At 38.0% G+C, this 144,179-nt stretch overlaps 1 protein-coding gene and 1 pseudogene across 2 annotated transcripts; one reads left to right on the top strand and one right to left on the bottom strand.

Moving 5' to 3' along the window:
* Positions 1 to 46,212: 46,212 nt before the first annotated feature.
* Positions 46,213 to 90,816, top strand: LOC105033381 (ABC transporter B family member 2). 2 transcript variants are annotated; one of them, XM_010908146.3, is made up of 12 exons: positions 46,213 to 46,499; positions 46,766 to 46,820; positions 70,889 to 71,064; positions 85,565 to 85,765; positions 85,855 to 86,114; positions 86,574 to 87,114; positions 87,200 to 87,576; positions 87,817 to 88,232; positions 88,317 to 88,558; positions 88,651 to 88,898; positions 89,582 to 89,994; positions 90,072 to 90,816. In XM_010908146.3, exons 1-12 carry the CDS (start codon positions 46,257 to 46,259, stop codon positions 90,605 to 90,607), a joined length of 3,708 nt encoding a protein of 1,235 aa, XP_010906448.1. In that variant the 5' UTR covers positions 46,213 to 46,256; the 3' UTR covers positions 90,608 to 90,816. The 2 variants fall into 2 exon arrangements, with proteins under 2 accessions (XP_010906448.1, XP_073102680.1); XM_073246579.1 differs by lacking the exons at positions 46,213 to 46,499; positions 46,766 to 46,820 and adding an exon at positions 47,054 to 47,189.
* Positions 80,422 to 85,035, bottom strand: LOC140852906 (uncharacterized; annotated as a pseudogene).
* Positions 90,817 to 144,179: the final 53,363 nt, after the last annotated feature.

The raw sequence follows: 144,179 nt of genomic DNA, 5'->3' as shown, positions 1-144,179 counted from the left end.
GGGGAGCAGAGAGAGGAGTGTAGGAGTCATACCTAGGGCGTGTCGGCCTTGGAGTCTGCCATCGGGGCGACTTCTGGTTTCGCCGTGGGGGTGAGACTCGACCTTCGGTCGGGGGCCTGCTAGGTTCGGCGGGGTCCCGACCTTTTCTTCGCTTCTCCTTCGGGCCCTTGAATTCGATCAAGCATCGGTCGGAGGCTCCTTCATTCATGCGCATGTACTTGTACGCGCGCTCCAATAATTCGGCATACGTTCGGGGGAGGATCTTGTCCAGGGAGTAAGTGAACCGGGATGCCCTCAGCCCCCGTTTCATGGCCGAGATAGCCATGTCTTCGTTGAGGTTCCGGACCTCAAGCGTAGCCGCGTTAAATCGCATCACGAAGTGTCGGAGCGTCTCATTTTCTCCCTGTTTGAGGGAGAAAAGGTTGTCCGACGTTCGCGGCGGCTTCCGGCTGGTGCTGAAGTGAGCCACGAAAGAGTGCTCGAGCTGTCCGAAGGAGTGGATACTTCCCGATCGAAGATCGGAGTACCAAGCCCTGGCAGCTTTACGGAGCGTGGCGGGGAAGCCGATGCAAAAGAGAGCGTCGGTTGCCCCTTGAATCGTCATGAGAGCTTTGTAGCTCTCTAGGTGGTCGATTGGGTCGGTGGAGCCATCGTAGGGCTCCACGTGCGGCATCTTGAACCGACTGGGGATCGATTCATCGAGGATGAGTCGGAAGAGAGGTTGGGCAGTCTGAAAGTCGACGTCGTTTGAAGACTTCTGCCCGTCCACCTACAGCTGCGTGAGCCGACGGTCGATTTTCTCGAACCTACGTTCATAGTCGTCTGTCCGTCGGTGCTAGGAGACCCCAGGAGTGGAGTCTCCAGAAGATTCCGAGAGGGAGGGGGATGGTGTTCGCGGTCGCTTCTCCTTCCTCGCTCGTTCCAGCTGGGAGGGAGAATGCTGTCGGGACCGATGGGTGTCGCACCGCGGCCGCCCCTCCTCCTCTCTGTGGGAGCGCTGTGGCAGGTGCTCCTGCGGAGGCGACGGAGATCGATGCGGGCGTCGGCGGCTGCTCCTGGAGGGCATCGGACGTGCCGTCGGTTGTCCGACCGGTGATGGTGGCAGCTGGACCGGCTGTTGCTAAAGGCTTTTGACCGCGTCCGTCAGCACGGTCATCTGCCGCACAATCGCTGCGATTTGCACCTCCGTTGTCATCGCGGGGCGTAGAAAGCTGGGTTCCGCCGTGGAGGGTGGAGGAGAGGCCTCCTCCCGGCGGGAAGAGCGCCTCGCCGATCCAGTGACCCTCGATTGCTGAGCTCTTGTCTTTGTCATCTAGGGTTCCGTGGGGGTTACGATCCCCGGTGCTGTCGATGAAGCACTAACTTGTCACTATGAGCGTTGCTTGCCCCCTACCTGACGCGCCAATCTGTTGCGGCCAATCCCCTCGTCGCCCGGTCGCCGGGAACGAGCGCCTGCAAAAGAAAGTCCACACTGACCGGAGGTGGCTCCGGCGGAGACCCTCCGACGGTCAAGTCAGAGAAGAGACTAGACAATAGTGAAAAGAAAATAAGGAGCTCAACGAGAGAGGGAAAGAGAGAGAGGGAGCAAGCCCAAGAGTTTCGAAGGGACCTCTAGCACTGTTGCCTTCCCCGATATATATAGTGGAGCATGGTATGGCGCCGTCATTAATGGCGCGGACAATTGAAGAATTGTCAAGTCACTGTAGACTGTCAGAGTCACCGTAAGGTGTCAAATTGCCGTGGGACTGTCAAATCACTAGGGTTGACAATGCCATAGGCGGGATAATGCCCCTAGGCGGCAGTGCCGCATGCTGTTGTCAGGACTGACAGTCTCTGGCAGTAGTACGGCGATTGGAGGAGTCGACCGACCTTAGGTCGGTGGCCAGCTGAGGGGCGTCGGGTGGAGATTCGGACCCCTCCGACGGTCAGTCGGGCACGTCGCGGGAGTCGGGCATCGGACCTCCTGGTGCAGTCGGTCAGGAGGACGGAAAAGGTCTGCCCGACCGACATATCCTTGGTCGGTAGACAGCCGTCGATCGGTCGGTAACGGCATCCGACGATCGATCGGTCGGTCGGTATGCCCGATTATAAGTCGGCATGAGCGGGGTTGGTCGGTATTCGCCAACACCGGCCTTTCACTCTGAAGATACCACACCATTAGCATCTGTAAGCACTCTGGAATGCAGCTCTAGAAGTTAAACCCCTATTCCAGGCTTTCGTAAAATTCTGATTGGGTAACGGCTTGAATGTTTTATTTTGGAAAGACTCATGGCTGTTTCATCAACCCATAAAAGATAGGTTCCCTTCCTTGTTCATCCTCTCACCCTCAAAGAATATCTCTGTTGCAGAAGCTTATGCTCTATATCGTGATAACAGTCTGCTGGCCTCTCATATCACCTACACACTGCGATATGGGACTTCAGCAATTGAGACAAGCGATGTCAATTATAGAGATCATGGATAAGCAAGATTCAATAGGTTGGAAATGGTTCCCAAATAAGAAATTCTCTATAAAACAATGCTGCCGTTTTCTTTTAGATGGAGGAATCAGGCCATTTTTTAGCAGCATCATAAGGAAAATTAATTAGAGTTTCGGAGAAAGTTAAATATTTTAACTACCTCTATTTCAATAATAGAATCCTAACAAAATCCAATCTTATCAAGAGTGGATGGAAAGGCACAGATAGCTGTTCTTTTTGTGACTCAAAATCAGAAACGGTTGATCACTTGCTGCTTCAATGCTCATTCTCCAAATTGGTCTACTCCATACTTCTGCAATGTTTCCATGTCAAAAATCTCCCGCAAACCCAGTTTGTCCTGTGGAGCTCTCGGTGATCCGACGAAAGCACGCGCCCTCTATTAGAAAGGATTAGGTATTCTAATTACAATGGCTCAATGGACACTATGGAAAGAGTGCAACAAAAGATGCTTTGACTTCCATGCTTATCTACCAAAATTTGTGACCAAGCAAATCGAAAATCTATATTTAGCCTGGGCAGAACACTGGACAGACGAAACCTGCACTTCGATCTAACTGGTCACAAACTGCATGAATGAGCTGCTGGAAAGGCTGTAACCATCACAATATTATACAACACAGCCAATCAACTGAATACTACTCCTAACACACTTTAAGAGTTTACAAAACAGGTAGCTAGGTACTCTAAGCACAATCAGCAGGCCAATAACTTCTGTATTAAATCCTGAATGTTCATCATTTTCAGAGTGCTGGAGTACATGTAAATTCAGCACCCACACGCTCTATCCCTAACACATACTACTAAACTACTGGATTTTTTATTTCTACTAATGACATGCCCTTTGAGTTAGGTCTTCCCTTGCTCATTCGCATCATAAAAAAAAAAAAATCAAACCGTGAGCATATTTCGGTAGTTCTCGTGTGCTCGTCTCATTGGACGGTCGGTCAGATCCCTTCTCCACCGATCTAGAAGGAAAAAGCTGCAAGCAACTCCTCCCACCGTCCGTAGGCAACCCCCCAACCCCATGGAAAAAAAAAAACAAGAACACGGGTCCCCCACTCCGCCCTCGGTCCCTCCCAATCCCCCCACCCCCCCGCGCTCGATCCAGCCCCCAGGCGCCTGCGGATCCTTCGTCCGCGGTTCCTCCTCCCCTCCCATGCTTGCGGCTTCTCCACGCCGGCCCCCACCCGCCCACGGCCCCTCCCCACCGCACACCCCGCCTGCTCGCGGGTCCTTCGGCGATGAAATCGTGGACAGAAGGCACGATTTCACTGAAATCAGGGTTTGACCCACGACCTCGGCTGCCACTTTTTCAACCGACGCGTCCGTGAAATAGTCACGATTTCACGCGTGGCATCAACCGGACGGTAAATCAGAAAATTAGTTTGATCCCACCATATTTTTAGAATAAAATAATAAAAAAAATAATATGTTAAAAAGAATCCGCTGTTATCCGTCTAGATCCGCAAGTTGGTCAAAAGCTAAACCAACCCGGTTTTAAACGGTCGTCAGATTTCCCTGACATCCATACTTCATTTTTTCAACTACATTCCTGACTAAAAAACCTACATTTCTGACTGCTATCAATGTCCCCTCCGTATTCGAATTAAAAAGCTGAAAGGGATTTAATAACATGGCTCCACATCCAAGTCACGGATTTGAGATGGGACGTGGGGTTGGATAACCATCCCCTTCTACAGCTACCCTATCTTAAATAGAGCATGGCTAATCCTTTCTTTCAACCTTCCCTGGAACCTCGTCCAATTCTAATGCAAGGAAAAAAAAAAAAAAAGCAACTAATAGCTCAGGAACAACGAAATTGTAAGGATAAATATGTCTACTTGGCTAAAAAATTAATTTTTTTTCTCATTCCTCCGCTAGCCATTGGTCATGCCAATTCGGTAAAATAAAATTATAAAATAGTTCATAACTTTACTTCTATATAGAAATTTTTACTTTATTGCAAGGATAACTTTGCCTTGCCCAAAAACATCCCTATCATGTTTCTCAACAATTGTAAACATGAGTGTGACCCTTCCGAGTTCCGCCAGTACTCTGTATAAATTTAATAGGAAGCACCGTTCAAATATTAATGCGAGGCATTCATATATTACCTCAAATTCAACAGCAAACTTTTCCAATAACATTTGCTCATCTAAGTCTGTCGTGAAAGGGATAGGTTTCTCCTTGGTAACAAAGTGGTTAAAAGTCTGTTTGAGAAATTCAGTGAAATTGGATTGGATTTCCGGTTGGATTCATGAAGTGTATATTCTATTTGAATAGACCTAGTCAGCCCAGTACCTAAATTCTTTTGGAGGAAAAAAAGCCTTCATGGATTTCTTTTTAAAAAATATTGTAGAGATGCTCCTTTGAGTTTAAATCTCAAAAATTTTAAAAATGTTAATTAATCATCAAAACTTTAAATTTGTTATAATATGACTCAACCATCTAGCTAGATCTTAATACTATTAATGAAATCAAAACATAAAAATAAAAATATCCTTACTTTAAAAAGCTATCCTTTATCATTCATTATCCGCACAAATCTTAGAGTATCCATTCTTTATTATTCATCTACATACGAAGATCTTCAAGTACCTCATCCTTTATCATTTATTTATTAATATGGATCTTGAAGTGCTCTCACCTCAATCATCTATCTACATGTATAGATCTTAAAGAGCTTTATTCTTTATCATCTATCTGCCTATACAAATTACAAAGCATTCTATCTGTAATCTATTTACCTACATAGATCTCAAAGTATTTTAACTATAATCTATTTGCCTACACAAAGCCCAAAACACTCGATCATCCATATAAATTTTAAAATATTTTATTCTCTATCATCCATTTGCTTGCATTGATCTTAAAATACTCTACCTCAGTTATTTATCTATCTACAAAGATCTTAAAGTACTCTATTCTCTATCATCTATTCACTTGTATAAATCTTGAAGCATTTCATGTAGGATTTTGGTGGCGCAACGAAAGGTTCAGGTGTTTGAAAATTTTCATTTAAACATTGAAGTGCATGCTGAAACCCTAATACCCAGGATCTCTTGATAATATCAATCAAAGCATAAATTAAATAAGCAAGATTAGAAGAATACCTGTAATGTTTATTTCAATTTTTACTAGATTTCTAAGTATTCGTCTTCCAATGGTGATTCACATAGGAATCGATTCAAGGACAGTGCTCCTACTTGAATTTTGCTTCAAAAGTTCTAGCTCCTAGAACTTGATAGCCTCGCTCCGATCAGATTTCTTCAAGAACCTGACTTTATCCTCTCAAGATACTTCTTTGAACTTCTAAATCTCTCTTTCAGAACCACCTTTACCCTCATTAGGACCTCACTTAGGCTTTTCTTAAATATAGGAAATCTTGTCCTAAAACTAGAAAGTGAGAGGAGAGAAGAGAGAGACTTGTAAGGAGAACTATGGAATCTGGAATGATCTGAATACCCAGCACCGTGGGCCTTTTATATGACTCTTCCCTACACCCCACGAGTGGTTGCGTATTTGAGAGAGAGAGCCTTCAAACAGAAGGACTCTTCTATAAAGCAACGAGACTCTTCTCCCTTCACCGTGCATGCGCATACACAAGGAGCATTTCTAGCATCCTTTCCAAATTAGATAAACTCTAATTTTTGCCATGTAAGCTCTCATCTAATTTTGAATTTAGATGAGAGGCTTATTTGCAAGAAATGCCTTCTTCTGCCCCATGGTAGGACTCTTTCTCAAAGGATGCAACTCCTTTCACCCCACACATGTGCCGAGATCAAGAGGTGTTTTAAGCATCCTTTTCATTTCAGATAATTCTAAAAATATGCCACGTTTATCCTTATTTGAATAAAGATTCAAATGGCAGGTATATCAGATATGGAATGCCACCTTCTGCCCCATGGCAGAAGGACTCTTTACATGATGAGTCACATGATTTCATTCCTTGTGCGTGCGTAGCCTTTTTTTTCAAGAGTTTCATGCCCAAAATAATTTCAGAAAAAACCATCTCATGCTTTGAGATGAGAGCCAGAGAAAAGAGGATTTGTGGGCTACCACATGGGTCTTAATCCCAAGGCAGAAGGACTTTATCCTTCTCCACACGCCATGGCGTGTAACCACACTTTCTTGCGCGCCAAGAGTCCATCCTAGTTAGGACTCTTGGTTATGGTGCCTTATAAGGCTATGTAGCACCATCCAATAGCTGCCACACTCAGATCCAAACTCAAATTAGCCCATGACTCAATTTAATTTGATCAAGAAGTAAAATTCGAATTAAATTTGAATCCGATTCAAGGAGCTAGGATTTTCACACGTGCTAGCATGCTTATCGGTAATCTGATTGGATTCAAAATTTCAATCAACTATATCAAATAGATCTTTGATCAATTTTTTTATATGTGTGATTCATTACGTTCCACATCTAGCCAGCAGTAGATTCGGATGCAAGTTGACATAATTTGATTAAAATCTTTCTAATCGATTAAGGTTCAAACCGTGCTGATCTGAATTTAGCAATTAGATCTCTTTCTAATTGGAGATCAAATTAAACACGTTAATTCAATCAAATTTATAAGTCAAGATTGACGTTCAGCAACGTATCATGACTATTCAAAAGATATAGAATTTAATGAAAGTACCAAATATATCTTTTAATGGTAAGTTATCATATAATTTAATCTTTCGATCATCCTACATCTTGAATATGTTCATGAGTATGGAATCATATCAAACTCAAATACATATTCATATCGATTTTCCATCAATCAGTGATGACTCAAATAATGAAGTATTAAAAATTTTTTCTAATCTTCATCCTGCTTTGATCAAAAATTTTTTGAGTCATCTAAAGATGAGAATGCATAAAACATCATTTTCTCTTACTAGGAGTGATCGATTCCTCATAGACCGATTTATAACTTTCATACATATTCTGTCATATCCAGAATATCCCATACATGACTTGAATCATAAGTAAGTATAAATCAAAATATGGATTTATGTGCACAAGATTTCATGGTGGCCTCAGATCTAAGGATTACTTGCACAACTCCCATTTAGAGAACCATCCTTTGACATGTAAGTAAGGTTCCATAAGATGTTCTCTGTCGGTGAGTTAATTCACTGAACTCATTTTCTAATGAGCATCCACATCCTTGTATTAGTATCCCATACAAATGACTTGTGAAATCAGTCATTTTTTTTATCGAGCATACATAGAATATGTCAGTCTAACCGAAATATTGATCTTTGACTCAATGTTCCTACAATCAGAAATATTTTAGATTAAGATTTTAAGTTTCACAGGTATAAACTCTTCATATTCCTAAAACCATTGTCCTAATCTATGGGGTTCATCATCATCTTAAACACAATAAGATGTAGCTATAATAATGAATCAATGCTTCATTTATTTTATAAATAAATAATATCATTATATGAGTTAAAAAATTATAAAAAAAAGTCCCATCGCATCACTTATGCGATTGGCTTGTGGGCACTATTCTTTCACTCCATTGTTTGTCATCTATTCACCTACACAAATCTCAAAGTATTTCATCATCTATCATCTAACTGCTTGCACAAATCTTAAAGTATTCCATCCTCTATCGTTCATCCATCTACATAGATTATGAAGTACTCTATCCTTTGCCATCTATCTACTTACACAATAATCAAAATGGTCTATTCGCCATCATCTAGCTATCTATATATATCTGAAAGTATTTCATCCTCTATTATCCATCTACTATAAAAATCTTAAGACACTCCATGCTTTGTCACTCTCTGCCTGCATGGGTCTCAAAGTACTTAATCTACTATTATTGATATGCTTGCACAAATCATAAAGGATCAATCTTTTGTCAATCATTTGCTTGCATAGATTTAAAAGTATTCTATCCTCTATCATTCATTCATTTGTACGGATCTTAAAGTGGTCCATTTTTTTCGTCTATCCATCTGATAGATCTTAAAGGATAAAGTCATTCATCAATTAGCACATATCTCTAAGTATTATTTTCCTCCATATGATGGTACTGGGGTGACGTACTCATCCATTGGGTTCAGCTATATGGTGGGGAGGAGGCCGCCTATTCACCCAAACATGATCCCAAATCGAACATTCTCCAGTAAAGATTGGAGCCCTATGGTCACACCCAGGAGAGGTAGATACGCCGGATCGCCCCCCTCCAACCTCATCTTTGTTTTAGCAAAAAAAATAAGTATTACTTTCCTCTCCTTCCTGTTGGTTCCCGTCAAAATAAGAGCTCCTCTCTGCATTAAAGGGAATGACAATTACGGATTTATAAAATTTAAGCTAGTAAGTGATCCTTAGGTAATAATATTTTCTAACAGAGACTGACGACTTGGCCATATTGCAATGATTATAAAATTTTGAGATCTAATTGACATTTTTAATCTTTTAGGGTCTAAATAGCCCTAGCTTAGAGAATGTCTCTATAATTTTTTTATTTTTCTTCTCACTGCAAACCAACATATTTACGGATGGAACTTAGGTTAAAGTTAAAATGGATCTTGAGAAGAAAACAAGTTAAGCAAGCAAACAAGCTTGATTTCCATAAAAAATCTAGCTCAACTTTATTGGATTACCGCCTAAAAGATTCTTATAACAAGGAATCTTCTCCGAAAATACAATTTTTGTAATAAGGTAGGTAAAGCCAGTGCATTTATCTAAGCAAGCCTAGATACAAATCCAATGGAAGTGGTTTCAAGCGTCATTGTCGGGTGGAGTTTGGATTGGCCACCCTCCTGTCTGTTCAATTAATAGTTCCGGTAAACGGTACTATTCAATATTTAATGATTGTCAAAGCGCATGTGTTATGAAGGGACCGCTTGCATAAATGCGGCTAATGGGTCGTGTCGTCCATCACATGCCTCGACGGGTCCACATAAAATGATTCTGACTCCAATCTATCCTGTAGCACGTCAGTGTTCTCGGCCATGCATGAAATATGAGGAGATAAACAATCGTCTAATTTCCGTAAAGATCATCACGAATCTTTTTCCTTTTTGACTTACAGATAAAATTTAGATTAAGATTAGGATGATCTTGAGAAGAAAACAGGTTGAGTTGGAAATCCTACTCGAGTCTATAGATTTTTCCACATAGACCGGCAAAAAATTCTCGTAACAAGGTATCTTCCCCACAAAATAATTTTTATAATAAAGAAGGTAAAGCCTGTCCGTTTATCTAAGATTAGATACGTTATCCAATGGAAATGGGTTATTGGACTAGAAATTTGAAGTGTCATTATCTATTAAAGTTTGGTTCGGCCACCTGTACTATTACTTTAACCAATGGCCTGGCTCCCCGATTGCTCGCCTCGACGTGCCCACATAAAATGATTCGACTTGATAATGGAGCTTTTTTGTTTTCTCTTTTTTGAATGAAAGGGAGAAATAGCCACCCGATTATTAAAAATTTTAAAAAAAAATTATAAGAGAGAGGAAAAATATTTTAAAAATTTATAATACAGTTGGTATATAGAACATCATTAAACAAAAGGTCAAGAAAAAAATATATTAACCTTCATAATAATCTCTAGAAATATTTTTAATCTTCACTCAAATTCTTCCAAAATTTAAAAGGGTGATGGACTGCAAACTAACCTGTGGTATGTTAATGTATTCGGGCTATACATGTGTGGCACACGAGGAGATAAATAATCATATATTTTTCAAAAAAAAATTAAAAAATTACTTAAAAGGGCTCCTTTGATTTGCGAAAAGATTTTTTTCTAAAATATTATTTTTAAAATTTGATTTCTTAAAATATGATATCTGAAAAAATAATTTTGATTTGTTTAATTGATCATAGAAAAATGGCTTATTCTAGAATGATTAGTAGAAAATCTATTTTTACAAAAAAAATTATATAAAATAATAATTATATCTTTAATAAATATAAGACCATATCTTTTTATTTTCAAACTTTGTATAAATATTAATATATATAAAGTAATATAATATTAATATATATTAATATAAATATTATATTCATATAATATTAATATATTATTAATATTTTAATATAATATTTATTAGTATAGATATTAATATTTGTATTAATATTATATAAAAGGATATCATTAAAATAATATTTTCAAAGAAAAAGGGCCTCCAATTCCCATCTCATGGGAATTCTAAAAACTCACCTCTCCTATAGGTTTTTCTTCCCCATGAAATAATGAGAATTATATTTTCATATGATCTCTTTTTTTAATCTCTTTTCTTTGAAAACTCTAACTAAATAAGAGTGATTTTTTGTACTTTCTAAAACTCATATTTTTCTCGAACCAAACAAGTCTAAAACTCTTGCCAGAAAAAAGGGTATTTTTATCAATCAATCAATTGGGGAACCAAATAGTTGAGTAACAAAAAGATTTTCTTATGCCTAAATGGTTAGTGGTGATACTGGTAAATATGTATGAGCTCCTTCTAATAAAAATTAAATTTTATGTATTGCATGTATAACAAATCCCTTATTAACATTAAAAGATTTTTATATTTGCAAACTGTTTTTTTTTTTTGAAATAGTGAGCATGAATTTTAGATCTAGAACTAATTGCTATCAACTATTTTCCTAATAAGCTATGACTCAAACCAGCTCAAATGAGACCAAAGTATCCATCATGTACTCAAAATACTGTTGGTTGGTTCAAAATTTTGGAGGTGGTTGGGTCAGGTTTGGATAGCTGGGTTTATAATTAGATTAGAAGGTAAAGTAAATAACTTGCTGGTTCGATTTGATTAAATCCATCCAAATTGCATATATGGATGATTTGGTGTGATGGCCCAGCCCATGTAAGAATCCCAGCCGACCAAAGCCGAAAATGAAAAAAAAATGGCCCTCGCCGACTCTCAATCGGAGTCGGAAACGAGCTCCCTCCAGCCCTATTTAAGGAGCAGATCCCTCCTCTCTCCTTTCCACCGAAGATTTTAAGCCCGGTCGGCGGCAATCGCCAGAAAAATCCTCGCAGAAGACCGACCTGTGCCCGTCCAATTGCTTGCCGGAAAAGCTTTGCCGGCGTCGAAGGTAAGCCTCCTCCCCTTCCTCTCTTCTCCCCTTTCTTTTCCGTGCCGATGTGCATGCTCGCCGGCGATCGGAGTCGCCGAATTTTGATGCGGAAGAAATCTTTCTTTTTGCTGTTTTTCTGATGTCGATGGTCACCGCCGACCACTGGTTTGGCCCTCCTCTCGTCATTGGATCGCCCCCCTCCTGCCGACGGCCGCCCCACGCCGGTTGCACCACCGGCCGGCCAGCCAAGGAGGGGACTTGCCGGTCCCCTGTTTCGGCCCAAAGGAACCCATGGGAAGAAGAGAAGAAGAAGAAGAAGGAAAAGAAAAAGAAAAAGAAAAGAAGAAGAAAGAAAAAGAAGAAGAAAAAGTAAAGAAAAAAAAAGAAAAAGAAGAAGAAAAAATAATACAATAATAATATAATAATAATAAATAGGATTTTCTCCTCTCTTTTTCGTGAAGAAAGAAAAAGAAAAAAAAAGAGAAAGAGAGAAAGAAAAAAAGAAAGAAAAATAAAATAAAATAATTAATAATAATATAAATAATAAAATATGAGAAAGAGAATTTTTCTCTCTTTCCTCTCTCCCTTCAGCTTGAACTAGTATTTTCTCTCTCTAGAATTGGACTTTCTCTCTCTAAAATTCTCTCTCTAGATTATTTCTCTCTCCTAAGATTTTTAAAATTTTGAGAAGAATAATGATGAATTTAAATGATCCTCGTGATGAATTTTTGATCTGTGATCGTCGGATGGTACACCGACATCCACTTTGATCAGATCAGGTATTTTTAGATTTTATTTCTCATGATCTTATTGAATTGACCATATGATAATTTCAGCATGATTTGATCCGATCGATCGGATTTGTTGAATCATATTGTCTGAAGAATTCAAGTAGAATTTTCTCTCTCTAAATCTATTTCTCTCTCTATCGATTTTTCTCTCTTGATTGATTTATCAATGAGAGTTTCTTTTAATAGTCCTGATCTAATTCTAATGAAGAACCCTGATCCATGATTGTCAGACAGCGTACTGGCACCCATCTTGATCAAATCATGAATCTTTAGATTTGATCATCCATGATTCCGATCTAGCCATGACTTGATTTGATCATGTTAATTTCACCAATCGAGATATTGGACCTATCGTAATATTGGATTATGTCACCTGATCAATTCGAATTGTACCTCATGAATTCTCTTTCTTCTGATTTTCTCTCTCCACTTGATTTTATGAAATCGATGAAGAAACCTCGATCCTATCACTTCGAATCCGATTTGATCTGATAGTCAAACTTTGGATCGTTTAGGTCATAATTAGATTTTGATTAGATGAAATTAGATGATTGGACCTAATCTAAACCGTTGAAATATGGTATTCGTATTCTTTCTAATTATTGAAATTAATTTTGTATAGGATTGTGGATATTTGATCATGGGATATCGCGATATAATCTACGAACAGAATTTTTGGAAGAAAATTTATAGAATTTTATGGATTTATTGAAATGCGTTCGAGGTAAGTAATGTTTCACTTTTTCTAGATTTATCGATAAATTATAATGTATTTTTCTGACATGATTTGTAAAATGATGCATGAATTGGATGAATAGTACTTTGTTATGAAAATATCTTATTTGAAATGTTATGATGAAGCATGATTGAACATATTAATTTCATGATGCATTATATTGATTGATTTCGATACTACATGATTATATGTTTTATTATCGAAATTAGAATATGAAACATGATTTATGAAGAATTCTGATATAAGAACAATATGAATTGACAACCTGACTATATAAAGGATCCTGCCAATGGGGGCATATACGTTGGCAATTGATTTATCTTGAGGGTTCATGTCACCAGAGAGACCAGCGACAAACCGCCAGAGAGACCAGCGGTTCCGAAGGACTTTGCTGCCAGATGATTCGCAGCTCACCGCAAGAAGATACGCGGTGTTATGACCCTGCCATAGGAAAAATATGGTCATAGCTCATGGTTGACGAAAAGAATTTAAGAACGAAAGAAATTGAAATTTGGAAAGAAACTTGAATTTTCGAAAAAGAAATGAATTTGGCATGATTTATGTTGCATAATTGAAATTGATTTCGAATTAATGAACTATATATTCTTATTTTCTATAAATGATTATTTACTTGAATACCTGATGAAATCTGTTGAAAAGTGATCATTGCTTACTGGACTGTCTAGCTCATTATCTCCTATTTTATTATTTTTACAGATGTTAAGGAATTAAGATGATACAAGATATGAATGGAAGAGTGATCAGAAGCAGAATCTTCATACTTTTATTTTCGGTTGAAAGTCTTATTGAATTTGATGTAAGGACTATGAACCATTGTTGAGTTTATTGAGATATTAAAGAAAAAATTTAGGTCGTTATGTTTTGGATTTAAATTATTGACTAATTATTCTGCTGTTATTTTAAGATAACATGATAAGATGCCTTGCATACTTATGGGAAGAGTTTTCTATGAGTATGCGGTGGTTGCCATGACCCTCGATTCACAATCTCGGATTGGGTGCGTGACAATTATAGTGGTATCAGAGCATAAGTGGATGAATTATGAAATATAGAATCAAATATAGAATGGGCATAAGTGGATAGACACTAGGGACATTATAGTGTAGATCTTTGATGATTGTAGTGGGTGAAATATTTAAAAATTTTGATTAAATATTGAGATTTTGTATAAAAGGATCGCAAGAGATTATGACATATGGAGTTTGAAATATGATGGATAATCTATAGGTCATGATATGATTAGTTAGATCTTGATCGAAAGTAATCACAAAAAGATTGACATAAAATTTTATTATGCATTATGGTTATTAATTTGATCATTGGTTATTCAAGTGAATCGTAAGTTCAAATTCGATGTGAGAATAATACTATGATATTACTTCTAGTTGAGAAGTTGACTATTATTGGCAAGATAAAGATTTGACGATAAAATATTATTACAGGATGGACTAAGAAAAATCTTTTATGATGCTTGATTGGAATATTTATCGAAATTGAATTTGGTATGTGGATTATATATAAAGTGGCATAATAGGATGAATGCATATTTGAGGATATTGCAAAGAAACCTATTTATTATTGATGAAATCGATTATGAGGTTGTAGAATATTCATCGTACTGGAATCTTGAATCATCATCCTTAGATCTAGATAATGGATCTTATTATATCTCTTGGAGAGTACATGATGTGTATGAAATTTCAATTTAAAGATTTCGTATCTAAGTTGATCAAGAGATTTTTTGATATTATTGTTGAGGTTATTAATAAAAAATTGATATCTTTAGATTAAGATAAAAGATCTAATTTATATTTATTTCAGATTAAGGGATCCATGTGAATTTATAATTTAGAAATTTTGGATTTAGAAATTGATATGGAGTTCCTTTGCTTTTGTTAACGAGGTCTCTAATTGAATCTACTATTAAATGAAGATTTGATTTTTTTGAAGCTTGTATGATTGTTATGAAAGGATATTCGATAGTTATTGAAGATCGTGATGATAGAAATTTTAGAAAAAAAAATAATAATTTGAAATTCTTATATATTCTGATTATGTCCAAATTTGGTGGAGCATCAAAGGATTTTTTTCATTGATTTGACTTATGAGGATTTTTGGTTTGAAAATTATCGAATTGAATTGATATGAGAATTAAGATTTGATTCATATTGATTATAGTAAATCTATATGATGGTTTAAATATGATATTGGACTCAAGGGTTAATCAAGATTATTGTGCACCAGTAAAAGTACGAATGAGAATCGAAAGTTAATCTTTGACTTCAATTGAAATTTAAAATTTTAGATCTTTTCTATTGATAAGATAAAGAAATAATTTGATCAAAATTTTTTTGATGAACCTAAGAAATTTTGATTGTTAGATCAGAATGCGCAGCGGAAGCATGGTAATCTGGATTACTTTGAGTAAGTCAGGAATGTTGATTCTTTGAGTCAAAGAATTATGATAGATGATATAGTTTGATACAAAAAATTTATTGATATTAGAAAGAATAATATTTTAAAAATTTTGAATTATTTTAGATATCCTAATTTGATTTTTAAAAGTAGTGCTTCCACCTACTATGCTAAAAATATATATATATATATATATTTAGCATTCTAATTCTAGGATGAGTAGACCCTTGATTTTTGATTTTAGATTTAGAATATTTAGAGATAAAGTTTCTTTATCCTAGAATTAAATTTTATAATTCTCTATTAGGAATAATTTGAGATCGTTTATCGAATGATGATTTTGATCTTAAATTATTATACTCAAATATTTAGCTCCAGGGTATAATAAAATTTGAAGTTTGGACTCTTTTAATCATTATTATTTTTCTGATTGAATAGAAAAGATTGAGGTTATCTATTGATATTGACGATTGTTCTACAAAAGATAAATTGAAGTTATTTATAATTTAATTTGATGATGAATCGATTAATTAAGAGTTGTTAATATTTAGATAAAGAAACTTGATATACTTACTTAGAATAGAGATATTGATTTTGATTATAAATATATATATATATATATATATATATATATATATATATAGTTATGATTTAGATCAATTTTTGAGTTATTGATTTTTATTATGGAATGACTTAATGATAAAATTTGCTTCAAGAATTAGAATATTTAAGAGTTTGAGGATTTGAGTAACAAAATTTTGATAACTAGAAATAGTGATATTGATTCAATCAATAATGATGATATTGATCTTTATGAAATGACTTAATGATGAAGTTGTATCGATAATTAAAATATCAAAAGTTCAGGAATGAGATTGAAATGATAAATCTTCAACCTTTGAAAGTATGAATAAGAGAAAATATTTTTAAATTTTGATTGATTAGGATGTCATCAAATGATTCATAGAAGTATGTTTTCCTATCTTATGATGGGTTGAAATTAAGAGTGGATAATATTTAAAAAAAAAATGAATGATGATGATGAATGAAGTTCTTATGCAAGAATAGAGACATTGACCTTCTTCTATTCACAAGAGATAGATTTAATTTTAATTTGAGTCATGAGATATTGAACATTAATTTTTACAGGAAATGAGATCATAATTTTGAAATCTTGAAACATTAAAAATTTTTGAGATGTTGATCTTGATAAATAAGAAAATGAATGGTTCCATTTCAGATAGATATTTGATGTACCGACTTTTTTCTTATGAAATGATTTAAGAATGAATTTACATCAAGAATTAGAATATTAAAATATTTATGGATGAGATTCAAGTAAGAAACTATGAAGTCTCAAGCAAGAAAAATTTTGAGGATGAAATTTCTTTTAGAGGAGAAGAATGTGATGGCCCAGCCCATGTAAGAATCCCAGCTCATCAAAGCCCAAAACGAAAAAAAAAAAGAAAGGAAAACAGGGGAGAAGACTCCCAAAGGGAGTCTTCTTCCTCCTCTCGCCGGCTCCCAATCGGAGTCGGAAATGAGCTCCCTCCGGCCCTATTTAAGGAGGAGATCCCTCCTCTCTCCTTTCCACCAAAGATTCTAAGTCCGATCAGCGGCAATCGCCAGAAAAATCCTCACGGAAGACCGACCTGTGCCCATCCAATTGCTCACCGAAAAAGCTTTGCCGGCATCGGAGGTAAGCCTCCTCCCCTTCCTCTCTTCTCTCCTTTCTTTTCTGTGCCGATGTGCATGCTCGCCAGCGACCGGAATCATCAGATTTTGTTACGGAAGAAATCTTTCTTTTTGCTGCTTTTCCGACGCCGGTGGTCACCGCCGACCACTGGTTTGGCCCTCCTCTCATCGTTGGATCGCCCCCCTCCTGCCGACGGTCGCCCCACGCCGGTTGCACCGCCGGTCGGCCAGCCAAGGAGGGAACTTGCCGATCCCCTGTTTCGGCCCAAAGGAACCCACGGGAAGAAGAAAAGAAGAAGAAGAAGAAGGAAAAGAAAAAGAAAAAGAAAAAGAAAAAGAAAAGAAGAAGAAAGAAAAAGAAAAGAAAAAGAAAAGAGAAAAACAAGAAAAAGAAGAAGAAAAAATAATACAATAATAATATAATAATAATAAATAGGATTTTCTCCTCTCTTTTTCGTGAAGAAAGAAAAAGAAAAAAAAAGAGAAAGAGAGAAAGAAAAGAAGAAAGAAAAATAAAATAAATTAATTAATAATGATATAAATAATAAAATATGAGAAAGAGAGTTTCTCTCTCTTCCCTCTCTCCCTTCAGCTTGAACTAGTATTTTCTCTCTCTAGAATTGGACTTTTTCTCTCTACTTTCTCTCTAAAATTCTCTCTCTAGATTATTTCTCTCTCCTAGGATTTTTAAAATTTTGAGAAGAATGATGATGAATTTAAATGATCTTCGTGATAGATTTTTGATCTGTGATCGTCGGACGGTACACCGACATCCACTTTGATCAGATCAGGTATTTTTAGATTTTATTTCTCATGATCTTATTGAATTGACCACATGATAATTTTAGCATGATTTGATCCGATCGATCGGATTTGTTGAATCATATTGTCTGAAGAATTCAAGATGAATTTTTTCTCTCTAGAATTTTCTCTCTCTAAAGCTATTTCTCTCTCTATCGATTTTTCTCTCTTGATTGATTTATCAATAAGAGTTTCTTTTAATAGTCCTGATCTAATTCTAATGAAGAACCCTGATCCATGATTGTCAGACAGCGTACTGGCACCCATCTTCATCAGACCATGAATCTTTAGATTTGATCATCCATGATTCCGATCTAGCCATGACTTGATTTGATCATGTTGATTTCACCAATCGAGATATTGGACCCATCGTAATGTTGGATTGTGTCACCTGATCAATTCGAATTGTACCTTATGAATTCTCTCTTCTCTGATTTTCTCTCTCCACTTGATTTTATGAAATCGATGAAGAAACCTCGATCCTATCACTTCGAATCTGATTTGATCTGATAGTCAAACTTTGGATCGTTTAGGTCTTAATTAGATTTTGATTAGATGAAATTAGATGATCGAACCTAATCTAAACCGTTGAAATATGGTATTCATATTCTTTTTAATTATTGAAATTGATTATGTATAGGATTGTGGATGTTTGATCATGGGATATCGCGATATAATCTACGAACAAAATTTTTGAAAGAAAATTTATAGAATTTTGTGGATTTATTGAAATGCGTTCGAGATAAGTAATGTTTCACTTTTTCTAGATGTATCGATAAATTATAATATATTTTTCTGACATGATTTGTGAAACGATGCATGAATTGGATGAATGGTATTTTGTTATGAAAATATCTTATTTGAAATGTTATGATGAAGCATGATTGAACATATTGATTTCATGATGTATTATGTTGGGTATAAAATACCCCCAGCCGAAGTCCTCAACAGAATCAACGACTCCGCCAACAAGCCCGACCTTAAAAGAAGACTCCGTCCGGACTCTTACGGAAGCCGGGCTTCATCCTCGACTCCAACGGCTGCAAGACAGACTGCGTCCGGACTCCTACGGGAGCCGGACTCCGCCGATGACTTCAACAACAAGTAGACTCCGCCCAGACTCCTACGGGAGCCGAGCTCCGCCCGGACTCCTACGAGAGCCGGGCTCCGTCCTCAACGTCAACTGCTCTGCCCGAACTCCTACGGGAGTCGGGCTCCGTCCTCAACGTCAACTGCTCTGCCCGGACTCCTACGGGAGCCGGGCTCCGTCCTCAACGTCAACTGCTGGTAAGCCCCGTCCGGACTCCTACGGGAGCCGGACTTCGCCTTTAATTTTGACTGTAGGGAGACTCCACCCGGACTCCTACAGGAGCCGGACTTCGTCCTTGACTCCAACGGCTGCAGACAGACTTCGTCAGGACTCCTACGGGAGCCGGACTCCGACGACAACTCCGACCTCAAGTTGACTCCGTCCGGACTCCTACGGGAGCCGGACTCCGTCCTCAACATCTACCGCTGGTAAATCTCGTCCGGACTCCTATGGGAGCCGGACCTCTCCTTTGACTTTGATTGCAGGGAGACTCCACCCGGACTCCTATGGGAGCCGGGTTTCATCCTCAACTCCAACAGCTACAAGCAGACTTCGTCCGGATTCCTACGGGAGCCGGACTCCGTCAACAACTTCAACCGCAAGTGGACTCCGCCCGGACTCCTATGGGAGCCGGGCTCCGTCCTCGACGTCAGCTGCCGGTAAGCCTTGTCCGGACTCCTACGGGAGCCGGACTTTGCATCTGATTTTGATTGCAGGGGATTCCACTCGGACTCCCACGGGAGCCGGGCTCCACCCACTACCCCAACCGCAAGGAGGACTCCGCCCGGACCCCTGCGTGGGGTCAGACTCCGACCACAGCCGAACTTCAGCCGACAGATCTGCACTCCCAGGCCATAGTCACGGCCATGATTCTGCTACCCTTCCTACGGCGGATTCCGCACAGCTCCACCACTCCCTGACAGGCCGCAGTAACGATCGCAGCACTGCTCCACTCCCTACGACGGATCCCACGCAGCTCCATTACTACCTGACAGGCCACGATAAACGGCCGCGATCTTGCTCCACCTCCTGCAACGGATACCGCGTGATTCTCCCATCCGCTGGCAAGTCACGACAACAAACGCCGCCCCACTTCACACGGCAGACTCCACGTGGCACGCCCCAGTGATAGCCACGGGTCCATTCCACTACTCTTCGCAGCAAACTCCGCCTGACCCTGGGCAGCCCAATGCCAGACGGTTACAGATACCGCCATCAATCCGTTATCTCCCCCGCCTATAAAAAGGGGGACCCAGATACGTTATTCTATAAGCTCATTTCTTATCTCAAAACTCTGCTAAATTCTCCGTTCGAGCGCTCCATTCTTGTTGAGGCAGAGAACTGACTTGAGCGTCGGAGGGTCTTGCCGGAGCAACCCCACCTCCGGTTTAGACTTCCCTTGCAGGTCCCGGCGGTGACCGCGACTTCCCCGACTCCAGCTTCTCCGACGCAAGCGAATTTTTGCACCAACAGAATTGGCGCTAGAGGAAGGGGGGCGTCTTCGCAATACCCTTGTTCTTAAAGGAGCGCTCAACGGATCCACTTCTGGCCATCTTCTCCGGCACCCACTCCTCCTTCCTTCATCTGATGCCTTCTTGCGAGGCCTTTGCACAATTATCTCCAGCTATGGTCGTCGATGAGGAGTGGCCGGATGACCGGCCTCTGCCGGATTCCGTCAATGCCATCTCGGGAGAATCCCGACGGGGGACAACCAACATACCGGCTGCATCCCCCAAGTGGCAAAAAGTTGAAGAACCCATAACCTTTACCGAAGAAGACACCCAGGGAGTCCAATTCTCTCATAACGATGCGGTCGTGGTTTCCTTGAATATAGCAAACTATGATGTCCATCGCATTCTCGTCGATAACGAAAGTTCGGCCGACATCTTGTTCTACGACGCCTTTTCAAGAATGTCCACTCTTGACGATCATCTGAGATCGATTTGCTTCCCCTTGATAGGGTTTACCGGTGACGCCATTCCGACGGAGGGAATGATAGCTTTGATTGTGACCGCGGGTCAGTATCCAAAGCAGTCTAGGGCTCTGGTAAATTTCTTGATGGTAAAGGCGCCATCTGCCTACAATGCAATCCTTGGCCGACCCGGCCTTAATGCTCTTCGAGCTGTCGTATCGACCTACCATTTGAAACTGAAGTTCCCCACCAGTCAGGGGATTGGAGAGGTCCGGGGAGACCAAGCCCTAGCTAGACACTGCTACAACATCGCCTTGCAAAGAAGCGATCAATCGGACCCCTGTCCTGTCGATGGATTGGATGCTCGCGATGACCTCACTGAAGATAGGGGCGGCCCAATCGAAGATCTAGTACCAATCCCTTTGAATGATGGGAACGCGGATCATGTGGTGCTAATTGGTTCCAACCTGGGGGAGGAGGTGCGGACGCGTCTTATTGATTTTCTACGAAGAAATGCGGATATTTTCGCTTGGGTTCCAGCTGACATGCCGGGGATTGACACGGAAGTCATGGAGCATCATCTGGCTGTCGACCCAAAGCATCGACCGACAAAAGAAAAAATTCGGAGCCATGCCCCGGAGAGGCAGAAGGCGATAGCCGAGGAAGTGGATAAGCTTCTTAAGGCCGGATTCATTAAGGAAGTCAATTATCCTGATTGGATTTCCAATGTTGTTTTGGTCAAGAAAGCAAACGGCAAGTGGAGGATGTGTATAGACTTCAAAAAGCTGAATAAGGCTTGTCCGAAGGACAGCTACCCCCTTCCCAGAATTGACCAACTGGTGGACGCTACTTCAGGCCTGAGCTCCTCACTTTTATGGACGCGTTCTCCGGCTATAATCAAATTAGAATGGCATCGAAAGATGAAGAAAAGACAGCTTTCATCACTAATCGCGGCCTTTACTGCTACAGGGTCATGCCATTCGGCCTCAAAAATGCGGACGCAACCTACCAACGGTTGGTGAACAAAATCTTCAAAGAGCAGATCGGCCGAAACATGGAGGTCTACGTGGACGATATGCTTGTAAAAAGCAGGTCTTCCAGAAATCATGTCGCCGACCTCGAGAAAACCTTTGACACTCTTCGAAAGTATAGAATGAAGCTGAACCCAACTAAATGCACTTTTGGGGTAACCTCAGAAAAGTTCCTGAGCTTCATGGTATCAGGGTGCGGGATTGAGGCCAATCCAGAGAAAATTTGTGCCATCCAAGAGATGACCGCCCCAAAGTCGATCAAGGAGGTTCAGTGCCTCACAGGGAGGGTAGCGGCTCTTAATCGCTTTGTCGTGAGGTCGGCCGAATGATGCTTGCCCTTCTTTCAAACCCTCAAGCAGCCGAAGAACTTCTGTTGGACCTCTGAATGCCAACAGGCGTTTGAAGAATTAAAAAACTACCTTAGCTCACCCCCGCTGCTGGCGAAGCCTGAACCTGGGGAGGAACTATTTTTGTACCTGGCGGTCTCTCCCACGGCCCTCGCGGCCATCCTTGTCAAAGAAGAAATAAAAGTCCAGCGACCAGTCTACTACATTAGCCGCGCGTTGAGGGACGCCGAGACCAGGTACGCCAAATTAGAAAAACTAACCTATGCCTTGTTGATTGTAGCTCGGAGGCTCCAACCCTACTTTCAAGGGCACACTGTGACGCTACTCACTGATCAACCAATCAAGGCGGTTTTGCACCAGGCTGACACCTCCGGAAGAATGGCAAAATGGGCGATTGAGCTCACAGAATTCGACATCAACTACAGACCTAGACCAGCAATAAAGGCCCAAATATTGACAGATTTCGTAGTAGAGTGCACCATCTCAGAAGAGGCCGAGCCTGAGCAAGGCGAAGTTGACGACCTGAAGTCTCACCCGAACTCCCCCAACGAAGAGGCCAATCCCTCCGATTGCTTTTGGACCCTCTATGTGGATGGATCTTCCAACATGGCAGACGCGGGTGCAGGCCTGATCTTGGTCAGCCCGGAGGGAGTCATTGCGGAGTACGCTCTGCGTTTCGAGTTTCCCGCAACAAACAATGGAGCGAAATATGAAGCTCTGATCGCAGGATTAAGGATCGCCAAAGAGCTGGGAATAGGTCAACTCTGGGTATACAGCGACTCCCAACTAGTGGTGGGACAAGTCATCGGGAGTTTCGAAGCGCAGGAGGACAGTATGACCAGATACCTTGAGAAGGTAAAGGAGCACACCCCCGTCTTCAGCAACTTCAGCATTAAACAGATTCCAAGGCTGGAGAATATCAGAGCCGATCTTCTCTCCAAACTGGCGACATCGACTCCGGCCGAATTGCCCAAAGACATCCTCTTTGAAGTTCTAAAATACCCGAGTACAGAAGAATCGCGGCCCGTAATGGAGATCGACCACGAGCCCAGTTGGGTTGACCCACTGATAATCTATCTCAGAGATGGAGTCCTCCCCCAGGTTGCGAAAGAAGCTCGAAAACTCCAAAATCAAGCCTCGAGATACCTCCTTTATGAGGGTAAACTGTACAAGAGATCATACTCCTTGCCCCTCTTAAAATGCCTCCGGCCCTTGGAAGCTGACTACGCCTTATGGGAAGTACACGAGGGAGTTTGCGAAAACTATTTGGGAGCCAGGTCTTTATCCCACAAGCTACTCCGCCAAGGATACTACTGGCCAACGATGCATCATGATTCGATTGAATATGTCAAAAAGTGTGATCGATACCAGAGATACGCCAACGTCCAGAGACAGTCCGCCACCGAGCTCACACCTTTGAGTGCCCCATGGCCTTTTGCACAATAGGGGATGGACATCCTTGGCCCCTTTCCCATGGCATCTGGACAAAGGAAGTTTCTCCTTGTAGCGATCGACTACTTCACCAAATGGGTTGAAGCCGAACCACTAGCGAAAATCACAGAAGCAAAAGTGCAAGATTTCGTCTGGAAATCAATCATTTGCAGGTTCGGTTTGCCTAGAACCCTAATCACTGACAATGGACGGCAATTCGCGGGAGCCAGATTCGCCAAATTCTGCGAAGATCTAAACATCTCCCACAACTTCACGTCAGTAGCCCATCCTCAGGCGAATGGCGAAGCTGAGGTGACTAACAGAACCCTTTTGCAGGGGATTAAGACAAGGCTTGAAAAAGCAAAAGGAACTTGGGCGGACGAGCTTTATCATGTGCTATGGGCGTATCGAACTATCCAGAGGTTACCTACGGGGGAAACCCCCTTTGCTTTAGCCTTCGGAACGGAAGCCGTCATCCCGATCGAGCTTAAACTCCCGTCGGCACGAGTCGTGGCATTCGACGAACACCAAAATTCGCAAAGTCTTAGAGCCAACCTCGACCTGCTGGAAGAAAGACGAGAGATCGCTCAGGTTCGAATGGTAGCCTACAGACAGAAAGTTGCTCGATATTACAACGCCCGGGTCAAGAACAAAGCCTTTAAAGCAGGAGATCTAGTGCTTCGACGAGCTGCTGTCTCGCAACCTCAGGACCGGGGGAAACTCGTCCCAAACTAGGAGGGACCTTATGAAGTCAAAGAAGTAGTCCGGTCCGAAACTTATTATCTTAAGGAGCTCGGAGGAGCCGACCTCCCGCGGCCGTGGAGCTCAGAAAACTTACGGATGTACTACCAGTGACTTCGTTTTAATCGAAAACCGCATGTCCACATGTCTTTGGACAATTCAAACAAACTGTATCAAAAATAAAAGGGCAACCTCATAAAGTCGAAGGCCCGGTTTCATTTAGACCGGATGGGGGGAGAGGCCTTACAACGCCCATCTGTGCCCCCACAGCCCTGTTAGGGACAGGAGGAGAACCTCGCCCTAACTTGAGCAAAGTCGAAGGCCCAGTTCCATTTAGACCGGATGGGGGGAGAGGCCTTACAACGCCCATATGTGCCCCCACAGCCCTGTTAGGGACAGGAGGAGAACCTCGTCCTAACTTGAGCAAAGTCGAAGGCCCGATTCTATTTAGACCGGATGGGGGGAGAGGCCCTACAACGCCCATATGTGCCCCCACAGCCCTGTTAGGGACAGGAGGAGAACCTCGCCCTAGCTTGAGCAAAGTCGAAGGTCCGGTCCTTTTAGACCGGATGGGGGGAAGGCCCTGCAACGCCCATATGCGCCCCCCAAGAGGAAAACCTTGCCCTAACTTAAGCAACTTCGACCGATGGTAAGCCCAGCCCGGACTCCTACGAGAGCCGGACTCCATCGCCGACATCAACTACAGGACAACCCCGCCCGGACTCCTATGGGAGCCGGTCTCCACTAACAACAGCAACTGCCGATAAACCTTGCTGGACTCCTACGGGAGCCGGACTTTGCCTATGACTTTGATTGCAGGAAGACTTCGCCCTAACTCCTACGGGAGCCGGGCTCTGTCCACGATGCCAAGGAAGGCTCCGCCCGGACTCCTACGAGAGCCGGGCTCCACCCACAACTCCAACTTCAAGAGGGATTCTCCGTTCGGACTCCCACGGAGCCGAACTTAGCCTCGACTTCAGCAGAGAAAAAACTCCAAGCAATAAAGGAAGGTAATGGATCGCAACAGTGATGATTGGAAAACAAACAGCGCCTGAGGGCAACTGAAGCTCGGATCCCCGAATTCAAGCCCTAGGAGGGACCCCGGGTCCGAATGGCCCCACGCGAACCTGCAGCCATTGACGAAAAAATGACAGCCGGGTATCTTTGAACGGTGTAAAAGTTGAAAAGGAGCTCGGCAGATAACAACCCTACACAGATAAAAGAAGTCGTCGATGACCTTAGGACGACGTAAAAAAAAAAAGAAAAAAAAAAGAAAAAAAAAAGAGAAAAAGAGAAGAAAAGGAGGAAGAAAGAGGAAAGGAAAATGAAGAAGCTCGACAAACAACTATTCGATGCAAAATGCAGACAAGGTAGCAAAATCTCCTTTTCATTTAACGAGATATACGTTACAAGACCCGGTGGGTCAAGAAAAAAAAAAAAGAAGATATACATCATTGCAAGCCTCACGAACACGGTTCGGGAAGGATATACCGGAGGCCGCTCCCAGCTGCAAACTCCTCTCCCCGTCTCTGTCCTTCTCAGCCGCGTTCTCCAGTGCGTGTAACGGACCTATCGGCCCTCGCCTCGCCTCGCTTCGCTCCATCTCCGAAGTCCCAACCCTAGGGGGAAAAGGGTGGGATAGATTTCCGAGGGCGATAAGGGCAACGACAGCAGTGACGAAGACCTGTTTCAAGAAGAGCCGGAGTCACCTTGGAGGCAGTGGTGACGCCAGAGATATGCTCCATCTCTGAATGCTCCACGACAGCCGCCACCCAAAATGCTCCGGCAAGGTCGGCATGCGCTACTTCCACCGTCCCCGCAACAGATTTTGCTGCCCCACCGTCGACGCCGACCGCTTCTGGTCCCTCGGCCCCGATGGCATCAAGGATCCCGCCACAGCTTGTGACGACAGCTCTGCCCTCTTGACCGGTATCACCCCGCCTTGCTACTCCGAAATTCTCGGGCAGAATAACTTTACCGGCGGCTCCCGTTATTAAACCCCTGTTGTTGAAGAAATTCTTCCTTGAGCCCCCTTCAAAACGACGGAGATCCTCACCGGCCGCCGTTCTCCTCCTCGCCTTCCTCCAAGCCCTAGACATCCCTTCAAGAATGGCCTCTGGGGTAGAGGACATGGTGTGGGAACTCTCAGAGAAGAATTGGGGGGCTGAAGAAGGCAAGGACTGGTGCGAGGGAAGTAGCTGAGTAGCTAGGCTCTCAGACGAAAGAAAGGTACCGTCCTATCGACAGGATGAAGCCACGAAGGGAGATTAGGAGGTTTAAATAGCCGACGGATCCTAGCGCAGTTATGGCGGCGGGTGTTCCTGGGCCAACTGGTGCGTGCCACGTGTCCCGCATGTCCCCTTCACCGCTATCGAGGGTTGACCGTTCACAAATTTTCGTAGCACGACGCTTGGGATCGCATTCCGACGGGGGTTCCGAAAAGACTCTTCAGTTCACCTTCATCGAAAAATGGGCTCTGACGTGCACACGTTAAAGGCCAAAATATCTGGGGGCGGCAGTGTGCGGGATTCGAAGGGACGGCTTCGGCTGTGCCCATCTCTCTGTACTTCCTTCGTTCGAAATTCAAACTCGAAAGTAGGGGGACTGGTGTTGGGTATAAAATACCCCCAGCCGAAGTCCTCAACAGAATCAACGACTCCGCCAACAAGGCCGACCTTAAAAGAAGACTCCGCCCGGACTCTTACGGAAGTCGGGCTTCATCCTCGACTCCAACGGCTGCAAGACAGACTGCGTCCGGACTCCTACGGGAGCCGGACTCCGCCGACGACTTCAACAGCAAGTAGACTCTGCCCGGACTCCTACAGGAGCCGGGCTCCATCCTCAACGTCAACTGCTCCGCCCGGACTCCTACAGGAGCCGGGCTCCGTCCTCAACGTCAACTGCTCCGCCCGGACTTCTATGGGAGCCGGGCTCCATCCTCAATGTCAACTGCTGGTAAGCCCCGTCCGGACTCCTATGGGAGCCGGACTTCGCCTTTAATTTTGATTGCAGGGAGACTCCACCCGGACTCCTACGGGAGCCGGGCTTCATCCTCGACTCCAACGGCTGCAGACAGACTTCGTCCGGACTCCTACGGGAGCCGGACTCCGACGATAACTCCGACCTCAAGTTGACTCCGTCCGGACTCCTACGGGAGCCGGACTCCGTCCTTAACATCGACCGCTGGTAAATCTCATCGGACTCCTACAGGAGCCGGACCTCTCCTTTGACTTTGATTGCAGGGAGACTCCACCCGGACTCCTACGAGAGCCGAATTTCGTCCTCAACTCCAATAGCTACAAGCAGACTTCGTCCGGATTCCTACGGGAGCCGGACTCCGTCAACAACTTCAACTGCAAGTGGACTCCGCCCGGACTCCTATGGGAGCCGGGCACCGTCCTCGACGTCAGCTGCCGGTAAGCCTTGTCCGGACTCCTACGGGAGCCAGACTTTGCATCTGATTTTGATTGCAGGGGATTCCACCCGGACTCCCACGAAAGCCGGGCTCCACCCACTACCCCAACCGCAAGGAGGACTCCGCCCGGACCCCTGCGTGGGGTCAGACTCCGACCACAGCCGAACTTCAGCCGACAGATCTGCACTCCCAGGCCACAGTCACGGCCACGATTCTGCTACCCTTCCTGCGGCAGATTTCGCACAGCTCCACCACTCCCTGACAGGCCGCAGTAACGATCGCAGCACTGCTCCACTCCCTACGATGGATCCCACGCGGCTCCATTACTACCTGACAGGCCACGATAAACGGCCGCGATCCTGCTCCACCTCCTACAATGGATACCGCACGATTCTCCCATCCGCTGGCAAGTCACGACAACAAACGCCGCCCCACTTCATGCGGCAGACTCCATGTGGCACGCCCCAGTGATAGCCACGGGTCCATTCCACTACTCTTCGCAGCAAACTCCACCTGACCCTAGGCAGCCCAATGCCAGACGGTTACAGATACCGCCATCAATCCGTTATCTCCCCCGCCTATAAAAAGGGGGACCCAGATACGTTATTCTATAAGCTCATTTCTTATCTCAAAACTCTGCTAAATTCTCCGTTCGAGCGCTCCATTCTTGTTGAGGCAGAGAACTGACTTGAGCGTCGGAGGGTCTTGCCGAAGCAACCCCACCTCCGGTTTAGACTTCTCTTGCAGGTCCCGACGGCGATCGCGACTTCCCCGACTCCAGCTTCTCCGGCACAAGCGGATTTTTGCACCAACACATTATATTGATTGATTTCGATACAATATGATTATATATTTTATTATCGAAATTAGAATATGAAACATGATTTATGAAGAATTATGATATAAGAACAATATGAATTGACAACCTGACTATGTAAAGGACCCTGCCAATGGGGGCATATACGTTGGCAATTGATTTATCCTGAGGGTTCATATCGCCAGAGAGACCAGCGACAAACTGCCAGAGAGACTAGTGGTTCCGAAGAACTTTGCTGCCAGATGATTTACAGCTCACCGCAAGAAGATACGCGGTGTTATGATCCTGCCACAGAGAAAATATGGTCATAGCTCATGGTTGACGAAAAGAATTTAAGAACGAAAGAAATTAAAATCTGGAAAGAAACTTGAATTTTCAAAAAAGAAATAAATTTGGCATGATTTATGTTGCATAATTGAAATTGATTTCGAATTGATGAACTATATATGCTTATTTTCTATAAATGATTATTTACTTAAATGCCTGATGAAATCTGTTGAAAAGTGATCATTGCTTACTAGGCTGTCTAGCTCATTACCTCCTATTTTACTGTTTTTATAGATGTTGAGGAATTAAGATGATACAAGTTATGAATGGAAGAGTGATCAGAAGCAGAATCTCTATACTTTTATTTTTGGTTGAAAGTCTTATTGAATTTGATGTAAGAACTATGAATCATTGTTGAATTTATTGAGACATTAAAGAAAAAATTTAGGTCGTTATGTTTTGGATTTAAATTATTGATTAATTATTCTGCTGTTGTTTTAAGATAACATTATAAGATGCCTTGCATGCTTATGAGAAGAGTTTTCTATAAGTATGCAGCGGTTGCCATGACCCTCGATTCACAATCTCGAGTCGGGGGCGTGACATTTGGCACGTTGTACATGCCTACTTCTAAAATGTTTCCTTGTTCCTTCACTTTAAAATGAAAAAAAAGACTTTCAGGAACAAGTCTCAGCAGCTAGCCAACAGTTTTAATTCAATATATTGATTAGTCTAAACTAAAATCAACCTATTTTGATAGAATACTCTCATATGGGACAATGTCCCAAAATAATTACATGTGGACCACTATATTTTAATATCCAAGGACCACCTTATATGTGGCAATTCCAAAGAAGAATCAGATAGGGCTCCTAGAGCTTGGATCCAAGATGCATAAATGTACCAAGATAGCCAATAAAAAGAATATATCAAGTTGAATGAATCAACTTCCAAGATCTTCCGATGTGTTGAAGGATATATTATATTGACCAAATAAAGAGAGGGCCAATGCATGTATGTCGGACAAGCCAACACCAATAAGGTGTAATCATCAGTCTGAATATGATGGCATCATCAAAATAGATGGTTATGATATTTTAATATAAATAGGTAAAATTTATATTTCATAAAGGATCCTATAACAATCTAATCAATGTTATCTTATCTTAGTTTGTAATATTTTTTTCTTAGAAATGGTACTGTTAGCTTAATTTAGATCTCAACTACCATATCTTAAGCTACACCCATATTCTTATAATCCGAATCCATCTTCTTTAAATGGTGACATGATGGTAAGGCTGACAATTTTTGATACAGTCTATTGATATGGATATGACACGATACATATTTTGATGGATTTAAATTTGGAATAACTAGATTCGAATCATAAACAAGTTAATCTGTTTATAACACGGTAAATTTATGTCTTAAGTGGGTTGACCCACGTAACTCATTTTGATTTGTTTAACTAAATGGATTAAAATAGGTTAATAGGTTATATGACACGTTTAAACATGTTTATTTTAAAATTACTTGAGGACAAATAAGAAAAATAAAAAAATTATAATCCTAACCTAAAACAAACAACGATAGAATTTAGAGATGTGAATTGGCATAGACGTAACTAAATTATTTTTATATTATTTTAATTTTTTGATTAAATTTTTATTATTTCAGTTAAATTTTATAAATAAGTCAAATAGTTAAACGGATCATTAGGCAGATCGTGTACTGATTTGATCCGCCAACACAATTATTGATCATGTCAAATAGATTGTGTTGTGTCAAGTCGTGTATATTCGTATCATGTTCATGTTCCACAGGTCAATCCGTTTAATTATGTTAGATGTAGGTCCTAAAAGCTAATATGACTGACATATTATAATAAATTTAGGACACAATTTTGTACTCAATATATTGATTTGATCAATAAAAGGATAAATTTATTCTTCATTCAAGTGTGATGTGTCCTTGAATCATCCATGAAATTAACTTTCGATACATATTCTCAAAATATGAGAATTAGAGACATATATTTAATTCTTAAATACTTTTGATCATAGTATCATCATGAGAATGGTGATTGATCCAGATAGACCGACGCACATATTGCTTTCTTCGGGATAGATAAGTCTCTGATCTACAGTGTAGAGACACTGGACGATGAGTGCAGGTAGTTGTTAGAGAATAATTAGTACTGAGCATGATCGTACGAGAGATCACTTGGATTTCTATTCGATCGTCAGTAATTGTCTCGATGCTGTAGTTATGTGAATAGTCTTTTGATCTGAGATGGTATGACTGCTCGCAGTGAGGCTGCTAGAGTTTGACTGACACATAAATATGGATCTCAATAAACCCTTGCAGTGGATGTTGATGACAGTTGGTCCACTGCAGGAGTAGGGTGCGCATCAAGATGAAATCTATCGACCTTAATAGAGAGAAGTAGTCCTATAAAATTTGAGAGGCTAAGTCCGAAAATCTGTGACCATAGTAGTATGATTGATGGAAAGGAGTTTCTATAAAAATCACAATTAGACTTGAGCTGATCGAATCTATCATATGACTGATATTGAGGTTTGATGATTTATCTATGATCTGCCATCTAGTCGGGACTCATGATAGAAGGACTGAATCACACGTTAACTACACCTTGAGGTTCATTTTTAATTCTATTGGATTGCCACTACATACTGCTAGGTGTCACTGGTGGATTGTGAGAGCTCACTAGGATTGTTCTGGATCGATAATTCTTGATGAGTTAGAGTGGAATTATTTCGATCCATTAAAAGGAGTTTCAATGATATTTTGATAGAGATCATTGTATATCTCACTATCAGATAGAATTGAACCTATGAGGTCACACAACAAAGAGATTAGGTCTGAAATAAGTATTGGACTTATGAAGTGTCAATTGGATTTAGAGAAATTCGTTTGGGTTCAAGAAAATCTTGCTAGCATATGGTTTACATTTGAATTTTTTATTTGATAAGATAATTCAAACTTAATTATTTACTAATAATCTAAATAAATTAGATTCATTGAACTCCAATTGTTGGGTGTCTAAAATTTTAGATCAATTAAATTAAGGGTGCAAGTCCTTAATTAATATTCCTTGATCATTTTTTTAGGGTGCCACCTTGATTGGATCAAGTTGAGCATGTCCCATCTTTAGAGGGCATGTAGACCCTTTATGGGGCGTCCCTTGGGTGCACTTTGAGGTGTATTTATGTGAGTGTAAGGGCTCCAAGAGTTGGTGCCTAAAAAAATTTTTAAAAGAAGTTGGATAACTTAAGTTATTAGGAAACTTAATGCAAGTAGGACTTGTATTATGAGATTGAATAGGATTCAATCTGTATGGCTATTTAAAGAGACTTCCCCTAAGGTCTAGGCATCCAAACCAGCAGCCCACATGCCCCTAAGAAGACCCCCCACACCCTCTCTTCTCCTTCTTTTCTTTTCTCCCTTGGGCATCCCACATGCCCCACCTTTGGGCATCCCAAATCCACATGCCCATAAGGGCTTTGGCATCTTCTTTGAGTGCTGGTTTCTGGTGTTTGGTAGCAGCATATATAAGGGAGAAAGGTAAGAGAAGAAGAGAAGAAAAAGATCAAGGAAAGAGATTAAAGAGTTGATCGTGATCCAGACTTCGTTCAAATTCGCAGGCTGAATTTTTTTAGAAAAAAATTTAATCTTAAGATAGCTGTTACAGGATGATCCCTAGTGGATGCCCGTAGAGGCTGACACTTGTGCGGCTAAGAGAGAGCCTCTTCTTTTTCAGATCTAGATTTGATGAAAGAAATTATGAAACAGGTATGTGATTCGATCACATATTAAATTTCAGCATATATATAATTTCAGCATATGAAGTAGATCCTTGTGATTTATATTTTTATGCATGCATGATATAGATTAAAAGTATTTTAATCTACTATTCTGCTATGATGTTTAGAAAATAAATTTTTGAAATATACATGCATGCCCCTACATACGAATTCCAACGATGGTATTAGAGCCACGAATTTCATATGCATGAAATTGACATATATATTTTTGAAAAGAGTTTCAAAATTTAATTTTTTCTTGATACATGAGATGTATAGATGAATTTTTGAATCTAAAATTTAATTTTAGATTTGATTTTAGAATATATAGTTAATATGTTAAAGCATGCATAAGATCTGAATTTTGATCTAGAATGATTTCTAGTTCATGTTCATATGATATATAGATGCATATATAAATCTAAAATTTTATATGATATGATTCATAATTCATATATGAGATATGTGATTACATATTTAGGTCATAAAATTACTTTCAATATGATTCATGATTAGTATGTAAGATATATGATATCATGTATTGCTCTGAATTTTATTTAGATCTGAATTTTACATGCATATATGAGATATATGTTTGTATGTTAAATCTAAAAATTATTTTTATGATTTAAAACTTACCTTTTATGCAAAGAATTTAGATCTAAAATTTAGTTTTAGAATCTGAAATTTGTGTTTGTGCATGAAAATTTTGGTTATGGGAAAATCAAAAATTACATCATGTAATAGAATTGCATCTAAGGTTTATGATTTGAATCATATGGATTTAATTCAATTAAGTAATTGATCAAACTGAGTCAAGTGTTGATTAGAGCTAGATTAATTAAGTAACATGATCATGCAATTGTTGTTGGTCAAATTGATTGAATCCCATTTGTAGAATCGATTAACCTAAGGACCTAATTTGACTCGATGGTTTGAGCCTGATTCACTTGAGTTAATCAATTTGGATCAATTGACCTATTGGTGTCTAAGACAAGTAATTAAGACATAGTTATTTAATTGGTTCTGTTAGCTGATCTGATCAATTTATTGGTATCTAAGGAAAGCAACGGGAGAACCCCCACCGATCTTCACTTATCTGATCAATTTAGAAGATTGAGTCTTTAATTGGGTTACTTAGCATTTTTGGTTTAGCCCATGCCAATTAGATCGATCGTATGATGACTGATTAGATGAGACCTAAATTTAAATCTCTCCATAAATATTAAGTCCATAGGTCTTCCGCCGTTGTAGATGTGCGGATGTACTACTGGTGTTGATTATTCTCGACTGGTTACAGTGGTTCAGTTGCATCGAAAATATGCAACCACTCTATTAGTAAAGAGTTGCTCTAGGATGAGGATGAGGTTGGGTCCAATAACTATTAGGTGAGAGACCCAATGACGGTCTTGCACCTACTTGTGAACGGTGGGTCAGACTTAACTAAGGAGTGTGGTCAATAACTGTTAGGTGAGCCCACATGACTTAGAGACCAAGTCGCTACAACATACTTAGAAAAGTATCTGGACAAAGAGTTGCCTATGCATCGATGTGTGTGTTACCAATAACTGTTAGGTAGGTGCATGGCATCAGTGGGACCGCAGCATCTACTAGGAATTCTTTATCGCGTTCGGATTTTTATTTTCCACCCAGAGAGTGGAGGGATCCGAAAAATTAATGAGAGTCATTGTTTGCATCTTAAAATCCCTAGAAGCAAATATAACATTAAAGTATAAAAATCTAACTTGAATCTTTACTCTCGCAGTTGAACCATATCAGCCTCAAACCATGTAGCCTGCATCCTTGAACTAATCATTTGATCGAAACTAATTATAAAGACTGGCTTAAAAATCTCAGAATTATTCTAACCTCAAAAAAATTAGATCATGTACTTGACCAGAAACCCATAGTGTTATCAAACCGTCCTACTGCTGAGCAAAGAGTTGCTTTTGAAAAGTAGATGGATGAAGACAGTCGGATCAAGTGCTATGTGCTGACATCTATGTCAAACGAGTTGCAAAGTCAGCATGAGTATATGCCCACTGTCAGGGCTATGATCACTCATCTGCAAGAGTTGTATGGTGAGCAGAGCCATACTGCGTGCTTCGAAGTGTCTAAGAGACTCTTCAATTTGAAGATGTACAAAGGGCAGTCTATCCATGAGCACTGTATAACAGTGATCTAGGATATTGAGGAGCTTGAGAAGTTCGGACTTGAAATACAAAAGGAATTGCAGATGGATTTGATCCTTCAATCACTTACGAGTTCATATAGTCAAGTTATTGTAAATTTTTATATGAACAAACTCAATTGCACTATACCCGAACTGGTCAACATGTTTGTCACTATGGAAGGAACCTTAAAGAGTTCAAGGGATACTGTTCTCGCTGTGGAGTGGACTTTTTTCAATAAAAAGTCTATTGAAAAGAAGAAGACTAAATCCATTAAAAAGTAGAAGAAAGAAAGTAAGTCAAAGAAGGACGTTCCTAAGAAGACCGAAGCAAAGGGAAAGTATTTTCATTGTGATGCTGAAGGTCATTGGAGGAGAAACTGTCCACTCTACCTGGAGAGCCTAAAGATCAAAAAAGGATGATAAACTTTCAGAAGATATACTCGTAATTGAATCTAACTTTACAGTTTTTTCTACTTCTAGTTGGATATTAGACTCTGGTTCGAGTGCTCATATATGTACTTCAATGTAGGATCTAATAGAAAGTAGAAGGTTGAGAGAAGGTGACATGATCCTTTAGATCGATAATGGAGCAAAAGTTGCTGCAGAGGTCTTTCGCACTTATCTTCTTTGATTACCATCTGGTTTTAGATTAGATTTAAAGGACTATTATTTTATTCATGTAGCTAGTCAGAATTTAATTTTCATATCTATGCTAGCACAAGAAGGTTTTGAAATTAGTTTCAATAAAGATTTTTGTTTCATTTATTTACGAAATAAATTGATTACACGTGATCTTTTAATTGACAATCTATATCACTTGTATGTTGATGCGAATATGAATTTAAACGAGTAAATAGTGAGTACCATAGGTCAAAAGAGACTCAAAAATAAAATTAACTAGAAATACTTGTGGTATCATAGACTAAGCCATATTGGAGAGGACAGGATAAACAAACTGAAAAAGAATGGGATCCTTGGCTCTCTTAACCCAGAGTCATATCCAGCTTGCGAATCTTATCTTTGAGAAAAAATAGTCAAGTTACTCTTTGTAGGACATGAAGAAAGGGCCACTGAGTTACTTGTCCTGGTACACACCGATGTGTGTGGGCCATTTGATGTGCAGATCAGAAGTGGTTATAGCTACTTCATTACCTTTATCGATGATCTATTTAGGCATAGATATGTGTATCTGATGAAACATAAGTTGGAAGCTTTTGAAAAGTTCAAAAAATTCAGAAGTGAAGTAAAAAAACAAACTGGTAAACTCATTAAAGTTCTTCGATATGATCGATGAGGTGAATACCTTAATCAAAAATTTTTGAGATATCTTAAAGACAATGGCATAGTCTCTTAATAGACTCCTCCTGAAATATCTCAGTTTAATGAGATATCCAAAGGAAGAATGGAACCCTATTAGATATGATTAGGTCCATGATGAGCTTCACTGATCTACCCTTATATTTTTGAGGACATGCCTTATTAACTACGATTCACTTGTTGAATAGGGTCATCAAAATCCGTTGCTACCACACTGTATGAGATATAGTACGGTAAGAAGCTGAGTCTGCGTTATCTTAAAACTTGAGGATGTCCGGCATATATCAAGAGACAGATGGCAGATAAACTAGAGGATAGATCTGTAATAGATCATTTTATAGGATATCCAAAAGAATCTATAGGATACTACTTTTACTTTCCATAAGACACAATATGATTGTGAGTCGGAACGTCATATTTCTAAAAAAATAGTTTATCCAGGATGGTGGCAGTGGAAGGTTAGTTGAGCTCGAAGAGAAGGACTCTGAAGAGCAAAGAGCTATAGATCCTCAAGAACCCATTATTCATGAGCCAGTAATTGATGTTCCTCTATCACCTCCTAGATCTAGTAGGATCTCCCGACCTCCTGAAAGGTACATAGGTATGCTTACGGAGGAAGTAAAGAAAATATTCTTTATGGGAGATAGGGGTCATAGTGATGATTCTAATACCTTTGATGAGGCGATGTCTGATATTGATTTCGAAAAATAATTAGATGCGATGAAGTCAAAAATTGACTCGATACACTCGAACTAAGTTTAAACCTTAGTGGATCCACCTGAGGGTATTGTACCCATTGGATGTAAATGGATCTATAAAAAAAAAATAGGTACCGATGGTAAGGTAGAGACTTATAAAGCTAGGCTTATGGCAAAAGATTACAGTCAGCGCGAGGGCATTGACTATTAAAAAATCTTCTTGCTCATAGTCGTACTAAAATCCATCCACACTCTGCTTGTTGTTACAGCTTACTATGATTATGAAATCTGACAGATGGATGTGAAAACTATTTTTCTGAATAGGTATCTTGAGGAAGATATCTATATGGAGCTGCCTTTGGGTTTCATATCTGGTGATGATGATCACAGAGTCTGCAAGCTACAAAGGTCCATATATGAATTAAAGCAAGCTTCTCAGAGTTGGAATCATCATTTTGATGATGCGATCAAATCATTTGATTTCATCAAAAATGAAGAGGAACCATATGTATATAAAAAGGTCAGTGAAAGTGTAATAATATTTCTCATATTGTACATGGATGATATTCTCCTCATTGGGAATGATATTCCCATGCTGACACGGTCAAAAGATGGTTGTCCAAAGAATTTTCTATGAAAGATCTAGGAGAAGCATTCTATATTCTCGGAATAAAGGTCTATAGGGATAGATCTAAAAGGATATTAGGTCTGTCACAAAAACTGTACATAGAGAAAGTGCTGAAGAGGTTCAGCATGAAAAATTTTAAAAGAAGGCTTTTATCTCTTAGGCATGGTATTAATCTTTCCAAGATGATATGTCCAATCACATCTGAGGAAGTTCAGTGCATGAGTAGGATTCCTTATGCCTCAGCCATAGGGAGCCTCATGTATACCATGCTGTGTACTCGACTTGATATAGTCCTTACTATGAGTGTCACGAGCAGGTATCAGTTGAATCCAGATGAAGAGCACTGGATAGCTGTGAAGAACATCCTTAAGTACTTGAGAAGGACTAAGAATTTGTTCTTGATCTTTGGAGAAGATTTAGAGTTATGAGTCGATGGATATACTGACTCTGACTTTATATCTGATCTTGATGATAGAAAGTCTACGTCAGAATATATGTTTGTTTGCAATGGTGGCGCAGTCAGTTGAAAGAGTTCCAAGCAATCCATCATAGCAGATTCGACCACAGAAGCTGAATATGTCGCTGCTTCGGATGCTACAAAGGAAGACTTCTGATTTAAGAAGTTCATCACGAAATTTAGGATTATGACATCGAATGCCATACCACTTTACTGCGACAATAATGGTGCCATAGCACTTATTAAGAAACCAAGGTCTTATTAAAAATTAAAGCACATCGAGTGACGGTATCATATTATATGTGGCTATCTCGAAAAGAAATATATCAAGATGCGAAGAGTAGACTCTGCAGATAACGTGGCAGACTCACTGATAAAGTAATTGAGCTAACCAAAAATGAAAGTCCACCTTGAGAAGATGGGATTTAGATTAGTAGCCAATTGACTTTAGTTCAAATGAGAGATTGTTAAATATATGTCCTAGAAGCCAATATGACTGACACATTATAATAAATCTAGGACATAATTTTATACTTAATATATTGATTTGATCAATAAAAGGATAAATTTATTCTTCATTCAAGTGTGATGTATCCTTAAATTGTTCAAGGAATTAATTTTCGATACATATTCTCAAAATATTGAGAATCAGAGATATGTATTTAATTTTTAAATACTTTCGATCATAATATCATCATGAGAATGGTGATTGATCCGGATAGATCGACACACAGATCGCTTCCTTCGGGATACATGAGTCTCTAGTCTACAGTATAGAGACATTGAACGATAAGTGCGGATAGTTGTTAGAGAATAACTAGTACTGAGCGTAACCATACGAGAGATCATTTGAATTTCTATTCTATCGTCAGTGATTATCTCAATGCTGTAGTTGTGTAAATAGTCTTTTGATCTGAGATCACATGACTGCTCATAGTGAGGCTGCTGGAGTTTGACTGATACATAAACATGGATCTCAATGAGCCCTTGTAGTGGATGTTGGCGATAGTTGATCCACTACAGGAGTAAAATATGCATCAAGATAGGATCTACTGATTTTGATAAAGAGGAGTAGTCCTATGAGATTTGAGAGGCTAAGTCCGAGAATCTGTGACCACAGTAGTGTGATTGATGGAAAAAAATTTTCAAAGAAATCATAATTGAAATTGAGCTGATCAAATCTATATCATATGACTGATGTTGAGGTTTGATAATTTATCCATGATCTGTCATCTAGTCGAGACTCACGATAGAAGGACTGAATCACACGTTAACTATACTTTGAGGTTCATTTTTGATTCTACTGGATTGCCACTACATACTGCTAGGTATCACTGGTAGATTATGAGAGCTCACTGAGATTGTTCTGGATCGATAATTCTTGATGAGTTAGAGTAGAATTGTTCCAACCTATTGAAAAGAGTTTCGATAATACTTTGATAGAGATCATTGTATATCTCACTACCAAATAAAATTAAACCTATGGGTTCACATAACAAAGAGATTAGATCTGGAATAAGTAATTGGACTTATGAAGTATCAATTGGATTTAGAGAAATCCGATTGGGTTCAAGATAATCTTGCTAGTATATGGTTGGATCTAATTTTTTCTTTACGTTTGAATTTCTTATTTTATAAGATAATTTAACTTAATTACCTGCTAATAACCTAAATGAATTAGATTCATTGAACTTCAATTATTGGGTGTCTAAGGTTTTGAATCAATTGAATTAAGGATGCAAGTCCTTAATTAATATTCCTTAATAGTTTAGTTGGGGCGCCACCTTGATTGGATCAAGTTGGGCATGTCCCATCTTTAGAGGACGTGTAGATTCTTTATGGGGCATCTCTTGGGTGCACTTTGGGATGTATTTATGTGGGTGCAAGAGCTCCAAAAGTTGGCACCTAAAAGGATTCCTAAAAGAAGTTGGATAACTTAAGTATTAAGAAACCTAATGCAAGTAGGACTTGTATTATAAGATTGAATAGGATTCAATCCTTATGGCTATTTAAAGGAACCTCTCCTAAAGTCCCTAGGCATCCAAACCAGTTGCCCACATGCCCCTAAGAAGACCCCCCATGCCCTCTTTTCTCCTCCCTTTCTCTTCTCCCTTGGGTGTCCCACATGCTCCACCTTTGGGTGTCCCAAATCCACATGCCCATAAGGGCTTTGGCATCCCCTTTGAGTGCTAGCTCCTAGTGTTTGGTAGCAGCATATACAAGGGAGAAAGGCAAGAGAAGAAGAGAAGAAGAAGATAAAAAAAAAAGATCAAAAAGTTGATCGCGATCCAGACTTCGTTCAGATTCGCAGGTTGAATTTTCTTAGAGAAAAAAATTTAATCTTAAGAGGGCTGTTCCAAACTGATCCCGAATGGATATCCGTAGAGGTCGGATACTTGCGCGGCTAAGAGAGAGCTTCTTCTCTTTCAGATTCAGATTTAAAGAAAAAAATTATGAAATAGATATGTGATTCGATTACATGTTAAATTTCAGCATATGTACAATTACAATATATGAAATAGATATTTATGGTTTATCTTTTTATGCATGCATGATATAGATTAAAAGTATTTTAATCTATTATTCTACCATGATTTTTAAAAAATAAACTTTTAAAACATACATGCATGCCCCTACATATGAATTCCAATAAATTAAATGGATCATGTTTGGGTTGAGCTAACCTATATTATGCTTCTAGATCGGCACGACCTGTTTACGACTCGTGAATATGAATTCCCAGCCCTACAAGATGGTAGCAATTGTCTTTGAAATTTCAGGCTGTTGGATCCATGCTACCCTCATATTTTTCCTTTGATCATTATTTTTCTGATTTTTTTAGTGCTAGTAGCATGCTCATGCACCTATCTATCCACTGCTATTTGACTTATCACTTGCCACCTAATGTACTTATTATTTATAGATGTTTATCATGTTTGCTAAGTATTTCCAATTAGCTTTAGTTTATTTGATTCACATATTCCTCTTTGAACCATGATAGGGGGCATCTTAGAAGTCTACAATTTTTCAGGGATTCACCATTTGAGATCGAAATCATGAACCCTAATTCTTTTGGGGTAAAAATTAAGAATCTATAAATGCCAAGCAGTGGATGTGAGTATGTGACTACTAAGGTAAGCCCTAGTTCACTAAAAGAAATAAGCTTGCTTAAGTGATTCTTATGCATAATAATGCTTCTTGTTATTTTGTTCAAATATCATCAACCACTTAATTATGATTATAATAAATTAGGATGCATGGTGGCAACTGGTCATCTACAAATTGTAATAGAATATTCTAATGACCTAAGTATTAGGGTAGATCTTGATGGGCCAAATAAAGAAAAATGGAATATCTTTTTATCAGTCAAATCCTGCTTTTTAGGGCCTGTTCTTTTGTGAGTAAATATCATGAAAAAGTTGATCAAGTTTTTTATTGACTAATTTATTCATATTCTTACGATTTTCAATATGGATAAGTTACTTTCCCATGAATAGTAGTTATCCATGAAATGAAAAAAAATTTTACCCACCTAGGAGGTGGCTAAATCATTTTCTCATCAACCAAAAAAGTAATCTATTTAATTCATTCTTAATGTACCCTTAGCTATAATGTAATACAATATAATATAATATAATATTTATATAATATATTATAATAATATAATAATATATAATAATATATTAATATTTATAATATATTATACTATATTATTATATATAAATAATATTATATTATATTATGTTAATATAGGATATTAATAATATAATATATTATATTATATTAATGTATAACAATAAAATAATATAATACATTAATATTTTATATTATTATATAATAATATAACAGTATAATATAATATATTTTAATAAAATGAAACCATATATAATAATAAAATATATTATATTATATATTAATATTTATAATATATGATACTATATTATTTTATAATATAATATAATATAATATAATATAATATAATATATATTATATACCAATAATATATAACAATAAAATAAAATAATATATTAATATTTTATACTATAATATTATAAATAATAATATAACAATATAATATCCTATTATAATATATTATAATGATATAATATATAATCATAAAATATAATAGTTATATAATATATTATAATAACCATATAATAATATAATATAACATAATACTTATATAATATATAACAACATCATAATATAATATATTATATATTAATATTTATAATATATTATACAATATTATTATATATAACAATATTATATAATATATATTATATTATATTAATTTAAGATATTAATATAATATAATATTATATTACATTATATTCATATATAATAATAAAATAATATAACACATTAATATTTTATATCAAGTAGTGGATGTGAGTATGTGATAATAATGCTTCTTGTTATTTTGTTCAAATATCATCAACCACTTAATTATGATTATAATAAATTAGGATGCATAGTGGCAGCTGGTCTTCTACAAATTGTAATAGAATATTCTGACGACCTAAGTATAGGGTAGATTTTGATCGGCCAAATAAAGAAAAATAGAATATCTTTTTATTAATCAAATCCTACTTTTTAGGATCTATTTTTTTATAGGTAAATATCATGAAAAAATTGATCAATTTTTTTATTGACCAACTTATCCATATTCTTACGATTTTCAAGATGAATAAATTACTTTCTTATGAATAGTATTTATCTATGAAATAGAGAAAAATCTTATCCATCTAGGAGGTGGCTAAATTATTTTCTCATCAACCAAAAAAATAATTCATTTAATTCATTTCTAATGTACCCTTAATCATAATATAATATAATATAATATAATATTTATATAATATATTATAATAATATAATAATATTATATATTAATATTTATAATATATTATACTATATTATTATATATATTACATTATATTATGTCAATGTAAGATATTAATATTATATTATATTATATTATATTAATATATAACAATAAAATAATATAATACATTCATATTTTATATTATAATATAATAATATAACATTATATAATATAATATGTTATAATAAAATGAAATCATATATAATAATAAAATATATTATATTATATACTTATATAATACTATAATAATATGGTATAATATATTATAATAATATATCAATATAATAATATATTATATTATATATTAATATTTATAATATATGATACTAAGTTATTTTATATAATAATATTATATCATATAATATATATTATATAACAATAATATATAGCAATAAAATAAAATAATAAAATAATATTTTATAATATAATATTATAAATAATAATATAACAATATAATATACTATTATAATTTATTATAATGATACAATATATAATCATAAAATATAATAGTTATATAATATGTTATAATAACCATATAATAATATAATATAATATAATATTTATATAATATATCATAATATCATGATATAATATATTATATATTAATATTAATAATATAATATATTATATTATTATATATAATAATATTATATAATATATAATATTATATTAATTTAAGATATTAATAAATATTATATTATATTACATTATATTCATGTATAACAATAAAATAATATAATACATTAATAATTTATATTATAATATAATAATATAACAATATAATATAATATGTTATAATAAAATAAAATAATATATAATAATATATATATATATATATTATATTTATATAATACTATGATAATATACTATAGTATAATATATTATAATAATATAATAATATATAGCAATATAATAATATATTATATTATATATTAATATTTATAATATACTATACTATATTATTTTATATAATAAATATTTTATACTATAATAATATAACAATATAATATACTATTAGAATATATGATAATATATTATAATGATATAATATAATATAATATAATATATAATAATATTTATATAGTAAATGATATTATGAAAAATATAGATAGACTATAGCAACTTATCCAGAAAAATAATAATATAAAAGAACATAAGTATTAGATTTTCAAATTATTTTTTAATATATAAAATAATATGAATAAATTATTTTTCTATCTATATATTGTCTGAGAAATATGTATCTAAAAAAATATAATTTTTTAAATAAATTTTTTACTTGCAAAAGAACGGGCCCTTAAGACTTATGTTTAATTAGTTGTACGATAAGTCCAAATCTGTCCTACTATTCAGGTTTATCCTTCCAAGTAGAAAACCGTACTGAAGAATAGTGCTATAGAGCTTTATCTCTTCCCGGTTGTAAAACTGTTGAAGAGAGAGTAATGGAATAGTTTTATCCTCAAAGTTGTAGCTAATCAAAGATAGGCCTTGCAATAACCCTTTTGCCATTCCTCTTTATTTATCTTACTCATTTCACATATTTGGATTATTCATGCAATATTACAGGCCAGTCATTCCAGAGAACAGTGGGCGCTGTAGCCAAACAACAAACTGAGTTATCCTAATATGAATAGAGGAATCTTAGAGGAATACCTACAAATAAGAGTAGCTATCCTCTCATTTTCTATCCTGCAACCAAGCAGAACAAGAGTGGATTAGACATAATATATAGACTGAAGTTATACATATATAATCCATAAAAATTTACTATGGAACCTAATCATAAGAATTTCCTACAATAACACTTGCCAAGGATTTGCAGCCAAATATGACTTTCTCTAACAGCTACGGGTGTAAACGGACTGGATTGGATTGGATTATACTTAAATCCAACTTCAATCCGAAATATTTTGGACTTAAAAATTTGGCTCCAAAATCGAACCAAATACTCTACTAGTTCAATCCAATATAGTCCGAAAAGTTTAAATTAGATTGGATTGGATTTTTGGACTTTTACATGCATTAGACTATAATTTGGATCATAATTCAAAAGTAAGTTATATGAATTCGAAACATATACTACTTATAAGTACTCTATAATATTATCCTATATCTAACAACTAATATTATAATAGTAATGGATAAGAAATAAAAAATATAAATTTTAATATCAAAGGTCTCAATAAGTCATGATATAATAGCATCAGGTCAAAAACATAAGTTCTAAATTTTCAAGAAATACTACATCACCAAAATATAATAAGTTTCATAATATTTAAAAAAAACTAAATTTGAAATACATATACACGCACGCACGTGCGCACACACACATCAGGGCTGGCCCTGGGGTAGGTCGAACTGGGCGACCACCCCAGGCCTTGCATTGATATTCTAATGGAGTGCAAGGATGGCTTTCTACAATATTATAATAAAAAAATAATTAATAGATTAATGATGAATTTTACACACTGCTTAACGAACATATCTATAGAAAATTATTGCATGTAAATTAATTTTTCAATGATAATTAATGTTTAAAGTATGCCAATTTTTAATAGAGAAGGATCTATTTTTTCATTTGGCCCCAGGTTTAAAAAATATCAGGACCGACTCTGACACACACACACACATATATATATATATATAATCCAAAAGTTCAAATATAATAAGTTCTATAATATTTAAAAAAAACTGAACTTGAAACAGAGCGCACGCGTGCGTGTATATATATATATATATATATATATATATATATATATATATATATATATATATATATATATATATATATATATATATATATGTAAAATCCAAAAGTTCAAACTAGAAGAATGGACTGGATTTGATTTGGACCCATAGTTTCGACTTTTAATTAGATTTAGATTTTATAATATTAAATCCAAATCCAAGTGTAAAATTTAAAAATTTTTAAAAATTAATTTTAAATACAAAATCAAAATTCAAATATCCGATTCAATCCTGTAGTTCGGTTCAGATCGATTTGGATTGATTTGGATTTCCTTCGATCCACTTACATCCCTACTAACAGCCACCTCATGCTGAATTTCCATATTAGTTTTCTTCAATATTAGTGAGTAACGCCCAACCACTCTGTGGGCAGTTGCCAGTGTTGCTGTCGCATTAATGGCCGGAGACATCTCCTCCTATTCTTAAGAGCTCGCGGATTTGTTCTTTGTCCTGCGAAGTGCGCTCCTCTCTACTTTTCTCGGGCGGTAGAACTATGGACCAAGAGGGGTCCAAGAATGGCCATGAAGGAGAAGAGAGGAGAACTCAAAAGATTTCCTTCTTTAAGCTCTTTGCCTTCTCCGATGCATGGGATTACGTCCTTATGGCCTTGGGCTCGGTGGGTGCGTGCGTGCATGGGGCCTCCCTGCCAGTCTTCTTCCTTTTCTTCGGGAAGCTCGTAAATGTTGCTGCAGTTGCCTCTCTCTACCCTGCGTCAGTTTCGCACAAAGTTGCAGAGGTACCAAGCATAAACCCTTGATTTAATAATGATTACATAAAGCCAAGCATGTAGGAGAGAGAGACAGAGGTGCAAACGAGAAATAGGAAGCCGGAAGAAAAATGAAATGGCAATTACTTCACAAAATTTTCATATTCAATTCGACCTATACGGCGGATTGAAATTATGAAACGGCTTTTGGTTTATGCAACTTTTAGGGATTTTGGGTTACATAACAGTTTGAGATTGTTTCGATAATTATTAAGTTTGTTCTTGCTTTTTTGCAGTACGCACTGGATTTTCTTTATTTGGGCTTTGCAACACTGGTTTCAGCGTGGATAGGTAAGTTGTTGATCTTTCTCACCGGAGAGACGTGAGAGATACTTCCTTGTGCGTGCCTCCGAACAGCCAACGTTAAACAAATAAATATCGAAAAAAATAAAAACAAAAAAAGAGACTGGAGAAACAAAAAATCTTTATTACTGATTTGATTGATGGCGTAATCTTTATTGTCGTCCTTGTTGTAAATGACAACGGGAACTCACCAGCTTTATTGAGTAAATGAAGGAGAGTACGCGGAGACAGCGATGCAGCCTTGTGATGAGATGTAGTAGTCTTCTTCAAAAATGGAGCCTAGCTAGGTTGTAGCGGCTGCATTGCCTCCTAAAACGCTGAAGATTTGTTTTTAGATTTGCTGAGAATAACTTTACGGTATCTTTCTTGCTAAGACTCCAATAAATAGCAATATTTAGTATTATCCACACCAATCACTAACAATTACAACGGCGTGTTTCTTACGAACCCTGTTGCTTTAATGAGAACAGGTTTAGATAGAATAACATGACTTGTATAGCTGTATGGAATATGTTCCTACTCTAAACCTGAATTAATCCAAACAAATCCGGGACTTATAAGCCGTGTATTTCAAACTCCTCTTTGAATATAGGATACCAATTTTTCTTTAGCAATAAAATTAATATAGCTAGTCCTTTACATTCTTGATTCCAACAACTTCTTGGTTGTCAATGTGTCAAATCTTGTGAAGGATATGTTGTTGGTAATGTCTATAGCTTATTTTATTTTGTTATAATATTTTATAATATAATTAGGTCGTCAATAGTAGATCTTTATTATAGTTTGTGTGTGCAGTATTTTTGACCTGATTTAATTAGAAAAATGATAAATTCATAGAATAACTAGTAAATCGTATCCGATTTGATTTGAATTGGAAAATGGATTAGACTTGGATTAGATTTTTTTACCTAATTCCAGTATAGATTGGATTTTGTGTGTGCCAGCTCCCAACCCAAACCTGAACCGCCTGCAGCATTATTACTTTACACTCCACGTAAATGGAAGGTGTAAAATTCCGCGATTGATGAGGGTCAATAATTTTTCCCCCAAATAAATGGCAGGGGAAAAGACCCGTCACTATTTATTGAGAAATGAAGACAAACAGAAGCCCATAATCAAGTAGGGGCCCAAGAGTTTTTGACAACAGGTGCTTATTGTCCAAGAAAACCACTTTATACATTTTGTTTTTTTGGAAGGCAAATTCTAAGAAAAAAAATTATTAGCAAAGAGGAGAAGTTATAACGTGTAAAATCATATTTAGTTTGGAAAAAAAATATTGCTATCAAAATCCGGTCCAATTAGGACAGTCTGAGAGATATTGATTGATCAGCTTAACCTGCGTTAATGGAAGATAGAGCATTGATCTTTCTTGGAGGGCTGTAGATCTGCACATACAAATAAAAAGAAAAAAAGCTCATTAGATTGACTCCAACTGAGCTCTCCAATATTTAAATTAGATCGGATTTTGAAAGAATAGTAGTAAATAAAGAATATAATACAGAGTTAGAGTAGTAAAAAATATTATCCTATTCTAGTTGGTATCTGTGCCGATCTGAGGGTGATTGAATCTGATCGGTATTTGACCCATTTTAAGATGGTTGGATTTGATTGGTGTCTGGCCGATTTAGAGATGGTTGGATCTGATCGTTATCTGACTAATCTGAAGATAATCGGATCTGATCGGCATTGGGCCGATCTAGAGATAGTCAGTCTGGGTCTGGTCAGTTTCTAGTCGATGTGGAGATGGTCAATCTAGATCGGGTCTGCACCTGACTAATTTGAAGATGGTCAGTCTTGATCTGATCTTTAGGAGCTTGGCTTTTCGAGGACCAACTTTTTGGATCTCGGCCTATGGAGACTTGGCCTTTGGGTGTTCGATCTTTGGGAGCTCGACTTTCATCTTGATATCGAGCTTGATGGTTCGGTCTTGAACATCATCTCGATTTTGATCTCAACTTGGTAGCTTTACCTCTAGCATTACCTCTGTCTCAACACCTCATGGACCTGCTAATCTATGAAAAAGGAGTAGAATGATCGATGAGGGCTTGAGAGCCTCTCACCATGAAATCTTAGGCTATAGAAGTTTCTTCCTTTCAGAGCCTATTTCTATAGATCTCTTTGATCATGTTTATGTAGGCAAGGAAGCACGGATCCATCATGATTTGGAGATGGAGATAAAGGGACTTCCATAATCTCCCTCCTTATCTGGATTCAAATCTATTGTGATTTTTTTCTCATTTGGATCCCGTCAAGAATTCAAATTTTAAATTGAAATTTTTTCTTACTCCATGTCCATTCATGATTAATGGGCTGATTTCATATCATATCATATATCCCCTACTTCCGAGCCTGAATCATTTTCTTCGGCTCAGACAAAAGTAGTCCAATTATCTATTGACCTATTTCATGATAATCTAGAAGTAATTGTATTGGTATTTATACCTTGTTTCTTTTATAATGCATGCATATGAGGTCGAGTTTGATGAATAGCCTCGTGATGACATTCTAAGTGAGTAGAGAAAGCCGTATTTTATCCAATTAAAGCCATCTATCAGTGTGCAAATGTATGATTTATGTATGATATAGACCCAACCCAATTAGGATCTGATGTGTGAAGCCCATCACAATTTCCATCACCCCATTGCCTTTATTGGGTTACCAACTGCACCACCAAGCTCGGTGACCATGGACTTAACTTCGATTATGTTTTTGATGATGGCAAGAATGTTATACATGGTGGCAGCCCTATCAGAGAGATACTCAAGATTTCAATCGAGGGCATTATCTTCAACCAGGGTGTCGATGAGGATGTGAGTGGGCTCATCATTGTTCTCAAGGACCTACTTATTGGTAGGTCCTTAAGGGGGCCGGCGACATCGATGGCGGTGTTCGTGTTGTCATGGCTGAGGAGATTGATGATAGAGGGGATGGTATCAAGAGCGATGAGATCCGGATAGAGCTCAAGATCGTCAGGAGGATCGGTCAATCTCTTTGTAAAGCTCAAATTCGAGGTTGGTAAACTTCTCCAGTTGGTCAAGATACTTTATGTGGGCTTTAAGTTTGTCGAGGAGATGGCACTCAGAGTGCAGAGGTCGAGGGCCCCCCATGTCGTTGTCCTAGGGCTTCTCTACCATCTCTAGGTGGAAGGGGTCAATCTCTTCATTGATGTTAGTGGCCTCCTCTAGTGTCAACATGGGCTAATAGCACTTCTACCTGAGAAATGAATGCTTGCCCCCTGTTAGTGGCAGCTGCAACCTCAGTAATGTGGTGTAAAGCCCAGCACTGTGTCATCATCCTCGGCTTCTCCTTTAGTGGATGGATTGCTGATCATATCTGGAGATGGTCATTCACTTTGAGATATGGTGATGTTGGTGTGGCATAGGATCACATGCTTGGCAAAGTTGAGCATTGACTCATTGGAAGTTTAGATATGGATGTGGTTGAGTGAGGTTGAGATGTTTTTAGGAGTAGCTCAAACTTGAAAGTAGTTATGGTCGGTGATAGCTCGTGATGTTATCGTTAGGACATCATAATTATTAAAATAATTTTAATTTTTAAAATAATATTAAAAATACATAGAAAGTAACATGTCAGATCGAATCCACAGAGAAGGCAGTGCTTTTGATTTGATAATTTTGATTTTTTTAAAAGAAAAAAATTTTGAGAAAGTAATTTAAATTAAAAAATAAAAATTAAAAAGTATAAAAAATAAACTTGATATTAAGATCTACTAATTAGATCTTAGCTTCTACTTGTAATAAAAATAAAGAATAAAATTTAAAAGTATATAAAAATAAATTTTGTATTAATTAAAAGTGAAGTTCAATTGTAAGAAATTTAAAAAAAAATAATAAAATAAAATAAAACTATAACAAAGATCTGAAGTTGATTGGTGTAGCCTCGTCAGAAAGATGATTGACGACCTTTCCTTCTTCCTTCATACTCCATGGAGTTAATTGGCTTCTCTCCTTCTTCTCTTTGGATCTCTATACCTCTTCTAATTTTTTTTTCTATTTGTTTCTCTTATTTTCTCTATTTTTTTTGCCTCCCCTCTACTGATCCAACCCGTATCACAGCTTCCTGACCATCGGATCTTGATTGGATGCTCCAGATCTCACCAAAAATCACCACATCAGGCCTTATCAAAGTCGGCATCACTGTTAGCTGTCCGATCTTGCCTCAGATTGATTTTGGACTATCGATTAGTGCAAATCAATTTAGTTCTCAGTCGGATCGATCACGGACCATTCGATCGAGCGATAGATTTGATTTCAACCATTGGATGGCACTCAAAAATTTCTTTTCTGTTTAGTTTTCCTATTGGCAACAAACCAGGACCATCCGATCTCACTCAAGATTGCTTGGAACCGTCGGATCATGCAAAAGATGTGGACCACCATTGCTTGATATGGGATAGCACATTCTGGACCGTTCGATTGCATGTTTCAGTGCTTCTCAGTCATTGGATCGCGCAAAACTAAGCCGCTCTCCCATGAACCGTGATAAAGATCGGTGATACTGTGCTGTGGATCGTGCCCCTGATTCCATGGATCGGCTGGTTGGTCCATCCTGCACCGAGCGGCTTAATTGGGTTACGTTCAAGCTGGTTTGAATTGATTTTGAACCCATTTTTCGCTTACCTTTGGATCTTGATTCTGAATCTGTTTTAAATCCAATTTGCTCTAAATTTTCTCCATTTTAACCTACAAATTGGGCTCTTTTTATTGATGATCATATTTTCTACAAAAAATAAATAAAAATATTAATTCTTAAAGAATAAATATAAATTATTATATAAATTAATACTTTTATTGATATATTTTCAGTACTCATCATACCCCTCAACTTGAACTTTGCTCGTCTTTGAGTAAAAAAAGGATTTAGAGTTAAATATCATTTAACTTAGAGTTTTGAATTTTATCAAGTAATTTTTAAAAGACCATTGATGTTTAATAGAATGTGAGTGAGGTATGTCATTGTGGTATTAATACTAATCAATTTGAGAGTTAAGCCAAGAACAATAATTTTTTTTTAAATTTTTTTCTAAATTGCTCCTACCATTATCTTTAAATCGTCTAACTTTTTTATGAACGAGTGTATTGTTATTTCCATCCTTCATTTATTATTTTTTTTATATTTTTTTAACGTTGTATTGCTATTAAGTGTTTTAACCCCTTAAGCTTTTTGTTTGATTCATGTAATGAGTTTTTAGCTAATGATTTCTGAACCAAATGACTTTAGGACACTAGGTATAAAATACTCTTTGGACTTACTTACTTGAATCAAACAGACTACGAGTTAAAACTAGCTTCACAATAGAGTTTCTTTGTCCTTCATATCTTTTGATACGAAACTCAATACTTACTTAAGTAAAGAGGCCCGATTACTCAGCATGAAATACTTAAATTTTTTTTTTATTATGAAAAAATATATAGTTACCCCACACAAGTCCATAAGAAGTAGACTCTTCTTTGATGTTGGTAGAAAAATATAAAAATACTTAAAAAAAATATTTATATTCTAAACTTAACTATTTATTAGATTTTCTTAATACTTGATCCCTCGATATCTCACAAACTTTCTGATCTGTGCATCAATTTTTTTTAAAAAAATACTTGGTTCAACTCAATTCTTAAGCATAATCAGGTACTTAAATGCTAAATACTAACTTAGTCGAGAACTTAAAAAAATATTTTATTATTTTCTTCCAACTTAATCGACATTGTTCTCAATGGAGTAGGAAAATTAAAAGGATACAGATAAAGAGGAAGAAAAAGAAAGATGTCACTTGACCCATATGTCTTTTCAAAATTACTTCTCCCTCCAACTTAGCTAACATTATCTTCAAATCTCTATAAAAGATACTAAGCAAGACTCGATTAACCTAAACAAAATGTAAAAGATATCAAAAAGCAGAAGCTGAGTTACCTCCCAAAAAGTACTAAGTTTACTATCTTTTGTCAGATCAATTAACTCTTACCTATCTAGTGTCGAATATTGGATTGACAAATTTCAATAATTTTGAATTGCCAATCTCAGAAAATGACCTATGATTTCTTTATTGATAAATTACAGTATTTAATTGTCAATCTCCAAAAAGTAGTTCATATCTCCATTCTTAGTCAGTTTCATCTTTTCAATATTAAGAAGATAATTTATAGACCCATTTATAGACTCTTATTTGTTGAGAATTTTTTCTATTTGTTCTTCTAAAATACTCATGAATTGAGTTTTTGGGTTAGGAGTTGAGTTTAATGTAATGGATATCGGAAGGATGTCACGTGATTCTAAACATACGTACTCAGGTATGACCAAGGGCGACTTCAGTTTTGGAGGAGGTGATGATTCTAGAGTGGAAGAACTGACTTTTAGGATTGAAAAAAATGAGACTCTAGGTTTATATATCTCGGATAACTTATCCGCTCTCTTCTTTCCTTTGTCTTTCTCACATAGATTATAACCAACATCAGTATCAGTTTCGGGCTCAGATTCTTCTATATGGTTAGTCTCAGTACTAACCTCTTCTTTTATATCTATATTTTGGTTAGCATCAGTACTAGCCTCACTCACCTGGTCTTGGTATGGATCTTTAAGAATCCTACCACTTCTAAGCTCGAAAATTATTTTCACATTCTCAAATTGAGGATTCTTAGGTAGGATATTAGATTGATGACTAGATCCAGGTGAATGGTGGGTGGGTGGTTACTTTTGAAATTCGATATAGATTGGCTCGATAATTGACCTAGTTCTCTCCTCATGGTAGACTCAGCTAACTGACCTATTTATGCTTCTAGCTTGGTGATGGATTGCTATTGGGTCATAATCATTTTTTAGAGTTGGCTAAATATATCATCGGCTAGAGGGGTCTATTGAGAAGGTGGGTATGAAGGCTGATTATAATAGGATGGCTGGGTAGGTTGACTAGGCTGACATCTATTATAGGTATAGTTTTGATACGGGGGCCTATTTTGAAAGTTATGTATAGATGGTATTTGAATCTGAGCCTAAGTCTATTGAGGTCTCCAAGAAAAATTAAAGTGATTCCTCCAATCTTGGTTATATGTATTTGAGAATGAATCATTAGCAAGCTTGGAGTAACCTTGGACAACTTGAATTTGTTCTTGGATGAAAAATGAAAATTATGCAGCCGTGAGACATTCACTCATATGATAGGTTAGGCTAGCACAGATAGAATAAATCTCTTGATAATTGGAAGGTGATGTGTATTGTGCGGGAGATTGTTGACCTAGGGCTAAGTACTTGATCTAAGTTCTAGACAAGAAGGTCGACTTTATCTAATTTATGAGCTATCAAGTTCAAGTTAGCCTTAGAACTAAAGTCTGAATATTGGATCTCATAGATTGCCCACTTTTGGTGAGGGATCGACCTTTCATAGGAAGATAATGAAGAATGGTTGATCGAAGTTTCACTCAAAATTTCAAACAAGTCATAGGCTTCATCCTCACTCTTGCTCATGAATGCACCTTCACAAGATGCATCAACCATCTGTCTCTATTGATCTTTTGAACCCTCATAGAAAGCTTGAACAATTTGCCACTTAGGTAGACCATAGTGTGGGCATTTTCTAAAAAGTTTCTTAAGTCTCCCTCATGATTCATGAATTTGTTCCCCTACAAGCTGAGCAAATCCAGTGATGACTCATCTCATGGTGTTGGTTCGACCTATGGGATAAATTTTTTTAAGAAATTCATGCTGCAATTTAGTCCAAGTTCGGATTGGTATCCCTATTGCATCAAGTCAGTACTTGGCTTTATCCTTAAGTAAGAATGGGAATAGGGTCAGTCTAAGTGCATCATCAAAAAAATCTTAGATCTTCATCGTGGAATAGATTTCTAAGAACTCATCTAGATGCTTATAAGGATCTTCATTATTCCCATGGAAAGATGGGAGCATCTGGATTGTGGTTGACTGAATCTCATAATAGCTTGCAGGAATATCAGGTAAGTGGATACAAGTTGATAGATTATAGGTGGAAAGAATAAGGTATTCCTTCATCTGCCTAGATGGCTCAGCCATTTGATTGTCAGGTTTAACATAGATCAGCTATTCAATTTCAGGATTAGGTTCAACTAGGTCAGAAAAAAAGATCTCCTACCATACATGTGCCAGTGCAAATCCTAATGTGTGTGGTTCAGATTTTTCTTCAAATGTAAACAAGTTACCAAATAATTAAACCTAGACACCTACGAATTTCTTAGACCTAACAGTTTGATGTAGAGTGGTTCAGCTTAGATGCAGTTAGATCTATTCTCATTTCTTTCAACTAGCCAGATAAGAGATGGGGTCATGGGGGTCCCCTCATTGCTTTCCTTAGACATCAATTGGATTGGCCAGGAAAGTTAATAGAACCAATTAAATAACCACGAGTCCACTTAGGCTTAGCCTTTTTAATCTCTTATCTGAGACACCAGTTTCAGGGGTAAGTCCCAACTTACTTTGCACTTGAATTCACCACAATATTCTGAACTCAATTGATCCTAGGGGTCCACGTCTACTGAATTTTGATTAAGATTGGGTTAATGATGGATGCTGGTTGGTTATTTTTGAGTTAAGAAAGAGTGATGAAATCTCTATCTTATCTTGTTAATAAATGTTGCCCTTAAGTTGATTTGAGATGAGTATGCACAACCAATTTCAAATAAGGAGTTCTATGCAACTAAATTATATGTATGAAACTAATCAAATTTGAAAGCTTATCTTGTCTCCAATGATCACCAAAAATAAATCTAAGATGATGAATGCTTCTAAACAATTAAGTTTCTACTCTTATCATACAATTTTTATTAGATTTATGTGAGTGAATTTTATGTTAATTTGAAAAAATAATAATTAATACTAAAAGAAAGAAAGCAGTTTAGGGTTATGATTGATCTCACCAACTTGAAGTATTTCACTCTTCTTTCTTTTTTTCTATAAAAAGATAAAAAATCAAAAAAATTAGTAAGCTATATTTATAAGAAAATCAAAAAAATCAAACATTAAAATTGAGGCCCTCCCCGGCAACCGTACCAAAAATTGATAGGTCATAATGTTGTCATTAGGACATTGTGATTATCAAATTAATTTTAATTTTTAAAATAATATTAAAAATATATAGAAAGTAACAAGTCAGATCAAATCCACAGAGAAGACAGTGCTTTTGATTTGAAAATATTAATTTTTTAAAAAAAATTTAAGAAAGTAATTTAAATTAAAAATTAAAAATTAAAAAGTATAAAAAATAAACTTGATACTAAGATCTTAGCTTCTACTTGCAATAAAAATAAAGAATAAAAATTTAAAAGTATATAAAAATAAATTTTGTATTAATTAAAAGTGAAAGTTCAATTATAAAAAAATTAAAAAAATAATAAAATAAAATAAAATTTTAACAAAGATCTGAAGTTGATCGGTGCAGCTTCGTCAGAAAGATGGTTGACGACCTCTCCTTCTTTCTTCATACTCCATGGAGTGAACTGACTTCTCTCCTTCTTCTCTTTGGATCTCTACACCTCTCTTAATTTTTTTTTATTTTTTTCTCTTATTTTCTCTACTTTTTTTCTACCTCCCCTTTACTATTCTCAAACTCTCCTTTTATAGATGAATTTTTTCTCTTTTTCTGGTAGAAAATGGAATCCCAAAACCTCTCAAAAATGTGTCCAACCCATGTCACAGCTTTCTGGCCATTGGATCTTGATTGGGCACTCTAGATCACGTCAAAAATCACCGCATCAGGCCTTATCAAAGTCGGCATCGCTGTCAGCCATCCGATCTTACCTCAGATTGATTCTATACCATCGATCAGTGCAAATCAGTTTAGTTCTCAATCGAATCCAACATGAATCATTGGATCAGGTGATGGATTTGATTTCAACCATTGGATAGTGCTCAAAAAATTCTTCTCTGTTTAGTTTTTCCATCGGCAACGAATCAGGATCATCCTATCTCACTTAAGATTGCTTGGAACCGTCAGATTGCACAAAGGATGTGGGCCATCACCGCTTGATATGGGATAGTATGTTCTGGACCATCCGATCGCGTGTTTTAGCACCTCTCAGCCGTTGGATTGCACAAAACTCAGTCGCTCTCCATGGACCGCAACAAAGATTGATGATACTGTGCTATGAACCGTGCCCCTGATTCCATGGACCAGTCGGTGGGTCCATCGTGCACCGAGCGATTTAATTGGGTTAGGTTCGAGCCGGTTTGAATTGATTTTAAGTCCAATTTGAGCTCATTTTCAGCTTGCCTTTGGGTCTTGATTCTGAATTCATTTTAAGTCTGATTTACTCCAAATTTTCTTCATTTTAACCTACAAATTGGGCTCTTTTTATTTATGATCATATTTTCTACAAAAGATAAATAAAAGTATTAATTCTTAAGAAATAAATATAAATTATTGTATAAATTAATGCTTTTATTGATATATTTTCAGTACTTATTAGTTGGAGTTCGGATTCTTTCCTTCTTGCTTTTGATATAATGAGTGGGCTTCAGCTTGATAGGCTTCGGCTCAACTAGCATCTAATATGAGGAGCAAATTTTGGCTCAACTTGTATCTAATACCAGGAGTGGCTTTGACTTGACTCATCTCTGGTATGAGGGTTAAGCTTCAACTTGACTCGTCTCTCATATGAGGAGCATCAAGGTCCCACTTTGGATTATCCTCTCTATTTGGCCAAGGTTGGCCTCCACTCAAATTGTATCGTATATGAGGAGTGCATTATTATCAGCTTAACTTGCATCTAGCACGATGAGCATATGGGTCTCCCTCCAATTTATCCTCTTCATCTAGCCAAGGTCAGCTTTCACTCAGATCATATCATATATGAGGAGTGCATCGTCGTCAACTCGACTCACATATAGCAAGAGGAGCATCAGGGTCCCTCTCTGGATTATCTCTCCATCTGGATAAAGTTGGCCTCCATTCAACGTATAGCGTGTATGAGGAGTGTGTCATTGTTGGCTTAACTTGCATCTAGCATAAGGAGCATTGATTCCCTCTCTGGGTTATACCCTCCAACTAGCCAAAGTCGGCTGTGCACAACTTGTACTCGGATGAGGAGCTATGCTAAACTCACACTTGGACAAAGAGCAATTCATCTTCAGCTCAACTTGCATCTCGTGCAAGGAGTCCTAGGGTCCTCCCCTTAGGTTGTTCCCTCCCACTACCCAAGGTCGGCCTATGCTCAACTCGTACTTAGATGAGGTTCGCTTCATCTTTGATTGGACTGGCATCTCGTGCAAGGAGTCCTAGGGGCCCTCTCAAGGATATCCCCTCTAACTGGCTAAGGTCGGTCTACGCTCAACTCGCACTTGGATAAGAAGCTGTGCTAAGCTCATATTCAGACAAGGAGTGCTTAGGTTTGGTTCGCACTTCACCGTAAGGACCCTTTGGATCTTTCTTAGGTTACCCCAAGTGGTCCAAGTCAGGCTTGGCCGACCTTATGCTCGGAGCAGGCTGGCCCATTTTTGGCTCAACTTGTGCTCAGATGAGGAACTTAAGGATCTCTCTCAAGGTCACCCTGAGTAGCCTAGGTCAAGCTTCACCATCCTCATGCACAAGCAAGGCCATCCCATTTTTGGCTTAACTCATGCTCGGGTGAGGAGGGTATCTCAAGTGGCCCAAGTCAAGCTTCTTCATCAATCATGCTTGGATGAGGCTGGTTTGTCTTTAGCTCAACTTGTGCTCATGAGAGGAGCTTAGGGATCACTCTTGGGGGTATCCCAAGTAGCCTAGGTTAGACTTTGATGTCCTCATGCTCAAATGAGGCTACCCTATCTTTGGCTCATGCTTGAGCAAGGAGTTTAGGGATTCCTCTCAGGGGGATCTCAAGTGGCCTAGGTCAGGCTTCACCATCTTCACACTTAGACGAAGTGGCCCATCTTCAGCTCAACTTGAGCTCAAGCAAGGAGATTAGGGATCCCTCTTGAGGGTATCCTAAGTGGCCCAAATCGGGCTCACCATCCTCATGCTTGGATGAGGCTATCCCATCTTTGCCTTGACTCATGCTCAAGGGAGGAGCTTAGGGATCTGTTTTGGGGTATCCCTAGTGGCCCAAATCAGGCTTCACCATCCTCATGCTCGAATGAGGCCGGCCTGTCTTCGACTTGACTTGTGCTCGGGCAAGGAGATTAGAGATCCCTTTCAGGAGTATCTAAAGTGGCCTAGGCTAGGCTTCATCATCCTTGCACTTGGATGAGGCCGGTCCGTCTTCGGCTCCACTCATGCTTGAGCAAGGAGCTTAGAGATCTCTCTTAGGGGTATCACAAGTAGCCCAGGTTGGACTTCACCATCCTCATGCTCGAACAAGGCTGGCCCATCTTCGGCTCGATCCATGCTTAGGCAAGGAGCTTAGAGATCCCTCTTGAAGGTATTTCAAGTGGCTTAGGTTGGGCTTCATCATCCTCATGCTTGGATGAGGTTGGCCCATCTTTGGCTCAACTCATGCTCGGGCAAGGAGCTTAGGTATTCCTCTCAAGGGTATACCATGTGGCCCAGGTTGGGCTTTGCCATTCTCATGCTCGGACATAGCTGAGCCATCTTCCGCTTAACTCGCACATGGTTGAGAAGCCTAGGAATCCCTTCAGGGGTATCCCGAGTAGCCTAGGTCGGCCATCCTTGTGCTTGGATGAGGCTGGCCCATCTTTGACTCGAGTGGTACTTAGACGAGGAGAGTTTCATCATGCTCTTTTCATACTTAGAGAAGGAAATGTTGGGATCTTCCCTTGCTGTATGATGATTGCGGAACCAGCAACAAGGGTGCGAGGAAATTGTTGATGATGGATCTATCAAACCCTAGAAAATCCTAGGACATGGAGAAGACAAGAAGAGCAAGAGAGAGAGAGAGAGGAAGAGAGAGAAGATTAGGAAGAAAATGGCTTGTATTCCAATTCGTTCTAATTTTCTTGAGATTTTGATCTGCCCTTTGACTTGTCTCGAGTCCTCTCTCTCTCTGGCTCTTTTTATCTTCTCCATGCCCTATGATTTTTTAAGATTTGATAGATCTGTCATCAATGATTTTCTCAGACCCTTGTTGCTGGCTCCGCAATCATCATACAGCAAGGGAAGATACCAACAATCTGGTATCAGAATTTTGGAGTTAGATTTGATGGAAGAAAGGTCAAGTTTCACCTGAATCGGGGTAAGATGCTGAACAGATTTTTTTTTAACACTGTTTTATTTTTTGATATTTATTTTTGGAGATCTGGTTGAGATGATATCGAGTAGCATCAAGATAGACTTTGGAAAGTTCTATGGCAAGGGTAATTTTAGCCTTTAGCAGTAAAAGATGAAGGATCTATTAGTTCAGAATAGGATCTACAAGGTCTTAGTTAGAAAAAGATCGAAAAAGATCTCTGTTGAAAACTAGGAGGAGTTAGAAGAGATAGCTTTTAGCACAATCAGAATGTACCTCGCTGATGAAGTTCTACCTGAGATAAGTATGGAAACCATACTGTAGGGGCTTTGAAAGAAGCAGGAGAACACATATATGGGTAAGAATATAACAAACAAACTATGGTTGAAGAAACAACTGTATAGTTTGCAGATATCCGAAGGAAGAGACTTAATTGCCCACATCCAAAAATTCAATCAAATTTGCTCGAATGTTATGAGCCTTGATGTAAAGATAGATGAGGAGGATAGAGCCCTCCTGTTGTTGTGTTCATTGCCAGTTTCATATGACGGTCTCATTACTATATTAGTGGATGAGAAAGAGACCTTGAACTTTGAAGAAGTGGTTGGGGTTCTCTGATCTAATGAGCAGCGAGAGAAGCTATGCAAAAGAAGCCCAAGTTTAGAGGTTCTTGCTGTTAATGAGAGGTTTGGGAGGCCCCAACAGGAGTTAGGGTGTTGACTCCTGGGGACTAGGACAGGTGTGGCCCTAGAGCTGGGACAGGAGTGATCCTAGGGTGGATACGTGTAGCTCTCCACAAGCTTGAGGTCCAGGTATTGAGGACTTCGAAGGGTTTGGTTGGTACTCTAGAGACTTGGAGACACAAGGTGAAGCAAAGAAACAGAGCCAAGGATAAAGATTGTAGGAAGAAGAAGCAGTTTCAACAGGTTAGTCGATTTAGACTGAGATTAGATCGACTAAGTTCTAAGGTGAGTTGACTTAGTCTCAGGTGAGTCGACTATATCTCAAAGAACAGAAAGCAAGATTTTGAAAAATTATGGATGGCATGCAGGTGAGTCGACTTAATGTCAGTCTGAGTCAACTCAGTCCTAGGTGAGTTGATTCAGTCCCAGTTTGAGTCGACTCAAGTACGGACTGACAGAGAGATGGATTTTCTGTTTGGATCCAGGGTCAGGTTTGATCCTAGGGGTCTTAAGGCCTGGTTTGAGAGGTCTTAAGGGGGCTAACTCAGAGTTGGACTAAGATTAAGTCCATGAATTGTATGGATTAGTCTAGGAAGTTTTTTGGACTTAAATTATTGAACCTATTATAATTGGTATATATACAGATCACTGTAATATCAAGAAAGAATGGAATAAATATAGAGTTTTTTCTCCTGAAACCCTAGCTGTCTCTCTCTCTCTCTTTCTCACGTTCCCTAGTCTTCACCTAGGGTTGCATGCTAAGGATCATCTGCAATCCAATCAAGGCTTCCGCATTCTCCTTTCTCTCTTCTTTAATTTTTTGGATTGACACTCAAGTTCCACGTAAGACATCATTTCACGGCTGGCACAGGAGCGGTGCTAGGTCCTAATAGGAAAGATCCATTGAGTGGCATTGCACTCTTTTCATGTTCAGACGAGGAGAGGTCTGTCATGCTCTCCTTGTTGCAGCACTCGATGACAGTCGTGGAAGAGGGGTCAACTACTAGTGTGCTTGAGGATGCATGGATAATGAAATCATTGCTGAAGATGCTCAAATCTAATAAAGGAAGAAGGTTAGATATATTTTTTTATTTCCACAAATGATGCCAATCTATTGCTGCCAAAATCTAATCTAACTAGGATAGCCTTGAGGGTGTTGATTGATTCACTCAACTTACGGTGGTGGATGATGGAGCACCGATCTTCCTTGGAGGGTTGTGGATTTTCATATACAATAAAGATGAGAAAAGCTCATCGAATTGTTTTTGATCAAGCCCTCCGATGCCTAAGTAAGATCGGATTTTGGAAGAATAATAGTAAATAGAGAATATAATAGAGAGTTAGAGTAGTATAAAATATTATCCTATTCTGGTTGATTTCTAAGCCGATATCTAGTCGATAGGAGCTTGTTCTTTGGGGGCTTAGCTTTTTGGATCTTGGCGTATGAAACCTTGGCCTTTGGGAGCTTGGCCTTCACCTCATTCTTGGGCCTGGTGCCTCGGCCATGGGCTTGGTAGCTTGGCTTGAGCATCATCTCGGCTCAACCTCATGCTTAGTAACTCGACCCTTGGCATTACCTCGAGCTTGACACCTCATGGACTTACTAACCTACAAAAAAGGAGCAAAATGATAGATAAAGACATGAGAGCCTCTCACTATGAGTTTTTTGGCTATGGGAATTTTTCCTTTTTAGAGCCTATCCTCCTTTATGGATCTATCATGATTTGGAGGCGGAGACCAAGAAATTTTTATAACCTTCTTCCTTATCTAGATTCGAATCTGTGGTAATCTTCTTCCTTATTTGGATTCCCATCAATAATTCAAATTTGAATTCAAATCTTTTTTGCCACATGTCCATCTACAATCAATGGGCTGATTTCATACCATATCAAAAAGGATCTCCCATATATCAAAAATAACATATCATTGTTATTTTTAAAATATTTTTAATACATTAATATCTTTATATCCTCCATGTTTTGCATATCATAATTGTCATGACTTTCATGGCTCTTGCTAATTTAGAGTAAATCTAAGCTTTAATAATACTTTAGAAGTGATCATTTATATTACTGGCTTTTGTGAGTGATATTTTTGAGATACAATAATTCTTTTTTTAAAAATTATTCCCCAGCCAGGAATCCAAACCATGAAAAAAAAGCAAACAAATAAATAAATCTAAGGCTTCTCTTTCATGCAGGATGGAGCCCCTGGTCTCTAGAATTTAGTGGGTTGATCATTTGGGATATTTTGCTTTTGCTTTTGTTCTAGGTTTATCATTGTGTGGGCTAAGGCTATCTTGTGGGTTGTTAGGGAGCTGGTGACATTAAGTTTTGGACCATCCCTAACTCCTCTTAGCTCCATTTTCCTCTTTCTTCCTATTTCTCCCATTTTCTTATTTAGTTTAGATCTCTCAATCTATATTTATTTTTCAGCTAAACTGTGAGTGACTAATAAATGATATATACTATCACCATTTCTCATAATATATACACATATGTATATACATATACATATATATGGTATCACTAAATTTCATTTCTTTAATACTGTTACTACCAAATCCCAGATTAGAGAGGTTGTAACTGATCTCAATGAGTGACAATGGTGTAGATCTCCTCGACTGAAGACTCCTCTTGTTGGGATGAGGAGGATGGGTCTTCAGCTGGGATGAGGTGCTGGAGTGGCTGACTTCGCTAGCTGGAGCAAGACTTACAAAAAGCTTTAAATCAAAATATTTTTCAGTGGGGACCCTCTGACTCTCAAGTTAGATGAGAAGTAGAGAATAAAGAGTGAGAGTGGAGTGCATTGAGACCTTTCAAGAGCTTACCTAGGACTCACACTCTCCCCCTATTTATAGAGGGGGAGTAAGAGTTATGTACATTGGGGAGACTTGCTACTCCTCGAATATCACACATGAATCATGCTGGCAGTGGTTGTTTCTGTGTTTGTGATGCAGAGCCAGCCATTAATTGCCATCCAAGGTGGGATTCGATCTTGACGATTTTCTTCCTTATCAATCTTTCTAAAATCATGAGGAGAATATATTTCTTTTGGATTCGGATTGCTGTCTTATTTGAATAATCTTCCCCATGTTGGCTATAGCTGAGGTATGAGTCTGGTCTTTTTAGGATCAAGGGCCGACTAGATCAAGTCGACTGATTAGGGTTCTCATGTTCAACTCTTCCTAGTCGGCTATAGCCGGCCCATAGCAACCTCATTTTCAATCGAGGATCAAGTCTATTGAGACCTCGATTATGGTAAGGACCTAATCGACCGAGGCCAAGGTGGTGATCCACAACAGATGCCCCTTACTCTTGAGCCTAAGCTTGAATCAAGGTCAGTCGAAAAGAGTACAAATTTGAAGTCGAGGTCAATCTGGCAGGATGCTTTATCAATCAGGCTCGGGTGCCCGTAGAGAATAGGACACATGTTGAAGATCGATACTAATGACCATTCTTATGTACTGATTTGAACTATTGAAGTCACGGATCCACATGAGCCCACCTCGTATTGCCACTTGGCAATCATCAATGGTGGCCAGAAAAATTACTACGAGATCGGAGCTGTCCAAGCTCCTATAAATAGGTGGTGACTTTCTTGGATTACTTCTATTGTTTCATAGTTTCACCTTTTTGGGAGTGGAGTGGATTCGACAGCCTCTAGCAATTGCTATCGATAGCCTAGTCAATCTCAACTATAGCTGAGCTCCAAACTCCAACTTCTGGAGTCCAATCCTTGGCTTGCTCGATTGTCCTTAGCTTATTTTTTCTTGCTTCTTCTTTTTTTCTTTGAATTTTGTTGAGGATCAGTGTGTCGAACTCATCCCTCGGCATCTGGTCCACTAGTCATGATCCAATCGAGAGGACTTTAGGTATGATATTGGATCTTCCTTGTAAGGTTTTGAGGTTGAGGAGGTGCCCAATTTCAGTCCTTTTTGAGTGGTCTCCATCCTCACCTGCGAGGATCTGAAGGTCCTATGCCTTCAATGCCAAATCTCTCCAGAATTTAAACTAGAGGTCATCAGTCTGGAGGATCAGATAGCCTTACCCTTTTGAGGTTAGGTCGGATTCTATGAAGAGTCTTTAAAAATCGACCTCAGATTGTCATCCATTTCTTTGTTGTATAGCTCTTTAAGATCTTTAAGATATCCCCTTATAATATGGCACCAAACTCATGGCACCTAATAATAGCTTTCATTGCTCATTGCCTTCTCTTCAGGACTGAACTGACCATCTGCCTCCTTTAGATATGCTTTTCATTTCAGAATATCCTAAGGAGGTCGGATGGTGCGTCTCTCCTCAGATGGGGGCAATGTTTCTTCCCAGGAGCTCTTTCCTCAGTCCATAATTGGAAGGAGCATTATTTCTTTATTTCGATCAAGCAGCCATGAGACTTTGGCACTTTATGGAGTCAACCTCAGAGGTTATTAAATAAAGCTCTGATGCTTTTAGACACTAAGGAGGATACCTTGAAGCTCATCTTCAACCATACTGCTCTTCCTCTTCATAAACTCCTCTCCAAGGAGACATTGTTTAAGGTCGGGTTGAGCCCAACCAATCCTTAGAGTAAGTCAACCTTTTGTTGTATTTTTTATTTCAATTTCTTTTGACTGACTCTCATTTTCCAGATATGAAGCTTAAGAAATTTGAATCCTTGCGCCACATCGTCAAGAGAAAGAAGTCCTCAGGTAGCACTCTTGCTCCTAAGCAAGGATGAGTTGAAGCCATCCTTGCCCAACCAGCTATCGGCTCATCTTAGATGCTAGTGTGAGGTTTGACCTCGAGGAAGGAGGTTGCTTTTGAAGTCTAGGTGATTTCTCCCCTCAAGTCGGTCGCTTTGGGGGAGCCAATTTCACCCTCCTCCACATCTTTGCCTCACCAAGGTTCGACCACTCCTTGGGTATCCATGCATCTCTCCATGACAGGCCAACCCCCCTACAGTTTTAGAAAAGCCCTCTACTCATCATAGGCAAGGGGCCCAAGATTATAGATCGGGCCTCACAAACAATTAGGTTGCTCGTGAAGTTCTTCAGGTTGCAATTGTCACGGCCAATGTTGAGGCCATCAATATGGAAGGCTCTGAATATTGCATCAAAGATTTCTATGACCCTCTATTTTAGGTAACTTTGAACAAGCTCCTCCTCTTTCTTCTTTTTCTCTCTCTTTTTGTTTTGACTTCATCTCTTCCTCAACTTGTCAACCATATGGATCACTTTGTGGGCATTTTGAAGGAAGTTTGGCAAGTCTCGAAGGAGTTCGAGGCCCAAGCTACTCAATGTGAGGCCTAGGCTGCTAAGACCGTGAAGAAGGCAGATGGGGCCTTGGCATCAAAAGTAGTGGCCGATAAGGAAGTCTAGTCATTGAAGGCTAATATAAAATCACTGGAGGCCAAGGTTGCTAGTGTTCGGATCCAGGCTGAGGCTCATTTGAGGGAAGGTCTCCACACAATAGCGACTCAATGGGAGAAGAAGCTAGAGGCTAAGAAGATTGTAGTGGTCGAAGCTTTCCACTTCTTGGAGGAGTTTTTGATGATCAAGCTAGAGTTCACCACTGATTCTTACTTGGAGGGCTTTATGGATTGTCAGATAAAAGTCCAAGGCCTCTTTCCCGACATCGACCTCAGCCCGCTAGATGCCAATGAGGATGGAGGAGCTGGAGCTGAGGTCATTCCGACTAAGGATGTAGGAGCTGAGGAAGGAGCTAGTTTGGGATATCCTGAGGTTGTGTGAGCTGAAGGCGTAGTTGTCCCCTGACCTGCACCTATGATTGTTCTATTAGAGCCCGAAGCTCCAGTCAAGAAGCCGGATGCCCCAATTGATGCCTAGAACTTGTTTGTTTTTTCATTTTTTTTCTTGAGCTTGGCCCTGACCAAGCAAATTTTGTGGTTGGACCCCTTTTGTATTCTTTAGCTTTGGCTGAATTGACTTTGTAATGGACCAACATCCTCATTATAAATCTCTCATCTTTAATACAAATCATATTTTTTCAACTTCGTCTTTACCGTGTGCATCGGTATTTTTTTATTTTTCTCTATTATTCTTCATGATCAAAGTCACATGGATCGGACCTCGATGGGAGAGTGGTCCCCATCTTCGAAGCTTCACACAGTTCATCCAAGGATGAAGAGTGCTCATCCAAGGATAAATAGCATCCATTGGCCTCATCACTAGCCTCCACTCGACTTATCCAAAGATGAGGAGCACTCAGTTAGCCTTATCACTGGCTTCTGCTCGACTCATCTGAGGATGAAGAGTACTTGTTGACCTCGTCACTGGCTTCTGCTCAATTCATCCAAGAACGAGCACCTTTTGGCCTTGTTGCTAGCCTTTACCCAACTCATCTGAGGATGAGAAGCACTTGTTGGCCTCATCACTGATCTTTGCTTGACTCGTTTAAGGATGAGGAGTGTCTGTTAGCTTCGTCACTAGCCTCTACTTGATTTATCTAAGGATGAGAATCGCTTATTGACCTCATCGTTGGCCTTTGCTTGACTCGTTTAAGAATAAAGAGCATCTGTTGGCCTTGTCACTAGCCTCTACTTGAGTCATCCGAGGATAAAGAGCACTGTTGGCCTTATCACTCTCCTCCGCTTGACTCGTTCGAGGATGAGGAGCATCTATTGGCCTCATCACTCACCTCTGCTCGACTCATCTGAAGATGAAGAGTGCCCGTTGACTTCGTCGCTTACCTCTGCTTGACTCATTCAAGAATGAAGAGCATCTGTTGGCCTCATCACTCACCTCACCTCCACTCAACTCATCCAATGAAGAAGAGCATCCGTTGGCCTTTCGTGATTGAAAATATGGGGAAGGCATTTTCAATCTATAAAAAAATAGATCTTTATTATTTTTTAATGAAAGTTACATTAGGGGTATCAAATTTATAAATTTTTGGCCTTCCAGATTTGAGAAATCAATGCTCCATTTAGTAGATGAAGTCGGTATGCTTTCGAGCGCACCACCATATCAATGTGGTACAAGCCTTCTCAATTTGGTGATAACCTTTCGTATTCGGTTGGGTGAGATACTTCAGCTTTTCACAGGATGAGGTCCTCTACTTGAAAGGTATTTTCTCTGATTTTTGAATTATAGTATCGAGCTACTTTCTATAGGTAAGTCATCATTTAAGTTGAGCTCACCCCTCATTTCTTTTAGCAAGTTCAAGTTCGCCCTCAAGTTATCTGAGCTATTTTTTTTATTAAACTTTTCTCCACCCTGAGCGAAGGTACGCTAACCTTGAGTGGTTTCGCAGCTTCGATCCCAAAGGCTCGGTTGAATGGTGTTTCTCCGATAGGGATTCATTATGTCGTTCGGTAGTCTCAAAGTATGTTGTAAAGCTCTTTGATCGATAGACCCTTAGCTTGATCTAATTTAGCCTTCAATCCTTGTAGTAAAGTTTGGTTAGTTACCTTTGTCTCATCATTACTTTAGGGATGTGTGACTGAGATCATGTGATGTGCTATTCCAAGCTCCCTACAGAGTTCTACGAACTTAGCATTGTCGAACTGATGTCCATTATCTATGATAATAGCTTGTGGCAGGCTGAACAGGCAAATAATGATCTTTCACATGAAGTTGCAGATTTTGACTTCAGTGATGCATGCCAGCACCTCTACTTCTACCCACTTTATGAAGTAGTCGATTGCAATGAGCAGAAACTTCTTCTATGCTACAGCAATGAAAAATGGCCCAAGGATGTCCATTCCCCATTGGACGAAGGGCCAAAGTACTATAATCAGTGTGAAGGGGGTTGAAGGTCTACATTGGATGTTAACATTCCTCTAGCACTGGCCACATCTTTGTATAAAGTCAGTTGCATCTTGCTGCATGGTTGGCCAGAATAACCTTATCGTAATACTTTATAAGCAAGGGCTCTGGCCTCAAATGATTGCTACAAATACCTTCATAAACCTTCCAAACAGCATAGTCTGCTTTTGTTGGATGAAGGTATTCAAGCAACAGTAGCGAATGAGACCTCTTATACAACTTTCCTTCATACATTAGATACCGAGGTGCTTGGTATCTCAACTTTTTGGTCTCTTTACGATAAGTAGATAGAGTTCCATCCTTCAAAATTGGATGACCATATCCATCCAATTTGGCTCATGGTTAGTCTGCATTATCCGAGCTTCCTTGATGCTCGACTTTCCAGCATCTCTAGGTATGAGCTCCTCTTGAGGTCAATGGCTCTCTAGGTAGCGAGTTTTGACAAGAGGTCGACTTTAGCATATTTTGCCTCAGACTCTACTGAATATTCAAGAATACAAAGCTAGATATGAGGTCCTTCATCTTTTGTAGGTACTTGATCATGCTAGGCTCTCGTGCTTCATATTCACCTTGCACTTGATCGACGACAAGCTGTGAAACATCATAAACCCTTAGATGCCAAACTCCCAGCTCCTTGGTGATCTCAAGTTCTGCTATTAAGGTTTCATATTCAGCCTCATTATTTGAGGTTGTAAATCCAAAATGCAGAGCATATTCAACAACCACTCCTTCTGGGCTGGTGAGGATCAGTCTGGCTCTAGAACCTATTGCATTGGAAGAGCCACGTATATGGATGGAGAGTCTGGCATTCCTCAGGCTCTCTATCCTCAAGTTGTGATATGGGTTCCTCTTTAGGAATAGTGCATTCCAAAACAAAAATATGCTAGGGCCTAAGCCTCGATGGATGGTCAGAGAATATATTTTATGTCAAACTCTCGCAGCTTGATGGCCTACTTAGCCAGCTAACCCGAGGTTTGAGGTCAGTAAAGAACCGACTTGATGGGCTAGCCTGTGAGGATAGTGACTGTATGCACTTGGAAGTATGGAGACAGCCTCTTTGTTGAAATCACAAGCATGTACACCACTTTCTCTAGCCTTGTACACCTACTTTTTTGTGTCATGGAGGACTTGACTCACATAATACATGGGCTTTTGAAGTGCTCCATCCTATTGGACGAGCACCAAACTAACTACTTAGGAAGAGACTATGAGGTACAAGTATAGGACCTCATCTGTTTCTAGCTTGCAGAGGAGAGGTGAGGAGTTGAATCTTTATGGTAGATGGATGAACAATGTCTGCCAGGAGGCTGTTGCATCATTGCTCAGGGCTAGTCTTCATGGTCTCATAATTTTTCTCTCTCTCAAAAGACTAGCCCCGAATAAGGACTTCGATGGGTTTTCCTTTAATGCCAATCTATTATTGCCAAATCCAAATTAAAGAAGTCGAAAGTGATCTCAACGAGTAGCTATAGTATAGATCTCTTCAATTGAAGACTCCTCAGTTGGGATGCAGAGGATAGATCCTCAGCTGGGATGAGGTGTTGGATTGGCTAACTTCGGCAGCTGGAGCGAGACATGCAAAAAGCCTTAGATTAGAAGATTTTTAGTGGAGACCCTCCAACACTCAAGTTAGATGGAAAGTGGACAATAGAGAGAGAGTGGAGTGCCTTGAGGCCTTTTGAGAGCTTATATGGGCTCCTTGCTTTTTTCCTATTTATAGAGGGGGAGTGAGAGTCATGTATATCGGGGATACTTGCTGCTTCCTAAATATCGCATGCGGATCACACTGGTGGTAGTTATTTCTGCATTTGCAATATGGAGCCAACTGTTAATTACCATTCGGGGTGGGATTCGATCTTGATGGTTCTTTCTTATCTGATCTTTCCAAAATTATGAGGAAAATGGATTTCTTCTGGATTGAAATTGCTGCCTTATTTGAATAATCTTCCCCAAGTCTGTCATGGCTGACTTCTCTTCTTACCTCGATCGTGGTCGAGATTCAAGTTTGGTCTTTCCAGGATCGAGGGCCTACTAGATGAGGCCGACTAATTTGGGTTCTCATGTTCAACTCTTCTAGGTTGGCTATAGCCAACCCCTAGCAGCCTCGACTTCAATTGAGGACCGAATCTGTCGAGACCTCGGTTATGGACGAGGACTTAGTCGATCGAGGCTGAGGTGGTGGTCCACAACAAAATACATTTATCTAAAATTAAAATAATGGTTGATGGGTTATATTAGAGTGCAAAAAAAAGAAATAAACCAAGGACATGTTTACTAAAATTAAGAGCACCGATAAATTCATGGAGACTGAGTAAAACATAGCGAAGTGCATATTATAAGAAATTTATACTATAGCATTGTTGATACATACATAAATACATATGTACATAGAAACACACATATGCTTTTTGTATCTGTTTTATATTATTTCTTTCTTTTTAATTATCAAATCATAATTTCTTGCAGAGGTGTCATGTTGGATGCACACTGGTGAGAGGCAAGTATCAAAGATTAGATTGGCATATCTTCGAGCTATGTTGAATCAAGACATAGGGGTATTTGACACTGAAGCTTCTACTGCAGAAGTGATTGCCTCCATTACCAATGATATTATTGTGATACAAGATGCTATATCTGAAAAGGTTAGTGGAATTAGCTTGTCCTATCTATAAGTATATGTCAGTTTTTGCTCTTTATAGTATTCATAAAAAAGAACTTCTAATCTCCTTGAAATAAGTATAATAATATCCCCCTTGGCCATGATTATTAAGGAAGAAAATCAAGCAATAACCCTAACTAGAAAATTAAACCTAGCTAAACCTAAACAACAATGCATATATGAAGCAAGTTGACCTAAATATCTAGAAAGTAATAGTCCTTGCAACAACTTGGGAGGTTGCTTTTTATGTTTACATGAAACCATTTTCCCATTGTAAAGACTAATTCATTAAGTAACAATCTATTATGTGACTTTATTACTGTGTTATATGGTCATCTTTATATTATGCAGTGACCATTATATAACAACACTAGCAATATTTTTTATCAATGTTTATCAAATATTTAAAAATTTTAATTTATATATTTTAGTTCAACAAAATTACATTATTCCATGAATAGAATACAATATACTATGTGTTTTTTTATGCATTATTATTCATTAATTTTCGTTATGGTGGTCAAATGTGATATGTCATTGTAGTTGTTATATATTGCAATTTACTCTAAAGAAAATCAAATTCAAACCAAATAGTATTTTTGATGTAATAATAGAAATTAGTTTCATGAAGAAAAATTGCTGTAGAATAAATACAAGCTAACATGTACAGATTAAAAAAGTAATACGATAGTCAATGTCCTTGGTCCCGTTTTTAGTTTGCAAATAAGTCAGTAATTGCATTGTGCTCTCTATTGCATGGGGTGGATTTTAATCTCGACAAAATTCTTCAAAGGTATCAAAATATCTTTCACCTAGGAATTCTTTCATCCTGTTTAGCACTAAAGGTGCCAATTTATTGAACCGGTAAAGTTCTTGGCACTCGGACCAATTAACTTGAAACTGCATCTTTTCTCTACTTGGTTTAGCAGGTTAGGGGTACTTGGAGAAAGCCACTCGCTGTTATGTTATGGGCTCTTTCATGAAAGAAAAAGAAGAAAAAGAGCGTCAAAATTAAGGAATCACCTTTAGGACATGTTTGGTTGGGGAGAATTGGACTTTGTAATATAAATAGGAATAAGTGACTCCCGCTCTAGCTACTTGGTTGGGGAGAATCCTATTACTATTTCTATTTTAGGAGGGAATGGGAATGCCCCAATCCTTCAAAATCCAATCCCATCTCTTTCACCAATATTTAAACCCCATTCTACTAGGTTTACTTAAAAAATAAACCACCCCGCTGTTTAATTAATTTTTCAAAAAATACCCTGATTGACCTTTCTAATTCTAATTCCATGAACCAAACATACTAGAAAATATAATCATTTTAATTCCCTTTCTAATTTATTCTAATTTCAATTCCAATTCTAACCACAAAATAACCATAGCCTAAGGGAACGTTTGGTATGGAGTGATCATCCCAAGATTAAGGATGATATGGGTGAAGGTAATGAGATCATCAAGTTTGGTTGTATTAAAATGATCCTAAATAGTAGTGATCCTAAATCACTTTGTCTCCTCAAATCACTATTCATCTGAGTGATGAAAACCTACCATTGAGGGTGGGTATCTAAGATTACCCTAGTATGATGCTCTTGGGCTGAAATATGAGGATAGAAATATTTCTCAGTTTAATAAAAAAAACTTAGTATATGAATATACATAATATATTCTATTAATATTATATATGTTACATCATATTGACATTAAACATATTATATTTACAATATACAATATATTAGAATTTTAAATTATAATAGATATTTATTATTACACTTTAAATTTAAATCATATAATTATTTAATATGTTACTTATATTTGATATATTTTCTAACCAAATAAATATTAATATTAAAAATTATATATTATTATAAATAAAAATATTAATTCTATAATAATAATTAATATATTTTAATATAATATATTAATACTTAATATATAAATAAATATAGTGATACTTTTTTATAATATATTTTATGTGATTAATAAATATATTTTATGGAATATATTGGGGGTCATTTTGGTATTATATGGTTAATGATCTTGGATTTTGTGGAATACCAAATAGGTTAATTGTTGATATTTGGAGATCTTTAATCACTAGAATATAGCATATTAAATATGGTGATTTTAGATCGTTGAAGATCAGATTATGCCAAAATAAGGAGTACCAGTGATCTAAGATTGTCTTGGTGATCCTACTTGGTCACCAAATGCCACCTAAATGAGAAGCATGGGGATCAATAGCCATCAGAACAGCTTCTTTGGCAATCGTGCTTGAAAAAGTGGGCCATATCTATAAGCAAAAATCAAGTGGGTGATCATTTGGCACTATTCTACTACATGCATGTATGGGAAAACCACTATTAGATTTAATTATGAAAGCAGCCTAAAATACCTTTTATGCAGATCCATCTATATTTAGCCTTGGCCCAAGCACAAGATGGAGGTTCCCATTTCATAATGGGGAGCAATGGGGTTAGTTTAGCTTGACATAGGTTAGGCGGATTGAACATGTTTATTAAATAGATCAAATATGTAGAACTAAAAATGACTTTCTTATTAAATAGATAATCTGAATTGACCCGCATAGCTAATTTAATAAATGAGCTAGATCAGGTTAAATAGGCTAAATAAATAGTTAAGTATGTCTTAAATGGGTTAAACAGGTTTTAAATAGGTTTAATGGATCTTGAATTAGTTAAACGAGTTAGATTCACTTGACCAACTATTCAATAGGATAGCTAGGTTAAGCATGCCATAACTCCAAACTTAACCCGGATCATTTAACAAGCAAATTAACTTCGGTCGACTTGTTTATGAACTCGACCAATCTATGGCAAAACCAATTGTGCTTAAAGTAGGTTGGTTGTAGATTATATTGGTTGGTCTGGGGTTACAAATTGCCATTCCTAATTACTTCACCCATGAAAAGTGGGTCTCTCTTTGATTTATACTTAGACCCACCCTTTGTCCTAGGCCTTGAAGGATGCTATCTTTAATCACTTTCCACTTTAATATTGATGGTAAATAATTTTTTTTCCAAAATTACTATGAAATTGAAGAAAATAGAATAATAAAGTATTGTTGAGTTGTGAGCGAGCATCTTTACACCTAGTCAAGACTCAAGCATGAATGGGAATTGATATTTCCATTCAGATTCATAACCTGCGAATTGGGCAGCAAAATAGCATTCAAAAGTATAAATGTTGAATAGTTTCATGGTATAAGTTACATAAGGAGCATGTAGCACCGAGATTACGCTCTATGTAGTGATGGCACAGCTTTGTAGGAAGGCAACTCTGAAGTAATTTTTAAACAATAAAAGTCATCACCATAGGTGCAATCTATTGTGTTAGCACGCTCTTTTGTTCTTGCCCTTGTTAATATCCTTACATCCAATTGCTTCTATTTCCAAAAAGTTGTATTTAAGTGATGAGAAGCTCCTTCCCTAGCTCCTCACCTGCTTCCTACTTGTCCCTATCCGCAATTTCTCTACTAATTTCATCCTCAACCCCCACGCTAACATCTCCTGCATCCCCTACTCCTGCACCACTATCCTTATCCCTATCCTCCTTTCTACCACCTTGTCCTAATCATTACATCAAAGCCCTAGATCCCCATGGAGAATGGACCCATGTCTACCATGGAATGCTTTTCTACTTCTCTTTGCTGTTTTCAAGATTGGCAGCCAAGTTTGGCTTCCAAAAAATTTTTTGCTGAAGGTCCTTAAGAAGATACAACAAAGGGTGCTCGCATTACCACTACTATGGCTTCCACCATTCCCCCATCACCAACCTACTTCTTGCTCGTCTATCCTCCTTCCCTCTCCATCACTGCAATAGTACCATCACCTCTCCTCATAGCTAGAATGGTAACCTCTCCATCCTTACTTCCTAAAACCCTAATTCTTCTACTAGCATCAGCTTTGCGCTTGGGCTCCTAGCTATTTAAGCTTGGGACCTATGATACCCCCGAACCGAGCACGTGATAGATGCTGTATACCTACAGGTTGGACCATACAAGCATGCTACAGATCAAGTCATAAAATTTCAAAATGATGATAATAATAATAAGTCTTCAATTCTCAAAAATCAATCTAATAAAAAAAATTAATTAAATCTTTTTTCATAACAAAAATCGTTATGTAACATAAATCTTAATGCTCTATCCAAATAAAATATCCAAACTAAATTAAACTAAGCTAGAAATCTAGAAAACTCAAATATTTTCAAATGATCTAGCACACTCCCCCATATATCGAGTAATCATGATTCATGATATATATAAAAAAAAGAATAATGAGCTACACTAGCCTAGTAAGCAACATAATATATCAAAGTGGAGTCTAAGCATGCTGAGCAAATAAATCATATAATATTGACTGGAAGGAATAAATCTTAAATAACACATATTTCTTTAAAAATACTTATTTTCATAAATTGATAATGAACTCAATATCAAACCATGGCTACGTAACCCAGTGGCATGGGTCTGATAACAGAAACATATTGCATAAAGTGCCAAATAACAGATACCACTATTCTAATAACCATTGGCTCGATGTTGAAATCGGTTTCTTGGATTAAAAGTCAATAGAATGTCATAGCTATATTGAGAACACATATATAAATGCAATTTCACAAGTTTCCTAGTCAAGTTTTCCAAATCTATTTCTCAAAGTAGATCATATGTTCAAAATAAATTATTTTTAAGAATAAAATAATATATGCTTGACCCTTTTATTAAATAAAAAATAGAGAGCATAAATCAAATTAAACAACTAATTAGGAATTTCAAAAGATCATTTAAAAGCACACTTGAAGCGTTAGATTATTTATCTTGTTACACTTCAAAATCTGACTTCAATTACATAAGTCGGCTACACCTATTCAATGTCATCAACAATTAATTAATTTCATTATAAATGACTTAAAAGTCTTAACAAATTAAGAAACCCTAAAACGTAGATGTGAATTATATTAAGGTAATATTAGGGATATGGCTCATGTCTAATAAGGATGAAGAAGAACAAGGCTGATTGGGCAATAGGGTCAATCCATAACTTGATTAGTCTGACTAAGCTAGTTCCATTTGATCAAGAGTCATACCAAAATATGGCTAGTATATAACGATCAAGAATGTCCAAATCTACTAGGATCTTAACAAAAACTTGGGTGGTGGCCGATGTGCCATCCTGTGGTTACGGGACAGAGCCCCTGTACTGAAAATAATATGACTTACAAGAGAGAGGCTTTGGGGTCAACTGCCCTCTAGAGAGAGAAAAGAGATTTAAGAAGAGAGAAAAAGATCAAACAAGACAAACAAAAGAGAGAAAGACTAGAGAGAGAAAGAGAGGAGAGAGGGAAAAGAGAGAAGGTAGGGGAGAGAGAAGAAGAGAAAATCTCTTTCTTTCCTTTTTTTTTCCTTCCTCCTTTTTCTTTCTTTCTTTCTTTACTTCTTCTTCCTCCTCCCATTTTCTTTGGCTTCTTGGCAAAACTGAGCACCCCATGCCCGAGTCTATTTGAGATAGAGAAAAAGGTGGTGTTGGAGATATAGGAGACCAGCGACAAGGTCACCGATGGCAGCAACAGAGAAGCCGGTGCAAAGAAATAACAAAAACAAGGATCTTGGTCCCTTTTCTCCAAGATTTCATGGTTCTCCAATGATGGGACTGTAGCGATAGCTGGGAATGATCAAGGAGACAAGTGCCCATCTCCGGTGATGAGCGTCGATAGGAAAGAAGGTCGGAAAAAGAAGATCAAAGGGGATTTTTCAGATCTTTTTGAAAATAAGGAATTATTGGCTTTGGATTTTTTTGGCGAGGAACATGATTGGTGATGGATGTTTAAGAAGGAAAAAGCAAGAGATGATCTTACATTGACTTCGACAAGGGCTTGGCCATGATTGCCGGCAAGTATAATGGATCTAAAACATTGACAATCTACGGGAAAAGATGGAGAAATGATGAGTGATGGCTGTGATGGACACCATTGGAGGGGGTTAGGGGGGTTTAAATAGAAGTGGAGGCTAGGTTTTCTTAGTCTCCGATGAAGTCATGATGGAGGTCTCTTTCTCCTCCATCATTGATAAACAGGGGTCTCCCCTATTTCGGATAGGTCTCACATTCTTCCTCCCTTAAAAAAAAAATTCGTCCTCAATTTTACATACCTTAATTTGCAAAAAGTTGTGGATATTTCTCCTTCATCTCAACCTCCAATTCCTAAGTAGCCTCATATTCAGTGTGATTACTTCATTGGATCTTAATATAGTGAATCGTGCACCTTCTAAAAGCATGTTTCTTCCTGTCAACAATATGTACAAGCTGTTCATGGTAAGATGGATCTTCTCTAAGCTATAAAGGTGCCAACTCTACTACATGGCTCGCATTTGCAATATACTTTCTTAACATAGAAATGTGAAATATGTCATAAACTCCTGCTAGCAAGGGTGGAAGTGCCAAGTTATATACTATAGCTCCAATTCTTTCTAAAATCTCAAAAAGGCCCCTATATTGGGTCACAAACTCCAAATCGCATTATCCCTCTACTGGGAGATGCTCTCAAAAATACATGATCTCCGATATGTGCCTCTTATCATCTGTATAATTTATTTGTCCCCTTTGAGGTATCTGAAGAAGTTTTCAAATTAACTAAATCTTTTCAACTGTCTGCTGAATAATCTTAGACTTTCACCCACATCATCCCAACAGATGAAAAATCTGTATTTCTTTCCATAAAGGACTTCATAAGGAGTCATCTGAATACTCTCCTAATAACTATTATTATAAGCAAACTCAATCAGGGACAAGTTACGGTCTCAAGAATCTCCCATATCAATTAAACAAGCTCTTAATATATCCTCCAAAATTTGAATAATTTTTGTTGACCGGCTATCAGTTTGGGGGTGAAAAGCAGTACCAAAATTAAGTGTAGTCCCTAAAGCTTTATGCAGACTTTTTCAAAAATGTGCCACAAATCATGAGTCCCTATCTGAGACAATAGATACAGAAACTCTGTATAACCTCACTATCTGCTTGATATAAAGTTTTGCATGCTTTTCTAATGTCATTCTTGTTTTAAATGCCAAAAGGTGAGCTAATTTTGTCAGTCTATCCACAATCACCCATATGACATCATTTCTCATAGTAGTACGAGGTAGCCTGTATACAAATTCTATCGTTATATGTTCCCACTTCCACTCAGAGAAAGGAGAGGGTTGTAGTAATCCTACCAGCCTCTGGTATTCTACTTTTATTTGCTAACAAGACAAGCACTACACCACAAACTATGCAATCTCTCTCTTCATGTTATTCCACCAAAATATATTCTTCAGGTCTTTATACATCTTGGTGCTTCCAAAGTGCAATGTATACCCTGTGTTATGAGTTTCCTCTATAATTTTTCTTTTCAACTCAGAATCATTTGGAATATAAATATGTTATTATTAAATCTCAATGATCCATCCTAATGAATACTGAACTCTATTTGGGATCCATACTAACATCACTTCTAATCTTTTGTAGCTAAGGATCATCTACTTGTGCATCCTTAATTCTATCTATTAAGGTAGGCTGGATATGCAGGTTAGCCAACTATGCATTAGGACAATGCAAATAAATTTCAATTTCTACTCTTCTCAAATCTTCCAAAGTGCTTTTTTGAGAGGTGAGAGTAAAGAGGCTATACTATCTGAAGATTTTCTGCTTAGTGCGTCAGTCACCACATTAGCTTTTTTCAAATAGTATTGTATGGATAATCATAATCTTCAAGCAATTTTAGCCATCGTCTTTGTCTCATATTGAGTTCCTTTTGAGTGAAAAGATATTTCAAACTTTTATGATCAGTATACACTTCACAAGATTCACCGTACAAATAATGTCTCTAAATTTTTAATGCAAATATGATAGCTACCAATTGAAGATCATGAGTAGGGTTGTTTTCCTTATAAGGCTTTAGTTGTTAAGAGGTATAAGCAATTAACTTATTATTTTACATTAGTACACAACCCAATCCCTTCTTTGAAGCATCACTATAAATAGTGAAACCTCCACTACTAGAAGGAAGGGTAAGAATAGGGGTCGTTACCAAATGTTGCTTTATCTCCTAAAAGCTCTATTCACATTAATGTAACCACTCAAATTTAACTCCTTTACGAGTTAATCGAGTCAAAGGTGTAGCAATACAAGAGAAATCCTTGACAAATCGTCTATAATATCGAGCTGACCCTAAGAAACTATGAATCTCAGAAATGTCGTTTGGCCTGTTCTAGTGCACCATTGTCTCCACCTTCTTTGGATCTACATAAATACCTTCTTTAGACACTATGTGCCCCAAGAATACTATACTATTTAGCCAAAACTCACTTTTCTTCAATTTACCATATAACTACTTCTGTTTTGGAGTTTTTAAAATAAGTCTCAAGTGTTACTCATGCTGGGCTTGGCTTCTTAAGTAAATCAATATATCATCGATGAAGACAACTAAAAACTTATTTTAAAAGGGCTTAAATACTATATTCATTAGGTCTATAAAAGCTGCTGGAGCATTTGTCAATCCAAAGGGCATGACTAAGAATTTATAGTGTCCATATCACATGTAGAAAGCAGTCTTGGGCACATCCTCAGCCTTTATCTTCAATTGATGGTATCCAGAATGAAGATTAATCTTGGAGAATAACAGAGCACCTTTTAACTAATCAAACAGATCATCGATCCTAGGTAGCAGATATTTATTCTTTACTGTCACTTTGTTTATCTCCTGACAATCAATACATACCCTCTTATTGCCATCCTTTTTCTTTAGAAACAATACTAGAGCTCCCCATAAGGAAATGCTAGGTCTGATGAAACCATTATTAAGAAGATCCTATAATTGCTCCTTCAATTCTTTCATTTCAGCAGAAGCCATTCTATATGGAGCTTTGGAGATTGGTGCTATACTGAGAATCAGCTTGATTTCAAACTCGACTTTCCTATTTGGAGGCAACCCAGGAAGGTCTTCTGGAAAGATATTAGGATACTCATTTACTATAGGAATATCTTTAAGTTTTTGATTCTTTTGTCTAGTCTCAAACATTATGGCTAGATATACCATACATCCCTTCTTGAGTAGCCATAAAATTTGCAAAGCAAAAATAACTCGAGGGCAAGTGTAGGTGCCACTATCAATAAAACTAAAACTTTATATTATTAGGGATTTGAAACTTCATCTGTTTCTCATGGCAATCAATAGTGGCAAAATGTGAAGCCAACCAATCTATACACAAAATTATATTGAAATCATAGATATCAATGACTATCAAATCTGCAGTCAATTCTCTACTCTCTATTTGAACTGAACAAGACTTGCAAATCCAATTAGAGATCATCTCACCCCCGATAGGAGTGCTAATATACAAATCAGACTCCAATGGCACATGGGGCACGTTATGCTTTTGCGCAAATATAGAAGATACAAAAGAGTGTGTAGCTCTAGAATCAAATAACACCTGAGCATAAACAGATGTGATTAATAATATACTTGATACCATGGTGTTGGATGCCTGAGCATCCTAATAAGTCAATGCATAAATACGGCTCTAAGCGTGTGGTGTTCTACCCTTTTGTTGCCTTGAAGATAAATCCTGAGTTGGCTGAGCTGGAGTAGTAGGTGTTGGAAGAATAGGAGCTTGCACCAGCTGGGTTCTCATGGCTTGGGGTTTATGAACTGATTGGAACTCCTGAAGAATCTAAGGGCACTCAACTATCTTATGGCCTTGCTGGCCACATTGAAAATAAGCTCTAGTTGTCCATCTACTCTTTTCTGTCTTATGAACACCACCACATGTTTCGCACTAGGCTTGTCCTACTGAGTCATTTTTTTATGAGATTCTTGCTTCCTTGAATGCCATGACATAGCATGAGATTTTGTAGATCCATAAGAATTCTGAGCATTTGTATATCTACTCCTCTTTTGCTTGCCTCTCATAGCATCATGGGTTTTCTTCCAGATAATCTTCATAATCTTGGCTCTATCAATCAAATCATCATAGTTTGTTGAGTGTACTACAGCCAGGCTTTGACATATATGTGGCTTCAACCCTTCTTCACACCTCCTTATCCTAGATGCAGCATCCATGACTGGGGTGGGAGCGAATCATGACAATTTGTCAAACTCAGCCTCAAACTCATCCACAATCATACTACCCTGAGATAGATGAAGAAATTTTCTCTCTAACTCTCTTAGTTGACTAGAAGAAAAATTCATAGAATAGAAAGTAGTGTGAAACGTTAGCCAGGTAACTAGCTTATGTTCATTTGCCAATGTGTGCTCTACAAACTTCCACCAATGATAGGCTCAATCTTAAAGTATATAGGTGGCAAATCTAACCTTGTTCTCATCAGTACATTCCATCACCCTAAAGGTTTTCTCCATCTCATCTATCTAAGCCTTTGCCTGGCTATAGTATAGTGAGCAAAAATAAAAGATTATGTCCAATTTCAATCAATCTTAATTAATCTCTCATTACTACCTATAAGAGAAGTAATAGGTAGGGATGTTAGGATTTGGACCCATGACAACCAAACGGTGCTACATCCCTTTTTAAAGTTCTTGTACAGTGTCATTGTATAAATTTCCTATCTTATTTTGCACATTGTTATTTTTTTCCTCTATCTATATATAACTTTTTAAGGATTTGTAGTACGTTTAAATGCTGGAAGAGCCATTTTTCTAAATTCTGATATGCCCCTCCTATGCTCAGCTAAACCACCAGCATCAAGCTACTCTTGATGTGGAGGTTGTTGAGGTTGCTGACTCTATTGATGTACGAATCCCACCACCTCCTCAATTAATTCAGAAACTCGTATTTCGTTTCCAACTATATTTCCTTACATAACTGTTTGTTGAACCATAATTGGCTGATTTGTTATTAACGGACCAGCCCTTATTCTTGGCGAATACTCGGGGCGACATTTTGATGTTCTTGACTTAGTGGTGCCTTAGGCACTTAATTAGTAGGGACTTCATTGTGAGAGCCCACAACCATCTCATTAATGCTTTATCTTTAGACACATCAAGACAGCATTCTAATTCAATAAAACAAATATTACAAACTACGTTCAAATAAAATAACACAAAATCATTAACAAGAAAAAAAGTAGAGATGTCTCATTGTTTAGTTTCTATCCAGCTCTCAACCTTTCCGATGAATCCTAAGAATTCTAAAATATGTCACTATTTCTATCATAATCTTGCCATAATCCCTAATAATCTTAATCCTAGGCTCTGATACCACTAAATCTATCACATTCCAAATCGAGCATGTGACAGATGCCGCATACTTGCAGGCTGAGCATATAAGCATGCAAGGCTATAGATCAAGTTATATAATTTCAAAATGATAATAATAATAAGCCTTCAATTTTCAAAAAATAATAGAATAAATAAATCAATTAAAACTTTTTTCATAACAAATATCTTTACATAACATAAATCATATGTTCTATCCAAATAAAATATTCAAATTAAATCAAACTAAGCTAAAAATCTAGAAAATTCAAATATTTTCAAATGATCTAACACACTCCCCCACATTCTGCGTAATCATGATTTGTGATCTACAAAAAAAGAGAGAATGATGAGCTACACTAGTCTACTAAGCAATATAACATATCAAAATAGAGTTTAAGCATGCTACGCAAATAAATCATATAATATTAATTAGGAGGAACAAATCTCAAACAATATATATTTCTTTGAAAATATTTATTTTCATAAACTGATAATGAACTCAACGTCAAGCTACGGCCATGTAACATAGTGGCATGGATATATTGCACAAAGTATCATATAACATATACCATTTTTCTAATCACCAGTGGCTTGGTGTCAAAATTGATTTCTCGGATTATAAGTCGACAGATCCAATGTATAGTCCCTATTGGTGGGGCCATATCACAGCCATATTGAGAACATATATATAAAAATAATTTTACATATCTTCTAGTCAAGTTTTCCAAATCTATTTCTCAAAATAGATCATATGTTCCAAATAAATTATTTTCAAGAATAAAACAATACATGTTTGACCTATTTATTAAACAAAAAATAGAGAGCATAAATTGAATTAAATAATTAATTATAATTTTTAAAAGATTATTTAAAAGCACACTTGAAGCATTAGATTACTTATCTCGTCACGGATCAAAATCTAACTTCAATTAGATAGGTCGGCTGCATCTATTCAATATTGTCAATAATTAATTAATTTCATTATGAATGACTTAAAGGTCTTAGCAAATAAGAAATCTTGGAGAAGTCAAATGAATCATATTAAGATATTGTTAGGGATATGGCTCATTTTCGATAAGGATAGAGAAGAACAAGGCGGATCAGTTAATAGGATCTTAAAATTTGATTAATTCGATTAAGCTAGCTCCACTTGATCAAGAATCACACCATAATATGACTAGCATATAATGATCAAGGATGTCCAAAACTAATAGAATCTAACAAAAACTTGGGTGGAGGTTGATGTGCTATCTCGGAGTCATTGGTGAGAGCTCCTATATTGAAAACAATATGACTTGCGGAAAAGAGGCTTTGGGGTCAATTGCCGTCTAGAGAGAGAAAATAGATTTGAGAAAAGAAAACAAGATCAAACGAGACAAACTAGAGATAGAAAGGCTAAAAGGAGAAAGAGAGAGGAGAAGGAGAGAAGAGAGGGAAAAGGGAGAAGGCAAGGGAGAGAAGAAGGAGGAGAGAAAATCTCTCTGTTTCCCTTTTTTTTTTCTTCTTCTTCCTTCCATTTTCTTTGGCTTCTTGGCAAAACCGAGCACCCAATTCCTGAATCTATTGGAGATAGAGAAGAAGGTGGTGGTGGAAGTATGGGAGACCGGTAACAAGGCCACGGGCAGCGGCAACAAGGCAGCCGATGCAAGGAAATAACAAAAACAGGGGTCTCGGTCCCTTTTCTCCAAGATTTTATGGCACTCCGTCGATGGCTGGGAATGACAAATGGGACAAGTTTCCATCTTGGGCAACGAGCGCCGGCTGCAAAGAAGGTCGCAAAAAGAAGATCAAAGAGGAATTTTCAGATATGAAAATAGGGGATTATTGGCTTTGGATATTTCTGGCGAGGAACATGACCGGCAACGGATGTTTAAGAAGAGAGGATCTTACCTTGACATCTGCGAGGGCTTGGCCATGATTGCCGGCGAGCACAATAGGTCCAAATCGTCGACGATCTATGGGAAAAGATGGAGAAAGGATGAGTAGCGGCTGCAATGGACACCGATGGAGGGGGTTTAAATAGAAGGGGAGCTAGATTTTCCTAGTCTCAAACGAAGTCGAGATGGAGGAGAACTCTTCCTCCTCCGTCGTGGATAAACAGGGTTCTCCCCTCTTTCGGATAGGTGATCGTGAACTGGCTTCACTCCATTTTGTGCTTGGGAGATGACTCCTGAACAGTGATGGTCACAGCTCTTATCTACTGGAGGGGACTCCTGAGTAGTGCTAGTTGACTCCTATCTTCGGGAGATGACTCTTGAGGCACTGCGGACGACACCTGAATGTTGTCTGTGGGCACTTGTCTCGTAGAGATGAGTCTTAAGCTACTGAATTAAATAGCTTCTTGCACGTGAAGCTTCCCTTTGCACTTGGAAGGGTCGACTCCTTTAATCATCACCTTGATTTCTTGCTACTTGTTTTAACCATTTTTAAGACAATTTCAAAAGAGTTAGTGACTCTCAAATATTTTTTTATCATCAAAATAAATCCTTTGGAAACTACATAAATGTGCTTAAAACATCTTAAATATTCATGCAAAGAAATTTTACCTGTTTTAATAACTGCCAAATCATAAGGCTTAACTCACGTTCCATTGAATCTTCAGCGCATGCGCCCTTCAGTGCTTTCCGTACTTCTGTGTAAGTATTCAGTCCAATAATAATGCCTGTGCTCTCTTCTGACAACATATCCACGATCCAGCCTCATAAAGAGCACTCTGATAGCATTAAAAAGTAACTAAATAATATCATTTGGGCTCTCAAACTCAACTGTGAGTTTGAGAGGGATTATACTGATGAATTTACAGATGCTGTACATAGATAAGACTGTTAAATATTCATGTAATTGTAGGATTTGTTCCCATTCAAAATTCGAAAAGATAAAGAAAAACGAAGTCTATATAACATTAGGAAACTCTATAGGAAATTCCATCATTTAAAAGAATCTCCAGAGTCACTGCTGAATATCTTTCCTGTTGTGTAAATTTTATCATTTGATTGTTCCTCTCATTATCCTTATTGCTATCAAAAAATATATTTGATTTGCATTTCGTTCGCTAGATATTTAGTTGGGCTGTTTTGATTTTCATATCAAGTGATTATGCGAGAACCCAATCTCAAGAGTAACAATATTCTTCCATGTTGTAATGAGTAAAAGATGCATGTTTGGTACGCTTTCTTACTTGTGATGTTAACTTCCGGCTCAACTTCTTTGCAGGTTGGAAACACCATGCACTTTATGGCCCGTTTCATTGTGGGATTTGCAATGGGATTTTCCAATGTTTGGCAAGTCAGCCTTGTGACCCTGTCCGTAGTCCCCTTGATCGCCATTACCGCAGGGACATACGTATACTTTGAAACTAGTCTCATTGCTAGAGTTCGGAAATCTTATGTTAAGGCTGGAGAAATAGCTGAGGAGGTGGATCTTCTCATCATGATATCTCTGTACAGCAATAGCTATTGAGTAAACTATGCTTAACTGCCCTATGAAAAATTTCATGGATGCAGGTGATTGGGAATGTTCGCACTGTCCAAGCATTCGTGGGAGAAGAAAAGGCTGTGAAATCATACAAGACTGCACTTTTTAAAACATACAAATATGGGAAGAAGGCAGGGCTAACTAGGGGCCTAGGAATTGGAACCACGTACTTTGCTCTTTTCTCTTCATGGGCACTGGTTTTATGGTACAACAGTGTTGTGATCCATAAGGGCATATCAAATGGAGGAGAGGCATTTTCCACCATGGTCGTTGTCGTCATTTCTGGCCTGTAAGTCCAAGATTTCATGGTATATTTCTTCGATTGTTTTCCTTTTATAACCTTACTCAGTTAGGATATAGAAGTGGTCCGTTTTTTTTTCCCATTTTTGAGAAATAAAATAGGAATGACACCACCAAGCCCTCGACCTCTCTCAAATGGAGAGGGCCTTTGTTTAATATATAATTAAAATCATTTAAATGGTCCCCCACTAATTAAATTGAATTTCTACTCTAACTCTGTTTGTTTTCTAAGCGAATTGCAAGTACTACTCTACTAATTTAAGATATAGAGTAGTGCGTATAGCTATTTGTTTCACGTCTCCTAAGCGGATTGCAAGTTTTCAAAACTTAATGTACTCAACAGTCTCTGGTGCTATTTAACTTTCATCTTTTCTTCATGGAACAATGTCCATAAATCTATTTCTAACGATGCAATCTAACTATTTCATAAAATGCGATATACATACAGGGCCATTGGACAGGCAGCACCAAGCATTTCCACATTCATGAGAGCAAGAACTGTTGCATATCCCATGTTTGAGATGATAAAGAGGCAAGCAGTTGTCAAAGCTAGTTCCAATACCGGAAAGACACTGCCGAGTGTGGATGGGCGCATCCAGTTCTGCAATGTAAGCTTCAGCTATCCATCAAGACCATTTGCACTTGTTCTGGATGAGTTCGATTTGGACATACCACCAGGAAAGATCACTGCCCTTGTGGGCGAGAGTGGTTCAGGAAAGAGCACTGTGATCTCGCTCGTCGAGCGATTCTACGAGACCCTTTCTGGAACTATATTACTTGATGGATGCAACATCAAGGATCTGGAGCTCAAGTGGCTGAGGCAGCAGATGGGGTTGGTCAGTCAAGAACCTGTGCTTTTCGGCACAAGCATTCTAGAGAACATCCTCTATGGGAAATTTGATGCAACTAATGATGAGATCACCAATGCTCTTAAGCTGTCAGGGGCACTAGCCTTCATTGACAACCTTCCTGATCGATATGAGACGCAGGTGATGACTTTATATGCTTTGTAATAACAGCATATGGCACCATTTAATTACAGCTCCGGACCATATACTTGCACAAATTTTGCAGGTAGGGGAGAGAGGGATCCAGCTCTCAGGTGGACAGAAGCAGCGAATTGCGATATCTCGAGCAATACTGAAAAACCCTGCAATTCTTCTCCTTGATGAGGCCACGAGTGCACTGGATGCTGAGTCTGAGAAGAGCCTTCAAGAGGCTCTTGACCGGATCATGGTGGGTCGCACGACGGTCTTGGTCGCCCATCGACTGTCTACGGTCAAGAATGCAGACATCATCGCTGTCGTTAAAGGCGGAAAAATCGTGGAGACTGGGACTCATGAGGAGCTCATTACAGACCATCAGGGTGCCTATTTCTCTCTTGCTAACCTCCAAGTGCAGCAACCATTCCACTTGGAGAATGCCAATGCCAATGCCGAACGAACTCTAAGGTTTTGATTAGTTCTCTCTCAAGAGTTTCTCCCAAGTCTTGTGGACTATGCTTGATTTTGTTTGATAAGGCTTCCTGTTAGGTAGAAATACATTCAAACAGATGAACTTTAAAACAGAAATTGTTATCCTAATGACTCTCTAAGTTTCGCAAGTTAAGGAAATAATTTTGCAGTGCATGCAAATGCACTTCATCAGCCACTACATTGACATAATTCTTTTTCCTCATTTTTAATATTTAGCATGAGATCTTCAACGGAACTATCAAGGAGATGGTCGAGCCTTGGACGTAGCTTTCGCTCTGAGATGGACTCCATCAGCCATTATGATTCAGATGTGGATGACTTGCCAAAGGTGAGGCCGGTTTCTCTGAGAAGATTATATTCCATGGCTAGGCCTGATTGGATATTTGGGCTGTTTGGAACCATTAGTGCCTTTGTTGTTGGTGTCCAAATACCACTCTTTGGTCTTGGAGTTACACAAGCTCTAGTTGCCTATTACATGGATTGGGAGACCACAAAAAGGGAAATTAGGAAGCTTGTAATCCTTTTCTGTTGTGCTGCTGTTCTCTCCATATTCTCTCATTCCGCCGAGCACCTCAGCTTTGGAGTTCTTGGGCAAAGACTTACACTTCGTGTTCGTGAAAGAATGTTTGCAGGTGATTTTTTTACCCACTTTCCCTGCTTAAAATAGAGTAGGAATGATCATTTGATGCTTCTGTATTTGGATGATACAATGCCAGTGATGTTGCGTAATGAGATTGGATGGTTTGATGACATGAGAAATACCTGCTCGATGCTGTCATCTCGATTGGAGACCGATGCTACTTTGCTACAAACAATCGTTGTTGATCGCTCATTGATCCTCATACAGAGCATAGGAATGATTGTGTCATCGGTAGCCATTGCCTTTGTTTTGAATTGGCGGATAACTCTCGTAGTATTGGCCACATACCCATTGATGATCACTGCCCAAATCAGTGAGGTATGAATTCCCTTGTTGTATGATTTGTGAACATATTTGACCACCCACTCTGATTTATTGATACATATATATATATATGCTTCATCTCACAGGCACTATTCCTGCGAGGTTTTGGGTTGAACTTGAGCAAGGTCTACTTGAAGGCCAACACACTTGCTGCTGAGGCTGCAAGCAATATCCGCACAGTAGCTGCCTTCTGCTTAGAAGATAAGATTGTTGAGCTCTATGGTCGTGAGCTCAAGGAACCCTCCAAGAGCTCTTTCCGACGTGGCCAGATTGCAGGCATCTTCTGTGGCCTTTTCCAATGCTGCCTTTACTGTTCCTATGGCCTTGCCTTGTGGTATGCTAAAGATGCTACCTATGCGAGAACTCATTTTAATACACATTTTTGTGTCAATGTGATTCTCAAGCATTATTCATCACTGGCTTAATCTTTGTGAAATTTAGATTGTCCCAAGTGGCACAAGTTTATAAAGGAGCTTGGAGTTGGGTCAGATATTCTATCTCAGATTTCCAGAGCTGTCCCACCAAATAAGCTTGTTTGATAGCATAAATGATTTTTAACTAGGCTTTACAGTTTTCCTGAAAAAAAGATAAGGAAACTGTATAGATTTCCATAAGCCTCACTTGTGTGATACCATGTTCTTGTGAAAGCAGGTAATTTCTCAAATTAAACAGATTCTGAACTAGATAGGTCAGTTTGGTTTAAAATTGTCAAAATTTTAGAATACATTTGGATAGTGTGAGCTTTTGTAGAACCTATCCAGCTCAGTATTTTAGAATTCAATAGTTCAGCATGCAAACCTAATTTAATTGAAGATCTCAGCTGAGACAGACTAGTCCACATTCAACAATGGAGATTAATGTCCGAACCTCTATGTGATCGGTGCAGTCAAATATTTGGATTGCATCGATTCAAGTTCTTGGGCACCCAAGTCATTTGATGATGCTTTTGCCATAATGCAGTTTCCTAATGTTTGTTGAATGGGTATGGATTAGAATTCATCATCTCTATTTTTGCAGGTATGGATCGGTCCTAATGGGCAGGGGGCTTGCGACTTTTGAATCTGTCATCAAAAGCTTTATAGTCTTGATAATGGCAGCAGCAGTCGTAGGAGAGGTGGTCGGCCTAGCCCCCGACATCATGAAGGGAAATCAGATGGCATCATCAGTATTTGAAGTTATTGATAGGAAGACTGAGGTGGATGGTGACATTGGTGAGGATGTAGGGACGGTCACTGGGACAATTGAGTTGCAAAGGGTCGAGTTTCACTACCCTTCAAGGCCTGATATCCTGGTTTTCAGAGATTTTGATCTGAGAATAAAGGCTGGCAAGAGCATGGCATTGGTTGGGACAAGCGGGTCTGGCAAGAGCACGGTGCTCTCTCTTATATTACGATTCTATGACCCAATTGCTGGGAAAGTGATGATTGATGGTATGACATCTTCTTCTTGTAATAAGTTTTATTTGCAGGCTGTTGTTGTAACTTCTTTTAACCAATGATCATGATAGGTAAGGATATCAAGAAGCTTCGGTTGAAGTCGATCCGAAAACACATTGGCCTAGTTCAGCAAGAGCCAGCTCTTTTTGCCACAACAATCTATGAAAACATAGCATATGGCAAGGATGGTGCCACTGAGGTGGAGGTGGTTGAGGCTGCTAAGCTTGCTAATGCCCACTCCTTCATCAGTGCCTTGCCAGATGGCTACTCGACTGAGGTTGGGGATCGAGGGGTTCAGCTTTCAGGCGGGCAGAAGCAGCGGGTAGCCATTGCACGAGCCATCATCAGAAATCCTGCCATCTTGCTCCTTGATGAGGCTACAAGTGCACTTGACCTTGAAGCAGAGCGCATGGTCCAACAAGCACTGGTCACAGTCATGAAGGACCGCACCACCATTGTGGTGGCACATAGGCTGTCTACTATTCAGAATGCTGATATCATTTCAGTCTTGCAAGAGGGAAAAATCATAGAACAAGGAAATCATTCAAGCTTGCTGGAGAAAGAGAATGGAGCCTACTGTAATTTAATTAGCTTGCAGCAACAATAGCAACAAAAGTAGTAGTGCTGCATAATTGATATAAACAAGGATGTTTTGTTTCACAGTACAGAACTCCATTTTCATGTTTTACTCGCTGGAAATTCACATAAGATGGCCTTCCAATATGGACTGATTTTTTATTTTGATTTATTAAAAAAAATACAGACCAAATTGTTATCTGAATAAATGGTTAAAGAGTCTGTGATTATCTGTGATCATATTATTTTGGATCCTATTGTTTTGATCACGAAAGGTGGATCTATTAACATTACTAATTGGGCTAGGTCCCCACTTTACTCCTATATATATATATATATGTGTGTGTGTAGAGAAATCCTAATGCATCAAGATCTCTACGTTCTTAAGATGGAACTATTCCATTAAGAAGACAGATATAAGATGGAGATGGAGAGACAGATCTATGCTATCATTATTATTTCTTCTTTTATAGGAGGTTGATACAGCATGTTAATGACCGCTCAACGATTTTAAGATTTTTTACCCATTTATAGTAATTTAAAAAAAAATTATCAAAATAATGCCGAGCTCAAACTGTTTACGAAAATACTGCTTAGGAGAAAATTATTTACAAACTATTTGCCAACTCATCAATCTGATCGCTAGCTAGGGGTCAGGTGGATCAGAGAATGAGTCATCTTTTGATAGGATGGCTCTATAAATCACTACAAATTGTGCTCAACTAGACAAGATAAGTTTAATTCAAAGTAATTTATAATTCAAAGGTTGAATTATAAATTACTTTGAATTAAATTTATCATGCCAAAATTTATTGAAGCCAGTTGGGCATAATTTATGACTATCTGCCATTATGAATCCTGAAAAATTTCTAAATCAGAAAATTAGTACCTATATGAAGGGCTATATAAAATATATATTTTTTTGAAATCAAAATTGACGATAATTGATCTTTGGATATTAGTGAGTCACAAAATAATTTTTAATAAATTTTGAGACTCTTAAATCTATTCATTCTGAAGAAGGAAAGTTTTAAAAGTTTCGAGTTTGAAAAAAATTAAAACTAAAATCCAAGTTTTGATTTATTATTCTTAAGGATTTTAATTTTTCTGATATTTTTATTGATTCCAAATAAGAGATATTTGTTTATTTATATTTATAGTTTAAAGTTAATGAAGAGTAAAATAAATGATGACTTATAAAGCCGCTCTGTCAAAGGGCGAGTCGCCCTATCAAGGGGTGATTTATAGAGTCGCTCTATCAAAAGATGATTTATAAAGTAGGGATGACTCATTCTCTGATCCATCCATCTGATCCCTAGCTGACGATCAGATTGGTGAGTTGGTAAAGAAAATCGTTCATGGTGACTTTCTTCTGAACAGTATTTTTATAAATAGTTTGAGCTCGATATTATTTTGATAATTTTTTAAAAATTAATCAGAAATAGATAAAAAATTTATGATTGATTATTTTATTATTAATTTTTTAAAATTTATTAATAAATAATTTTTATGTTCTAATTTTTTGCATGAGATTTATAGGATAATTTTTTTTCATAAATTTTCAATGATTAGTATCAAGGTCTAGATTTTGTAGATGATTAGAATTAAATAAAAATTAATTTTTTTTGGTGTAAAATATTAAAGTTTTGGGATTCAATCAAAAAAAAAATAAAAAGAGAAAAAGAAAAGGAAAATTTTGATAAAGGGCCGGCAGTTCTTCCCACCGTGCCCCCCGTCCTCTTTCCACGACCTGATTGCAGGCAGCCGTCCGGCAGGCAGCGCAGTCCGATGGCGACCGGGAGCAGTCGGCGGTGAAAGGCCGGCGATTCCCGTCAGGATACAAGGATCCAAACAAACAAACAAACAAGAAAAAAAAAGGAAGTTTGAAGTCGGAACCGCCGGATCTGGGTAATCCGGTGGTCCCTCCTCCTAATCATTGGGAAACTGCTAATGGCTTTAGGATAGGGAGGTCCACCGATTTGGATTTCCGGTGGCCGTCGGCCACGTTTAGGCGGGGACAAGAACCGGCTTGCCCTCCTTTCTCCCCAAGAATCTCCCATCAAGAAGAACCGCCCATCGCCGTCTCACCAGCGGTTGGGATGGCGGTCTCAGGCTGGCCGTCGGTGATTGAGGACGGCCCCATGCCTCGCCGGCGGTAGATTTGGGAGGTTCATCGCCGGCAAAAGAGGGGTTTTGGTGGTCGGGAAAAGGAAAGGAGAGGAGGAAGAAAGAAAGGGTTTTGGATTTTGGGTTTTGGGTTTTGACCCATAAGCCCGAATCCATTAATCAATTAATTTTTGTTTTGATAGTTGACTTAACCAGACCACATTGAGTTGATTCAATTTGGTTAAGAGGTGTTTTGCAATTTAACCCCCTGATAAAATATTTATCATAGAATCATATTTAGGGACTTTTGCAGTCTACTGTCTAAAAAAGTAACAAATTCCTTAAAGATCTTTAAAATTATATTTTGATTCCTATCATACATTTTATTACATAAAGGCCCTTGGATCATTATGCAGTCTCTATACTAAACTTAATTACATAAAAATTCTTTAAAAATTATAATTTAATCCATATGCTTAAGGTTATTACATGAAATTGACCTAAAAATTTTGTTATGATCCCTGCAATACAATTTAATTGCATAAAGATGCTTAAATGTGTCATTGCAAATTTTGTAGTCTTACATTTGGTTTGAATATCGATATTTTTTGTGTTGAATTCTAATTTAGAGGATTGTAGATTTCAATGGATAGTGAGCACTAAAGTGGCCCATTCATTAAGATTCACAGGATTCCTGTTTGATATTTAAAAGAATTAGACATATTAAATTTGAATAGATTGCTTGATATTGATGTATAAAGATGATTAAATATATTTATGGGCATGGTTGGTTAATCTATAATTTAGAGGATTGTAGATTTCAATAGATGACGACCACCAAAGTGGCTTATTTGTTAAGATTTGCAGGATGCCTCTATCTGGTATTTCATGAGATTAAAATATATTAATTTCTATTAATTGCCTACTATTGGTGCATTAAATGAAATAAATAGATTTATGGATATAATTGGTGAAGGAAATCGTAGGCGATATTATGCATGTATTTCAAAAATTTTTCAAAATAAATCATAGTGGAAAGCAACTAGATTAATCATATTAATCAAACATGCATATGATCTAATCATTAAATCAATTTATTCTAGGATCTATGATATGATACATGACATATATAAAATTTGAAAATAAAATCGTATATATAGATGTAAGTAGTAGATCAAATCTATATCTAAGTTCAAAACTTGATATCTAAGCATGGGTCGATGATCGTCGTTGCTGATGAACATGGTAAAGAGGTCTTCGCTAGTTGCTTGTAGCCGTATAGAGTATCCGACCTCGATGGATAGTCCACTCGAAGCCCTGATTTGATCAGTCTCCTCAAAAGTGCTAGCTCGTGCGAAGACCATCTTGCTGGCTGATCTGGAACCTTCCTTCAAATCTCTTAGACACTTCTAGAGGTTAAAAAAGGATGCTTCGGAGGAATAAAAGGTTGTGGAAGAAGGGGTTTTAAGAAGACGAGAAGAGAGAACTCTCTCTCTATTTTCTTCTCTTATAAAAACCTAGCGCCATGGAAGAATCCCACTATCCTAAGAGGAGACCCCTCTCCTCAATATTTCTCACACCCTTGTTCTGATTTTTTCTCCAAAAAACCAGCCACAACCCACATCCAAAAAACACCCTTTTATTGGCATGCATTAGGGCTTTTGAGGAGGTTGAGGGGCATCCAACTTTTGGACACCTCCTCCTTATTTTTAGGCATGTAAGAGAGTGCCAGGGCCAGGCTTCTTATTTTTTCATACATTATTAGATATCATGCCCTCCCTTCTTATGTTTTCATGGAGAAAAACCTTTTCTCATGGTAAGGTAAAATCTCTTTTGTCGCATAAAAGAAATCCCCTTATGGTATGGCATCAAGAATAAAATTGGATAAGGTCAAACCTATCGTGATAAGAAATAAGTTTCAAATCAAATTTGAAACTTTCCTTATCTTCTTATTCATACCTTTTGGGTGTTGAGAAAGTGAGGCTTCTTCAGCCTTTAGCGTGATATATCTCACGCAAAAATTAGATGCGGGAGAATGAGAGAAGGGGCGGCTTCATGGCATGATGTCATGGGCGGCCAAGGGAGAAGTCCAATCTAGTTTGAACTCTAAGTAGTTTCTAATTTTGGACTCAAATCAAATCTAATTTGATTTGATCCAAACAAATTCATAAACCTAATCTAATTAGGCACCAAACTACCTCAATTAAATCCTAATCAAATCAGAAATTAATTGAATCCAAATCCTGATCAAATCAGGAACTAATGTCCTTTAATTATTAAGTCATCTTATAATCTAATCGGGTCAAACCTAATTGAATTTAATTCAATTAGATTTGATCCAAACCTCATTGCTCAATCAAATTGAGCTAATCAACAATCTAATTACTAATTAATCCTTCAATAATTCACTAATTCTTAGCAAATTAATTCTTTGCAACTTTTGCATAAGGTTAATCATTAATCGAATTGATGATTACACCCTTGAACGATTCTCAATCATTGATCCGACACTTGATTAGTCAAAATTTTTTTTTGAGTATGATCCTATAGGTCCGAACCTAAGCTCGTAGAATAGGAATAAATTTCTAAACTAATTGATGTAATCATTTAGTAATGAGACCTGATGTCTAGATAGGTTGAATGAATGCAAAGCAATATTTAAGAACTTACTGACGTATGGTTATTATATAATTCATCCATTTGATTCTAATGCTCAAAGTGACCTAGGGTTTAACTGTTAACCCTAGGATAGTTATCCATATTGTATTTCAATCTTTCAAATCTATCACATGGATTATCCAGATCTAGATTTTACTAAATGAAATATACTAATGCATTAACTCTTGAATCCGAAGGGATCAATCCCATCTTGACTCACATACCATCTTAACAAGTACTTGACTTTGCTCAGAAATCTTTCATTACTGAATTAAAATTTCAGATAGTCTGACACCAAAGCACAGTAAATTACTTGTAAGTCACTATTGTAATTTCAGATCGAAGGAACACTTATACCCATACTCTTTGCAAGTTACTCTTGACAGCAGAGTGCTCCACAGTTGGTCATGTTCAATGGGACATACTCCTATATTTTACTTGTATCCCTTACTAGTGTCTCCACACTACTTGATAATGAGGACAATCAATACATATGGCATACAACAACCTACACTTGATAATCGCTATCATCTTAGTAATAGCATATCGTTTGATCGTGAACAAGTTTAAAGATTACACGATAAATCTTTCTTTATCGATCAAAAATGATTCTAAAGACTTCATCACAACACAAAAGTTCTAAAGAAGATATACTCTTATGATGAATAAGTTAAATAACTTTTATTAATAATCAATTCATATATATTTATAATTAGTACAATCATTAAATGATTATCTTTAAGACAATTTTCAATAACTCCCTGTTGGGTATAAAATACCCCCAATCGAAGTTCGTAAAAGGCCGACCCTCTATGGGCTCTTCCGGCTTCCGACCTTGTGCGATATCTTTCTGAACTCCCCCGACCGTCCGAGCTTCCATAATACCATCTAGACTTCTCCGATAATGAGCTCCTCTATTCATCTACCGGGCTGCTCCAAATATTTTCTGAGCTTCACTATCAGTCGATTTTCTACAATGATCGACTATTCTCCGAATCTCTTTCAAACTTCTTCTTGCCGCGAACGACTTTACTCCGAACTTCTTTCGGACTTCGTCAATGTCCGAGCTTCTCCAACAGCAGGACTTCTATAATAACCAGACTCCATCCAAGTTTTTACGATGGTCGACCGCCTTCCGAATTTCATCCGAGCTTCTACAAGAGCTGGATCCCAACCGAACTTCTACAGCAGACGGATTCCAGATGAATTTCTACAATGGACGGGCTCCACCAGTCGGACCTCTACTCCGGACTTCTATTACAAGCGGACTTCATCTGAGCTTCTACAACAAGAAGTCTTCATTCGAGCTTCCACGACAATCGATCTTCGTTCGAGCTTCTACAGTAAGCAGCCTCCTTTTAGACTCCTACAAAAATTGGACTCCATCCGAACTTCTACAGCAGAATTGAATCCCGGACTCCTCCTACGTTTGACCTTCCCCAGTGTCCTCGAGACTCCTCCAGTGGATGAACCTCCACAGCGCCATCCGAACTCCACTGTCGGACGACCCTCTGCCAGATTCCTCATGAAATCGGACCTCTTCGACGGACAATCTTCAGATGAGCTTCCACATCAGGCAAATTTCAGACGGACTCTTCTAGCAATCGGACTCTTATCAGACTTCTCCAACAAAAAGTTTCCATCCGAGCTTCTACAGCAGATGACTTCTGCCTGCAGTATCAGCGCCCAAGGCACCCGACAATAGTGGACTCGTCAGCAACCTTGAAAACATCCGAGCTTCTCTTAGATTGCAGAGATAGAGATTCATTCTGCTCCATCAGACGTCCAAGCCGAGCTTCAGCCGTCAGGCCCGAACTCTCTGGCAAGTCGCGATAGTGGTCACTGTTGGGAATAGTGTCCCAAAGCCAATTATCAGTCTGTTGACGGTTGTGCTCCTTTTGTATTAGTACATGAATTATAAATAAATAAAAGTTATTTTAGTATTTTTTCATCACAAATGTTTCATTTTCTAATGAACTCTTGTGTTGTGGTGAAGTCCTTAGGACTATTTAGACTCGACAAAGGAGGATTTGTCGCTTAGTCCTTAAACCTGTTCGCGATCAAATGATACGTTGTTACCAAGGACGACAACGTTTATCGAGCATAGGTTGTTGTGTGCCATATGGGTTGGTTGTCCTCATAACCAAGGAGTGTGAAGACACTGGTATGGCATACAGGTGAGATATAATGGTACATCTGCACCGAACGTGACCAACTCCGGAGCTATTTCTGCTGTCAAGATTTGCTCCGATGGGATATGGGTATAAATGTCCCTCCGACCTGAGACCGCCACGGTGACTTGCAAGCAACTCACTGCACTTAGGTACTAGACTATCTGAATTTCTAATTTAGTGACGGAAGGCTGCTGGGTGTAGTCAAGTACTTGACTTGTCGGTGCATGTGTCAAGATGGGATTGACCACTCCAGTTTAGGAGCTATGTACAGTCGTATTTTAATTTAGCAAAATCTTGGCCAGGGTAGTCCTAGTGAGGAGTCACAGGACTAATTAAGTTGAGCATGATTCGGATGATCTCATCAGGGTTGACAGTTTAACCCTGAGTCGTCCTAAACACAGGGGTCAAAAGGGATGAATTATACGGTAACCATATTCACGTAGGTTCTGAATATTGCGATTACGACTATTCGACCTATCTGATCATCGGGTATTATTGCTAGATGGTCACTTTGATTAGTACAGAAATTGGTTCCTGTGCTACCGGCTTAGGTTCGAACCTGCGGGGTCACACACATTAGAGGTTCCTTTCTGATCTGATGGCTGATTATGAGTCTTATGTGTTTGGGACTTTATGATTGAGAATTAGGATTCTCTGATCATGAGTTCCACACATTTGGGTACCGGGGTCAAAATTTTGAATTTTAAATTTTGAATTTGAAATTTGAACTCTTTGATTAGGGTTTCATATTGATGGTCTCTGATGCCTAATTACCCATTGGATTTGGACTCAATATTTATGAGAGATTTAATTAATGATTTGATCGCTAATTAACTTAATTTGATTGAGTAATTATTTTTAGATCAAGTCCAATTGAATTAGATTCAGTTTGGATTGACCCGATTAGGTTAAGTATTGATCTAATCGCTAAGGTGGTTTAGTCCCTGATTTGATCAGGGGTTAGGCTTAGTTAATTCCTGATTTGATTAGAATTTTATTGAGCCTAATTAAGTCTAATTGTGTTGGATTTAATCTGATCTAATTATGCTTAACCTATTTTAATTAGGTTGGCTCAATTTGAATCAAATCACCTTGTTTTAAATTTCCTGCGCCACCCAACTTCCTTGCGCCCATTTGAATTCACGAGAAGAAATTTTCTCATGAATTTTCTCCCACGCAAAGCTCTCTCATGCCCATGTTTCTGTGCGCCAATTATTTGGATTAACTTGGTTTGTTACCCATCCAAATTCAAAGGGGTTTTGAATTTGAATGGATAACCAAATAACCATGCGCCAGCTTATCCTCTTTTGTGCGCCCCATATTTCACACGAGAAATGGTTTCTCATGAAAGTCTCCACGCACAAAAAAAAAGAAAAAAGAAGGCCACGCCATCTCTTCTTTCTCGCACAAATGGATGAGGATAAGATTGGTTGACACTTGAATTCAAATTTGATTTGAATTTAAGTGAGCAACCACCTCTTCTTATCCACTCACACGCTTTCAACATCTCTTGCAATGTTTTATAAAATGAGAAAGGGAGGGGGCGTGGGCAAAAAAAGAAAGAAGAGATAAGCGGTGTGGGGAGGTTCTGGAAAAATTAAGAAGTATTCAAAATTTATCGAGAGGAGAGAAAAAGGAGAGAGAAGTGGGCGCAGGGTTTTTTGGTGTGTACCCTAGGGTTTCTACCTAGGGTTCGGGAAGTGAGATTGGTATGCCACGAGTGTCGTGAGTCCATCAAATGTTAGGGAGAGATCCATCAGCCTCTCAACCAATCGTGTAAACGATCCAGAGCATCCGAAGAGTTGGCACACATCGATCGAAGGAGTTCGATCAACATCAGCCATCAAAAGGGTGAAATCATGAACTAGCATTCTGAGGAGCCGATCAGACGGAAGCTTCGTGTGGATGATCCGCAGAGGCTAGATACTAGTGTGACTGTGACGTGATGATCAGAGCCCTCCGACAGTGATCAGATTGTGGTGATCGACTACCCGCAAAAGGTGATGTGTTCTGAACACAGTACAGTAAAAAGTTTACTGTTTCAAATTTGAATTTCAAATTTAAATGCATGCTGTTGTATCATATTTAGATCCTAGTGTTGGGTTAATTAGTATTAATTAATGAGATTAATTAATAATTCTACTATAAAATAATAATTTTGAAAAAATTTTAAAATTACCATTTTGCCCCTGGAGAACGCTCAGCCACAGGAGATGCTTCGAATGTTGAACGACTCCTTTGGCATGCCTGACGACGTTGAAAGGCACAAAACTAGTTGTGTCATTTTCAATGCTCGGATGAGGGATGGGGCCTCAGTCACTGATCATGTATTGTACATGATCGAGATGATTGAGTGCCTAAGCAAATTGGGTTTTCCTCTGCACGAGCAGCTCGGTAAGGATGCGATCCTTAATTTCTTTTCCAAGTCCTTCCTCCCATTCCTTACTAATTTTCGAATGATAAAGCCTGCAGTAAACTACCACGGATTGTTGGGGTTGCTGCAGAATTTTGAGAAGGATCACCAGCTCCATAAGGAGTCGGTGAATGTAGTGGGAGGGTCTTCTTCTCGTCGTCGACCCTTTGGGAAGGAGAAGAAGAACAAGAAGAAGAAGAACAAGAAGGTGCAGCCTCATGCTAGGACAGTTGCACAGGGTCAGACCAAGAAGCGCAAGCCCGACCAGAGCCAGACGGAGTGCTTCTTTTGCAAGAAGCAGGGGTATTGGAAGAGGAACTGTCCTCAATACATTGCCTCCCTGGATCCGAACAGGCCGAAGAAGAAGCAAGGTAATTATATGATAACTCCTTGCAACTTTTCCATTTATGATACTACTGCCTGGGTATTGGATACCGGAAGCCCTTATCATATTTGTAATTCGATGCAGGGTCTGCAGGTCAGTAGAAGATTTGATGAAGGCGAGAGGTTCCTGAACGTTGGAGATGGAAGCAAAGTTCCAGTTCTAGCTTTAGAAATCATGAGTCTTGTAATCAATTCTCGTAATGTAATTCTGAGTGAATGTCACTATTGTCCAAGCTTTTTATTAAATATTATTTCTGTAGGCCTTTTGGCCATGTACGGTTATGATTTTTTAATAAAAGAAAATATTTGCAATATCATTTTGAATGGTGTTACAATATTTGTTGGATAATTAAATAATAGAATTTACTTACTATCACAGCCTGTTAATGTGGTTCAAAACTTCGGTAAACGTCCTAGAATAGATAATGTGTCAGAAGTCTACCTTTGGCACTGTAGGCTAGGTCATATCAATAAGAACAGGATAAACAGGTTGGCTCAAGAAGGAATTCTTGAACTTGATGATTGTGAATCACTTCCAACCTGTGAGTCTTGTCTTCTTGGAAAGATGACCAAGTCACCTTTTACTGGAAAAGGTGAGCGAGCCAGTGAACTCTTGGGTCTGGTACATTCTGATGTATGTGAACCTATGAGCTCAAATGCAAGAGGTGGATATTTCTACTTCATAACCTTCACAGACGACCTATCGAGGTATGGGTATGTCTACTTAATGAAGCATAAGTCGGAGTCATTTGAAATGTTCAAACTGTTTCGAAATGAGGTAGAAAAATAAACTGGGAAGTGTATTAAAATTCTTCAATCTGATCGAGGAGGTGAATACCTTTCCAATGAGTTTCTGACATATTTAGGAGAGAATGAGATTCTCTCTCAATGGACTCCTGGAACACCATAGCATAATGGTGTGTCTGAAAGGAAGAATCGGACCTTATTGGACATGGTTCGATCCATGATGGGGTTTGCTGGTCTGCCGATCTCCCTTTGGGGATATGCGCTCAAATCGGCTTGTTACCTTCTAAATAGAGTTCCGAGTAAGTCTGTAGCCAAAATGCCATATGAGATATGGATAGGACGTAAGCCAGTATTCTCGCACCTTAGGGTTTGGGGGTGTCCGGCTTATGTTAAACGTTTAATTATAGACAAGCTTGGACCTAGGTCTGACAAGTATAATTTTATAGGGTACCCAAAAGAGACCAAAGGGTATTATTTCTACCTTGCTGATGAGCAAAAGGTGTTTGTCAGCCTTAAGGCAATCTTTTTAGAAAAGGAGTTCTTTAGTGAAGGAACTATTGCCTTTAAGGTCGAACTTGATGAAGTTCGACAGGTGAAAAAACCGACACATGTTACTGAACCTGAACCGGATTTGATTAGATCATATCCGGAGCCCATTGATTATGCACCCTTAAGGCGGTCTAGTAGAGTATCACATCAACCAGACAGATACTATGATTTCTTGATCCGGGATGACGATCCTGTCAAACTTGATGAAAATGATGAGGATCCGATCACCGACATGGATGCAATGCAGAGATCTGACTCTGAGAAATGGCTAGAGGCCATGAAATCCGAAATGGAGTCCATGAAGGTCAACGATGTGTGGACATTGGTTGACTCACTCGAAGGAGTGAAACCCATAGGGTGTAAGTGGGTCTTCAAGAGGAAGAGGGACGCAGACGGAAAGGTGGAGACCTATAAAGCCCGTCTGGTTGCTAAGGGATATCGTCAACGTTATGGTATAGACTATGACGAGATGTTTTCTCCTGTGGCAATACTCAAATCCATTCGGATTATGCTTGCGATAGCTACCCATCTAGACTATGAAATTTGGCAGATGGATGTGAAGACAGCTTTCCTAAACAGAGAGCTGGACGAAGAGGTGTATATGATACAACCTGAAGGGTTCACATCCACAGATGAGTCTAAGGTATGCAAGCTACAAAGGTCCATTTATAGACTTAAGCAGGCATCTCGGAGTTGGAACATACGTTTTGATAGGACGATCAAAACGTATGGCTTCATTAAGAACGGAGAAGAGCCCTGCATTTATAAGTGGGCTAATGGTCTAGTAGTAGTATTTCTTGTATTGTATGTGGATGACATTCTCTTAATCGAGAATGATGTCCTAGCATTATAGGGAATAAAGATTTGGCTATCATCACAGTTCTCCATGAAGGATCTGGGAGAAGCTTCCTACATCCTAGGGATGAGGATCTATAGGGATAGATCCAAAAGGTTGCTTGGCTTATCCCAGTCCACGTACATTGATACTATGCTAAAAAGGTTCAGCATGGAGAATTCCAAGAAAGGCTATCTACCGATAGGCCATGAAATTTCTCTCTCGAAAAGAGATTGTCCGACAACACCTCAAGAGAGAGAGCGTATGGGTAGGATTCCATATGCTTCGACAGTGGGATCTATCATGTACACCATGACATGTACACGATCAGATGTGGCATACTCACTAGGGGTGTGAGTAGATACCAATCTGATCCAGGAGAGAATCACTAGAAGGTTGTTAAAACCATCCTGAAGTATTTAAAAAATATTAAGGACCAATGGCTTGTATATGGTGAATCAGACTTGAGACTTATAGGGTTTACAGACTCTAGTTTCCAGTCTGATCGTGATGACAGCAAGAGTGTGTCAGGATTTATTTTTACCCTTAATGGTGGGACTGTTTGCTGGAAGAGTTCCAAGCAGCATACTGTGGCTGATTCAGTATGTGAGGCGGAGTATATTGCTGCATCAGATGCTGCCAAAGAAGCGGTGTGGCTGAGAAAATTTATCATGGAGCTCGGAGTAGCACCCTCCCTTGTTGGTCCAGTTTTGCTCTACTGTGACAGCTTTGGAGCCATTGCTCAGGCGAAGGAACCGAAGGCACACCAGTGGATGAAGCATATTCTGTGCCACTACCATCTCATCCGAGAGATCATAGATCGAGGTGACGTCGACCTTCAGAAGATCGACGGGAAGGAGAACCTGATCGATCCATTCACTAAAGCCATTGCGGTGAAGGAGTTCAACGACTACAAGTCGAAGATGGGTATTAGATACTGCATCGATTGGCTTTAGGCCAAGTGGGAGATTATTGGGAATAGTGTCCCAAAGCCAATCGTCAGCCTGTTGACAGTTGTACTCCTTTTGTATTAGTACATGAATTATAAATAAATAAAAGTTATTTTGATATTTTTTCATCACAAATATTTCATCTTCTAATGAACTCTTATATTGTGGTGAAGTCCTTAAGACTATTTAGACTCGACAAAGGAGGATTTGTCGCTTAGTCCTTAAACCTGTTCGCGACCAAATGATACGTTGTTACCAAGGACGACAACATTTATCGAGCATAGGTCGTTGTGTGCCATATGGGTTGGTTGTCCTAATAACCAAGGAGTGTGGAGACATTGGTATGGCATACAGGTGAGATATAATGGTACATTTGCACCGAACGTGACCGACTCTGGAGCTATTTCTGCTGTCAAGATTTGCTCCGATGGGATATGAGCATAAATGTCCCTCCGACCTGAGACCGCCACGGTGACTTGCAAGTAACTCACTGCACTTAGACACTGGATTATCTGAATTTCTAATTCAGTGACGGAAGGCTGCTGGGTGTAGTCAAATACTTGACTTGTCGGTGTGTGTGTCAAGATGGGATTGACCACTCTAGTTTAGGAGCTGTGTACAGTCATGTTTCAATTTAGCAAAACCTTGGCCAGGGTAGTCCTAGTGAGGAGTCACAGGACTAATTGAGTTGAGCACGATTCGGATGATCTCATCAGGGTTGACAGTTTAATCTTGAGTCGTCCTAAACATAGGGGTCAAAAAGGATGAATTATATGGTAACCATATTCACGTAGGTTCTGAATGTTGCGATTGCGACTATTCGACCTATCCGATCGTCGGGGATCATTGCTAGATGGTCACTTCGATTAGTACAGGAATTGGTTCCTGTGCTACCGGCTTAGGTTCGAACCTGCGGGGTCACACACATTAGAGGTTCCTTTCTGATCTGATGGCTGATTATGAGTCTTATGTGTCTGGGACTCTATGATTGAGAATTAGGATTCTCTGATCATGAGTTCCACACATTTTGGGTACTGGGGTCAAAATTTTAAATTTCAAATTTTGAATTTGAAATTTGAACTCTTTGATCAGGGTTTCATATCGATGGTCTCTGATGCCTAATTGCCCATCGAATTTGGACTCAATATTTATGAGAGGTTTAATTAGTGATTTGATCACTAATTAACTCAATTTGATTAAGTAATTATTTTTAGATCAAGTCCAATTGAATTGATTCTGTTTGGATTGATCCGATTAGGTTAAGTGTTGATCTAATCGCTAAGGTGGTTTAGTCCCTGATTTGATCAGGGGTTAGGCTTAGTTAATTCCTGATTTGATTAGGATTTTATTGAGCCTAATTAAGTCTAATTGTGTTGGGTTTAATATGGTCTAATTGTGCTTAAACTATTTTAATTAGGTTGGCTCAATTTGAATCAAACCACCTTGTTTTAAATTTCCTGCGCCACCCAACTTCCTTGTGCCCATTTGAATTCACGAGAAAAAATTTTCTCATGAATTTTCTCCCACACAAAGCTCTCTCACACCCATGTTTCTGTGGGCCAATTATTTGGATTAACTTGGTTTGTTACCCATCCAAATTCAAAGGGGTTTTGAATTTGAATGGATAACCAAATAACCATGCGCCAGCTTATCCTCTTTTGTGCGCCCCATATTCCACACGAGAAATGGTTTCTCGTGAAAGTCTCCACGGATAAAAAAAAAGAAAAAAGAAGGCCATGCCATCTCTTCTTTCTCACATAAATGGATGAGGATAAGATTGGTTGACACTTGAATTCAAATTTGATTTGAATTTAAGTGAGCAACCACCTCTTCTTATCCACTCACACGCTTTCAACATCTCTTGCAATGTTTTATAAAATGAGAAAGGGAGGGGGTGTGGGCAAAAAAAGAAAGAAGAGATAAGGGGCGTGGAGAGGTTCTGAAAAAATTTTGAAGTGTTTAAAATTTATCGAGAGGAGAGAAAAAGGAGAGAGAAGTGGGCATAGGGTTTTTTGGTATGTACCCTAGGGTTTCTACCTAGGGTTCGAAAAGTGAGATTGGTGTGCCACGAGTGTCGTGAGTCAATCAAATTTTAGGAAGAGATCCATCAGCCTCTCAACCAACCGTGCAGACGATCTGGAGCATCCGAAGAGTTGGCACACATCGATCGAAGAAGTTCGATCAACATCAGCCATCAAAAGGATGAAATCACGAACTAGCATTCGTGAGGAGCTGATCAGATGGGAGCTTCATGTGGATGATTCGTAGAGGCCAGACACTAGTGTGGCTGTGATGTGATGATCAGAGCCCCCTGACGGTGATCAGATTGCAGTGATCGACTACCCACAAAAGGTGATGTGTTCTGAACACAGTACAGTAAAAAGTTTACTATTTCAAATTTAAATTTCAAATTTAAATACATACTGTTGTATCATATTTAGATCCTAGTGTAGAGTTAATTAGTATTAATTAATGAGATTAATTAATAATTTTACTGTAAAATAGTAATTTTGAAAAAAATTTAAAATTACCATTTTGCCCCTGCACTGAATTTTCGCTTCAGCCACTACCCCACTCCACTCTCTGTAACAGATTCCACGTGGCCCCACCACTCTCTGGCAAGTCGTGATAACGAACACCACTCCACTCTCCATAACAAACTCCACGTGGCCCTGAACGGCCCCCTGACGTCACTACTCTCCATAACAAACTCCGCATGGCCCTGAACGGCCCACTATCAGGTAGTTACAGACATCGTTGTCAATCAGTTATACTCTCTGTCTATAAAAAGGGATCCCCAGATACGTTCTTCTCTAAGCTCTAAACTCTATCTCGAAACTCTGCTAAAATCTCATTTGAGTGCTCCATTTCTGTTGAGGCAGAGTACTGACTTGAGCGTCGGAAGGTCTTGTCGGAGCACCCCCAACTCTGATTTAGACTTTCCTTGTAGGTTCCGATGGTGGACGCGATCCCCTCACTCTAGCTTCTCCGATATTGGTGAAATTATGCACCAACAGAATTGGCGCTAGAGGAAGGGGGGCCTTGAACCTTCGCAGGACTCTTGTTCTTAAAGGAGTACTCAACGGGACTGTCTCCGATCATCTTCTTCAACATCTTTTTCTTCTTCTCCTGCCAGATCTCCACCTGATGCCTCCTCGAAAGGCATCCACCAGGCGATCCACGGCCTCCGCGGCCAGATCTCAGCGAGATCCGCAAGCTCCAGCCTCATCTCCAATTTTTCAGGCTCCTCCTCCGACAACGGCAGTTGGCATAGAGCAGTTCGACTTGCTAGTTTAGCAGGTCAGGGGCCTCACCGAAGCCGTGCAGGCCATGCAGCAGCAGCCGTAGTAGCCGCAGGCATCTATGCGGTTGGAAAGAGCATCGTCGGAGTTCTTGAATCTGACGATCGGATGGGCCACTTGGGCCAATCACCCTGTCTTCCCTGAAAAAGGAAAGCAGAGGGCAGAGAGCCCTCCGTCTGATCGCGATTCTACCCCCGAAGGGTCCCTACCTCCATTCTGCCAGAAGACCCTCAAGACTCGAAGTCGAGAGGATCTCCTGGATCAAAGGTTCCAGGAGATGAACCGACGGATCGAAGAGCTCCGCCATGCTCCCCCTGCTTACGGTGCGGACATTTATACTGACCCTCTTTTCTCTCAAATGATTATGCAGGAATCAATCCCGCCAAACTTCAAGCTCTCCCAATTTGAGAGCTACGACGGGACCTCGGATCCGATCGACCACTTAGAGGCCTTCTGGACAATGATGCTGCTCCATAGCATGCCAGACGCCATCCTGTGCCGAGCTTTTCCATCTACCTTAAAGGAAGCAGCAAGAAATTGGTACTTGGTACTGAAGTCGGGTACTATCTTCTCCTTTGATCAGATGAGCCACCAGTTTGTTGCTCATTTTGTCAGCAGCCGGCATCTTCGAAGAGGTTCGGAGGCCCTCATCAACGTCAAGCAAAAGGAGGAAGAATCCATCCGAACTTACGTTAACCGTTTTAACGCCGCCGCATTGGAGGTCCAAAACTTAGACCAGTCAGTTGCAATGGTCGCCCTGAAGAGCGGTCTTCAAAAGAACGATCTTCTATTTTCCCTGGAAAAGAAGTATCCCAGGAATTTCACTGATCTGCTTGCTCGGGCCGAAGGATATGCCCGAGCAGAGGAAGCCTTCAAGCTGAAGGACGAGGAGGCCACGAAGGAGCGGCAGTCGGGTGACTCCAGCAAGCCCGTAGTTGAAAAGGGCCGAGTGAAGCTCGGCCACATTCTCAAACTCCCCCCCAGACACAAGCATGTCCGAACTCCTCCCCAGGATCGTAGGCAGAGAAGCCTGGACCATAGAGGTCGGTGGAGCTCTCCCCCAGGAAGGTTCCACAGCTACGCCCCTCTCAATGCTCCAAAAGCCCAAGTGCTGATGGAGGTCAGGGAGTAGCTACCAAGGTCGGAAAGGATGCGCACACACCCCGAGAAGCGCAACCCTAACTAGTTCTACCTCTATCATCGTGACCACAGCCACGATATGGAGGAGTGCATTCAGCTTCGAGACGAGATCGAGGAGCTCATCAGACGAGGTTGGCTCGACAGATTCATCCGACACCGACCTGAGAGTAGGGAAGATCGGCTGAGGGCCCTACCACAGCCAGAGCTGCCAAGGAGGGAAGAACAGCCTGAAGATTGACCTCCAATCGGGATCATCAACACCATCTCTGGAGGACCCCGATGGGGAGCAGACCTTCCACGATCATGGGACTCGAAAAATCTACGAGTGTATTACCAATAACTTTGCCTTAAATAAAAGCTTCATATTTGCATATCTTTTCTTTTGGCATGAGCTTGTAACGACAGGGAGTAGCTCCTTCAGACAATCGAAATTAAGCGTGCCAGGAACAAGAGGAGGACCTCATCCCGACACAAATGAAGGCCTGATTATTTAGAGATCAGATGGGGGGAGAGGCCCTCGCAACAGCCCTTATGCGCCCCCACAGCTATGTTAGGAACAAGAGGAGAACCTCGTCCTAACATTAGCAAAGTCGAAGGTCCGGTTATTTAGAGACCGGATGGGGGGAGAGGCCCTTGCAACGGCCCTTATGTGCCCCCACAGCCATGTTAGGAACAGGAGGAGAACCTCATCCTAACATGAGCAAAATCGAAGGTCCGATTATTTAGAGATCGAATGGGGGGAGAGGCCCTTGCAACGGTCCTTATGTGCCCTCACAACCATGTTAGGAACAGGAAGAGAACCTCGTCCTAACATGAGCAAAGTCGAAGGCCTGATTATTTAGAGATTGGATGGGGGGAGAGGCCCTTGCAACGGCCCTTATGTACCCCCACAGTCATGTTACGAACAGGAGGAGAACCTCGTCCTAACATGAGCAAAGTGGAAGGTCCGATTATTTAGAGATCGAATGGGGAGAGAGGCCCTTGCAACGGCCCTTATGTGCCCCCACAGTAACATGAGCTGAAATTGACTGTGTCGGGAATAGGAGGAGGACCTCATCCTGACACAAACGAAGATATGATCATTTAAGACCGGATAAGGGGAAGAGCCCCCTCAATGACTCTTCTACACCCCTACAATCCCGTTAGGAGCAGAGGGAAAACCCTTGCCCAAACATAAAAAAAAGGAAGAGAAAAAGAAAAAGCGACGAGCTACACCAGAGATAAGAAAAAAATGAACTACACCAATGATGCAAGGGACCTCATCTCAACGAGGAAGGAGACTCTTGTCAAAAATTCTCAATCTCTAAGGGGAAACCCAACACTGGACAGAGAAAATAGACTTCCTCAAGGTGATGAGAAGTTCGAACCCCCAAGCTCGAGCACCAGAAGGAAGCGTCAAACTCGAATGGCCTCGAAAAGACCTTCGATCATGAACAAAAAGGACAAATCAACACGGCGATGACCAAGAACCTTCAAGCAACATCGACATCGAATAAGGCAAAAGATGAAAGAAGCTCGGTAAACAATGACTCGAAGTAAGAATAGACAAGGTAATGAAAAAATTTCTTTTCATTTCATTAGTAAAGTGCACATTACAAAGCCTTTAAAGGCAACAAAAAAAAAATGACAAGAAAAGAAAAGAATACATGGAAGAACGAAAGGTAAAAGAGGCTTTAGGGAAGCTCGGCTTTTTCCGACTTCGAACTCTCGGTTCTAGCCATCATCAGGGATTGCTTTAAGTTCCCAACTTCTTCTTCTAGTTCTTTCTTTCTTAACAGCATCTCCCGATACATTTGGTGGAACCACCGACTCTCGTCCTCCGACTCTCGAAGCCTCTTCCTCAAAACTTCGGACTCTGTCTCGGCATCCTTGACCACCTGCTGCTCATAGGCCAGCTGAATCTTCAGCCGCTGCAGTTCAACCTTTTCCTGCCCAAGGGTCATGGACAGTTCTTCCATGGTCCCCCTCAAGGGGGCTGATCTTGGAAGCCTAAGTCCAAGATCGATCGCTGGCGTGTTTTCAGAGTTCCTCAAGCTCCTTCACGAAGTTAGCCTTCCTCAGGGTGTAGTCCATGAAGCCCTTTTTGTGGAGCTCCCGAAAGCGAGTAGCCTCCGCAGTGACTTCCGAATGGTTCTTCCTCAGTCAGTGAAGTTTGTCATCCAGCTTCTTTGATTTCTTCGTCAAGTGATGAACTTCCCTTTTGAGGTCCTAGATCGTCGACTTCAGAGGAATCCCCTATGGTAGGGGAAGAGCTTCGGTAGGGCACTGTTGTTAGGAGACAAGAATGCCACAACACAAATCAGTGCAAGAAAACAAAAAAGAAGAAAAAGAATGCAGAGTAAAAAAGAGGAGCTTTCTGTAAAGAAGAATCCGATTTCATTGATTAAATAGTTTTAAAGTATAAAATAATGAGGAAAAGTCACAACAAAGGAAAAAAATACAAAATTAGAGGTTTCGGACCTCTGGGACAGAAGTGGAGGAGCTCGGTGCCCTCAGAAGGTCGATCGTGGCAGCCACGACAGTCGAAGAAGTTCCGACTGGAGGAAGACTGGTAGCGGCTTTAGAAGGTCCGGCTTCATCATCGGGCGCTTCATCCAGGAAGCCAAGGTCCAGTTCGAAAAACTTTCTGATCATCTTTTTCTGGCAGAGCTCAAAGCCCTTGATGTAGGTGGCCTGGCCGAACTGGACCTTCAGATCCTTTATCTCGGAGGAGGTTTTGAACTCCTCCGCTGCCCGGACCATTGCAGTCATTATTGTGCCGTACCTAGAGCAACGCTCCAGTGGAAATTCTGAAAAAGCCTTTTCGGGTCACCTCAATTTGAAAAGACTCCAGCACCAGCGCGCTAAATGCCAAAATATCTGGAAACAATCGAATACAAAAATCGAGGAAGGCAACTTTGGCTGTGAAAATTTTTCTGTACTTCCTTCATTCGGAACCCAAACTCGAAAGTGGGGGGACTGGTGTTGGGTATAAAATACCCCCAGCCGAAGTTCGTAAAAGGCCGACCCTCCATGGGCTCTTCCGGCTTCCAACCTTGTGCGATGTCTTCCTGAACTCCCCCGACCGTCCGAGCTTCCATAATACCATCTGGACTTCTCCAATAATGAGCTCCTCCATTTATCTACCGGGCTGCTCCAAACATTTTTTGAGCTTCACTATCAGTCGATTTTCTACAGTAATCGACTATTCTCCGAATTTCTTCCAAACTTCTTCCTACCGTGAACGACTTTACTCCGAACTTCTTTCGAACTTCGTCAATGTCCGAGCTTCTCCAACAGCAGGACTTCTACAGTAACCAGACTCTATCCAAGTTTCTACGACGGTCGACTGCCTTTCGAATTTCATCTGAGCTTCTACAAGAGTCGGATCCCAGCCGAACTTCTACAGCAGACGGATTCCAGATGAATTTCTACAACAGACAGGCTCCACCAGTTGGACCTCTACTCCGGACTTCTATTACAAGCAGACTTTATCTGAGCTTCTACAACAAGAAGTCTTCATTCGAGCTTCCACGGCAACCGGTCTTCGTCCGAGCTTTTCTAGTAAGCGGCCTCCTTTCAGACTCCTACAAAAGCTGGACTTCATCCGAACTTCTACAGTAGAATTGAATCCCGGACTCCTCCTACGTTCGACCTTCCCCAGTGTCCTCGAGACTCCTCCAGTGGATGAACCTCTACAGCGCCATCCGAACTCCACTGTCGGATGACCCTCTGTCGGATTTCTCATGAAATCGGACCTCTCCGATGGACAATCTTCAGACGAGTTTCCACATCAGGTAAATTTCAGACGGACTCCTCTAGCAATCGGACTCTTACCGGACTTCTCTAACAGAAAGTCTTCATCCGAGCTTCTACAGTAGATGACTTCTGCTTGCAGCATCAGCGCCCAAGGCACCTGACAATAGTGGACTCGTCAACCTCGAAAACATCCGAGCTTCTCTTAGATTGCAGAGACAGAGAGCCATTCCACTCCATCAGATGTCCCAGCCGAGCTTCAGTCGTCAGGCCCGAACTCTCTAGTAAGTCACGACAGTGGCCACTAGCCCACTCCACTCTCTGTAACAGATTTCACGTGGCCCCACCACTCTCTGACATGTCACGACAACGGACACCACTCTACTCTCCATAACAAACTCCACGTGGCCCTGAACGACCCCCTGACGCCATTACTCTTCGTAACAAACTCTACGTGGCTCCGAACGGCCTACTACCAGGCAGTTACAGACGTCGCTGTCAATCAGTTACGCTCTCCGTCTATAAAAAGGGACCCCCAAATACGTTCTTCTCTAAGCTCTAAACTCTATCTCAAAACTTTGCTAAAATCTCATTTGAGTGCTCCATTTCTGTTGAGACAGAGTACTAACTTGAGCATCAGAAGGTCTTGCCGGAGCACCCCCAACTCCGGTTTAGACTTTCCTTGCAGGTTCCAGCAGTGGATGCGATCCCCTCGACTCTAGCTTCTCCGGCGTCAGTGGAATTCTGCACCAACACTCCCTCTTAGACTAAAGCCAATCAGTATAGTATCTTATATCCATCTTCAATTTATAATCATCGAACTCATTGATATTGAGGACTTTAGTAAATGGATCGATCAGATTCTTCTTTCCATCAATCTTCCAAAGATCGACATCACCTCGATCCACGATCTTTCGGATAAAGTGGTAGCGATACAGAATCAGCTTGGTAAGCTAATGGAACCTCGGCTCCTTAGTTTGATCTATGGCTCCAGTGCTGTACAATATAGTAGGACCATCATTGGAGGGTGCCACTCTAAGTTTGTTAATGAATCTCTGCAATCACACAGCTTCCTTGCCAGCATTGGATGCTGCAATGCATTCTGCCTCACAAATTGAATCGGCTATAGTGTTCTGCTCGAAACTTTTTCAACAGATTACTCCATCATTTAGGATAAAATATATTCTGACATGCTCTTACTGTCATTATGATCTGACAAAAAATTAGAGTCTGTAAACCTCATAAGTTTTATGTTAGATTTTTCATAAACGTGCCACTGGTCCTTAGTATTTTTTAAATACTTAAAGATGATCTTTTAATGATTCTCATCCAGATCAAATTGGTATCTGCTCACTATCCCTAATGGGTATACCCCATCTGGTCTCGTATATTTCATGACATACATAATAGAATAAATTTTACTCTTACGCTCTCTCTCTTGAGGAGCTGTCAAATAATCCCTTCTTTGAGAGAAAAATTTCATGACCTATCGGCACATAGCCTTTTTTGAAATTCTCTATGCTGAACTATGTCAGCACGTATCAATCTATGTGGACTGGGATAACCTAAACAATCTTTTAGATCTATCTCCATAGATCCTCATCGCTAGGATGTAGGATGCTTTTCCTAAGTCCAACATGAAGAACAGTGATGATAGTGAAACCTTTATTCCTTATAACGTAAGAGATGTCATTCTTGATTAAAAAAATTTTATCCACATACTGAATAAGAAATACACTCACAGAACTATTAATCCATTTGTATTTGTAGGGCTCTTCTTCGTTCTTAACAAAGCCATTCGTTTAGATCTCTTATCAAAATGCATGTTCCAACTTCGAGATACCAAGCATTGCTATAGGAAAAAATATCTCATCATAGTCAATACCATAATATTGATGATACCCCTTTGACAACCAGACAGATTTTATAGGTCTTCATCTTTCTGTCTGTACCTCTGATCCTCTTGAAGATCCACTTACATTTTATGGGTTTTACCCCTTCGGATGAATCAACAAGTGTCCATACATTATTGATCTTCATGGACTCTATTTCGGACTTCATGGCTCCAAGTCACTTATCGAAGTCGGACCTCTGTATGGCACCTATGTAGGTGATCTGATCCTCGTTGTTCTCATCGAGTTCAACAAGATCATATCCCGAACCTCAAAACTATAGTATCTATCCAGCTGACATGGTACTCTATCGGATCTCTTTCAACAATGCCTCTACAACAGGCTCCGGATTTGATCTAATCAAATTCGGTTCTGTGGGTTTGCTAGATTGTGTCAGTTTTTCTACCTGTCGAACTTCATAAGTTCAACTTTAGAGGCATCAGTTTCTTTACTAAATTTTTTTTATTTTTAAAAGAATGCCGAACAACTCTTATTCTTCAACAAGGTAGAAGTAATATCTCCTAATTTCTTTAGGTTATCCTACGAAATGACACTTATCAGATCGGAGTTCAAGGTTATCGATCTGTAAATGCTTGACATAAGTCTGACACCCCCAGACCCTAAGGTAAGAGAGCATTGGCCTACGTCAATCCATATCTTATATAGTGTCTTTGCAACTGATTTGCTTGAAATCCTGTTCAGAACATAACAAGCAGTCTTAAGAGCATAATCTCAAATGAAGATTAGTAGACTTACAAATCCTATCAAGGATCGAACCATGTTTAACAAGATTTGATTTTACTGAGAGAGAATCTCATTCTCTTCTAGATATGTCAAAAACTTACTGAAAAGGTATTCTCCTCTTCGGTCTGACCGAAGAGTTTTAATACTCTTCCTAGTTTATTTTTCTATCTCATTATGAAATCGTTTGAACATTTCAAATAATTTAAATTTATGGCACTCATGTTCGTAGATCCAATCCATTAGTATGTACTAGACTGAGAATATCATTGGCTCGTTCATCTTTTTTAGTAAAAAATAACTTGATCATCTTACTAAGAAGATAGGATAAATAGATTGATAATGATTCACAATCATTGACTTTAAGGATTACTTCCTGTTCATTTTATTCTTGTTTATATGAGCGAGCCTATAATGCCAAAGATAGATATCTGTGACATTATCTACTATAGGGCATTTGTTTGTTGTATACATGATACTAACAGGCTGTGATCATTCGTAAATGCTATTTTTTAGTTGTCCATATATGATTTTGACATCATTCATAATGATATCACAAAAATCATTCTATATTGATAATGTAAATCTATCCTTGGCCAAAAGGTCTAGAAAAATTTCATTCATCAAAATGGACAAGAGTGACAATCACTGAAAATGACATTATTTGAACTGAAAACTTGTTTGACAATTCCTAAAGCTAGGATTGGAATATAACTTTCATCTTCAACATTCAAAAATCTCTTGCAGTTTCTAAAATTTTTACTAACCTAAAGTCCTGACAACAAATTACAAATATGAATCAAATTTTTGATATCCAATATCCAAGTAGTAGTATCACAAATAGAGAAATTATAAGGTATTATCATATAAATATCTTGTCTAGCAACTATTTATCGATTTCTCTTTCTTAGCCTATTTAGGATCAAGAAAAACTAGATATAGAGGACAATTCCTCTTTCAGTGTCCCAATATTTTACAAAAGAAGCACTCTGATAGAGTCGGATTAATCTAAGACTTCTTTGTTAGTTTGATCTCTATAGCCTAAGCACGACTCACTTACACTTTTCTTTTCTTTTCCTTCTCAAAGGATTGACACCCCACTGAAGATACATCTTCAGAGGTGCCAAAGGACTCCTTCAATATTTGAAAGATTTTCTTTGATTGAGTATCCTTAAATTTATAACTAAATTCATTATTCATCACTGTCCTCATAATGTATTGCAAGGTGATTCAATTATTTAGCCACTTCTGATAAGTGTGTCTGATCGCATCACGTGCATTGGGTGTGGAAACATCAAGTACTAGATCCATGATGATATACAGGGTCCATTCGTGCTTTAGAACTATTAGCAATATTTGATACTAATTATCAAAATTGGGTTCTATAAGCTTATCACTATCACACAGTGAGTGGAGTAACGGACTACTAGCCATAACTGAAAGAAAAAAATAAGATCTCTATATATATGAATTGATTATTCTTAAAGACTTAGACTTTAATCTAAAGGTTCTTTCACTATTTTATACGAACTGGTAGCCTCTACCTCCAATTCGAAGTATTACTTTAATTTTTTAGCAGGTAATAGAATCCATAAAGACTACACACGAGCCTGACTATGGCCAGCTAACCCATGTGCATTTATGGGTAGATTCTTAACCAATTATTTTTTAAAATAATTTTTAATAATTAATTTTATCTCAAATTTTATTTTAGTAGGTTAGGGCCTCCACTGAAAGTTCTGATTAGGTCCAACCATTAACATGACCATACTCAGCCTGTCTAACCAATAAATGATCAGACTCGACTATGGTCGGCCAACCTGACCATCCATCAGAGAGACACGACTGAGCCATTATATAATGAATGATAATTTTAATATTCAAATAAACATTAGGTCTATAGGTCTACAATGCTTACTTAGACTATTGGATCTATTATCAACCACCTTAATCAGAGGCTATGATCTAGTTATCCCCATAACTAGCTTGTTTTATGGACCTAATAATTTAAAGAATTTGATTAATATATTTTAAGAGAAGAGATTAACTAACAGTCAATAATTCTCCCATTGACTTCACTAAGTCATTAAAAGAGGAATAGAGACATGCCGGTCCCTCCGATAAGTTGTAAATCCTCCCACTGATTTCATCAAGTTATGAAGAGGACTATCAATAAATCATACTAGGGGCACCTAAATCAGTCATATTGACTTTCTAGTTAGTATGGGTTAATTCAAATCATTAAGTAATTTGATCAAAACATAATTCACCACATTGGTTAGATAAGTGAGATTGATGGGAGGGATATGCCATTAACTCATCATAGACTCGATCTATATGAGAATTAATGACCACCGATCAAGACTGTCAAATTTATCTTAGATATCAATTGATTAATTAATTTTAATTTGATCACCTTATAGACTTAGGTTTGATCACTGAGCTGCAATCAAGGTCCATTTGGTCTAATCAAAGACATAGACTGGATCAACTATAACTATTATATTTAATCTAGAATGTCTTGACCTAATCTAAATCAACTTTTGGTTAGATTTGATCGACTACTCTTTTTAGTCTATTTTTTGGATCTGATTTGAGCTAGCCCATGCCTCCATATTTTATGCAATGTCATTAGATCTTTAATTACAATTCTAGATCTAAATACATATTTCTTAATTCTCAATTAAGTTAACATGGGTTAAGATTGTTAATTAAAATTATTTCAATTTTATAAAATAATTTTACATCAATATTATGCCAAAAATTTTTTGTTCTAAAACTTGATTGGCTCACCCCTGGACAGAGCTGGCTCACTTTAGTGGGTCGACTAAGTTTGCTACTTGATTGACTCACTAATGATGAATAGTAACTTTTACTATTCGATTTGAGGCAACTGGATCAGCTCAATTAGTACTGAGCTGACTAAATCGAGGGACTGAGTCAGCTTAGCTCAAAATTGAGTCAGCTCAGATTGCATGCCAGTAGGTATCAAACATTTTCAGATTTGAAAAATTTTGCATAATCTAAAATAAAATCAATTATAAATAGATTTTTAGATTATATCTAAATATTTTATAATTTTATATTTTAATTTTTATGATTAAAATAATTTTAATCATATAGATTAAATAATTTTACTTTTCGTATAACTTATATTTTATATCGCATATAACAAATCTAGAATTTCAAGATCTAGAATTCTGCAGAAAAGTAAGTTCTTTCTTTCATATTCTTCTTCATGAGATTTAATCACACAGCATCCCTATATACCATAAGAGCATCTCATTAAATGAGAAGAGAGCAACTTTAAATCCTACTTGCTCCTATGATTAGATGGTTTGGTGATCAACCCAATTTAAGTACTTGCTAATTGGATTATCTATTCTACTCACATATTATATATGCAAAAAAATTTAGATCTAATCTGAATTATATCAGATTTAATCACAATATTAGATCATATCTAAATCAGATAAAAAATATCACATGTATCATATAAAATCAGATTTTAACAAAGATCAGCACAAACTAGGATAACTTTTTCACTGTAAGGGGTAAACCTTATAGCAGAACAATCTTATTTCAGTTTGTGTGCTCAATCAATAATTAAATTTTGATCTAAGATATCTAATATCAAATCTAAATAAAATTAAATTTTAGATCTAATATGCACATATGTCATGTCATAACGAATCTAGGTGTTGATACCACTAAAAAAAATTATAGGCAATTTCATACATGTATTTCAAAATTTTTTTGAAATAAATCATAATAGAAAGTAACTAGATTAATCATATTAATCAAACATGCATATGATCTAATCATTAAATTAACCTACTCTAGGATCTATGACATGATACATGGCATATATAAAATCTAAAAATAAAATCTGCATGCATGGATGTAAGTAGTAGATCAAATCTATATCTATCTGAGTTTAAAACTCGATATCTGAGTACAGATCGATGATCGCCATTACTGATGAATATGGTAAAGAGATCCTCACTAGTTGCTCACAACCGCACAGGATGTTCGGCCTTTACGGATAGTCCACTCGAAGTCCCGATTTGATTGGCCTCCTCGAAAGTGTTAGCTCATGAGAAGACCATCTTGCTGACTGATCTAGAACCTTCCTTCAGATCTCTTGAACATTTTTAGAGGTAGAAGAAGAACACTCATGGAGGAATAAGAGGTTATGAAATAAGAGGTTTTAAGAAGATGAGAAGGGAGAACTCTCTCTCTATTTTCTTCTCTCACAAAAACCTAACGCTATGGAAGAATCCCACTACCCTAAGAGGAGATGCCTCTCCTCAATATTTCTCACACCCTTGTTCTAATTTTTTCTCCAAAAAATCAGCCATAACTCTCGTCCAAAAAACTCCCTCTTATTGGGTTGCATTAGGGCTTTTGAGGAGGTCGAGGGGCGTCCAACTTTTGGACACCTCCTCCTTATTTTTAGGCATGTAAGAGAGTGCTAGGGCTGGCCTTCTTATTTTTCCATGCATTATCAGATATCACACCCTCCCTTCTTATGTTTTCATGGTGAAAAACCTTTTCTCATGGTGAGATAAAACCACTTTTGTCACACAAAAGAAATCCCCTTATGGTATGGCGTTAAGAATAAAATTGAATGAGGTCAAACCTATCTTGATAAGGAGTAAGTTTCAAATCAAATTTGAAACTTTCCTTTTTTTCTTATCCATACCATTTGGGCATTGAGAAAAGGAGGCTTCTTCAACCTTTAGTGTGATATATCACACAAAAAAATTAGATGCGCATGGATGAGAGAAGGGGCGGCTTCATGGTGTGATATCATGGGCGGCCAAGGGAGAAGTCCAACCTAGTTTGGACTCTAGGTAGTTTTCAATTTTGGACCCAAACCAAATTCAATTTGATTTGATCCAAACAAATTTATGAACCTAATCTAATTAGGCACCACACTACCTCAATTAAATCCTAATCAAATTAAGAATTAATTGAACCCAAGTCCTGATCAAAATAAAAACTAATCTTCTTTAATGATTAGGTCATCTCATAATCTAATCGGATCATATCTAATTAAATCTAATTCAATTAGATTTGATCCAAACTTTATTGCTCAATTAAATTAAGCTTATCAATAATCTATTGCTAATTAATCCTCTAATAATTCACTAATCTTTAGCGAATTAATTCTTTACAACTTTTGCATAAGGTTAACCATCAATCGAATTGATGATTACATCCTTGAATGATTCTCAGTCGTTGATCAGTCACTTGATCAGTTAGAAACTTCTTTTGAGTATGACCCCATGGGTTCGAATCTATACCGATAGTACATAAATAAATATTTGAACTAATCGATGTAACCATCGAGCAATGAGATCCGACATCTGGATAGGTCAAATGATTGTAAAGCAACATTCAAGAACCTACTGACGTATGGTTACCGTATAATTCATCCCTTTGATCCTAATGCTCAAGGTGACCTAAGATTTAATTATCAATCCTGGGATAATCATTCATATTGTATTTCAATCTTTTAAATCCATCACATAGATTATCAGGATCCAGATTTTACTAAATTAAAATATACTGATGCATTAACTCTTGAATCTGGAGTGATCAATCCCATCTTAACTCACGCACTATCTTAATAAGTACTTGACTATTTTCAAAAATCTTCTGTAACTGAATTAAAAATTTAGGTAGTCTGGCATCAAAGTACAGTAAGTTGCTTGTAAATTATCTTGGTGATCTCAGATCAAAGGACACTTATACTCATACCCTTCATGAGCTACTCTTGATAGCAGAGTGCTCTATAGTTAGTCACGTTCAATGAGACATACTCTTACATCTCACTTGTATGCCATACCAATATTTTCATTCCACTTAGTTATAAAGACAACCAATGTATATAGCATACAATAACCTATACTTGATAATCGCTATCATCCTAGTAATAACGTATCATTTGGTCATGAAGAAGTTTAAGGATCATGCAATAAATTTTTCTTTATTGATCAAAAGTGATCTTAAGAACTTCATCACAATACAAAAGTTGTAAAGAATATATACCCTTATGATGAATAAGCCTAATAACTTTTATTAATGATCAATTTATATATATTTATAATTAGCATAATCATCAAACAATTGACTTTAGGATATAATTTTCAACAAAATTGATTGATCCCTAATTGAAGGTTTGTGGACTTTAGTTAATGGTGACCACCAAAGTGGCCTATTCACTAGGATATGCAAGATTCTTCAACTTGATATCTTGAAAGGATTGAAAAGTATTGTGAAATTATTGCATACAATCATCTTCCCTAAGGGAGCTTATCGTGTGTTATAATTTTAAAGTAGAATATTTTGTGACTAGTGGGTGTGCATGGTCTAGAAATTTATTTTACCAAAGTAGATGGATCTCTGAAAGCTGATGATACCTTACTAAGTTGATTCCACTGGATACTGGAGAGATACCTTATGTGGGTCACTTTCTTCCCAAAAAAATTTGTGGTATTGCACCAAGGGATCTCATTAAAATAATACTTATAAAATTTTCAAGTATGCATGTTATCCATATTTATCCATTGATTAATTGCATAAAGTTGTTTAGCAGTTAGCACCTTTATATTGAATAACATTGCATATTGGAGAGAGTGACCTTATGTGGGTCACTTTCTTTCCAAAGAAAGTTTGTGGCATTGCATCAAGGGCTTTCATTGAAATAATACTTATAAAATATTTCAAGCATATATATTACTCACATTTATCTATTGATTAATTGCATAAAGATTGTTTAGCAGTTAACACTCTACATTGAGTAACATTAATACTCTCATTAAGACTGATTGAAATAAACTATAGAATAGAAACATGAAATTGAGCTAGCACTATGTTTGATGAAATTTAGATATTTTATTGAGTGATAATCTTTCATCTCAGATTATTAGTGAGAGTACTACAGAATATAAACAGCCTATCAAAGGTGATAGAGAATGAATCGTACTAGCCTAGGAATCATGAAAGGTTCTTTTCTGATATCATTCTGGATGTTATACTTAAGAATGGTAAATATAAACAATTCTTTAACCTCATTAGCAAGAGATATATAGAAGCTGATAAGTGAAAGGTTGGATAGCTAATGGATAAATTAATCAATATGACGTATGATGGCATAAAGGTGTTAGGCTTTTCATTATGAAACTAGAGAGTATTGTACCTAAGCTTAATATTTTGATATCCATATCCCTGATGCTTTTCTTGATCTTAAGCTTTTAATTCTTTCTCCATGCAATATAGCCAACTTAAAACCATATATATATAAATTGTATTGTCCCTTAAAATATAATTTGCTAAGAGCTAATCCTCTATGTATTGACATAAGTGTTTGGGTCACATTTCTAAAAGAAGAAAGGATTCAAAGGTTGATAGATAAAGAAATTCTATCTTCAGTTGGCCTTAGTAGTATTCACCTTGTATTGAGTATCTTTGGGGCATTTGATCGTGATGGTGAATATAATGATCGATATGGTGAATCTAGCCAACAAATGGAACCTTTTGTCAAGAGTATATGATAGTCACTGAATACACCATTTCTGAAACTTCTGAACAAAATGGTATGGTTGAAAGGCATAATTGCACTTATAAAATATGATTAGAAGTATGATGAATGGATATAATTTATTATGATATCTCTAGGATGAGGTTCTAAAGATTGCTAGTTGATATGAAGCCTAGTATTAATGTTTTTCATGTTTGGGGCTGCTTTATAAAGGTTAAGTTATATAATCCGATAATGATAGTTTGAATTAGAATTACTTGTTGTTATTTAATTGGCTATCTAGATAATTCTAAAAGATATAGATTCTACTATCCTGATAGAGGTATAAAGATTATTGAGTCTAATAATATTAGATTTCTAGAGTCTGATATGGATGATTACTATTGGGAGAAATTTTGCATAGACTTATGATATGAAGAAGCCCAAGATCCAAGATGTCCATGCCTAGCAAATCCATCTGCTGAACCTCCGCCGACCTATTGTCAGTCAAGACCTTCATCGCTTCATCATCGACTAGTCCTCGACTTCTGCCCCGACGGCGCTGCGCAACTTGAGTAGATGAAGACCCATCGACTGACGCTGGATAATCCTCATCCGATACCACTAATATTTCCTCAATGGCCAATCCCTATAGGCTAAGCTGAAGAGCATTGGCCTACTCAAAAGATTAGCTTAGTTTGATCAAATAATGGCCTTCAATCGATTATATATACGACCAACTAACCTTTTGCTACCGAATGGACCCCCAGCTCTGGACTTTTTCATCTGAGGATGGTATGGAACATCCAACTTCTAATCATGACCAACCAATCCTTGGCTCACCGATATTAGTTGGGCACATCAGTTCAAAATTCAATGTCTGTTAGATGACAACTATCACAAAATGGATAAGACAACCACAATCGCTATATTCTAAGAGTCCCACACGATAGTTCTATCATTATACGTAAATTATGTCCCGATCAGATGGGATCGTGCCAACTGACTTACCGACCATAGCTCCTACCTCCATCCATAAAAAAAAAATCAAAGGAAACCTTAAAAAGGGTATGCCATCACTCTGCCTCTCATGCTCCTTCATCTATTGAATAAGAGTTTTGACTTGAGTGTTAGAGGATCTTCGTTGGAGTAATCTCCAGCTAGAACTTTTTTGTAGGTCACACCTGTGGGAGACCCAATCTCGCCATCCCCTCCAGCATCCCGATGCCCTATGAAATCTTGCACTAACATATTGGCACTAGAAGAAGGATTTGTCTTTATTCGGAGGAGCACAGATTGAGAGCAGTAAAACCATGTCACCTAAGATAGCTTCATCCCACCATACCAACACCACCACCCTTCATCTGGTGGAAAGCTAAGCTAACAACTAGGTATAGTTGCCAGTGGTAGAAACTCCACCTCCTCAGTCGACGGTGGTGACGGTGGATAAGTTCAACCTGCTCTTTCAGCAGGTTCAAAATCTTATGGCTACTGTTCAGATGATCCAGACTGCCCCTGTACCTCCATTGATGGCATTGCAGCCTGACAAGGCTATCCCTGCACCTTTATCAATAGCACCACCATTGAATTTAGCTTCACAGCCACCACTGTCAGAACATCCAGGGGCCCACTCCGTAAAGTTTGGAGAGGAGACAGACCCACCAAAGCCGCCCTTGAAGTCTGGAACCAAGAAGGCAGTGATCTTCGAGCCCCCAATCAGGGCATAATTCAACCCTTGATCGATGATCTCCCCAGTACTTTGAGGCCTGCACCACCTGGGTTGCTCTGCTTGAGTGACAACTTCGAGAAATTGATCAGTGGATTGATGCGATCTGTAATACTCCCTCGATGCCTTATGACGGGTTCAATAACGATCCGCTCTTTGATTTGAGGATCATGCAGGAGCCACTTCCTCGGTATTTCAAGACTCCATAATTGAAAAATTATGATGAGACTGTCGATCCCGTCGATCACCTCGAAAGCTTCAAGGCAGTGATGCTCTTCCATGGAGCCACTGATGCCATTCTTTATCGAGCCTTCTTCTCTAATCTAAAGGGGGTAGCTCGACATTGGTATCCTAGTCTGAAGCTGACCTTGATCCACTCTTTTGAGCAATTGAGCCGATCTTTCATCAGCCATTTCATTAGTAACCAACACCAATAGAAGCGGTCCGACTACCTTTATACCATCAAGCAGAAGGAGGAAGAGTCGATCTAATTTTTTTTCAATCATTTTAATGTGGCCACTTTAGAGGTTTGTGACCTGAACCAAGCGATCGTGATATCTGCAATAATGAGTAGACTTCTGAAGAATGACCTTAAAAGGTCATTGGTGAAGGCCTATCCTTGGGACTTCTTTGACATGTTGGTCCAGATGGAGAAATATGCCTACATGAAGGAGGTCTTTGTGAAGGATGAAGCCCCCACTAGTTCCATCATGCGGGAAAAGTAAAATAAGGAGTGCTCATCGAGGTAGAAGGAGAGAGTCCGACAGTGCTCCAGGTCTCCATCTCAGAAGCAAAGGAATGGGATTCCCCCTTGGAACCTCCAACCTAGGAGTCCACAGAGAAAGGATCGACATGCCTCACCATCGAGGAGGTATAATAATTATACCCCGCTGAATGCTCCAATGACCCAGGTGTTGATGGAGATCAGAAGGCAGCTCCTAGAGGCAAGCTACAGACACCCCCTACTTGGAGAAATCCCAATAAGTACTATTTGTGCCATCAAAATCATGGCCATGATATGGAAGAATATATTCAACTCTAGGATGAGATTGAGATTTCATTAAGTGTGGTCATCTCGACCAATTTTTTTGATGAAGAAGGGAGCAGTGGGAAGATCGATGGTGATCTTCTCAACCAGTAGAGTAACCATAGTGGGCTGAGCCACAAGAAGACCAACCCCCAGTTGGCATAATAAACACCATCACTTAGGGGGCATCACAGTAGAGGGCTCGGTGGAGATGAAGAAGCAGTTAAAAAGTGGAGAATTGGAGAACCTATAACTTTTATCGAGGGGGATGCTCAAGGAATTTAGTTCTCGTATCATGATGCAGTGGTTGTAATCTTAAATATTGACAACTATGATGTACGCCGCATCTTAATTGATAATGAAAGCTCTACCGATGTCTTATTTTATGATGTATTTTCAAAGATAGAAATATCTGCTGATCGACTGGGGAAGATAGACTCCCCACTAGTTGGATTTATCGGGGATGCCATCCTCATGGAAGGAGTTATCATGCTATCTGTAAAAGCTGGCCAATTCCCTCTCCAATCTACCATTCAAATTGATTTTCTAATCGCTCGAGCACCCTTAGCTTATAATGCTATCTTCGGCTGACCAGGCCTGAATGCACTCCAAGCCGTTGTGTCTACATTCCATCTGAAGATAAAATTTTTAACAGCACATGGAGTTAGAGAAGTCCATGGACATCAGGACTTGGCGCGCCATGGTTCCAATATCTCTCTCCAAGGAGCCAGGACTATCGAGCCTTGTCCAATTGAAGGATTGGACATCCATGATAAGCTAGCCAAAGAGCGGGGAGAACCAATCGAGGACCTCATCTCAATCCCTTTGGCAGATGGAAACTAGGATCACATGGTTCAGATCGGATCAAATTTAGGTCAGGTAACAAAGGACCAGCTAACTTTATTTTTGCAGGCAAATACGGATGTCTTTGAAAGAATTAATGCCCTGCAAGCCAATCTTATGGCATATGTAAAGAGATTAATCTACTTTATCTTCCATACTCATGTAATTGATATATTTTATTATGAATAAAATTAAGATATTTTATTTCATCATATGCTGTGCATTGATTAAAATTATGATGAACCCCATAGGTTAGGACAATGGTTTTAGGATGATAATTAAATTATGTCAGCGAGACTTAAAACTCTAAAACCCTAATCTAAAATCTTTTCAGTCATAGGATCATTGAGTCGGTGCTCAATGATACCGGATAGACTGGCACATCCTATGTATGCTTGATGGAAAGAGTGATTGATCTCACAAATGTAGAGACACTAATACAAGGTTGTGGGTGCTCATAAGAAGATGAGTTTATTGAAGTAATCTGTCATGAGAATTACATCTTATGGAACTCTTACTTGCATGTCAAAAGGTGATTCTTTAGTGGGAGTAGTGCATGTGATCCTTTGACCTAAGACTACCATAGTATCTTATATATATAGATCTATATTTTGATTCATTTTCTATCATAAATTTTTAAGATGTGTGGGGTGTTTTGAATATGGTGATATATATATGGAGGTAGTGAGTAAGTCAACAAGGAATTGATCACTCTCGAAAAGGGAAGGCGTCATCCTAAGTAATCTTGTCAGTTGATGACTCAAGAAATCTTTGACCAAAGCAAGATAAAAAATAAAAAAATAGTTTTTAATATTTTATAAGTTGAGTCATCATTAATGAATAGAGATTCATTTGAATAAGTATTAAGATTTGATAATTTTTCATACCCATTACTTATTCAGGATGAAAGATGATCGAAGGATTGAACTGTATGGTACTTGCCATTGAAAGATATTTTTGATATTTTCATTAGAATATTTTATATTTTTTAGGTAGGTATGACATATTGCTAGACGTCAATCATATTTTATATATTTTTATGAATTAAAAAAATTAATTCATGAGTCAATTAGAAAAGGTTATAATTTGACAACTCGGATCTATATGGGTTTGATCTAAATCGATTAGATGGAGTCTAATCAAATTAGATCAATATGTATCTGAACCTACTACTGATTAGGTGTGGAGTCTAATGGATCACACACATTAAAGAATTGGTCAAAGATTTTATTTGAATCAATTTATGGTCATTGGATCCTAATTGGGTGGCTAATTGACAAGCTAGCACTTGTTCGCTAACCCTAGCTCCTATTTTGGTCAATTGGTTCGAACCTGATTTGGATTGTGAATCAAATTGATTGAAAATTGATTTTGGTTCACATCTGATGTGGGCAGCCACCAGATAGCACCACTTGGCCCAAGGAGATGTCAAAATAAATAGAGTCCAAAGAGATGTGGACTCTTACCTAACTTGGCACAGAAATTATGGTTTTGTGATTTTCTTTTGGCGTGGAGGAACATGGAGAGTCCTTCTTATTTGGGTTTAAGATTCATGTGGTACTATATCAAGCCCTTTATCAGCCTAGCACAGGTTTTAAAGGATTTGGTGGCCTGATATTGTGTGGAAGGGGAAAGAAGTGAAGACGTGCGCATGCAGTCTTCCGAAGCGATGCCAGCAGTTTTCTATTTTAAATAAAGAAATAAGAAATATTTTAAGGGGTTTATTTAAATGGTTTAAATCAGAAAGGAGTTTCTTGCCATGTGGCAAAATATGAATATTTTCTGATTTAAATCAGAATGCCATATGTATCCTTCCGTGAGAGCACGCGTGCGAGGGAAACGTGGACCGGTGTTTTATCTAAAAGGATTCTTATCTAATAAGACTTTTGGTGTGATAAGCTTTTTCTTTAGGTGGTTGGAAATCACCGAGGGATATTTCTCATATCCTCTAAGTAATTATAAATAGGGGGTGGCACTGAGAGGAAATCATTCAATTCCTACATCTCATCTTGTCTTGCTTAAGACAAGAATCCTCTCCTCCTCTCTCTCTTACACCCCTAGTTCTCTTAGGACAAGACCTTCTAGCCTAATCTAAGCCTAATCTGGTTTAGGACAAAACTCTAGAGGGTCTTAAGAGGTCTAGCCAAGTTGTCAAGAAGCCAAGAAGTGGTCCAAGTTGGGTTCGTGAAGTGGTTCGACCAAGTCGATCAAATTAGGGTCAACTCAGATCCGACGATTGGGTTCAGAAGGAGCATCTCTTTGTACCAATTCCTGTGTATATCATCGTTGGAGGGTATACGCTTGTATACCATGTGATGATATTGGAAATAGTGATTGAGGTATTTATAAAATTATATGCTTTATTTTATCATAGTTTAATAGTTTGATTGAATACATCAAAGGAGATCCTGGGGTTTATGGTTTAGGGTTTTGGGTGTTCTTGGGTTTCATAAATATTTTGAAATCTAACCTTCCACTGCATGATTGGAAGCCAATAGTAGTATCAGGGCATCCTTTGGTTGGTTCAATGAAATTATATTATCGATTCTATGATCTAGGGTTTAATATATATTCATATGTTATGCAAATTAAACCCTAAATTTAAAATTCTATGCCAAGTATTATGTTTCATATGTTCAATTGCAATATCAATTATGATATGCTTAATATGCAATGCTTTATATGATTTGTTATGATTATAGTATAGATGCTATATGTTAGAATGTGCATGAGACCAGTAAAACCCTCATAAAAATTATATTAAGTGGTAGTGACAGCAACTATGGGTTAACTAATTCTTGATCAATTAGTATCTAGAAAAGTGCTAAAGGTGATTCTTTAATTGGTTTCGTTGACTGATCTGGCCAATTTATTGGTGTCTAAAAAAAATAATGGGGGGACCTCCACCTACTTACTTGGTCAATTTGGTTAAGTGGTCTAGAAATTAAAAATCCTAATGTTGAAAATTCAACTTAGAGCCTTCCTTCATACTAAGTCTATGTTATGTCAAAAATCATAGTAGGCTTATTGTGCAACCATAAGGCTTGCTATGGGAACAGATGTAATGTAGTCCTGATGCATATAAGTTGCTTACGATATTTTTGGATGTACTACTTTGTTGTGCAACTGTAAAGATAGTATTATTCAAATTTGTCTGTATATGAAGGATCAGACTTAACTAGATACTATAGTTTGTTGTGCAACCACAAAGCTATGAGTGTGCTAGAGGCTAGTGATATGTTGAGAATTGTATGAATGCAATTGGAAAGGATGTTTCCTACTCTTGAACTCATAAATATTTGTTGTATAACCATAAGGTATTTATGAGGAATAAGGATCTCAACCCCACTAAAAAAATCAAATTAGGGTTTTCTCACCTATCATATATGACAGATATGGTAGATGTGATAAAATAGTGGGAGATAATTAGATTTAAGTCCTTTTCTATTTGTGAATGTCATCATGAGTATTTGCTTATACATTATTCTTAATTTAATGTAGAATACTTCTATATAAATGGCATCTTTATTATCACTGCGTGGTATATTGGACACAAATAGATTGATCGGTCCTAACTTTGTGGACTAGTTGAAAAATTTGAGGATTGTGCTTACTCAAAAAAAAATCTCTTATATTTTCGACACTTCTAATCCAGGATCGATCAGAGAAGATGCTATGGAGAAGGAAAGGACCACATGCAAGATGTGGCAGAATGACAGTACAACTGTCAAATGTATTATGATTGATCTTAATGAGTAATGAACTACAGAGACAACATGATGACATAGACCCTTAGTCCATACTTCTCAACTTAAGAAAATTGTATGGAGAGGAAAGTAGAACTGCTCGATATGAAATATTAAAGCAGTTGTTCTGTGCAAGAATGAGTGAAGGCTCATTTATACAAATTCATGTTTTGAAAATGATTGACTAAATCACATGATTAGGTCAATCAGGGTTTGTTATGGATAGTGAATTCTCTCATGACCTGATCCTGCAATCACTCTCCAAATCCTTCTCACAGTTTGTTATCAATTATCATATGAACAAATTGAATACCACTTTGTCAGAGTTGTTAAATATGTTAAAAATAGCTGAGAGTCACTTCACAAAGCTAATCTTCTTCTAGTGGATAAAAAGAAGAAGATGGAAAAGGATAAGGGTTTAAAGAAAAATAAAAAATTAAATCCTAAAGGTAGCAACTTCAAGAGGAAGAAGGTGAAGAAGATCTTCAAAGATGGTACCTACTTTCACTACGGCAAGCAGGAACTCTGAAAGAAAGATTGCAAGAGCTATCTTGTAAGTGTGAAGCTAGATAACGATGGAGCATCTAAAGGTTTATACATGATACAAACTATTTTTTTATTAAGTGCTTCAACTTCTAATTTATGGGTAGTAGATATCGCTTATGGGTCTTATGTATGCAAGTCATTGCAGGGCCTATAGAAAATTAGGAGTTTGAAGGATGGTGACTTCATCCTGCATGGAGCTAATGGAGAATTTATTCAAGCAGAAGCAGTTGGCATCTATTATTTGTTTGTATCTATGGACAAGGCTATTGTATTAAGAGATTATTATTATATGCCCAATGTAACTAAAAATATTATTTCTATACCAATGTTATTGAGACGTGGTTATGAAATAAAAGCAAAGAGCAATAGTTGCTCTATTTTTCTATCTAATGAGTTTTTTGGAAAGGCATATATGGATAATGGTCTCTTTATACTTTTACTTAATGATAATATTTTTATGATGGATAAAAATAAGAAAAGAAAAAGAGAAAATGATAATATGACATATCTCTGGCATTGCCGACTTAGTAACATAAGTAAGTCAAAGATTAACAAGTTAATCAAAGATGAGTTCTTTGATTCTAATGATTTTCAATCATTAAGAACTTGCAAATCATGCCTCATGAGAAAGATGATCAAATCTCCATTCACTGGACATGGAGAAAGGGTTAGTAAATTGTTAGGCCTAATACCTTCAGATGTTTATAGGCCTATGACAACTCATGCCAGGAGTGGATACTCTTATTTCATCATATTTATTGATGATCGATCAAGATTTGGATATATGTATTTTATGAAACACAAATTTGAAGCTTTTAAAAAATTTAAGGAGGATCAAAAGATGGTTGAGAAATAAATTGAAAAAAATATTAAAATTCTTAGATTTGATCAAGGAGAAAAATATTTATCCAGTGAGTTTCTTGATTATCTAAAGAAAAATAGTATTCTCTCTGAATAGACCCCTCCTTATGCACCACAGTTAAATGGTATAGTCGAAAGAAAAAATCATACTTTATTAGATATGGTGTAGTCCATGATGTGCTTTACTGACCTTCTTATTTCATTCTGGGGATATGCCCTAAAAATAACTACCCATATTTTGAATAGAGTACCTTCTAAGTCTATCACTAGTACTCCATATGAAATATAGAAAGACAAAAGATCCAATCTTAAATATCTTAAGATTTAAGGTTGCCCAGCTTATGTCAAAAATAATTTTGGACATAAGCAAAGTGCTAGGACAAAAAAATATAGGTTTATAGGGTATTCTCTAGAAAGTATTGGATACTATTTCTATCATCCTACTGAACAAAAGATTTTTTGTCAGTAGACATGCTACTTTCTTGAAAAAAAAATTTATCCAAAAAATAGATAATGGGAGGATAGTTGAACTTGAAGAAGTTCAAGACCTACACACAATTCCTCAAAGACTCATGGATAGTCCACAACTTGAACCTCAACCTAATGAACCCAATGATAATATACATCTACATAACTCATCTCCTCTCCAAAGGTCAGAAAGAGTGCGAAATGCACCTCTAAGATATGATTTTATCATAAAAAATGACAATGAAATCCAGATTATATACGATGATGATCATCTGACTTATTCGAAAACTATCATACGTAAGAACTCTGATAGATGGCTTGAAGTCATGAAATTTAAAATAGACTCCATGTAATCAAATCAAGTATGGACTTTGGTTGATGTGCCTGAGAGTATAAATCCGATAGGATACAAAATGGGTCTTCAAAAAGAAGATTGGAGCAGATGATCAAGTTAAAATCTGTAGGTTAGATTGGTAGCAAAAGATTTCAGACAAAGATAAGGAATTGACTATGATGAAACCTTCTCACCAGTGGCTATGCTCAAGTCTATTTGGATAATACTTGTCATAGCTGCATATTATGATTATAAAATTTGATAAATAGATGTAAAAATTACCTTCCTTAATGGCAATCTTAAGAAAAAAGTTTATATATCACAGTCGGAAGGATTTGTCTCAAGTAGGAGAACAAACCAAGTATGCAAGCTTAAGAAATTTGTTTATGGATTGAAACAAGCATCGAAGAGCTAGAACATTCATTTTGATGAAATAGTCAAAGAGTTTGGCTTCATAAAAAATATAGATGAACCATGTGTGTATAAGAAGACTAGTGGGAGTGCCATTATCTTTTTAGTCCTGTATGTTGATGATATTCTTATCATGGAGAATGATATTTCATTATTACAATCAGTCAAATCTTGGCTATCTAAAAGATTTTTCATGAAAGACTTGGGAGAGGCATCCTATATACTTGGTATAAAGATTTGCAAAGATAGATCTGAAAAGATATTAGGTTTATCCTAGTCTAGATACATTAATCTAGTGTTGAAAAGATTTAACATGGTGAGAAGTAAAAGAGGTTACTTACTTATAGGTCAAGGCATACATCTCTCTAAGAAGATGTCTCCAAAGATACCTGAAGAGATAAATAGAATGAGTTCTATATCTTATGTTTCCGCAATAGGGTCTATTACTTATGTCATGTTATGTACCAGACCTGATGTGGCATATGCTTTAGGCATAATCAGTAGATTTTAGGCTAATCCAAGGGAGAAACATTAGAAAGCAGTGAAAGATATTCTTAAGTACCTGAGAAGGACTAAAGATATTTTTCTTATATATGGAAGGTCTGATTTAGAACTAGAAGGATATACTGATTTTAATTTTCAATCTAATCATGATGATAGCAAGTCCATATCAGGGTATGTATTTACCTTATATGGAGGAACTATGAGTTGGAAGAGTTCCAAGCAGTAGATTGTAGCTGACTCAGTTACTGACGTAGATATATAGTTGTTAGTGAAGCCACCAAGAAAGTAGTTTGGATGAAGAAGTTCATCATCAAATTGGGTGTAGTTCCTGAGATTGAACATCCCGTGCCACTTTATTATGATAATACTGGGACAGTAGCTCAAGCTAAGAAATCAAGATCTCATCAAAAATTTATGCACATTCTAAGATGCTTCCATCTTGTTCAAAAAATTATTAAAAGAAAAGATATTATCATAGAATGAGTGGATACAAAGAATAATATAGCAGATCCATTTACTAAGATCCTGTCACAGCAAATGTTAGATTGTCATTTTGATTGTATGGGAATTAAATACAAGGGTGATTGGCTTTAGTACAGTGAGAGATTGAAAGAGTTAATGTCCTGCAAGCTAATCTTATGGCATATGTAAAGGTATTAATCTACTTTATCTTTCATACTCATGTAATTGACATATTTTATTATGAATAAAATTGAGGTATTTTATTTCATCATATGCTGTGTATTGATTAAAATTATGATGAACCCCATAGATTAGGGCAATAATTTTAGAATGATAATTAAATAATGCAAGTGAGATCTAAAATCCTAAAATTCTATTCTAAAATCTTCTTAGTCATAGGATTATTGAGTCGGGGCTCAATGACATTGGATAGACTGGCACATCCTATGTATGCTCGATGAAGAGGATGATTGATCTCATAAATCACTTGCGTAGACACACTAATACAATAATGTGGGTGCTCATAAGAAAATGAGTTTACTAAAGTGATCCATCATGAGAATTATATCTTATGAAAGTTTTACTTACATATCAAAAGGTGATCCTCTAGTGGGAGTAGTGCATGTGATCCTTTGACTTGAGACTACCACAGTATCTTGTATATATAGATCTATATTTTGGTTCATTTTCTATCATAACTTTCTAAGATATGTGTGAGGTATTCTGATATGGTGATATATATGTGGAGGTAGTGAGTAAGTCAATAAAGAATCGATCATCTCGATAAGGAGAGATGTCATCCTAAGTAATCTCGTCAGTCAATGACTCAGGAAGTCTTTGATCAAAATAAAATAAAAATTAAAAAAATAATTTTTAATATTTTATAAGTTGAGTCATCATTAATAAATAGAGATTTATTCGAATAAGTATTAGGGTTTGATATTTTTCTATACCCATTGCTTATTCGAGATGAAAGATGATCGAAGGATTGAATTGCATGGTACTTACCACTGAAGAATATATTTTTTAGAATATTTCATATTTTTTGGATAGGCATGACACATTACTAGATATCAATCATGTCTTATAGATTTTCATGAATTAAAGAGATTAATTCATGAGTCAATTAAAAAAGATTCTAATTTGACAACTTGGGTCTATATGGATTTGATCTAAATCGATTAGATGGAATTTAATCAAACCAAGTCAACACATATCCGGACCTACTACTGGTTAGGTGTGGAGCCCAATGGGTCACATACATTAAGAAATTGATCAAGGATTTTATTTGAATCAATTTATGGGTCATTGGATCCTAATTGGGTAGCTAATGGACAAGCTAGCACTTGTTCGCTAACCCTAGCTCTTATTTTGATCTGGGTTTGAACCTGATTAAGATTGTGAACTAAATTAATTAAAAATTGATTTTGGTTCATCTCTTATGTGGGCAGCCATCAGATGGTGCCACTTGGCACAAGGAGATGTCAAAATAAATAGAGTCCAAAGAGATATGGACTCTTACCTTACTTGGTGCAGAAATTATGGTTCGGTGATTTCTTTTTGGTATGGAGGAATGTGGAGAGTCCTTCTTATTTGGGTTTAAGACTCATGTAGCAGTACATCAAGCCCTTTATCAGTCTAGCATAGGTTTTGAAGGATTTGGTGGCCTGATATAACATGGAAGGAAAAGAAGTGAAGACATGTGGGTGCAGTCTTTCGAATATTCTATTTTAAATAGAGAAATAAGAAACCTTTCAGCGGTTTCTTTAGGTGATCTAAATCAAAAAGGAGTTCCTTCCCACGTGGCAAAATATGAGGATTTTTTGATTTAAATCAGAATGCCATATGTATCCTTTCGTGAGAGCGCACATGCGAGGGAAAAGTGGACCGATGTTTTATCTACAAGGGTTCTTATCTAATAAGACTTTTGGTATGATAAGCCTTTTTTTCAAGTGGTTGAAAATCACTGGAGGATGTTTCTCGTGCCCTCTCAACAATTATAAATAGGGGGTGGTACCAAGAAAATCATTCAATTCCTACATCCCATCTAGTCTTGCTTAAGACAAGAATCCTCTCCTCCTCTCTCTCTTACACCCCTAGTTCTCTTAGGACAAGCCCTTCTAGCCTAATATAAGCCTTATCTGATTTAGGATAAGATTTTAGAGGGTCTTAAGAGGTCTAGTCAAGTTGTTGAGAAGCCAAGAAGTGGTCCAAGTTGGGTTCGTGAAGTGGTTCAACCAAGCCGATCAAGTCAGGGTCAACTCAGATCCAGTGATTGGGTTCAGAAGGAGCATCTCTTTGTGCCAATTCCTATGTGGATCATCATTGGAGGGTATACATTTGTGTACATCATGGAGATATTGAAAATAGTGATTGAAGTATTTATAAAATTATATGCTTCATTTTATCATAGTTTAATAATTTGATTGAATACATCAAAGGGGATCCTAAGGTTTAGGGTTTCAAGTGTTCTTGGGTTTCATAAATATTTTGAAATCCAACCTTCTGCTGCATGATCGAAACCCAATAATCTTCACTTGGACATCAACAGATATGTTGGAGATTGATCCCTCGATAATGGTGCACCGATTGAATGTGAGCTCAAGTCACTGCCCCTTCAAGCAAAAAAAGTAGAGTTTCGTGCCTAAGCGATAGAAGGCGATAACTGAAGAGGTAGATAAATTTCTCCAGACAAGCTTTATCAAGGAAACAACTTATCCAAAGTGGATTGCAAATGTGGTGATGGTGAAGAAAGTGAACGAAAAATATCAAATTTGCATCAACTTCACCAATTTGATCAAAGTTTGTCCAAACGACAGCTACTCCTTGTCGAGGATTGATCAGCTGATCACCACCACATTGAGCCATGAGCTCCTAATCTTCATGGATGCTTTTTCTGTTTATTACCAAATCTGGATGGCTTCTATAGATGATGAGAAAATAGCTTTTATTACTGTCCGAGGTCTCTTTTGTTATAGGGTCATACTCTTTGGTCTAAAAAATATAGGTACAACTTATCAGCATCTCATAAACAAAATCTTCAAGGATCAGATTAGATGAAATATAGAGGTGTATGTGGACGATATGTTCATTAGAAGTAAGTCTTCGAGGATCCATATCGATGACCTCAGAGAAGCCTTCACTACCTTGTGGAAGTATAAGATGAAGCTGTACCCAACTAAATGTACCTTTGGAGTGACTTTAGAAAAATTCTTAAGCTTTATGGTCTCTAGCCAAGGAATAGAGGTCAATCTAGAGAAGATCAAGGCCGTATAGGAGATGGCTCCTCCAAAGATGATCCAGGAGGTACAGTGCCTCATAGAAAGGATTGTCGCTTTGAACCATTTCATCTTAAGATCGGCTAAATGATACCTGCCTTTCTTTTAAGTTTTGAAGCAGCCAAAATACTTTCAATGGATTGAAGAGTGCTAAAAAGTCTTGGTAGATCTCAAAGACTACCTTGGATCCACCCCACTGCTCGACAAGCTTGATCTTGATGAAGAGCTGTTCTTATACCTTGCAGTTTCACCCACCGTAATGAGTGCAATGCTGGTTCAAGAATAGAGCAAAATTCAAAAGTCAATCTACTACATCAATTGAACCTTGAGGGATGTGGAGACCCAATATGCAAAGCTGGAGAAGTTGGCTTACGCTCTTCTTATGGTGGCTTGAAAACTCTGACCTTACTTCCAAGCTCACACTATCATTCTCCTAACAGAACAACCTATAAAGAATATCCTTCATCGATCAGACACGCTGGGACAAATTGCAAAATGGGTGATTGAGCTATCTAAGTTTGATATTTAGTTTTAACCTTGACCATCCATTAAAGCTCAAACCTTAGCCGACTTCATGGTCGAATATACTATTTTGGATAAGCCAGCTGAGCAGAAAGAAGCTAAGCCCTATACACCGACAGAAGAAGGCTCTTCAGAAGCTGTTACCAATTCCTAGGTGATGTTCGTGGATGGCTCATCTAACTCCATAGGATCTAGAGTGAGACTGATCCTCTCGGGTTCGGAGGAGATAATAGTTGAGTATGCCTTGCATTTAAGTTTTCTACAACAAATAGTGAGGTTGAATATAAAGCCTTGATCGTGGGACTCTGAATAGTCAGAGAGTTGGGGATACGAGACCTGAAGGCATATAGTGACTCCCAACTGGTCGTCAGACATATTCAGGGTAATTATGAGGCCCATGGGGAGAACATGATAAAATATCTTCAAAAGATCATAGACCTAACCTTTACATTTAATAAATTTAAAATCTAGTAGATATCTAGATCAAAGAATTCTCAGATCGACTTATTATCTAAGCTGGCAACATTGGCACCGTTCGAGTTACCCAAAAGGGCTTTCTTCAAAGTAATGGGAAAGCTGAGCATTGAGGAGCCGACGATCATGATGCAAATGGACAAGGAACCCTCCTGGATTGATCCACTGATCAATTATCTTAAAAATGGGATGCTACCAATGGATCGAAAAGAGGCTCGAAAGATAAAATATCAATCGTCTAGATATCTTCTTTATGAAGAAAAGCTGTACAAGAGGTACTATTCACTATCTCTTCTCAAGTGCCTATGACTATCCGAAGCCAACTACGCACTTAGAGAGGTGCATGAAGACATTTGTGGGAGTCACATTGGATAAAGAGTATTAGCTTACAAGCTCCTTCGGCAAGGCTACTATTGGCCAACTATGTAAAGGGACTCTGAGAACTATGTTATGCGATGTGATAAGTGCTTTAGGAATTCGAACATACAATGACTGCCCGCAGTGCCGATCATCCCCATTTCCCACCCTAGCTCTTTGTATAATGGAAAATGGACATTATCAGTGCTTTTCCACTGGCTCTGAGTCAGCAAAAGTTCCTCCTAGCTGCTGTGGACTGCTTCATCAAATGGATAGAGGATAAACCACTGGCCTGCATCATAGAAGCAAGAGTGATAGATTTTATTTAGAAATCAATCATATGTTAGTTCGGCCTACCTCGAGTTCTAATTACCAACAACGAGCATTAGTTCATTGGAGCTAAGTTTGAAGGATTTTATGAAGAGCAAGGATCTCACACCATCTTACCTCTGTAGCTCACCCTTAAGCAAATGAAAAATATAAGGTAACAAATTAGACCATTTTATAGGGTTTGAAGATAAGATTGGACAGAGCCAAAGAACCTTGGGCTGACGAACATCACCATGTGCTCTGGGCATATCGGACAACACTGAGAGTTTCAACAAAAGAAATCTCTTTTAGCCTGACCTTCAGAATGGAAGCAGTGATCCCTATTGAGATTGAGACTCTGTCAGCAAGAGTTGAGAACTACGATGAGCAGACCAATTTGGAGAGGCTACGTACTGATCTAGACCTACTTGAGGAAGTCCAAGAAAGAGTGTGTGTTCGAATGGTGGGTTATCTTGCTCGATACTATGACTTTAAGATTCAAAATAAGATCTTCAGAGTCAGTGACTTAGTCTTGCATAGAGTAGAAGTTTCTCAACCTGGCAAACATGGTAAGCTAGCTCTGAATTGGGAGGGTCCATAACAAGTGGATGAAATCATCAAGCCAGGAACCTACCAACTGAAGTAATTAGATGGAACTCCACTCTCCTAACCATAGAATTCAAGGAATCTTTAAGTGTACTACCAGTAATATATCATATATCACTCCTTAATAAGACCCTTATTCTTTAAAAAATTATGGTTTTTTGTCTGCTCGTCAATTCGTAGCCCCTAAAAATTGAGGGAGCCTTTGATCAACTTTAAACTAAAGACGGTCTTTGTTCGGCTCGACTAAAAGGGACTTTGATCAGTTTTAAAGATGGCCTTTGTTCGGTCTGACTGAAGGAGCCTTTGATCGACTTTAAACTAAAGACGGTCTTTGTTCAATCCGATTGAAGGAGCCTTTGATCGATTTTAAACTAAAGATGACCTTTGTTCGACCCAACTGAAGAAGTATTTGATCAGCTTTAAATCAAAGATGGCTTTTGTTCGGCCCAACTGAAGGAGCCTTTGATCAACTTTAAACCAAAGATGACTTTTGTTCGGCCTGACTGAACGAGCCTTTTATCAGTTTTAAATAAAATGACCTTTGATCAACCTAATAAAGAAATAACCATCTATCAACAATTTAACACACGGATACTATGCAAGGGGATATAAACTCACCTTTTTATTATTGAAAAGTTTTCACAAAAATGGTGCTTCAAGCACTTCCAAAAAAAAGAAAAAGAAAAAAAGAAGAGAAGAAGCAAAGAAAAAAAAGAAAAGGGATGAGGAGTTCATTCCTCATCCGAGAAGAGGGCCCCTACTTCCTCATCATTGTTGTCAGAGAGAAAGTAGTTAAAGTCCAGTTGCGGCACCATCTGCCTCAAGTGGGTCTTACAGTCTTCAAACCCAAAGACAAAGGTGGAGGCAACGGCATCGATGACCTCTTTCTCGAATGCTATCGAGGTCTTGAACACCTCGACGCAGCACTCGCGGACCACATAGGGGATCTGCATGGTGGAGGAAGAGGCACTCTAACCTCCAGTAGGCAGCGATAGCTTCTTCTCGTGCTCCATGGAGGGAGCAGAGACTTGGCTTGGTTGGAGGGCAAACAGCATGTTGAAGGAGGTAGACTGGCCTGTGTTAGATATATGACCTAAAAAGTCAATTATTGACTGACACATTATATTATTCCAAGATATATTTTTATACTTAATTTATTAAAATTAATAAAATAGATATATTTTTTATCCATTCATGTGTAATGTGTCTGTGAATCATTTAAAGAGTTAATGGACAATAAATATATTCTCAAGAGTTGAAAATTTGAGACATGTGCCAATATAGATTAATTTTTTAAATACTCTCGATCATTAGATCATTATGGAGATAGTGATTTATCTATCAAGATCAGTGCATGATCAAGATCAGTGCATAGATCACTTCTCTTTCGAATAGATAAGTCTCGAGTCTATGGCGTGGGACACTGGAACAAGAGTGTAAGTTGTTGTTAGAGAATAATGGTACTGAGTGTGATCAAGAATGAGAAGTCACATAGATGTCTACTTACTAATTAGTGACTATCTCGATGCTGTAGTTGAAAAAAAGCTAAAAAAATTAATACATGATTTTTAAAAATTTTCTCACAGTGGAAGCGAACTAGATTAAACTATTTAATCAACCATGCACTAGATCTAATCTATAACTGCCTAAGTCAGAATCTTGTGACATAAAATATGTATGCATAATCTAAAAATATATCTAAAATAATTAGATCTAATCTAAAATATGATAGAGATTGGATCTCTATATATGAGCATGGGTTGAAATACACCGCAGTTGAAAACTGAAGACTGTTTTCTAGCCACACACGCATACGACCTCTATGAGTATCCACATGAAGTCTGATCAGATCGACCTCCCTGGAGTACTAGCTCCTTGCAGAGACTCTTAATAGCTAATCAATGGAGGAGGAAAGGATTAGTGGAAGAAGGCAAGGGAGAACTCCTTCTCTTTTATTTTTTTCTCTCACCTAAAATCCTAGGATGAAATCCTAAGACCCCACACCCTAAGAGAAGACACCTCTCCTCAATCTTTCTCATGCCAATCTCCTAGAGGAGGCATCCCACCATCCATTTAAATAGGAGTGGTTGTTAGGGTTTGAAGAGTCCAAGAAAGATTGGACTTTAGCAAGCACTGCCGTCCCACACCAGATGTCTAAATATTCTCCACACTGCACCTATTTTTCACGATGAAAAATCAGATCTCATAGTAAAAAGAGTCTTTCTTTTGTCACACAAAAGAGAGCTCTTTTAAGGTATGGCTTGGAGGTAGTTGGGATGAGATCCAATCTCATTAAGATAAGAAATGTCATTCAAATCAAATTTGAACTTTCCTTTTAAATCAGATTTTATTCATATTTGTGTGTGAGATAGGAAGGGGTGGCAACCCCCTTTGCATGGAGATGGCTCACACAAAAACAAAGTTTGCATGTAAGAAATAGTGCATCATTTAGGGTGTGGTGCAAGGGAGAAGTCCAAACAAATTTGGACTCTTGGTTGTTTCCTATTTGGTCTCAAACCAAATCACATCTGGTTAGATCCAACTAAATATGAGAACTTAATCTAATTAGACACTATACCACCTTAATTAGATCCTAATCAAATCAAAAATTAATTGAATTCAAGTCCTAATCAAATCAGGAACTATTCTCTCTTAGCGATTAGGTCATCTAATAACCTAATCGGGTCAAACTTAATTGAATCCAATTCAGTTAGACTTGATCCAATCCTCATTATTCAATCAAATTAAGTTAATTAACAATCTAATTACTAATTAATTCTCTTATAATTTACTATCTCTTGGCAAATTATCAATTGTAATCTTTACATAAGGTTAATCATCAATCATATTGATGATTATACCCTTCAATGATTCATAATCATCGATTAGCCATCTGATCAGATCCAAACTTCTATTGTGTATGACCTCATAGGTTCGAATACTAAGTCAATAGTGTTAGGCTTGGGTAGTGTAATGGAATAGTGGACTTCAAAAATTTATGATCATGAAATCCATAACACTCAAAACCCTAGACCCAAGATCCCTTGACTAAATGCAATTAATGAACAACTAATAAAGCAATTAAGAAGTAGTTTAGATAAATACCTCTTATGCTATATTCCCAAATCTCCATAGACACACAAGCATATGACCTCTGCAGGTGATCCACATAGAAATTACTCCAGGAATAGGACTTCTTATGCCAAAATCTTGTTGATGAGTTCTAACCAATAGAATTTGGTTTGACTCAATCTGATCAAACCTGCACCTTGGCTTGGACTTGGCCTCTTCTTGACTTGGACTTGGACTTCTAAAATATCTCTTTCTTTTTCTATTTTCTACCTAGTTCTCTTCCTAGGCTCTTGTCTTAAAGTGGGGCAGACTTGTCTTAATTTCAAGACAATGTCTTAACAAGACAAGGAAGAGAACTATTGGAAAGAGTTGGAATACCTTGAACTACTCTGTCGCCACGTATTTATAGCAATAGAAGAAGTGCAAAAGGGGTCCAGATATGCTCTTTCACAGAGGTACTTAATCAGCATAATAAAAATTAAGAGTCTTATTTGAGAAGGACTCTTAATTATAAGATACGGTGATTCAGCCTTCTCTCACATCACCTGTGCATATCATCAATTAAAAGATGCCATATGTACCTCAAACAATCTTAGAAAATTTTGAAATTTTGCCACATGATAGCCACTTGAATTAAAATTTTAGTGGCATAAAAATCAAAACATGATAATATCCCAATCATGAGAAAGAAATATGTGAAGTCACAACTCTTCACGTTTCTTACTGCCGCACGTGTGCAGATCTTTGGGGCATCTCATGCCCCATTTGGCTATGGCACACTTTAAACTTTGTATCATGTAGATAGAAGGTTCAGAAAGCTTCATCATAGGCATGGAGATCAGATAAGAAAAAGATTTGAAACCTCTACACCGATCAAAACAATTTCAGCCTTATCATTTTGTGTGCTAGACTTGATAGAGTCCTAACCAACTTGGACTTAATATATGGCACCCCAAATGATGAAAAAAATATCCAATAAAATCTAGATAAGTCTGGTCAAGTTAGAACTTAACCTAATTTAATTAATAACCCAATTGGATTAGCTAATTCAATAAGATTTTGACCAAATCAGCTTGATTAAGGAGCTAGGATTTGTGCCACATGTGCTAGCATGTTTCCTGGCAACCCTAGTTGGTTTCTTTGGTCCAACCAACCAACCAAAATCTGTTCTTGATTAATTTTCTAATGTTTGACCTATGGGCTCCACATCTAGCTAGTAGTAGGTCTAGATGCATGTTGATATGATTAGATTAGACTCCATCTAATCAATTTAGGTCAAACCCATGTCAACTCGAGTTGTCAAATTAGAACTCTTTCTAATTGACTCATGAATTAATCACTTCCATTCATGAAACCCATAAGACATGATTGACATCTAGTAATATGTCATGCCTATCCAAAAGATATAGAATTTAATAAAAATTATCAAAATATTCTTCAGTGGCAAGTTACTATACAATTCAATCCTTCGATCATTCTGCATCCTGAATATGTTCATGAGTATAGAATTATGTCAAACTCAAACATATATTCCTATTGACTCATCATCAATCAATGATAATTCTAATGAAGAATTAAAAATTCTTTTTAATTTTCATGCTACTTTGGCTAAAGACTTCTTGAGTTATCTAGAGATGAGAATACATGAGATGTCATCTCTCCTTACTCGGAGTGATCGATTCTTTGTTAATCTACTCACAATCTTCATACATAATCTATCATATCCAGAACACCCTATTCATGACTTTAGCCATGATTGAGTATGAACTAAAATATGGATTTATGTACACAAGATTCTATGATGATCTCAGGTCTAAGGATCATTTGCACAACTTCTACTTAGAGCACTATCTTTTAACATGTAAGGTTTCCATAAGATATTCTCTTGATGGATCAAAGCAGTATACTCATACTCTAATGAGCACCCATATCCTCATATTAGTATTCCTACATAAGTGGTTGTGAGATCATCCACCCTCTCCATCGAGCATATATAGGATATGCAAATTTTTTTGGATTCATTAATCCCCTGACTTAATGATCTAATGACTAGGATTATTTTAGATTAAAATTTTAAGATTTTAGGTCTCACTGATATGAACCCTACATACCCATAAAAGTGTTGTCCTAATCTATGAGATTCATCATAATCTTAAAATTGTTAAGTCACAGCAAATGATGAATTATAAAAATACTTTTTTATTATTGATTAATAATAAATGTCATACATGAGTTGGGAGTAATTAAAGAAAAGATCTTATCACATATCAAATACGATTGACTTGCAGGATATAATTCTTTCAATCTCCTACTTGCCCTAAAGCCAATCACCCTTATATTTAACACCCATACAATCAAGGTGGCGATCAAGTTGCTGTTGAGGAAGTACTTTAGTGAATGGATCTGCTATGTTATTCTTCATATCTACTTATTTGATGACTACGTCTTATCTTTCAATAATTTTATGAATGAGGTGGAAGCACCTTAGGATGTGTTTGGACTTGGTGAGACCTCAGTTCCTTAGCTTATGCAATAGCTCCAGTATTATCATGAAATAGTGGCACTGGATGTTGAATCTTAGAAACTACATCTAATTCAATGATAAATTTCTTCATCCAGATAGCTTCCTTAGCTGCTTCACTAATAGCAATTTATTTTGCCTCAGTGACTGAGTCAGCTATAGCCTGTTGTTTGATATTTTTTCAACTCACTGTACTATCATTCAGAGTAAATATATACCCTGATACGGATTTATAATCATCTAGATTTGATTGAAAACTAGAGTTAGTAAAGTCTTCTAGTTTCAACTCTGATCCTTCATAAATTAGAAAAACATCTTTAGTTCTTCTAAGATACTTTAAAATATTTTTCATAGCTTTCCAGTGATCCTCCCTCGGATCAGC

This window comes from Elaeis guineensis, chromosome 12, assembly GCF_000442705.2.
Source record: "Elaeis guineensis isolate ETL-2024a chromosome 12, EG11, whole genome shotgun sequence".
Classification (NCBI taxonomy): Eukaryota; Viridiplantae; Streptophyta; class Magnoliopsida; order Arecales; family Arecaceae; genus Elaeis; species Elaeis guineensis.
Note: the sequence above shows the minus strand (reverse complement) of the source record. Positions and strands in the feature narration are given on the sequence as shown.

Coding starts and splice junctions, on each gene's coding strand:
- LOC105033381 (XM_010908146.3), top strand. CDS start 46,257: ATGGACCAAGAGGGGTCCAAGAATGGCCATGAAGGAGAAGAGAGGAGA. Junction 71,065..85,564: donor AAGATGCTATATCTGAAAAG/GTTAGTGGAATT, acceptor ACTTCTTTGCAG/GTTGGAAACACCATGCACTT. Junction 88,559..88,650: donor TCACTGCCCAAATCAGTGAG/GTATGAATTCCC, acceptor TTCATCTCACAG/GCACTATTCCTGCGAGGTTT.